General features: G+C 48.8%; 3 protein-coding genes across 9 annotated transcripts; 1 reads left to right on the top strand and 2 right to left on the bottom strand.

The window, feature by feature from the left end:
• Positions 1–44958: 44958 nt before the first annotated feature.
• Positions 44959–64819, bottom strand: LOC149913521 (sex comb on midleg-like protein 2). Of its 7 annotated transcripts, none has more exons than XM_090129381.1 (5): positions 64560–64819; positions 63912–64112; positions 61759–61941; positions 60607–60720; positions 44959–45086 (listed from the first exon to the last, which is right to left on the bottom strand). In XM_090129381.1, the coding sequence occupies exons 1-5, from the start codon at positions 64663–64665 to the stop codon at positions 45073–45075; spliced, it is 618 nt and encodes a 205-aa protein (XP_089985507.1). In that variant the 5' UTR covers positions 64666–64819; the 3' UTR covers positions 44959–45072. The 7 variants fall into 7 exon arrangements, 5 of the variants coding, with proteins under 5 accessions (XP_089985507.1, XP_089985505.1, XP_089985504.1 ...); XM_090129379.1 differs by lacking the exon at positions 44959–45086 and adding an exon at positions 50837–52804; XM_090129378.1 differs by lacking the exon at positions 44959–45086 and adding an exon at positions 50837–52807.
• Positions 64820–66399: 1580 nt separating this feature from the next.
• Positions 66400–75530, bottom strand: LOC149913522 (uncharacterized). Its single transcript, XM_090129328.1, has 3 exons — positions 75502–75530; positions 75176–75375; positions 66400–68472 (listed from the first exon to the last, which is right to left on the bottom strand). Exons 1-3 carry the CDS (start codon positions 75528–75530, stop codon positions 67496–67498), a joined length of 1206 nt encoding a protein of 401 aa, XP_089985454.1. The 3' UTR covers positions 66400–67495.
• Positions 75531–92505: 16975 nt separating this feature from the next.
• LOC116240235 (uncharacterized) lies at positions 92506–114225 on the top strand. Its single transcript, XM_090129329.1, has 25 exons — positions 92506–93251; positions 94160–94273; positions 95321–95617; positions 96943–98562; positions 98709–100675; positions 101244–101312; positions 101404–101463; positions 101998–102069; positions 102354–102446; positions 102931–103038; positions 103139–103204; positions 103296–103355; positions 103741–103813; positions 103890–103961; positions 104246–104338; positions 104599–104689; positions 104823–104930; positions 105006–105096; positions 105188–105247; positions 105782–105853; positions 106138–106230; positions 106487–106577; positions 106711–106817; positions 107376–107523; positions 107781–114225. Exons 5-25 carry the CDS (start codon positions 100591–100593, stop codon positions 107881–107883), a joined length of 1815 nt encoding a protein of 604 aa, XP_089985455.1. The 5' UTR covers positions 92506–93251; positions 94160–94273; positions 95321–95617; positions 96943–98562; positions 98709–100590; the 3' UTR covers positions 107884–114225.
• Positions 114226–119149: the final 4924 nt, after the last annotated feature.

Below are 119149 nucleotides of genomic sequence, written 5' to 3' on the forward strand. Positions count from 1 at the left end.
GCGAATTCAGCCGTATGCTTCTCTCGGACGAGCGGCATCCTCTGCGCACATCGCGAAGGAGCAATTCTGACTTCTCTTTGTGTCCATGCATTCTGCTCTACGCTTCTCTCTCATTCTTAACCCTTGATTCCTAGCGACATTTCGTTTTTGTGTGTTTATCCGATGCTACACTTCAGCATTCTGTGACGAACAGATTAGAAGGGAAAAGCCCCTCTAATAAGGAAGCTAGAAGTTCCAGGAGCGACACACGCTGTGCTTTCAGAGTGGACGATACAGAAAGTCGAGAGATGTGGATTCTTTCCTGCGTACAAAAAAACCCCTGTTTTCAGGCAATGCAGTATTCTGAAATCTCACGTTCTCGGCATAGCAATTTCGCTATTTCGCTCTCGTGGGTGGACAGCGCCACTCTCTGCTAACCGCTTCGGAGAGTTTGCAGTTGCCGGCCGAGAAATCGCGGTTCTCCCCGAATGCCGCTTTCAGCCTTCAGCAGCAGACTCCTCTCTCTCGGATGCCGAGAAAGAGCGACTTCAGCCGGATGCTTTTCTCCGACGAGCAGTTCTGACTTCTCCTTGTGTCAATGCGTTATGCACTACGCTTCTCTCTCATTCTTAAGCCTTTCCTTTTATTCCTAGCGACATTTTGTTTTTGTGTGTTTATCCGATGCTACACTTCAGCATTCTGTGACGAACAGATTAGAAGGGAAAAGCCCCTCTAATAAGGCAGCTAGATGTCCCAGGAGCGACAAACGTTGTGCTTTCAGAGCGGACGATGCAGAAAGTTGAGAGATGTGGATTCTTTCCTGCGTACAAAAAAACCACTGTTTTCAGGCAATGCAGTATGATAAATCGCAAGTTCTCGGCATCGCAATTCCGCTATTTCGCTCTCGTAGGTGGATAGCGGCACTCTGTTAACCGCTACGGAGAGTTTGCAGTTGATGGCCGAGCGGTCTCGTCTCTCTCGCATGCCGAGAAAGGGCGAATTCAGCCGTTTGCTTCTCTCGGACGAGCGGCATCCTCTTCGCACATCGCGAAGGAGCAATTCTGACTTCTCTTTGTGTCCATGCATTCTGCTCTACGCTTCTCTCTCATTCTTAACCCTTGATTCCTAGCGACATTTCGTTTTTGTGTGTTTATCCGATGCTACACTTCCGTACTCTGTGACGAACAGATTAGAAGGGAAAAGCCCCTCTAATAAGGAAGCTAGAAGTTCCAGGAGCGACACACGCTGTGCTTTCAGAGAGGACGTTTCAGAAAGTGGAGAGTTGGTCGATTCTTTCCTCCGGAGAAAATACCCCCTGTTTTCAGGCAATGCAGTATGCAGAATTCACACGTTCTCGGCATCACAGTACCTTTATTTCGCTCACACACGTCTAAAGCGGCACTCGCGCTGAACCGCTCTGGAGAGTTTGCAGTTGCTGGCCGAGAAATCGCGTTTCTCCCCGAATGCCGCTTTCAGCCTTCAGCAGCGGTCTCGTCTCTCTCGCATGCCGAGAAAGGGCGACTTCAGCCGGTTGCTTCTCTCGCACGAGCGGCATCCTCTGCGCAGATCGCAAAGGCGCAGTTCTGACTTCTCCTTGTGTCCATGCGTTATTCACTACACCTCTCTCTCATTCTTATGCCTTTCCTTTTATTCCTAGCGACATTTCGTTTTTGTGTGTTTATCCGATGCTACACTTCAGCATTCTGTGACGAACAGATTAGAAGGGAAAAGCCCCTCTAATAAGGCAGCTAGAAGTCCCAGGAGCGACAAACGTTGTGCTTTCAGAGCGGACGATGCAGAAAGTCGAGAGATGTGGATTCTTTCCTGCGTACAAAAAAACCACTGTTTTCAGGCAATGCAGTATGATAAATCGCAAGTTCTCGGCATCGCAATTCCGCTATTTCGCTCTCGTAGGTGGATAGCGGCACTCTGTTAACCCCTACGGAGAGTTTGCAGTTGATGGCCGAGTGGTCTCGTCTCTCTCACATGCCGAGAAAGGGCGAATTCAGCCGTATGCTTCTCTCGGACGAGCGGCATCCTCTGCGCACATCGCGAAGGAGCAATTCTGACTTCTCTTTGTGTCCATGCATTCTGCTCTACGCTTCTCTCTCATTCTTAACCCTTGATTCCTAGCGACATTTCGTTTTTGTGTGTTTATCCGATGCTACACTTCCGTACTCTGTGACGAACAGATTAGAAGGGAAAAGCCCCTCTAATAAGGCAGGTAGAAGTTCCAGGAGCGACACACGCTGTGCTTTCAGAGTGGACGATACAGAAAGTCGAGAGATTTGGATTCTTTCCTCCGGAGAAAAAACCCCCTGTTTTCAGGCAATGCAGTATTCTGAAATCTCACGTTCTCGGCATAGCAATTTCGCTATTTCGCTCTCGTGGGTGGACAGCGCCACTCTCTGCTAACCGCTTCGGAGAGTTTGCAGTTGCCGGCCGAGAAATCGCGGTTCTCCCCGAATGCCGCTTTCAGCCTTCAGCAGCAGACTCCTCTCTCTCGGATGCCGAGAAAGAGCGACTTCAGCCGGATGCTTTTCTCCGACGAGCAGTTCTGACTTCTCCTTGTGTCCATGCGTTATGCACTACGCTTCTCTCTCATTCTTAAGCCTTTCCTTTTTTTCCTAGCGACATTTTGTTTTTGTGTGTTTATCCGATGCTACACTTCAGCATTCTGTGACGAACAGATTAGAAAGGAAAAGCCCCTCTAATAAGGCAGCTAGAAGTTCCAGGAGCGACACACGCTGTGCTTTCAGAGAGGACGTTTCAGAAAGTGGAGAGTTGGTCGATTCTTTCCTCCGGAGAAAAAACCCCCTGTTTTCAGGCAATGCAGTATGCAGAATTCACACGTTCTCGGCATCACAGTACCTTTATTTCGCTCACACACGTCTAAAGCGGCACTCGCGCTGAAACGCTACGGAGAGTTTGCAGTTGCTGGCCGAGAAATCGCGTTCCTCCCCGAATGCCGCTTTCAGCCTTCAGCAGCGGTCTCGTCTCTCTCGCATGCCGAGAAAGGGCGACTTCAGCCGGTTGCTTCTCTCGCACGAGCGGCATCCTCTGCGCACATCGCAAAGGCGCAGTTCTGACTTCTCCTTGTGTCCATGCGTTATGCACTACGCTTCTCTCTCATTCTTATGCCTTTCCTTTTATTCCTAGCGACATTTCGTTTTTGTGTGTTTATCCGATGCTACACTTCAGCATTCTGTGACGAACAGATTAGAAGGGAAAAGCCCCTCTAATAAGGCAGCTAGAAGTCCCAGGAGCGACAAACGTTGTGCTTTCAGAGCGGACGTTACAGAAAGTCGAGAGATGTGGATTCTTTCCTGCGTACAAAAAAACCCCTGTTTTCAGGCAATGCAGTATTCTGAAATCTCACGTTCTCGGCATAGCAATTTCGCTATTTCGCTCTCGTGGGTGGACAGCGCCACTCTCTGCTAACCGCTTCGGAGAGTTTGCAGTTGCTGGACGAGAAATCGCGGTTCTCCCCGAATGCCGCTTTCAGCCTTCAGCAGCAGACTCCTCTCACTCGGATGCCGAGAAAGTGCGACTTCAGCCGGATGCTTTTCTCCGACGAGCAGCTTCTTCTGCGCACATCGCAAAGGAGCGGTTCTGACTTCTCCTTGTGTCCATGCGTTATGCACTACGCTTCTCTCTCATTCTTAAGCCTTTCCTTTTATTCCTAGCGACATTTTGTTTTTGTGTGTTTATCCGATGCTACACTTCAGCATTCTGTGACGAACAGATTAGAAAGGAAAAGCCCCTCTAATAAGGCAGCTAGAAGTTCCAGGAGCGACACACGCTGTGCTTTCAGAGAGGACGTTTCAGAAAGTGGAGAGTTGGTCGATTCTTTCCTCCGGAGAAAAAACCCCCTGTTTTCAGGCAATGCAGTATGCAGAATTCACACGTTCTCGGCATCACAGTACCTTTATTTTGCTCACACACGTCGAAAGCGGCACTCGCGCTGAAACGCTACGGAGAGTTTGCAGTTGCTGGCCTAGAAATCGCGGTTCTCCCCGAATGCCGCTTTCAGCCTTCAGCAGCGGTCTCGTCTCTCTCGCATGCCGAGAAAGGGCGACTTCAGCCGGTTGCTTCTCTCGCACGAGCGGCATCCTCTGCGCACATCGCAAAGGGGCAGTTCTGACTTCTCCTTGTGTCCATGCGTTATGCACTACGCTTCTCTCTCATTCTTATGCCTTTCCTTTTATTCCTAGCGACATTTCGTTTTTATGTGTTTATCCGATGCTACACTTCAGCATTCTGTGACGAACAGATTAGAAGGGAAAAGCCCCTCTAATAAGGCAGCTAGAAGTCCCAGGAGAGACAAACGTGCTTTCAGAGCGGACGATACAGAAAGTCGAGAGATGTGGATTCTTTCCTGCGTACAAAAAAACCACTGTTTTCAGGCAATGCAGTATTCTGAAATCTCACGTTCTCGGCATAGCAATTTCGCTATTTCGCTCTCGTGGGTGGACAGCGCCACTCTCTGCAAACCGCTTCCGAGAGTTTGCAGTTGCTGGCCGAGAAATCGCGGTTCTCCCCGAATGCCGCTTTCAACCTTCAGCACATGTCTCGTCTCTCTCGCATGCCGAGAAAGAGCAACTTCAACCGGTTGCTTCGCTCGGACGAGCGGCTTCTTCTGCGCACATCGCGAAGGAGCGGTTCTGTCTTCTCCTTGTGTCCATGCATACTGCACTACGCGTCTCCCTCATTCTTATGCCTTTCCTTTTATTCCTAGCGACATTTCGTTTTTGTGTGTTTATCCGATGCTACACTTCAGCATTCTGTGACGAACAGATTAGAAGGGAAAAGCCCCTCTAATAAGGCAGCTAGAAGTTCCAGGAGCGACAAACGTTGTGCTTTCAGAGCGGACGATACAGAAAGTCGAGAGATGTGGATTCTTTCCTGCGTACAAAAAAACCACTGTTTTCAGGCAATGCAGTATTCTGAAATCTCACGTTCTCGGCATAGCAATTTCGCTATTTCGCTTTCGTGGGTGGACAGCGCCACTCTCTGCTAACCGCTTCCGAGAGTTTGCAGTTGCTGGCCGAGAAATCGCGGTTCTCCCCGAATGCCGCTTTCAGCCTTCAGCAGCAGACTCCTCTCTCTCGGATGCCGAGAAGGAGCGACTTCAGCCGGATGCTTTTCTCCGACGAGCAGCTTCTTCTGCGCACATCGCAAAGGAGCGGTTCTGACTTCTCCTTGTGTCCATGCGTTATGCACTACGCGTCTCCCTCATTCTTATGCCTTTCCTTTTTTTCCTAGCGACATTTCGTTTTTGTGTGTTTATCCGATGCTACACTTCAGCATTCTGTGACGAACAGTGTAGAAGGGAAAAGCCCCTCTAATAAGGCAGCTAGAAGTTCCAGGAGCGACAGACGCTGTGCTTTCAGAGAGTACGTTACAGAAAGTCGGGAGATGTGGATTCTTTCCTCCGGAGAAAAAACCCCCTGTTTTCAGGCAATGCAGTATGCAGAATTCACACGTTCTCGGCATCACAGTACCTTTATTTCGCTCACACACATCTAAAGCGGCACTCGCGCTGAACCGCTCTGGAGAGTTTGCAGTTGCTGGCCTAGAAATCGCGGTTCTCCCCGAATGCCTCATTCAGCCTTCAGCAGCGGTCTCGTCTCTCTCGCATGCCGAGAAAGGGCGACTTCAGCCGGTTACTTCTCTCGCACGAGCGGCATCCTCTGCGCAGATCGCAAAGGCGCAGTTCTGACTTCTCCTTGTGTCCATGCGTTATTCACTACGCTTCTCTCTCATTCTTATGCCTTTCCTTTTATTCCTAGCGACATTTCGTTTTTGTGTGTTTATCCGATGCTACACTTCAGCATTCTGTGACGAACAGATTAGAAGGGAAAAGCCCCTCTAATAAGGCAGCTAGAAGTCCCAGGAGCGACAAACGTTGTGCTTTCAGAGCGGACGATGCAGAAAGTCGAGAGATGTGGATTCTTTCCTGCGTACAAAAAAACCACTGTTTTCAGGCAATGCAGTATGATAAATCGCAAGTTCTCGGCATCGCAATTCCGCTATTTCGCTCTCGTAGGTGGATAGCGGCACTCTGTTAACCCCTACGGAGAGTTTGCAGTTGATGGCCGAGCGGTCTCGTCTCTCTCGCATGCCGAGAAAGGGCGAATTCAGCCGTTTGCTTCTCTCGGACGAGCGGCATCCTCTGCGCACATCGCGAAGGAGCAATTCTGACTTCTCTTTGTGTCCATGCATTCTGCTCTACGCTTCTCTCTCATTCTTAACCCTTGATTCCTAGCGACATTTCGTTTTTGTGTGTTTATCCGATGCTACACTTCCGTACTCTGTGACGAACAGATTAGAAGGGAAAAGCCCCTCTAATAAGGCAGGTAGAAGTTCCAGGAGCGACACACGCTGTGCTTTCAGAGTGGACGATACAGAAAGTCGAGAGATTTGGATTCTTTCCTGCGGAGAAAAAACCCCCTGTTTTCAGGCAATGCAGTATTCTGAAATCTCACGTTCTCGGCATAGCAATTTCGCTATTTCGCTCTCGTGGGTGGACAGCGCCACTCTCTGCTAACCGCTTCGGAGAGTTTGCAGTTGCCGGCCGAGAAATCGCGGTTCTCCCCGAATGCCGCTTTCAGCCTTCAGCAGCAGACTCCTCTCTCTCGGATGCCGAGAAAGAGCGACTTCAGCCGGATGCTTTTCTCCGACGAGCAGTTCTGACTTCTCCTTGTGTCAATGCGTTATGCACTACGCTTCTCTCTCATTCTTAAGCCTTTCCTTTTATTCCTAGCGACATTTTGTTTTTGTGTGTTTATCCGATGCTACACTTCGCATTCTGTGACGAACAGATTAGAAGGGAAAAGCCCCTCTAATAAGGCAGCTAGAAGTTCCAGGAGCGACACACGTCGTGCTTTCAGAGTGGACGATACAGAAAGTCGAGAGATGTGGATTCTTTCCTCCGGAGAAAAAAACCCCTGTTTTCAGGCAATGCAGTATTCTGAAATCTCTCTCGTGGGTGGACAGCGCCACTCTCTGTTAAACGCTTCGGTGACTTTGCAGTAGCTGGCCGAGAAATCGCGGTTCTCCCCGAATGCCGCTTTCAGCCTTCAGCAGCAGACTCCTCTCTCTCGGATGCCGAGAAAGAGCGACTTCAGCCGGATGCTTTTCTCCGACGAGCAGCTTCTTCTGCGCACATCGCAAAGGAGCGGTTCTGACTTCTCCTTGTGTCCATGCGTTATGCACTACGCTTCTCTCTCATTCTTAACCCTTGATTCCTAGGGACATTTCGTTTTTCTCTGTTTTTCCGATGCTACACTTCAGCATTCTGTGACGAACAGAGTAGAAGGGAAAAGCCCCTCTAATAAGGAAGCTAGAAGTTCCAGGAGCGACACACGTCGTGCTTTCAGAGTGGACGATACATAAAGTCGAGAGATGTGGATTCTTTCCTCCGGAGAAAAAAACCCCTGTTTTCAGGCAATGCAGTATTCTGAAATCTCACGTTCTCGCCATCGCAATTCCGCTATTTCGCTCTCGTGGTTGGATAGCGGCACTCTGTTAACCGCTACGGAGAGTTTGCAGTTGATGGCCGAGCGGTCTCGTCTCTCTCACATGCCGAGAAAGGGCGAATTCAGCCGTTTGCTTCTCTCGCACGAGCAGCTTCTTCTGCGCACATCGCAAAGGAGCGGTTCTGACTTCTCCTTGTGTCCATGCGTTATGCACTACGCTTCTCTCTCATTCTTAACCCTTGATTCCTAGCGACATTTCGTTTTTGTGTGTTTATCCGATGCTACACTTCAGCATTCTGTGACGAACAGTGTAGAAGGGAAAAGCCCCTCTAATAAGGCAGCTAGAAGTTCCAGGAGCGACACACGTCGTGCTTTCAGAGTGGACGATACAGAAAGTCGAGAGATGTGGATTCTTTCCTCCGGAGAAAAAAAACCCTGTTTTCAGGCAATGCAGTATTCTGAAATCTCACGTTCTCGGCATAGCAATTTCGCTATTTCGCTCTCGTGGGTGGACAGCGCCACTCTCTGTTAAACGCTTCGGTGACTTTGCAGTAGCTGGCCGAGAAATCGCGGTTCTCCCCGAATGCCGCTTTCAGCCTTCAGCAGCAGACTCCTCTCTCTCGGATGCCGAGAAAGAGCGACTTCAGCCGGATGCTTTTCTCCGACGAGCAGCTTCTTCTGCGCACATCGCAAAGGAGCGGTTCTGACTTCTCCTTGTGTCCATGCGTTATGCACTACGCTTCTCTCTCATTCTTAACCCATGATTCCTAGGGACATTTCGTTTTTCTCTGTTTATCCGATGCTACACTTCAGCATTCTGTGACGAACAGAGTAGAAGGGAAAAGCCCCTCTAATAAGGAAGCTAGAAGTTCCAGGAGCGACACACGTCGTGCTTTCAGAGTGGACGATACAGAAAGTCGAGAGATGTGGATTCTTTCCTCCGGAGAAAAAAAACCCTGTTTTCAGGCAATGCAGTATTCTGAAATCTCACGTTCTCGGCATAGCAATTTCGCTATTTCGCTCTCGTGGGTGGACAGCGCCACTCTCTGTTAAACGCTTCGGTGACTTTGCAGTAGCTGGCCGAGAAATCGCGGTTCTCCCCGAATGCCGCTTTCAGCCTTCAGCAGCAGACTCCTCTCTCTCGGATGCCGAGAAAGAGCGACTTCAGCCGGATGCTTTTCTCCGACGAGCAGCTTCTTCTGCGCACATCGCAAAGGAGCGGTTCTGACTTCTCCTTGTGTCCATGCGTTATGCACTACGCTTCTCTCTCTTTCTTAACCCTTGATTCCTAGGGACATTTCGTTTTTCTCTGTTTTTCCGATGCTACACTTCAGCATTCTGTGACGAACAGAGTAGAAGGGTAAAGCCCCTCTAATAAGGAAGCTAGAAGTTCCAGGAGCGACACACGTCGTGCTTTCAGAGTGTACGATACAGAAAGTCGAGAGATGTGGATTCTTTCCTGCGTACAAAAAAACCACTGTTTTCAGGCAATGCAGTATTCTGAAATCTCACGTTCTCGGCATAGCAATTTCGCTATTTCGCTCTCGTGGGTGGACAGCGCCACTCTCTTCTAACCGCTTCGGAGAGTTTGCATTTGCTGGCCGAGAAATCGCGGTTCTCCCCGAATGCCGCTTTCAGCCTTCAGCAGCAGACTCCTCTCTCTCGGATGCCGAGAAAGAGCGACTTCAGCCGGATGCTTTTCTCCGACGAGCAGCTTCTTCTGCGCACATCGCAAAGGAGCGGTTCTGACTTCTCCTTGTGTCCATGCGTTATGCACTACGCTTCTCTCTCTTTCTTAACCCTTGATTCCTAGCGACATTTCGTTTTTGTGTGTTTATCCGATGATACACTTCAGCATTCTGTGACGAACAGTGTCGAAGGTAAAAGCCCCTCTAATAAAGCAGCTAGAAGTCCCAGGAGCGACAAACGTTGTGCTTTCAGAGCGGACGATACAGGAAGTCGAGAGATGTGGATTCTTTCCTGCGTACAAAATAACCACTGTTTTCAGGCAATGCAGTATGATAAATCGCAAGTTCTCGGCATCGCAATTCCGCTATTTCGCTCTCGTAGGTGGATAGCGGCACTCTGTTAACCGCTACGGAGAGTTTGCAGTTGATGGCCGAGCGGTCTCGTCTCTCTCGCATGCCGAGAAAGGGCGAATTCAGCCGGTTGCTTCTCTCGCACGAGCGGCATCCTCTGCGCACATCGCGAAGGAGCAATTCTGACTTCTCTTTGTGTCCATGCATTCTGCTCTACGCTTCTCTCTCATTCTTAACCCTTGATTCCTAGCGACATTTCGTTTTTGTGTGTTTATCCGATGCTACACTTCAGCATTCTGTGACGAACAGTGTAGAAGGGAAAAGCCCCTCTAATAAGGCAGCTAGAAGTTCCAGGAGCGACACACGTCGTGCTTTCAGAGTGGACGATACAGAAAGTCGAGAGATGTGGATTCTTTCCTCCGGAGAAAAAAACCCCTGTTTTCAGGCAATGCAGTATTCTGAAATCTCACGTTCTCGCCATCGCAATTCCGCTATTTCGCTCTCGTGGTTGGATAGCGGCACTCTGTTAACCGCTACGGAGAGTTTGCAGTTGATGGCCGAGCGGTCTCGTCTCTCTCACATGCCGAGAAAGGGCGAATTCAGCCGTTTGCTTCTCTCGCACGAGCAGCTTCTTCTGCGCACATCGCAAAGGAGCGGTTCTGACTTCTCCTTGTGTCCATGCGTTATGCACTACGCTTCTCTCTCATTCTTAACCCTTGATTCCTAGCGACATTTCGTTTTTGTGTGTTTATCCGATGCTACACTTCAGCATTCTGTGACGAACAGTGTAGAAGGGAAAAGCCCCTCTAATAAGGCAGCTAGAAGTTCCAGGAGCGACACACGTCGTGCTTTCAGAGTGGACGATACAGAAAGTCGAGAGATGTGGATTCTTTCCTCCGGAGAAAAAAAACCCTGTTTTCAGGCAATGCAGTATTCTGAAATCTCACGTTCTCGGCATAGCAATTTCGCTATTTCGCTCTCGTGGGTGGACAGCGCCACTCTCTGTTAAACGCTTCGGTGACTTTGCAGTAGCTGGCCGAGAAATCGCGGTTCTCCCCGAATGCCGCTTTCAGCCTTCAGCAGCAGACTCCTCTCTCTCGGATGCCGAGAAAGAGCGACTTCAGCCGGATGCTTTTCTCCGACGAGCAGCTTCTTCTGCGCACATCGCAAAGGAGCGGTTCTGACTTCTCCTTGTGTCCATGCGTTATGCACTACGCTTCTCTCTCATTCTTAACCCATGATTCCTAGGGACATTTCGTTTTTCTCTGTTTATCCGATGCTACACTTCAGCATTCTGTGACGAACAGAGTAGAAGGGAAAAGCCCCTCTAATAAGGAAGCTAGAAGTTCCAGGAGCGACACACGTCGTGCTTTCAGAGTGGACGATACAGAAAGTCGAGAGATGTGGATTCTTTCCTCCGGAGAAAAAAAACCCTGTTTTCAGGCAATGCAGTATTCTGAAATCTCACGTTCTCGGCATAGCAATTTCGCTATTTCGCTCTCGTGGGTGGACAGCGCCACTCTCTGTTAAACGCTTCGGTGACTTTGCAGTAGCTGGCCGAGAAATCGCGGTTCTCCCCGAATGCCGCTTTCAGCCTTCAGCAGCAGACTCCTCTCTCTCGGATGCCGAGAAAGAGCGACTTCAGCCGGATGCTTTTCTCCGACGAGCAGCTTCTTCTGCGCACATCGCAAAGGAGCGGTTCTGACTTCTCCTTGTGTCCATGCGTTATGCACTACGCTTCTCTCTCTTTCTTAACCCTTGATTCCTAGGGACATTTCGTTTTTCTCTGTTTTTCCGATGCTACACTTCAGCATTCTGTGACGAACAGAGTAGAAGGGTAAAGCCCCTCTAATAAGGAAGCTAGAAGTTCCAGGAGCGACACACGTCGTGCTTTCAGAGTGTACGATACAGAAAGTCGAGAGATGTGGATTCTTTCCTGCGTACAAAAAAACCACTGTTTTCAGGCAATGCAGTATTCTGAAATCTCACGTTCTCGGCATAGCAATTTCGCTATTTCGCTCTCGTGGGTGGACAGCGCCACTCTCTTCTAACCGCTTCGGAGAGTTTGCATTTGCTGGCCGAGAAATCGCGGTTCTCCCCGAATGCCGCTTTCAGCCTTCAGCAGCAGACTCCTCTCTCTCGGATGCCGAGAAAGAGCGACTTCAGCCGGATGCTTTTCTCCGACGAGCAGCTTCTTCTGCGCACATCGCAAAGGAGCGGTTCTGACTTCTCCTTGTGTCCATGCGTTATGCACTACGCTTCTCTCTCTTTCTTAACCCTTGATTCCTAGCGACATTTCGTTTTTGTGTGTTTATCCGATGATACACTTCAGCATTCTGTGACGAACAGTGTCGAAGGGAAAAGCCCCTCTAATAAGGCAGCTAGAAGTCCCAGGAGCGACAAACGTTGTGCTTTCAGAGCGGACGATACAGGAAGTCGAGAGATGTGGATTCTTTCCTGCGTACAAAAAAACCACTGTTTTCAGGCAATGCAGTATGATAAATCGCAAGTTCTCGGCATCGCAATTCCGCTATTTCGCTCTCGTAGGTGGATAGCGGCACTCTGTTAACCGCTACGGAGAGTTTGCAGTTGATGGCCGAGCGGTCTCGTCTCTCTCGCATGCCGAGAAAGGGCGAATTCAGCCGGTTGCTTCTCTCGCACGAGCGGCATCCTCTGCGCACATCGCGAAGGAGCAATTCTGACTTCTCTTTGTGTCCATGCATTCTGCTCTACGCTTCTCTCTCATTCTTAACCCTTGATTCCTAGCGACATTTCGTTTTTGTGTGTTTATCCGATGCTACACTTCCGTACTCTGTGACGAACAGATTAGAAGGGAAAAGCCCCTCTAATAAGGCAGCTAGAAGTTCCAGGAGCGACAGACGCTGTGCTTTCAGAGAGGACGTTACAGAAAGTCGGGAGATGTGGATTCTTTCCTGCGGAGAAAAAAAACCCCTGTTTTCAGGCAATGCAGTATGCAGAATTCACACGTTCTCGGCATCACAGTTCCGTTATTTCTTTCACAAACGTCTAAAGCGGCAATCGCGCTAAACCGCTACGGAGAGTTTGCAGTTCCTGGCCGAGAAATCGCGGTTCTCCCCGAATGCCGCTTTCAGCCTTCAGCAGCGGTCTCGTCTCTCTCGCATGCCGAGAAAGGGCGACTTCAGCCGTTTGCTTCTCTCGCACGAGCGGCATCCTCTGCGCACATCGCAAAGGGGCAGTTCTGACTTCTCCTTGTGTCCATGCGTTATGCACTACGCTTCTCTCTCATTCTTATGCCTTTCCTTTTATTCCTAGCGACATTTCGTTTTTGTGTGTTTATCCGATGCTACACTTCAGCATTCTGTGACGAACAGATTAGAAGGGAAAAGCCTCTCTAATAAGGCAGCTAGAAGTCCCAGGAGCGACAAACGTTGTGCTTTCAGAGCGGACGATGCAGAAAGTCGAGAGATGTGGATTCTTTCCTGCGTACAAAAAAACCACTGTTTTCAGGCAATGCAGTATGATAAATCGCAAGTTCTCGGCATCGCAATTCCGCTATTTCGCTCTCGTAGGTGGATAGCGGCACTCTGTTAACCGCTACGGAGAGTTTGCAGTTGATGGCCGAGCGGTCTCGTCTCTCTCGCATGCCGAGAAAGGGCGAATTCAGCCGTTTGCTTCTCTCGGACGAGCGGCATCCTCTGCGCACATCGCGAAGGAGCAATTCTGACTTCTCTTTGTGTCCATGCATTCTGCACTACGCTTCTCTCTCATTCTTATGCCTTTCCTTTTATTCCTAGCGACATTTCGTTTTTGTGTGTTTATCCGATGCTACTCTTCAGCATTCTGTGACGAACAGAGTAGAAGGGAAAAGCCCCTCTAATAAGGAAGCTAGAAGTTCCAGGAGCGACACACGCTGTGCTTTCAGAGTGGACGATACAGAAAGTCGAGAGATGTGGATTCTTTCCTCCGGAGGAAAAAAACCACTGTTTTCAGGCAATGCAGTATTCTGAAATCTCACGTTCTCGGCATCGCAATTCCGCTATTTCGCTCTCGTGGGTGGACAGCGCAACTCTCTGCTAACCGCTTCGGAGAGTTTGCAGTTGCTGGCCGAGAAATCGCGGTACACCCCGAATGCCGCTTTCAGCCTTCAGCAGCAGACTCGTCTCTCTCGGATGCCGAGAAAGAGCGACTTCAGCCGGATGCTTTTCTCGAACGAGCAGTTCTGACTTCTCCTTGTGTCCATGCGTTATGCACTACGCTTCTCTCTCATTCTTAACCCTTGATTCCTAGCGACATTTTGTTTTTGTGTGTTTATCCGGTGCTACACTTCAGCATTCTGTGACGAAAAGAGTAAAAGTGATAAGCGCCTCTAATAAGGCAGCTAGAAGTTCCAGGAGCGACACACGCTGTGCTTTCAGAGAGGACGTTTCAGAAAGTGGAGAGTTGGTCGATTCTTTCCTCCGGAGAAAAAACCCCCTGTTTTCAGGCAATGCAGTATGCAGAATTCACACGTTCTCGGCATCACAGTACCTTTATTTCCCTCACACACGTCGAAAGCGGCACTCGCGCTGAACCGCTACGGAGAGTTTGCAGTTGCTGGCCGAGAAATCGCGGTTCTCCCCGAATGCCGCTTTCAGCCTTCAGCAGCAGACTCCTCTCTCTCGGATGCCAAGAAAGAGCGACTTCGGTCGGATGCTTTTCTCTGACGAGCAGTTCTGACTTCTCCTTGTGACCATAAGTTATGCACTACGCTTCTCTCTCATTCTTAAGCCTTTCCTTTTTTTCCTAGCGACATTTTGTTTTTGTGTGTTTATCCGATGCTACACTTCAGCATTCTGTGACGAACAGATTAGAAGGGAAAAGCCCCTCTAATAAGGCAGCTAGAAGTTCCAGGAGCGACAGACGCTGTGCTTTCAGAGAGGACGTTTCAGAAAGTCGGGAGATGTGGATTCTTTCCTGCGGAGAAAAAAAACCCCTGTTTTCAGGCAATGCAGTATGCAGAATTCACACGTTCTCGGTATCACAGTTCCGTTATTTCTTTCACACACGTCTAAAGCGGCAATCGCGCTAAACCGCTACGGAGAGTTTGCAGTTGCTGGCCGAGAAATCGCGGTTCTCCCCGAATGCCGCTTTCAGCCTTCAGCAGCGGTCTCGTCTCTCTCGCATGCCGAGAAAGGGCGACTTCAGCCGGTTGCTTCTCTCGCACGAGCGGCATCCTCTGCGCACATCGCAAAGGCGCAGTTCTGACTTCTCCTGGTGTCCATGCCTTATGCACTACGCTTCTCTCTCATTCTTATGCCTTTCCTTTTATTCCTAGCGACATTTTGTTTTTGTGTGTTTATCCGATGCTACACTTCAGCATTCTGTGACGAACAGATTAGAAGGGAAAAGCCCCTCTAATAAGGCAGCTAGAAGTTCCAGGAGCGACAGACGCTGTGCTTTCAGAGAGGACGTTTCAGAAAGTCGGGAGATGTGGATTCTTTCCTGCGGAGAAAAAAAACCCCTGTTTTCAGGCAATGCAGTATGCAGAATTCACACGTTCTCGGTATCACAGTTCCGTTATTTCTTTCACACACGTCTAAAGCGGCAATCGCGCTAAACCGCTACGGAGAGTTTGCAGTTGCTGGCCTAGAAATCGCGGTTCTCCCCGAATGCCGCTTTCAGCCTTCAGCAGCGGTCTCGTCTCTCTCGCATGCCGAGAAAGGGCGACTTCAGCCGGTTGCTTCTCTCGCACGAGCGGCATCCTCTGCGCACATCGCAAAGGCGCAGTTCTGACTTCTCCTTGTGTCCATGCGTTATGCACTACGCTTCTCTCTCATTCTTATGCCTTTCCTTTTATTCCTAGCGACATTTTGTTTTTGTGTGTTTATCCGATGCTACACTTCAGCATTCTGTGACGAACAGATTAGAAGGGAAAAGCCCCTCTAATAAGGCAGCTAGAAGTCCCAGGAGCGACAAACGTTGTGCTTTCAGAGCGGACGATACAGAAAGTCGAGAGATGTGGATTCTTTCCTGCGTACAAAAAAACCACTGTTTTCAGGCAATGCAGTATTCTGAAATCGCACGTTCTCGGCATCGCAATTCCGCTATTTCGCTCTCGTAGGTGGATAGCGGCACTCTGTTAACCGCTACGGAGAGTTTGCAGTTGATGGCCGAGCGGTCTCGTCTCTCTCGCATGCCGAGAAAGGGCGAATTCAGCCGGTTGCTTCTCTCGCACGAGCGGCATCCTCTGCGCACATCGCGAAGGAGCAATTCTGACTTCTCTTTGTGTCCATGCATTCTGCTCTACGCTTCTCTCTCATTCTTAACCCTTGATTCCTAGCGACATTTCGTTTTTGTGTGTTTATCCGATGCTACACTTCAGCATTCTGTGACGAAAAGAGTAGAAGGGAAAACTCCCTCTAATAAGGAAGCTAGAAGTTCCAGGAGCGACACACGTTGTGCTTTCAGAGCGGACGATACAGAAAGTCGAGAGATGTGGATTCTTTCCTGCGTACAAAAAACCACTGTTTTCAGGCAATGCAGTATTCTGAAATCTCACGTTCTCGGCATAGCAATTTCGCTATTTCGCTCTCGTGGGTGGACAGCGCCACTCTCTGCTAACCGCTTCCGAGAGTTTGCAGTTGCTGGCCGTGAAATCGCGGTTCTCCCCGAATGCCGCTTTCAGCCTTCAGCAGCGGTCTCGTCTCTCTCGGATGCCGAGAAAGAGCGACTTCAGCCGGATGCTTTTCTCCGACGAGCAGCTTCTTCTGCGCACATCGCAAAGGAGCGGTTCTGACATCTCCTTGTGTCCATGCGTTATGCACTACGCTTCTCTCTCATTCTTAAGCCTTTCCTTTTATTCCTAGCGACATTTTGTTTTTGTGTGTTTATCCGATGCTACACTTCAGCATTCTGTGACGAACAGATTAGAAGGGAAAAGCCCCTCTAATAAGGCAGCTAGAAGTTCCAGGAGCGACACACGCTGTGCTTTCAGAGAGGACGTTTCAGAAAGTCAGGAGATGTGGATTCTTTCCTGCGGAGAAAAAAACCCCTGTTTTCAGGCAATGCAGTATGCAGAATTCACACGTTCTCGGCATCACAGTACCTTTATTTCGCTCACACACGTCTAAAGCGGCACTCGCGCTGTACCGCTACGGAGAGTTTGCAGTAGCTGGCCGAGAAATCGCGGTTCTCCCCGAATGCCGCTTTCAACCTTCAGCACATGTCTCGTCTCTCTCGCATGCCGAGAAAGGGCGACTTCAGCCGGTTGCTTCTCTCGCACGAGCGGCATCCTCTGCGCACATCGCAAAGGGGCAGTTCTGACTTCTCCTTGTGTCCATGCGTTATGCACTACGCTTCTCTCTCATTCTTATGCCTTTCCTTTTATTCCTAGCGACATTTTGTTTTTGTGTGTTTATCCGATGCTACACTTCAGCATTCTGTGACGAACAGATTAGAAGGGAAAAGCCCCTCTAATAAGGCAGCTAGAAGTCCCAGGAGCGACAAACGTTGTGCTTTCAGAGCGGACGATACAGAAAGTCGAGAGATGTGGATTCTTTCCTGCGTACAAAAAAACCACTGTTTTCAGGCAATGCAGTATGATAAATCGCAAGTTCTCGGCATCGCAATTCCGCTATTTCGCTCTCGTAGGTGGATAGCGGCACTCTGTTAACCGCTACGGAGAGTTTGCAGTTGATGGCCGAGCGGTCTCGTCTCTCTCGCATGCCGAGAAAGGGCGAATTCAGCCGGTTGCTTCTCTCGCACGAGCGGCATCCTCTGCGCACATCGCGAAGGAGCAATTCTGACTTCTCTTTGTGTCCATGCATTCTGCTCTACGCTTCTCTCTCATTCTTAACCCTTGATTCCTAGCGACATTTCGTTTTTGTGTGTTTATCCGATGCTACACTTCAGCATTCTGTGACGAACAGAGTAGAAGGGAAAAGCCCCTCTAATAAGGAAGCTAGAAGTTCCAGGAGCGACACACGCTGTGCTTTCAGAGTGGACGACACAGAAAGTCGAGAGATGTGGATTCTTTCCTCCGGAGGAAAAAAACCACTGTTTTCAGGCAATGCAGTATTCTGAAATCTCACGTTCTCGGCATCGCAATTCCGCTATTTCGCTCTCGTGGGTGGACAGCGCAACTCTCTGCTAACCGCTACGGAGAGTTTGCAGTTGCTGGCCGAGAAATCGCGGTACACCCCGAATGCCGCTTTCAGCCTTCAGCAGCAGACTCGTCTCTCTCGGATGCCGAGAAAGAGCGACTTCAGCCGGATGCTTTTCTCGGACGAGCAGTTCTGACTTCTCCTTGTGTCCATGCGTTATGCACTACGCTTCTCTCTCATTCTTAAGCCTTTCCTTTTATTCCTAGCGACATTTTGTTTTTGTGTGTTTATCCGATGCTACACTTCAGCATTCTGTGACGAAAAGAGTAAAAGTGATAAGCCCCTCTAATAAGGCAGCTAGAAGTTCCAGGAGCGACACACGCTGTGCTTTCAGAGAGGACGTTTCAGAAAGTGGAGAGTTGGTCGATTCTTTCCTGCGGAGAAAAAACCCCCTGTTTTCAGGCAATGCAGTATGCAGAATTCACACGTTCTCGGCATCACAGTACCTTTATTTCGCTCACACACGTCGAAAGCGGCACTCGCGCTGAACCGCTACGGAGAGTTTGCAGTTGCTGGCCGAGAAATCGCGGTTCTCCCCGAATGCCGCTTTCAGCCTTCAGCAGCGGTCTCGTCTCTCTCGCATGCCGAGAAAGGGCGACTTCAGCCGGTTGCTTCTCTCGCACGAGCTGCATCCTCTGCGCACATCGCAAAGGCGCAGTTCTGATTTCTCCTTGTGTCCATGCATACTGCACTACGCGTCTCCCTCATTCTTATGCCTTTCCTTTTATTCCTAGCGACATTTCGTTTTTGTGTGTTTATCCGATGCTACACTTCAGCATTCTGTGACGAAAAGAGTAGAAGGGAAAACTCCCTCTAATAAGGAAGCTAGAAGTTCCAGGAGCGACACACGTTGTGCTTTCAGAGCGGACGATTCAGAAAGTCGAGAGATGTGGATTCTTTCCTGCGTACAAAAAACCACTGTTTTCAGGCAATGCAGTATTCTGAAATCTCACGTTCTCGGCATAGCAATTTCGCTATTTCGCTCTCGTGGGTGGACAGCGCCACTCTCTGCTAACCGCTTCCGAGAGTTTGCAGTTGCTGGCCGTGAAATCGCGGTTCTCCCCGAATGCCGCTTTCAGCCTTCAGCAGCGGTCTCGTCTCTCTCGGATGCCGAGAAAGAGCGACTTCAGCCGGATGCTTTTCTCCGACGAGCAGCTTCTTCTGCGCACATCGCAAAGGAGCGGTTCTGACTTCTCCTTGTGTCCATGCGTTATGCACTACGCTTCTCTCTCATTCTTAAGCCTTTCCTTTTATTCCTAGCGACATTTTGTTTTTGTGTGTTTATCCGATGCTACACTTCAGCATTCTGTGACGAACAGATTAGAAGGGAAAAGCCCCTCTAATAAGGCAGCTAGAAGTTCCAGGAGCGACACACGCTGTGCTTTCAGAGAGGACGTTTCAGAAAGTCGGGAGATGTGGATTCTTTCCTGCGGAGAAAAAAACCCCTGTTTTCAGGCAATGCAGTATGCAGAATTCACACGTTCTCGGCATCACAGTACCTTTATTTCTCTCACACACGTCTAAAGCGGCACTCGCGCTGAACCGCTACGGAGAGTTTGCAGTTGCTGGCCGAGAAATCGCGGTTCTCCCCGAATGCCGCTTTCAGCCTTCAGCAGCGGTCTCGTCTCTCTCGCATGCCGAGAAAGGGCGACTTCAGCCGGTTGCTTCTCTCGCACGAGCGGCATCCTCTGCGCACATCGCAAAGGGGCAGTTCTGACTTCTCCTTGTGTCCATGCGTTATGCACTACGCTTCTCTCTCATTCTTATGCCTTTCCTTTTATTCCTAGCGACATTTTGTTTTTGTGTGTTTATCCGATGCTACACTTCAGCATTCTGTGACGAAAAGAGTAAAAGTGATAAGCCCCTCTAATAATGCAGCTAGAAGTTCCAGGAGCGACAGACGCTGTGCTTTCAGAGAGAACGTTACAGAAAGTCGGGAGATGTGGATTCTTTCCTGCGTACAAAAAAACCCCCTGTTTTCAGGCAATGCAGTATGCAGAATTCACACGTTCTCGGTATCACAGTTCCGTTATTTCTTTCACACACGTCTAAAGCGGCAATCGCGCTAAACCGCTACGGAGAGTTTGCAGTTGCTGGCCTAGAAATCGCGGTTCTCCCCGAATGCCGCTTTCAGCCTTCAGCAGCGGTCTCGTCTCTCTCGCATGCCGAGAAAGGGCGACTTCAGCCGGTTGCTTCTCTCGCACGAGCGGCATCCTCTGCGCACATCGCAAAGGCGCAGTTCTGACTTCTCCTTGTGTCCATGCGTTATGCACTACGCTTCTCTCTCATTCTTATGCCTTTCCTTTTATTCCTAGCGACATTTTGTTTTTGTGTGTTTATCCGATGCTACACTTCAGCATTCTGTGACGAACAGATTAGAAGGGAAAAGCCCCTCTAATAAGGCAGCTAGAAGTCCCAGGAGCGACAAACGTTGTGCTTTCAGAGCGGACGATACAGAAAGTCGAGAGATGTGGATTCTTTCCTGCGTAAAAAAAAACCACTGTTTTCAGGCAATGCAGTATGATAAATCGCAAGTTCTCGGCATCGCAATTCCGCTATTTCGCTCTCGTAGGTGGATAGCGGCACTCTGTTAACCGCTACGGAGAGTTTGCAGTTGATGGCCGAGCGGTCTCGTCTCTCTCGCATGCCGAGAAAGGGCGAATTCAGCCGTTTGCTTCTCTCGGACGAGCGGCATCCTCTGCGCACATCGCGAAGGAGCAATTCTGACTTCTCTTTGTGTCCATGCATTCTGCACTACGCTTCTCTCTCATTCTTAACCCTTGATTCCTAGCGACATTTCGTTTTTGTGTGTTTATCCGATGCTACACTTCAGCATTCTGTGACGAACAGAGTAGAAGGGAAAAGCCCCTCTAATAAGGCAGCTAGAAGTTCCAGGAGCGACACACGCTGTGCTTTCAGAGTGGACGATACAGAAAGTCGAGAGATGTGGATTCTTTCCTCCGGAGGAAAAAAACCACTGTTTTCAGGCAATGCAGTATTCTGAAATTTCACGTTCTCGGCATCGCAATTCCGCTATTTCGCTCTCGTGGGTGGACAGCGCAACTCTCTGCTAACCGCTACGGAGAGTTTGCAGTTGCTGGCCGAGAAATCGCGGTACACCCCGAATGCCGCTTTCAGCCTTCAGCAGCAGACTCGTCTCTCTCGGATGCCGAGAAAGAGCGACTTCAGCCGGATGCTTTTCTCGGACGAGCAGTTCTGACTTCTCCTTGTGTCCATGCGTTATGCACTACGCTTCTCTCTCATTCTTAAGCCTTTCCTTTTATTCCTAGCGACATTTTGTTTTTGTGTGTTTATCCGATGCTACACTTCAGCATTCTGTGACGAAAAGAGTAAAAGTGATAAGCCCCTCTAATAAGGCAGCTAGAAGTTCCAGGAGCGACACACGCTGTGCTTTCAGAGAGGACGTTTCAGAAAGTGGAGAGTTGGTCGATTCTTTCCTGCGGAGAAAAAACCCCCTGTTTTCAGGCAATGCAGTATGCAGAATTCACACGTTCTCGGCATCACAGTACCTTTATTTCGCTCACACACGTCGAAAGCGGCACTCGCGCTGAACCGCTACGGAGAGTTTGCAGTTGCTGGCCGAGAAATCGCGGTTCTCCCCGAATGCCGCTTTCAGCCTTCAGCAGCGGTCTCGTCTCTCTCGCATGCCGAGAAAGGGCGACTTCAGCCGGTTGCTTCTCTCGCACGAGCTGCATCCTCTGCGCACATCGCAAAGGCGCAGTTCTGATTTCTCCTTGTGTCCATGCATACTGCACTACGCGTCTCCCTCATTCTTATGCCTTTCCTTTTATTCCTAGCGACATTTCGTTTTTGTGTGTTTATCCGATGCTACACTTCAGCATTCTGTGACGAAAAGAGTAGAAGGGAAAACTCCCTCTAATAAGGAAGCTAGAAGTTCCAGGAGCGACACACGTTGTGCTTTCAGAGCGGACGATTCAGAAAGTCGAGAGATGTGGATTCTTTCCTGCGTACAAAAAACCACTGTTTTCAGGCAATGCAGTATTCTGAAATCTCACGTTCTCGGCATAGCAATTTCGCTATTTCGCTCTCGTGGGTGGACAGCGCCACTCTCTGCTAACCGCTTCCGACAGTTTGCAGTTGCTGGCCGTGAAATCGCGGTTCTCCCCGAATGCCGCTTTCAGCCTTCAGCAGCGGTCTCGTCTCTCTCGGATGCCGAGAAAGAGCGACTTCAGCCGGATGCTTTTCTCCGACGAGCAGCTTCTTCTGCGCACATCGCAAAGGAGCGGTTCTGACTTCTCCTTGTGTCCATGCGTTATGCACTACGCTTCTCTCTCATTCTTAAGCCTTTCCTTTTATTCCTAGCGACATTTTGTTTTTGTGTGTTTATCCGATGCTACACTTCAGCATTCTGTGACGAACAGATTAGAAGGGAAAAGCCCTTCTAATAAGGCAGCTAGAAGTTCCAGGAGCGACACACGCAGAGCTTTCAGAGAGGACGTTTCAGAAAGTCGGGAGATGTGGATTCTTTCCTGCGGAGAAAAAAACCCCTGTTTTCAGGCAATGCAGTATGCAGAATTCACACGTTCTCGGCATCACAGTACCTTTATTTCGCTCACACACGTCTAAAGCGGCACTCGCGCTGAACCGCTACGGAGAGTTTGCAGTTGCTGGCCGAGAAATCGCGGTTCTCCCCGAATGCCGCTTTCAGCCTTCAGCAGCGGTCTCGTCTCTCTCGCATGCCGAGAAAGGGCGACTTCAGCCGGTTGCTTCTCTCGCACGAGCGGCATCCTCTGCGCACATCGCAAAGGGGCAGTTCTGACTTCTCCTTGTGTCCATGCGTTATGCACTACGCTTCTCTCTCATTCTTATGCCTTTCCTTTTATTCCTAGCGACATTTTGTTTTTGTGTGTTTATCCGATGCTACACTTCAGCATTCTGTGACGAAAAGAGTAAAAGTGATAAGCCCCTCTAATAATGCAGCTAGAAGTTCCAGGAGCGACAGACGCTGTGCTTTCAGAGAGAACGTTACAGAAAGTCGGGAGATGTGGATTCTTTCCTGCGTACAAAAAAACCCCCTGTTTTCAGGCAATGCAGTATGCAGAATTCACACGTTCTCGGTATCACAGTTCCGTTATTTCTTTCACACACGTCTAAAGCGGCAATCGCGCTAAACCGCTACGGAGAGTTTGCAGTTGCTGGCCTAGAAATCGCGGTTCTCCCCGAATGCCGCTTTCAGCCTTCAGCAGCGGTCTCGTCTCTCTCGCATGCCGAGAAAGGGCGACTTCAGCCGGTTGCTTCTCTCGCACGAGCGGCATCCTCTGCGCACATCGCAAAGGCGCAGTTCTGACTTCTCCTTGTGTCCATGCGTTATGCACTACGCTTCTCTCTCATTCTTATGCCTTTCCTTTTATTCCTAGCGACATTTTGTTTTTGTGTGTTTATCCGATGCTACACTTCAGCATTCTGTGACGAACAGATTAGAAGGGAAAAGCCCCTCTAATAAGGCAGCTAGAAGTCCCAGGAGCGACAAACGTTGTGCTTTCAGAGCGGACGATACAGAAAGTCGAGAGATGTGGATTCTTTCCTGCGTAAAAAAAAACCACTGTTTTCAGGCAATGCAGTATGATAAATCGCAAGTTCTCGGCATCGCAATTCCGCTATTTCGCTCTCGTAGGTGGATAGCGGCACTCTGTTAACCGCTACGGAGAGTTTGCAGTTGATGGCCGAGCGGTCTCGTCTCTCTCGCATGCCGAGAAAGGGCGAATTCAGCCGTTTGCTTCTCTCGGACGAGCGGCATCCTCTGCGCACATCGCGAAGGAGCAATTCTGACTTCTCTTTGTGTCCATGCATTCTGCACTACGCTTCTCTCTCATTCTTAACCCTTGATTCCTAGCGACATTTCGTTTTTGTGTGTTTATCCGATGCTACACTTCAGCATTCTGTGACGAACAGAGTAGAAGGGAAAAGCCCCTCTAATAAGGCAGCTAGAAGTTCCAGGAGCGACACACGCTGTGCTTTCAGAGTGGACGATACAGAAAGTCGAGAGATGTGGATTCTTTCCTCCGGAGGAAAAAAACCACTGTTTTCAGGCAATGCAGTATTCTGAAATTTCACGTTCTCGGCATCGCAATTCCGCTATTTCGCTCTCGTGGGTGGACAGCGCAACTCTCTGCTAACCGCTACGGAGAGTTTGCAGTTGCTGGCCGAGAAATCGCGGTACACCCCGAATGCCGCTTTCAGCCTTCAGCAGCAGACTCGTCTCTCTCGGATGCCGAGAAAGAGCGACTTCAGCCGGATGCTTTTCTCGGACGAGCAGTTCTGACTTCTCCTTGTGTCCATGCGTTATGCACTACGCTTCTCTCTCATTCTTAAGCCTTTCCTTTTATTCCTAGCGACATTTTGTTTTTGTGTGTTTATCCGATGCTACACTTCAGCATTCTGTGACGAAAAGAGTAAAAGTGATAAGCCCCTCTAATAAGGCAGCTAGAAGTTCCAGGAGCGACACACGCTGTGCTTTCAGAGAGGACGTTTCAGAAAGTGGAGAGTTGGTCGATTCTTTCCTGCGGAGAAAAAACCCCCTGTTTTCAGGCAATGCAGTATGCAGAATTCACACGTTCTCGGCATCACAGTACCTTTATTTCGCTCACACACGTCGAAAGCGGCACTCGCGCTGAACCGCTACGGAGAGTTTGCAGTTGCTGGCCGAGAAATCGCGGTTCTCCCCGAATGCCGCTTTCAGCCTTCAGCAGCGGTCTCGTCTCTCTCGCATGCCGAGAAAGGGCGACTTCAGCCGGTTGCTTCTCTCGCACGAGCTGCATCCTCTGCGCACATCGCAAAGGCGCAGTTCTGATTTCTCCTTGTGTCCATGCATACTGCACTACGCGTCTCCCTCATTCTTATGCCTTTCCTTTTATTCCTAGCGACATTTCGTTTTTGTGTGTTTATCCGATGCTACACTTCAGCATTCTGTGACGAAAAGAGTAGAAGGGAAAACTCCCTCTAATAAGGAAGCTAGAAGTTCCAGGAGCGACACACGTTGTGCTTTCAGAGCGGACGATTCAGAAAGTCGAGAGATGTGGATTCTTTCCTGCGTACAAAAAACCACTGTTTTCAGGCAATGCAGTATTCTGAAATCTCACGTTCTCGGCATAGCAATTTCGCTATTTCGCTCTCGTGGGTGGACAGCGCCACTCTCTGCTAACCGCTTCCGAGAGTTTGCAGTTGCTGGCCGTGAAATCGCGGTTCTCCCCGAATGCCGCTTTCAGCCTTCAGCAGCGGTCTCGTCTCTCTCGGATGCCGAGAAAGAGCGACTTCAGCCGGATGCTTTTCTCCGACGAGCAGCTTCTTCTGCGCACATCGCAAAGGAGCGGTTCTGACTTCTCCTTGTGTCCATGCGTTATGCACTACGCTTCTCTCTCATTCTTAAGCCTTTCCTTTTATTCCTAGCGACATTTTGTTTTTGTGTGTTTATCCGATGCTACACTTCAGCATTCTGTGACGAACAGATTAGAAGGGAAAAGCCCCTCTAATAAGGCAGCTAGAAGTTCCAGGAGCGACACACGCTGTGCTTTCAGAGAGGACGTTTCAGAAAGTCGGGAGATGTGGATTCTTTCCTGCGGAGAAAAAAACCCCTGTTTTCAGGCAATGCAGTATGCAGAATTCACACGTTCTCGGCATCACAGTACCTTTATTTCGCTCACACACGTCTAAAGCGGCACTCGCGCTGAACCGCTACGGAGAGTTTGCAGTTGCTGGCCGAGAAATCGCGGTTCTCCCCGAATGCCGCTTTCAGCCTTCAGCAGCGGTCTCGTCTCTCTCGCATGCCGAGAAAGGGCGACTTCAGCCGGTTGCTTCTCTCGCACGAGCGGCATCCTCTGCGCACATCGCAAAGGGGCAGTTCTGACTTCTCCTTGTGTCCATGCGTTATGCACTACGCTTCTCTCTCATTCTTATGCCTTTCCTTTTATTCCTAGCGACATTTTGTTTTTGTGTGTTTATCCGATGCTACACTTCAGCATTCTGTGACGAAAAGAGTAAAAGTGATAAGCCCCTCTAATAATGCAGCTAGAAGTTCCAGGAGCGACAGACGCTGTGCTTTCAGAGAGAACGTTACAGAAAGTCGGGAGATGTGGATTCTTTCCTGCGTACAAAAAAACCCCCTGTTTTCAGGCAATGCAGTATGCAGAATTCACACGTTCTCGGTATCACAGTTCCGTTATTTCTTTCACACACGTCTAAAGCGGCAATCGCGCTAAACCGCTACGGAGAGTTTGCAGTTGCTGGCCTAGAAATCGCGGTTCTCCCCGAATGCCGCTTTCAGCCTTCAGCAGCGGTCTCGTCTCTCTCGCATGCCGAGAAAGGGCGACTTCAGCCGGTTGCTTCTCTCGCACGAGCGGCATCCTCTGCGCACATCGCAAAGGCGCAGTTCTGACTTCTCCTTGTGTCCATGCGTTATGCACTACGCTTCTCTCTCATTCTTATGCCTTTCCTTTTATTCCTAGCGACATTTTGTTTTTGTGTGTTTATCCGATGCTACACTTCAGCATTCTGTGACGAACAGATTAGAAGGGAAAAGCCCCTCTAATAAGGCAGCTAGAAGTCCCAGGAGCGACAAACGTTGTGCTTTCAGAGCGGACGATACAGAAAGTCGAGAGATGTGGATTCTTTCCTGCGTAAAAAAAAACCACTGTTTTCAGGCAATGCAGTATGATAAATCGCAAGTTCTCGGCATCGCAATTCCGCTATTTCGCTCTCGTAGGTGGATAGCGGCACTCTGTTAACCGCTACGGAGAGTTTGCAGTTGATGGCCGAGCGGTCTCGTCTCTCTCGCATGCCGAGAAAGGGCGAATTCAGCCGTTTGCTTCTCTCGGACGAGCGGCATCCTCTGCGCACATCGCGAAGGAGCAATTCTGACTTCTCTTTGTGTCCATGCATTCTGCACTACGCTTCTCTCTCATTCTTAACCCTTGATTCCTAGCGACATTTCGTTTTTGTGTGTTTATCCGATGCTACACTTCAGCATTCTGTGACGAACAGAGTAGAAGGGAAAAGCCCCTCTAATAAGGCAGCTAGAAGTTCCAGGAGCGACACACGCTGTGCTTTCAGAGTGGACGATACAGAAAGTCGAGAGATGTGGATTCTTTCCTCCGGAGGAAAAAAACCACTGTTTTCAGGCAATGCAGTATTCTGAAATTTCACGTTCTCGGCATCGCAATTCCGCTATTTCGCTCTCGTGGGTGGACAGCGCAACTCTCTGCTAACCGCTACGGAGAGTTTGCAGTTGCTGGCCGAGAAATCGCGGTACACCCCGAATGCCGCTTTCAGCCTTCAGCAGCAGACTCGTCTCTCTCGGATGCCGAGAAAGAGCGACTTCAGCCGGATGCTTTTCTCGGACGAGCAGTTCTGACTTCTCCTTGTGTCCATGCGTTATGCACTACGCTTCTCTCTCATTCTTAAGCCTTTCCTTTTATTCCTAGCGACATTTTGTTTTTGTGTGTTTATCCGATGCTACACTTCAGCATTCTGTGACGAAAAGAGTAAAAGTGATAAGCCCCTCTAATAAGGCAGCTAGAAGTTCCAGGAGCGACACACGCTGTGCTTTCAGAGAGGACGTTTCAGAAAGTGGAGAGTTGGTCGATTCTTTCCTCCGGAGAAAAAACCCCCTGTTTTCAGGCAATGCAGTATGCAGAATTCACACGTTCTCGGCATCACAGTACCTTTATTTCGCTCACACACGTCGAAAGCGGCACTCGCGCTGAACCGCTACGGAGAGTTTGCAGTTGCTGGCCGAGAAATCGCGGTTCTCCCCGAATGCCGCTTTCAGCCTTCAGCAGCGGTCTCGTCTCTCTCGCATGCCGAGAAAGGGCGACTTCAGCCGGTTGCTTCTCTCGCACGAGCTGCATCCTCTGCGCACATCGCAAAGGCGCAGTTCTGATTTCTCCTTGTGTCCATGCATACTGCACTACGCGTCTCCCTCATTCTTATGCCTTTCCTTTTATTCCTAGCGACATTTCGTTTTTGTGTGTTTATCCGATGCTACACTTCAGCATTCTGTGACGAAAAGAGTAGAAGGGAAAACTCCCTCTAATAAGGAAGCTAGAAGTTCCAGGAGCGACACACGTTGTGCTTTCAGAGCGGACGATTCAGAAAGTCGAGAGATGTGGATTCTTTCCTGCGTACAAAAAACCACTGTTTTCAGGCAATGCAGTATTCTGAAATCTCACGTTCTCGGCATAGCAATTTCGCTATTTCGCTCTCGTGGGTGGACAGCGCCACTCTCTGCTAACCGCTTCCGAGAGTTTGCAGTTGCTGGCCGTGAAATCGCGGTTCTCCCCGAATGCCGCTTTCAGCCTTCAGCAGCGGTCTCGTCTCTCTCGGATGCCGAGAAAGAGCGACTTCAGCCGGATGCTTTTCTCCGACGAGCAGCTTCTTCTGCGCACATCGCAAAGGAGCGGTTCTGACTTCTCCTTGTGTCCATGCGTTATGCACTACGCTTCTCTCTCATTCTTAAGCCTTTCCTTTTATTCCTAGCGACATTTTGTTTTTGTGTGTTTATCCGATGCTACACTTCAGCATTCTGTGACGAACAGATTAGAAGGGAAAAGCCCTTCTAATAAGGCAGCTAGAAGTTCCAGGAGCGACACACGCTGTGCTTTCAGAGAGGACGTTTCAGAAAGTCGGGAGATGTGGATTCTTTCCTGCGGAGAAAAAAACCCCTGTTTTCAGGCAATGCAGTATGCAGAATTCACACGTTCTCGGCATCACAGTACCTTTATTTCGCTCACACACGTCTAAAGCGGCACTCGCGCTGAACCGCTACGGAGAGTTTGCAGTTGCTGGCCGAGAAATCGCGGTTCTCCCCGAATGCCGCTTTCAGCCTTCAGCAGCGGTCTCGTCTCTCTCGCATGCCGAGAAAGGGCGACTTCAGCCGGTTGCTTCTCTCGCACGAGCGGCATCCTCTGCGCACATCGCAAAGGGGCAGTTCTGACTTCTCCTTGTGTCCATGCGTTATGCACTACGCTTCTCTCTCATTCTTATGCCTTTCCTTTTATTCCTAGCGACATTTTGTTTTTGTGTGTTTATCCGATGCTACACTTCAGCATTCTGTGACGAAAAGAGTAAAAGTGATAAGCCCCTCTAATAATGCAGCTAGAAGTTCCAGGAGCGACAGACGCTGTGCTTTCAGAGAGAACGTTACAGAAAGTCGGGAGATGTGGATTCTTTCCTGCGTACAAAAAAACCCCCTGTTTTCAGGCAATGCAGTATGCAGAATTCACACGTTCTCGGTATCACAGTTCCGTTATTTCTTTCACACACGTCTAAAGCGGCAATCGCGCTAAACCGCTACGGAGAGTTTGCAGTTGCTGGCCTAGAAATCGCGGTTCTCCCCGAATGCCGCTTTCAGCCTTCAGCAGCGGTCTCGTCTCTCTCGCATGCCGAGAAAGGGCGACTTCAGCCGGTTGCTTCTCTCGCACGAGCGGCATCCTCTGCGCACATCGCAAAGGCGCAGTTCTGACTTCTCCTTGTGTCCATGCGTTATGCACTACGCTTCTCTCTCATTCTTATGCCTTTCCTTTTATTCCTAGCGACATTTTGTTTTTGTGTGTTTATCCGATGCTACACTTCAGCATTCTGTGACGAACAGATTAGAAGGGAAAAGCCCCTCTAATAAGGCAGCTAGAAGTCCCAGGAGCGACAAACGTTGTGCTTTCAGAGCGGACGATACAGAAAGTCGAGAGATGTGGATTCTTTCCTGCGTAAAAAAAAACCACTGTTTTCAGGCAATGCAGTATGATAAATCGCAAGTTCTCGGCATCGCAATTCCGCTATTTCGCTCTCGTAGGTGGATAGCGGCACTCTGTTAACCGCTACGGAGAGTTTGCAGTTGATGGCCGAGCGGTCTCGTCTCTCTCGCATGCCGAGAAAGGGCGAATTCAGCCGTTTGCTTCTCTCGGACGAGCGGCATCCTCTGCGCACATCGCGAAGGAGCAATTCTGACTTCTCTTTGTGTCCATGCATTCTGCACTACGCTTCTCTCTCATTCTTAACCCTTGATTCCTAGCGACATTTCGTTTTTGTGTGTTTATCCGATGCTACACTTCAGCATTCTGTGACGAACAGAGTAGAAGGGAAAAGCCCCTCTAATAAGGCAGCTAGAAGTTCCAGGAGCGACACACGCTGTGCTTTCAGAGTGGACGATACAGAAAGTCGAGAGATGTGGATTCTTTCCTCCGGAGGAAAAAAACCACTGTTTTCAGGCAATGCAGTATTCTGAAATTTCACGTTCTCGGCATCGCAATTCCGCTATTTCGCTCTCGTGGGTGGACAGCGCAACTCTCTGCTAACCGCTACGGAGAGTTTGCAGTTGCTGGCCGAGAAATCGCGGTACACCCCGAATGCCGCTTTCAGCCTTCAGCAGCAGACTCGTCTCTCTCGGATGCCGAGAAAGAGCGACTTCAGCCGGATGCTTTTCTCGGACGAGCAGTTCTGACTTCTCCTTGTGTCCATGCGTTATGCACTACGCTTCTCTCTCATTCTTAAGCCTTTCCTTTTATTCCTAGCGACATTTTGTTTTTGTGTGTTTATCCGATGCTACACTTCAGCATTCTGTGACGAAAAGAGTAAAAGTGATAAGCCCCTCTAATAAGGCAGCTAGAAGTTCCAGGAGCGACACACGCTGTGCTTTCAGAGAGGACGTTTCAGAAAGTGGAGAGTTGGTCGATTCTTTCCTGCGGAGAAAAAACCCCCTGTTTTCAGGCAATGCAGTATGCAGAATTCACACGTTCTCGGCATCACAGTACCTTTATTTCGCTCACACACGTCGAAAGCGGCACTCGCGCTGAACCGCTACGGAGAGTTTGCAGTTGCTGGCCGAGAAATCGCGGTTCTCCCCGAATGCCGCTTTCAGCCTTCAGCAGCGGTCTCGTCTCTCTCGCATGCCGAGAAAGGGCGACTTCAGCCGGTTGCTTCTCTCGCACGAGCGGCATCCTCTGCGCACATCGCAAAGGCGCAGTTCTGATTTCTCCTTGTGTCCATGCATACTGCACTACGCGTCTCCCTCATTCTTATGCCTTTCCTTTTATTCCTAGCGACATTTCGTTTTTGTGTGTTTATCCGATGCTACACTTCAGCATTCTGTGACGAAAAGAGTAGAAGGGAAAACTCCCTCTAATAAGGAAGCTAGAAGTTCCAGGAGCGACACACGTTGTGCTTTCAGAGCGGACGATACAGAAAGTCGAGAGATGTGGATTCTTTCCTGCGTACAAAAAACCACTGTTTTCAGGCAATGCAGTATTCTGAAATCTCACGTTCTCGGCATAGCAATTTCGCTATTTCGCTCTCGTAGGTGGACAGCGCCACTCTCTGCTAACCGCTTCCGAGAGTTTGCAGTTGCTGGCCGTGAAATCGCGGTTCTCCCCGAATGCCGCTTTCAGCCTTCAGCAGCGGTCTCGTCTCTCTCGGATGCCGAGAAAGAGCGACTTCAGCCGGATGCTTTTCTCCGACGAGCAGCTTCTTCTGCGCACATCGCAAAGGAGCGGTTCTGACTTCTCCTTGTGTCCATGCGTTATGCACTACGCTTCTCTCTCATTCTTAAGCCTTTCCTTTTATTCCTAGCGACATTTTGTTTTTGTGTGTTTATCCGATGCTACACTTCCGCACTCTGTGACGAACAGATTAGAAGGGAAAAGCCCCTCTAATAAGGCAGCTAGAAGTTCCAGGAGCGACACACGCTGTGCTTTCAGAGAGGACGTTACAGAAATCGGGAGATGTGGATTCTTTCCTGCGGAGAAAAAAACCCCTGTTTTCAGGCAATGCAGTATGCAGAATTCACACGTTCTCGGCATCACAGTTCCGTTATTTCTCTCACACACGTCTAAAGCGGCACTCGCGCTGAACCGCTTCCGAGAGTTTGCAGTTGCTGGCCGAGAAATCGCGGTTCTCCCCGAATGCCGCTTTCAACCTTCAGCACATGTCTCGTCTCTCTCGCATGCCGAGAAAGGGCGACTTCAACCGGTTGCTTCTCTCGCACGAGCGGCATCCTCTGCGCACATCGCAAAGGCGCAGTTCTGACTTCTCCTTGTGTCCATGCGTTATGCACTACGCTTCTCTCTCATTCTTATGCCTTTCCTTTTATTCCTAGCGACATTTTGTTTTTGTGTGTTAATCCGATGCTACACTTCAGCATTCTGTGACGAACAGATTAGAAGGGAAAAGCCCCTCTAATAAGGCAGCTAGAAGTTCCAGGAGCGACACACGCTGTGCTTTCAGAGAGGACGTTTCAGAAAGTGGAGAGTTGGTCGATTCTTTCCTGCGTACAAAAAAACCCCTGTTTTCAGGCAATGCAGTATGCAGAATTCACACGTTCTCGGCATCACAGTACCTTTATTTCGCTCACACACGTCTAAAGCGGCACTCGCGCTGAACCGCTACGGAGAGTTTGCAGTTGCTGGCCGAGAAATCGCGGTTCTCCCCGGATGCCGCTTTCAACCTTCAGCACATGTCTCGTCTCTCTCGCATGCCGAGAAGGAGCAACTTCAACCGGTTGCTTCGCTCGGACGAGCGGCTTCTTCTGCGCACATCGCGAAGGAGCGGTTCTGTCTTCTCCTTGTGTCCATGCATACTGCACTACGCGTCTCCCTCATTCTTAAGCCTTTCCTTTTTTTCCTAGCGACATTTTGTTTTTGTGTGTTTATCCGATGCTACACTTCAGCATTCTGTGACGAAAAGAGTAAAAGTGATAAGCCCCTCTAATAAGGCAGCTAGAAGTTCCAGGAGCGACACACGCCGTGCTTTCAGAGAGGACGTTTCAGAAAGTGGAGAGTTGGTCGATTCTTTCCTGCGTACAAAAAAACCCCTGTTTTCGGGCAATGCAGTATGCAGAATTCACACGTTCTCGGCATCACAGTACCTTTATTTCGCTCACACACGTCGAAAGCGGCACTCGCGCTGAACCGCTACGGAGAGTTTGCAGTTGCTGGCCGAGAAATCGCGGTTCTCCCCGAATGCCGCTTTCAGCGTTCAGCAGCAGACTCCTCTCTCTCGGATGCCAAGAAAGAGCGACTTCAGCCGGATGCTTTTCTCGGACGAGCAGTTCTGACTTCTCCTTGTGTCCATAAGTTATGCACTACGCTTCTCTCTCATTCTTAAGCCTTTCCTTTTTTTCCTAGCGACATTTTGTTTTTGTGTGTTTATCCGATGCTACACTTCAGCATTCTGTGACGAACAGATTAGAAGGGAAAAGCCCCTCTAATAAGGCAGCTAGAAGTTCCAGGAGCGACACACGCTGTGCTTTCAGAGAGGACGTTTCAGAAAGTCGGGAGATGTGGATTCTTTCCTGCGGAGAAAAAACCCCCTGTTTTCAGGCAATGCAGTATGCAGAATTCACACGTTCTCGGCATCACAGTACCTTTATTTCGCTCACACACGTCGAAAGCGGCACTCGCGCTGAACCGCTACGGAGTGTTTGCAGTTGCTGGCCGAGAAATCGCGGTTCTCCCCGAATGCCGCTTTCAGCCTTCAGCAGCGGTCTCGTCTCTCTCGCATGCCGAGAAAGGGCGACTTCAGCCGGTTGCTTCTCTCGCACGAGCTGCATCCTCTGCGCACATCGCAAAGGCGCAGTTCTGATTTCTCCTTGTGTCCATGCATACTGCACTACGCGTCTCCCTCATTCTTATGCCTTTCCTTTTATTCCTAGCGACATTTCGTTTTTGTGTGTTTATCCGATGCTACACTTCAGCATTCTGTGACGAACAGAGTAGAAGGGAAAAGCCCCTCTAATAAGGAAGCTAGAAGTTCCAGGAGCGACACACGCTGTGCTTTCAGAGTGGACGATACAGAAAGTCGAGAGATGTGGATTCTTTCCTCCGGAGGAAAAAAACCACTGTTTTCAGGCAATGCAGTATTCTGAAATCTCACGTTCTCGGCATCGCAATTCCGCTATTTCGCTCTCGTGGGTGGACAGCGCAACTCTCTGCTAACCGCTTCGGAGAGTTTGCAGTTGCTGGCCGAGAAATCGCGTTTCTCCCCGAATGCCGCTTTCAGCCTTCAGCAGCAGACTCGTCTCTCTCGGATGCCGAGAAAGAGCGACTTCAGCCGGATGCTTTTCTCGGACGAGCAGTTCTGACTTCTCCTTGTGTCCATGCGTTATGCACTACGCTTCTCTCTCATTCTTAAGCCTTTCCTTTTATTCCTAGCGACATTTCGTTTTTGTGTGTTTATCCGATGCTACACTTCAGCATTCTGTGACGAAAAGAGTAAAAGTGATAAGCCCCTCTAATAAGGCAGCTAGAAGTTCCAGGAGCGACACACGCTGTGCTTTCAGAGAGGACGTTTCAGAAAGTGGAGAGTTGGTCGATTCTTTCCTCCGGAGAAAAAACCCCCTGTTTTCAGGCAATGCAGTATGCAGAATTCACACGTTCTCGGCATCACAGTACCTTTATTTCGCTCACACACGTCGAAAGCGGCACTCGCGCTGAACCGCTACGGAGAGTTTGCAGTTGCTGGCCGAGAAATCGCGGTTCTCCCCGAATGCCGCTTTCAGCGTTCAGCAGCAGACTCCTCTCTCTCGGATGCCAAGAAAGAGCGACTTCAGCCGGATGCTTTTCTCGGACGAGCAGTTCTGACTTCTCCTTGTGTCCATAAGTTATGCACTACGCTTCTCTCTCATTCTTAAGCCTTTCCTTTTTTTCCTAGCGACATTTTGTTTTTGTGTGTTTATCCGATGCTACACTTCAGCATTCTGTGACGAACAGATTAGAAGGGAAAAGCCCCTCTAATAAGGCAGCTAGAAGTTCCAGGAGCGACACACGCTGTGCTTTCAGAGAGGACGTTTCAGAAAGTCGGGAGATGTGGATTCTTTCCTCCGGAGAAAAAACCCCCTGTTTTCAGGCAATGCAGTATGCAGAATTCACACGTTCTCGGCATCACAGTACCTTTATTTCGCTCACACACGTCGAAAGCGGCACTCGCGCTGAACCGCTACGGAGTGTTTGCAGTTGCTGGCCGAGAAATCGCGGTTCTCCCCGAATGCCGCTTTCAGCCTTCAGCAGCGGTCTCGTCTCTCTCGCATGCCGAGAAAGGGCGACTTCAGCCGGTTGCTTCTCTCGCACGAGCTGCATCCTCTGCGCACATCGCAAAGGCGCAGTTCTGATTTCTCCTTGTGTCCATGCATACTGCACTACGCGTCTCCCTCATTCTTATGCCTTTCCTTTTATTCCTAGCGACATTTTGTTTTTGTGTGTTTATCCGATGCTACACTTCAGTATTCTGTGACGAAAAGAGTAGAAGGGAAAACTCCCTCTAATAAGGAAGCTAGAAGTTCCAGGAGCGACACACGTTGTGCTTTCAGAGAGGACGATACAGAAAGTCGAGAGATGTGGATTCTTTCCTGCGTACAAAAAACCACTGTTTTCAGGCAATGCAGTATTCTGAAATCTCACGTTCTCGGCATAGCAATTTCGCTATTTCGCTCTCGTGGGTGGACAGCGCCACTCTCTGCTAACCGCTTCCGAGAGTTTGCAGTTGCTGGCCGAGAAATCGCGGTTCTCCCCGAATGCCGCTTTCAGCCTTCAGCAGCGGTCTCGTCTCTCTCGGATGCCGAGAAAGAGCGACTTCAGCCGGATGCTTTTCTCCGACGAGCAGCTTCTTCTGCGCACATCGCAAAGGAGCGGTTCTGACTTCTCCTTGTGTCCATGCGTTATGCACTACGCTTCTCTCTCATTCTTAAGCCTTTCCTTTTATTCCTAGCGACATTTTGTTTTTGTGTGTTTATCCGATGCTACACTTCCGCACTCTGTGACGAACAGATTAGAAGGGAAAAGCCCCTCTAATAAGGCAGCTAGAAGTTCCAGGAGCGACACACGCTGTGCTTTCAGAGAGGACGTTACAGAAATCGGGAGATGTGGATTCTTTCCTGCGGAGAAAAAAACCCCTGTTTTCAGGCAATGCAGTATGCAGAATTCACACGTTCTCGGCATCACAGTTCCGTTATTTCTCTCACACACGTCTAAAGCGGCACTCGCGCTGAACCGCTTCCGAGAGTTTGCAGTTGCTGGCCGAGAAATCGCGGTTCTCCCCGAATGCCGCTTTCAACCTTCAGCACATGTCTCGTCTCTCTCGCATGCCGAGAAAGGGCGACTTCAACCGGTTGCTTCTCTCGCACGAGCGGCATCCTCTGCGCACATCGCAAAGGCGCAGTTCTGACTTCTCCTTGTGTCCATGCGTTATGCACTACGCTTCTCTCTCATTCTTATGCCTTTCCTTTTATTCCTAGCGACATTTTGTTTTTGTGTGTTAATCCGATGCTACACTTCAGCATTCTGTGACGAACAGATTAGAAGGGAAAAGCCCCTCTAATAAGGCAGCTAGAAGTTCCAGGAGCGACACACGCTGTGCTTTCAGAGAGGACGTTTCAGAAAGTGGAGAGTTGGTCGATTCTTTCCTGCGTACAAAAAAACCCCTGTTTTCAGGCAATGCAGTATGCAGAATTCACACGTTCTCGGCATCACAGTTCCGTTATTTCGCTCACACACGTCTAAAGCGGCACTCGCGCTGAACCGCTACGGAGAGTTTGCAGTTGCTGGCCGAGAAATCGCGGTTCTCCCCGGATGCCGCTTTCAACCTTCAGCACATGTCTCGTCTCTCTCGCATGCCGAGAAAGAGCAACTTCAACCGGTTGCTTCGCTCGGACGAGCGGCTTCTTCTGCGCACATCGCGAAGGAGCGGTTCTGTCTTCTCCTTGTGTCCATGCATACTGCACTACGCGTCTCCCTCATTCTTATGCCTTTCCTTTTATTCCTAGCGACATTTCGTTTTTGTGTGTTTATCCGATGCTACACTTCAGCATTCTGTGACGAAAAGAGTAAAAGTGATAAGCCCCTCTAATAAGGCAGCTAGAAGTTCCAGGAGCGACAGACGCTGTGCTTTCAGAGAGAACGTTACAGAAAGTCGGGAGATGTGGATTCTTTCCTGCGGAGAAAAAAACCCCCTGTTTTCAGGCAATGCAGTATGCAGAATTCACACGTTCTCGGTATCACAGTTCCGTTATTTCTTTCACACACGTCTAAAGCGGCAATCGCGCTAAACCGCTACGGAGAGTTTGCAGTTGCTGGCCTAGAAATCGCGGTTCTCCCCGAATGCCGCTTTCAGCCTTCAGCAGCGGTCTCGTCTCTCTCGCATGCCGAGAAAGGGCGACTTCAGCCGGTTGCTTCTCTCGCACGAGCGGCATCCTCTGCGCACATCGCAAAGGCGCAGTTCTGACTTCTCCTTGTGTCCATGCGTTATGCACTACGCTTCTCTCTCATTCTTATGCCTTTCCTTTTATTCCTAGCGACATTTTGTTTTTGTGTGTTTATCCGATGCTACACTTCAGCATTCTGTGACGAACAGATTAGAAGGGAAAAGCCCCTCTAATAAGGCAGCTAGAAGTCCCAGGAGCGACAAACGTTGTGCTTTCAGAGCGGACGATACAGAAAGTCGAGAGATGTGGATTCTTTCCTGCGTACAAAAAAACCACTGTTTTCAGGCAATGCAGTATGATAAATCGCAAGTTCTCGCCATCGCAATTCCGCTATTTCGCTCTCGTAGGTGGATAGCGGCACTCTGTTAACCGCTACGGAGAGTTTGCAGTTGATGGCCGAGCGGTCTCGTCTCTCTCGCATGCCGAGAAAGGGCGAATTCAGCCGTTTGCTTCTCTCGGACGAGCGGCATCCTCTGCGCACATCGCGAAGGAGCAGTTCTGACTTCTCTTTGTGTCCATGCATTCTGCACTACGCTTCTCTCTCATTCTTAACCCTTGATTCCTAGCGACATTTCGTTTTTGTGTGTTTATCCGATGCTACACTTCAGCATTCTGTGACGAACAGAGTAGAAGGGAAAAGCCCCTCTAATAAGGAAGCTAGAAGTTCCAGGAGCGACACACGCTGTGCTTTCAGAGTGGACGTTTCAGAAAGTCGAGAGATGTGGATTCTTTCCTCCGGAGGAAAAAAACCACTGTTTTCAGGCAATGCAGTATTCTGAAATCTCACGTTCTCGGCATCGCAATTCCGCTATTTCGCTCTCGTGGGTGGACAGCGCAACTCTCTGCTAACCGCTTCGGAGAGTTTGCAGTTGCTGGCCGAGAAATCGCGTTTCTCCCCGAATGCCGCTTTCAGCCTTCAGCAGCAGACTCGTCTCTCTCGGATGCCGAGAAAGAGCGACTTCAGCCGGATGCTTTTCTCGGACGAGCAGTTCTGACTTCTCCTTGTGTCCATGCGTTATGCACTACGCTTCTCTCTCATTCTTAAGCCTTTCCTTTTTTTCCTAGCGACATTTTGTTTTTGTGTGTTTATCCGATGCTACACTTCAGCATTCTGTGACGAAAAGAGTAAAAGTGATAAGCCCCTCTAATAAGGCAGCTAGAAGTTCCAGGAGCGACACACGCTGTGCTTTCAGAGAGGACGTTTCAGAAAGTGGAGAGTTGGTCGATTCTTTCCTGCGTACAAAAAAACCCCTGTTTTCAGGCAATGCAGTATGCAGAATTCACACGTTCTCGGCATCACAGTACCTTTATTTCGCTCACACACGTCGAAAGCGGCACTCGCGCTGAACCGCTACGGAGAGTTTGCAGTTGCTGGCCGAGAAATCGCGGTTCTCCCCGAATGCCGCTTTCAGCGTTCAGCAGCAGACTCCTCTCTCTCGGATGCCAAGAAAGAGCGACTTCAGCCGGATGCTTTTCTCGGACGAGCAGTTCTGACTTCTCCTTGTGTCCATAAGTTATGCACTACGCTTCTCTCTCATTCTTAAGCCTTTCCTTTTTTTCCTAGCGACATTTTGTTTTTGTGTGTTTATCCGATGCTACACTTCAGCATTCTGTGACGAACAGATTAGAAGGGAAAAGCCCCTCTAATAAGGCAGCTAGAAGTTCCAGGAGCGACACACGCTGTGCTTTCAGAGAGGACGTTTCAGAAAGTCGGGAGATGTGGATTCTTTCCTGCGGAGAAAAAACCCCCTGTTTTCAGGCAATGCAGTATGCAGAATTCACACGTTCTCGGCATCACAGTACCTTTATTTCGCTCACACACGTCGAAAGCGGCACTCGCGCTGAACCGCTACGGAGTGTTTGCAGTTGCTGGCCGAGAAATCGCGGTTCTCCCCGAATGCCGCTTTCAGCCTTCAGCAGCGGTCTCGTCTCTCTCGCATGCCGAGAAAGGGCGACTTCAGCCGGTTGCTTCTCTCGCACGAGCTGCATCCTCTGCGCACATCGCAAAGGCGCAGTTCTGATTTCTCCTTGTGTCCATGCATACTGCACTACGCGTCTCCCTCATTCTTATGCCTTTCCTTTTATTCCTAGCGACATTTTGTTTTTGTGTGTTTATCCGATGCTACACTTCAGTATTCTGTGACGAAAAGAGTAGAAGGGAAAACTCCCTCTAATAAGGAAGCTAGAAGTTCCAGGAGCGACACACGTTGTGCTTTCAGAGAGGACGATACAGAAAGTCGAGAGATGTGGATTCTTTCCTGCGTACAAAAAACCACTGTTTTCAGGCAATGCAGTATTCTGAAATCTCACGTTCTCGGCATAGCAATTTCGCTATTTCGCTCTCGTGGGTGGACAGCGCCACTCTCTGCTAACCGCTTCCGAGAGTTTGCAGTTGCTGGCCGAGAAATCGCGGTTCTCCCCGAATGCCGCTTTCAGCCTTCAGCAGCGGTCTCGTCTCTCTCGGATGCCGAGAAAGAGCGACTTCAGCCGGATGCTTTTCTCCGACGAGCAGCTTCTTCTGCGCACATCGCAAAGGAGCGGTTCTGACTTCTCCTTGTGTCCATGCGTTATGCACTACGCTTCTCTCTCATTCTTAAGCCTTTCCTTTTATTCCTAGCGACATTTTGTTTTTGTGTGTTTATCCGATGCTACACTTCAGCATTCTGTGACGAAAAGAGTAAAAGTGATAAGCCCCTCTAATAAGGCAGCTAGAAGTTCCAGGAGCGACACACGCTGTGCTTTCAGAGAGGACGTTTCAGAAAGTGGAGAGTTGGTCGATTCTTTCCTGCGGAGAAAAAACCCCCTGTTTTCAGGCAATGCAGTATGCAGAATTCACACGTTCTCGGCATCACAGTACCTTTATTTCGCTCACACACGTCTAAAGCGGCACTCGCGCTGAAACGCTACGGAGAGTTTGCAGTTGCTGGCCGAGAAATCGCGGTTCTCCCCGAATGCCGCTTTCAGCCTTCAGCAGCGGTCTCGTCTCTCTCGGATGCCCAGAAAGGCCGACTTCAGCCGTATGCTTCTCTCGGACGAGCGGCTTCCTCATGCTGAATTCGCACCTTGACTGAAAACAGGGGTTTTTTTCTCCGCAGGAAAGAATCTACAGCTCTCCACATTCTGTAAGGTCCTCCCTGAAATTACCACGTGTGTCTCTCCTGGAACTTCTAGCTGCCTTGTTAGAGGGGCTTTTCCCTTCTACTCAGTTCGTCACAGAATGCTGATGTGTAGCATCGGATAAACACACAAAAACGAAATGTCTCTAGGAATCAAGGGTTAAAAATGAGAGAGAAGCGTAGTGTAGAATGCATGGACACAAGTAGAAGTCAGAACTGCTCCTTTGGGATGTGCGCAGAGGAAGCCGCTCGTCCGAGAAAAGCATCCGGCTGAAGTCGCCCTTTCTCGGCATCCGAGAGAGAAAGACATGACCGCTGTTGAAGTCTAAAAGTCGTATTCGGGGAGAACCGCGATTTCTCGGCCAGCAACTGCAAACTCTCCGTAGAGATAATGTCATTGGATTGGAGAAATGTGGTATTTCGGGAGATAATGTCCTAATTTGGGGAGAAGATGCCGTTCTGTGAGGGGGAAGCATGCATTTCGGTGAGAAAATATCCTATTTAGGGTGAAAGTGTCATCTTGCTAACGAACTTCATGGAGAAATTATGAGGTATTTTTATGAAACCTGATATTCCATGGAAAGAGTATATCTGTGATCAAATGCCATAATTCTGGAAGGGAACATTTGATATGGGGGGGAGAAGGTGATGTATCCGTGAGAAAGCTGGTGTTTCTGGGAGAAAATGCCAGGTATTGGTGAGAAAACAGATGCTAGAGAGGGAAAAGGCCATCCCTTTGGGAGAGAAGTGGTATTTCTGGGAGAAAATGCCCCAAATCGGGGAGTAAGTGTCATCCTGAGGCGTGTCATGGAGTAGATTTGGGAGGAAATGGAGGTGTTTCTAAGAGTAGTGGCACTTCTGGGAGAAAATGTCCTCAGTGGGAAAGACAATGTCCTCTTGAGGGAAGAAAACAAGTCTTTCTTACCGCAAATGTCATCCAATTGGGAGAAAATCTTCTTGGTTGCAAGTGTCCCATTTGGCATTGTCATGGAGGCTTTTTGGGGAGAAAGCGTGTGGCAGTTGTAAGAGAAGGGGTATTTCTGGGAGCAAATCTCCTCTTTTTGGAAGAGAAGGTGAAATTTCCAAGGGAAAAGTGGCATTTCTGGGAGGAAATGACATAGCTGGGGGAGAAAAGTGGGAACCGGTGGGAAAGAATATCTTGTACTGGAGAGCAACGGTGGTCTTTTTGGTGTGCCAAGTGGTCTCTTGGGGAGAAAACGTGGTAAATAGGGGAGACAATGTCCTCTGGAGGAGTGTCAAGTAGTATTTGGGAGAGCAAACGTCAGGTATTTCTCGGAAACTGGCTGTTTCTGGGAGATAGTAGCAGACTTGGTTGGAAAATGACAGGTGTTTGTGAGAAAGCTGGTATTTTGGGGAAAAAAGGCCGTTTTTTAAAGAATAAGCTGTCATTTCTGGGAGAATATGTCCCATCTGTGGGAGAAAATGGGTGTAGGTGGGAGAAAATGTCGTGTATTTGGGAGAAAGCTGGTGTATGTGGGAGAAAAGGCCATTGTGATGGGAGTCAGTGTGATCTTGAGGAGTGGAAAGCAGTATTCTTGAGATGAAACGTGAGGTATTTCTAAGAGTCCTGGTATTTCTGGGAGAAAATGTCTTTTTTTGTTTTATTGTTTTTAATATTTATATATTTTTTATGTTGCAATTTCAAGGAAACACTTCGATAGAAATTGCTTTTAATTCTTTTGGCATACATAGAAGATGCGAAAATGCACATCATATTTTCACATGAATGTAGTAACACAAAAAAAGTTCAAAGCAGTAACTGATACACTCAATTATAAAAGCTGCCCTTCCTGTGCAAGAAATGTAACTCAGCCCTTGGGCTAGATGCCATTCTGTGTCATTGATGTAAACCTGGCAGACAGTACAAATACTCTGAACTTAAAATGGCATGACTAAAAATGGAGTCTTTCCTCTAGCTTTTAAGTTTTAAGAAACATAAAATATGTACGTATGCTTGGCAACTTTTCCTTTCATTATATACAAAAGTGACTCTCTCTAAAATAACTGTCAAACTAAGAGGGACTGTCAGAAACCTATCACAGGAGGTAATCTATTTGCTCAGGTTGCTGAAGAGCAATGAAAAAGTAGATATTGAGTTTCAGTTTTCAGCACATCCATTAAAGTCCCATGCCTGTAATTAGGTCTCCTACCTTCCAAATAGAATTTTAAAAAAGTTTGATACATGATTATTTTAAATTATTTTTCTATAATTGGTTAGTGGTATTGTGGAACACATATTTAAGGATTAATGATGAGAAAGATTAGAAATCCAAAAAGTGTAAAATTCCATGCAAACTCAATTAAGTTTCAAGGACATTTACATCAGAAAGAATGGAAATGAAGAAAGAACGGAGCCCCCAGGCTGGTTGTTGAGTGAGAATTACTGCTTACCCAGCATCCGTTTGCTTCATCAAATGTCCCCCATCTGCTCACAGAAACCTCTCTAAGATGCTTTTCTGAAGAATATTTGGCAGCATGTTTCCCAGGGCTGATGCCTAGAGGAGAGGGTTACATGGAGACTTGCTGTCTATCTTGATGGCAAACCCCTCCTAAGTAGGAATCCAGAGCTGGTGACTCACTTTGTAGTCTTGTATAGGTCTGGGGCAAGACAACATTATGGCAGTGGGGAGATATTCATGGTCAGGCTGGACAGGCCTCTGAGGTCTCTGACCTCTGTGGGTGTCCCTGTTCATTACTGGGGAACTGGACTCAATGGTCTGTAAGAGTCCCTTCCAACTCAAAAAAAAATTCTATGATTCTATGATTCTATGAATATTCCTGGTTTTATTACAAGTACAAATACTGATAAAGCCTACATTCAAATTGTTTATTCCTTGCTTTTGGAGAAGCTAAAACACTAGCACTAGGAGTTTTAATCAACGTAGATAATAGCTTGTCAGTTGTTATGCACAGTGGTACGTGCACCCAGTTTGAAATTTCAGTGCCATTAATGTTTTTAACTTTTTAAGTGATATGACACAGTACATGCAATCAACAATAATGAACATACCATGGTTCAGGACCCCTGATCTCTCAGCTAGTAATTTAAAATATTTTCACGTGTAGAGACAAGACAAGTATTATGTCCTAAATGGAGTCTAGGTCCCCAGCACTATTTCTCTCTCTATTTGATCCCTAAAAACAACTGTTTTCTTGTCAAAGATTTTGCATCGTTAAATCTCCTTTCTGAAACAATGAATATTGTGTAGTTGCAGGCCACTTTTTCAAACCTGTGGACATTCCCTTTGCTTCTAGTTCTTTAAGCAACCTGCAGTTGCAATACACTTTTGCAGTACAGTCTTGAACCTCTTTATTCCTTGTTTTTCAGTCACCATGGGCTGTGTCTGTGCTGTCTTTGTAACCAGGACCAGGGAATGACCTCTTTTCTCCCAGTCAGTTTTCTCAACACATCTACTGGTGTGGATGAAGCAAGCAAAGGCAACAAGAAAAGCAAATACAATTATACTAGCAAGCAGGAGTATCATTTATTATAGATGATAATCACATGTTGGTTTGTCACTAGGTGTGTTTAATCAACAACTTTCTTTTTGAAATAAGAGTGAAGATAAAAGAAAAGTTCAAATAGGATTCCTACATGTCTCGTTTTCATTAAAGATTAGATCTGCTACAACACGATGAACTGAGGATAATATAATGTAACGTCCAAACACTTTGTTTCAAGTAATGTTAACACTGAATGAAAGGTATACAGGCTTCAATGAAATTAGGAAGTTGAGGCCTAGTTGAATGCTATTTGTTGTTGAATGGTATTTGTGACAGTGTTGAAAGAAATGGCTGATGTTATTGTAAAGTTACTGTCTGTCATCTATGAAAAACGGTGTTCTGCACAGGTCTGTGAGTGTTAGAAATGGGCTTTCTTGAAGAGCTGTCTTTATGGAAAAGGAGGCATTGCTTGCAAACTGGTAAATTGGGAAAAAAAAAAAAAAAAAAAAAGTAACATTTCTGATTTCCAATTTAGTTATTAGAAAATCCCCATCATCTCTCTTTATACTATATGAATACTCCATGGTGTCCTTGGGATGACAAGATGCCTGTACTGCTATTTAGATATGCACAAATACAACGAATCCATGGGCAGATCTTTCCCCTACTGCATTTTTTTAATGTATTTCTTTATTGCTAAACTAAAAGGAAAATAATAGTAGAAAAAATTCAATCACCTTAATCAGCACATGCAAGTCTTAAAAATCTTTTTCTTGCTCTGTAATACTGAAAAGACCTGATGGGAAATGTTACCTTCCAAATTTTGCTCTGTGTATATGCATTTCCTATTTAAACCCTCACTCAGCAAGAGAAGGAAAAACACTTCTCAGTTTCAGTGTAAGTGCCCCATGGAATTTTCTACAGGAAAAATATCACTTTAGATCTGTCAGACAATTACATTTTATTACCTCAAGGATGTTATCTGAACCTGAGGTCTAATATCTAAATGAACTGCAGTTCAGATTATTTGAGATTTAGCAGAAAGACAGAGGGATGGAAAGTTTCATAGAAAGATTCTATGGGGAGAAGTCTCATTCATTTATTGTGGATAAATATGATGAAAAGGTATTCATATACCAAGTTTTAATAACTGTATGGTTAACAGGAGGAACAGTAGACAGCTTTGAGCAGTAGCTGACATACAGAACAGGAGAGTTGGAAGAGTAATATTTCCAAGAAGATTAATTTAATTTAAAGGCAGAATGTTTTTTGGCTATTGGAAAGTTCTCTGTTGTGTTGAGCAAAAGGATATATATACTGGCTGAAAATAAACCTGTAAAAGTGAGGTAATGCATTTACTAAAACAACAATAATTGCTATATCAGGATGGATCATATATTAAAGGCAATCGAACTCTGATTAATAGCTGTCAGGTTATTTCTTTATTTTCTCAAATATTTATTTGAGCGCAACATACTATAAATACTTTAAAGAAAATGTTTATCTTATATTTGTACATGATTGCACTCAGTAATACATGGAAGAGCAGCCACTGAAGTGGGAGGATCATAAGCCCAATGTATGTGAAGAGAGAGAGCAATAAATTTGATTCTTCTCAGCATTTTTCTGTTACAGGTTTTGAGAAACTTGTTAGATTTTAGTACCTGCAAATGTAAATGAAACCAACATAAAATACCATACATAACCTTATTACTTTAAATAACATAGAAAATATGGATTGGAAGACTCGTGTGCATGTTCTTTTTTTCTGTCTTAGACCTGAATAAAGCTGTAAAGAAGAAATTAATGCTCTAGTAAGTCACTGTCAACTCTTGCAAGTCCATTTGGGAGAAAATTTGACACTCCATTTTTTTTTTCTTGTTGTCCTTCTATCTCCTACTCTCCTTTTTGTGTATGTTTATTATTTGCCTCATTTCTGTGAAAACAAATCAGGCTCCATTAATAAAAGCAAAAACTGTTTAAGGCCATCCATCTTACTCATTCTCCTCAAAGGTTTGCTGCCACTTGTTCTATCACAGAGGACTGCAAAACTTTTTTGCTCCACATTGTTACCCTCTAAAGACAAAATGAATAAATTGCTTAAGAAGATGTTGAAAGACTCTTAATGGTGCATTTATGATCATAACATACGTATTTGTGAGACCTAAGGATTTTTATTCATTCTATTTTTGTTCAATGTAAAATCAAGATTAACTTCTTAGATTTTCTGGACATCCTCGTTGTATAAATTTAATTTTTTACTCCTTTTCCTTGTACAACTTCTGAAATCTGACAGTAAGAACATTTTTATTTTTGTCTCAAACCTCTTTTTTATTCTTTGTCCATCTATTTTTTTTTCCCCCTATGATGCTTCTTATAACTTTACCAATTACTTTGTGTTCCATTTCATTATGTTATTTATTTTTGCTTTTTCTTTAGGGCAGGATATGTCTACTGCTATGCATCTGCACAGTTCCTACAATGGAGCTTTGATCCCGGTTGGATTGCTTAAGTGCCATTAACATAAACGTGGTTAACAAAAATAGTAGTTTCAGCTTAGTATTTTTCATGCTAAATCAGGTTCAAAACTAGAAGAATAAAAGTTTTTTTGTAAGAAACATAAACATCCATGTTGATTTCATAAGTGAAACTGATTCTGTTTTTGAAGAGCGGAAGAAATTTAAATAATTCATCTGAAAGCAAAGTTCACTTCTGTTTTTATATTCTCAGAAGTGAATCATCAGATTAAACTAGCATGCCACAGTTTAGTGGTAAACCTCTAACACTACCAAATCTACATATGTAGATTTTGCTTTAATGTCACAGGCAACAGAATGTAATCAACTAACAAACAAAACAAGCAAGCAGAAAATTCACATCCAAATAAACCAGAAAGAGGAGTTTATAGACACTCTACAGAACTGTTAGCTGTGCTATGCTTTTCAAAAGCTGGAATTTGTCCTACAGACATCTCAGAAGTTGCACATCTGTCCAAGAAGAATCATTGCACTTTATTTCTACTGTACATGCTTATCTTATATCTTATTCTTCATTACTGTTATGTACTATGCAAAATACATAAAGAAAAAAAGCGGTAATCAAACTATACATACTGTGAGCAGGGCTTTGTGAAGGCTGCAGTACTGTACAGAAGAAAGCCTTGAACAGATCTATCTCAAATTCAGGGTAATAATACATTTATTTCCTACCCACATTGCTCATGTAATCCACCAACTATTTTAGGAACGCCTAGATTCGTAAAAATACAGAAATTAAAGTGATTTCCTGATCAACCCTTACAGAAAGACACAAGTTTAAACATGAAAGCAACTATGAATGCTTTGGAGAGAAAAAAATAGAATGTAATGTTAATAATCCCTGTAATGTTAATAAGCTAACTGCACCTATAGAGAGCTTCCCTGTTATAATATTAGCCTAGAACATGGCTTTGAGAGCACAGGGTTGTCAGCAAAAATGAGTCTGAGGGCAGGAGGGAAAACGTGAAAGAGCAAAAATGTTACAGCATTTACAAAAATACATTGTTGGGGAAAAATAATTCCCTCCTCCCCCTTCACCCCCCTTCCATATTATAGTATGTATATAGTTATCTTAATCAAAAAAGTAACCAAGGAACAAAGGCTATAAAATACAGGTGTTGTGCTGTTTCCTGTTCAATCATCCCTTCCCTAGGGAACAATCTAAATACTAAATACTATTACTAAAATTCTGAAAAATGAAAGTAGTATTTCTGACCCTTATTACTACTTGGGAGAAAAAGGAGATATCATATGAAGGACTTGGAATGGGAAACTCGAAGTTACTGTAGACAAATTGTTGGATAGCAAAAAATACAGTGAGTTGTGGCCAGTTTACCAGGCAAAACGTTTACTCTTTACATATTAAATTGCATGGACAAGACAGTGTTATACTACTTGGCATGCCCAGAATGGGAAAAAGCAGATTTCAATTCAAAACTTAAATATCAATAATAAATGGAGACAATTGTGAATTAATTTCTTTTTTATTTAGTTTAGAAACAAAAACAACAGCACAAAAATGTTTCTAAAAATCTGTTTTTACTCATGACTGGAAAATCCAAATGTGATTTCCATGCATCTCGTGGGCCTGAGATAAAGACAATTTAAAAGGAAAGAAAGAAAAAAAAAAGGGGGGGGGGGATGCTATGATGGTAATGTTTAATATTCGTGTGGGGGGTGAAAGGTGTACTTGAGTTGCCTAAGCACAAGCTTCTACTGCTATTGGTGATACCTGGGGTAGTGTGCCTTAGTAACCTCTGCTTTCTGCTTGAGGAGGTATGCATCTCTATAAATTCTCTGCCATTTCTGCCAACACCATGGGAGTGCTGCAGATATCTAGGGGTTCTTAAATGTTATTGTTAGGGGAACACGGTAATTTCTGGAGCTAATGGTAGCTCGGGGATCTCCAGCTCTGCTGACTGTAATAGTAGCTTGAACACCTAACTCATGTGCAGATATCTGAATTTAGATGTATTAATCTGAAACCAAGTTCCACCTGAAGAGTTTCGCTCGAAGAAACCTGCTTGACAAGTCTGTCCAGGTTTAAAGTGGGGCTTTTTTTTAGAGGTCAACACATACCAGGAGGAGCTGAGGTTGGCTCAGCGCAGAGCAGAGGAGCTGAGGGGAGGCCTGATGGCGGCTGCAGCTCCTCACAGGGAGCAGAGGGGCAGCGCTGAGCTCTGCTCTGTGTGACAGCGACAGGGCCCGAGGGAACGGCATGGAGCTGTGTCAGGGGAGGGCAGCTGGGGCTCAGGGAAAGGGGCTGCACCACAGGGCGGTGGGCATGGAACGGGATGCACAGGGCTGTGGGCACGGCCCAAGTGCTGGAGTTCAGAACTCTCAGACGTTGGGTTTGATTTTGGGTGGTGCTGAGTGGAGCCAGGGGTTGGACTCCATGATCCTTGTGGGTCCCTTCCGACTTGGGTTATTTTATGATTGATTTTTTTCTTTTTTTTTTTTTCTTACACGATAGGAAAAAAGCACCTGTCTGTTGATAAGAATAGTCACAACAAGGTCTAGCCAAAAACAAATTGTCAAAGTGCCAGATTAGAGGAAAAAAAAAAAAAGGAAGTGCTAAAGGTTTCTGGCAGAAGGAAATAGATTGTATCAGCTGCAAAAGTTGAGATTTCTGAGTTGAAGTCTGAATTGTGCTTTCTGAAGTTTAGTAAATCATGCTGTTTTGATGCTCAGATTTGAAATTAAAAAATGGAAGAGTCAGATAAGACTGTAATATATTGATGCATGTTTAAAACACAGAAGTACTTCCCATAAGCTTTACTTGTCTTGGTTTACCAGGTACCCAGGGAAGGAGTGTTACGTTATTAATACAAACAGTTCAGAAAACGGTTTAGCTACGTGCATCTTGCTAGTCTCTGCATTTATGGCAGCAGCAGTCTCATAAAAGAGGAACATCAGTATCATAAAGCACAATTTGTCTTTCTGTTTTTTCTACTTCGTTGTCACTTGTATTTCAAGCATCAAAATTAAGCTATAAAAAGTGATTAAGCATACTGGTAGCTGTCCAATGCGCTATTATACCATTTATTAAATAGCTTTATTTTTATTTCCCAATTTTTAGGTTTAAATGAAAATAAGGAAAATAAGTGAAATAGAATTGGAAGAAGATTGTGATTTGAAACTGGAAGGAGTAGTGATTTTTCAGTATCAGAAAATATGGCTACTTCATTATTTCTTAATTCTATTTTATATCTGTGGTTGAAATTAAACAATGGTGTCAAATTGTAAAATGATAGGGATTAATGTTACTGTAGTAGTACAACAGGATGAAATGAAGCCCAGATTATTTAAAACAAAGACAGTTGCAGTAATGCTGGTTTTCCATGAGAAGCCAAAATAATAGCGGTATTTAAAAAAGCTGTTCTGTCTTTTACATCCATTTCATTACATTCTTGTATAATTTTTTATGGGGGTGGGGGAGGAATCTTGCCTGGAGAAGCCTTACCAAAAACTGTATGGAAGAATGAAAGTTTCAATGCTAACCATTATCATCAGTCTAGTAGTCAGCAGAAAACACTTTCTTCACGTGTTATTTTCAAAGAAGCATTTTAGGGCTGTGGGACTCTTAACATTCTAACATGATAACCTTGGGTTAAAGAAACTGTTAGTGCCCAACGTTTATGAAATCCCAGCATTCAGCAGAATGCGGGGAGAATTTGCACAGGGCTGGCATCAGTTGATAGAGCTCAACTCCCCAGGCTTCCTTCATTTGTGCCTGCATCTTTAGTCTGAATAGCTTCATGCACCTCTGCTGTGCCTGCAAGGCTGAGATTAGTTTTGACTTTGGTGGAAAGTAAAGGAGAAAAAGGCATAAATCAGAAGATTTCAACATTTTAAAAAATATAAAATGCAACCTAGTGCAAAAAAGATTTTAATCTGTCAGCATTCCTCAGAGGTATGAGGCAGGTCAAAGGTATCCACAATCCACAAGCCTATGGATTGTATATAAGCTGCTCATTCAGTTTACGTGTTTGTCTTTTTCTTGGATGAGAAATAGTTGCTGTTTATTATTTCCTTAAATGCAACACAAGCATTTACTCATAATATCCAATCTGAGAACACCGTTCTTGTAACTGCTTATGAAAATCATAGATACAGAAATCAAAAGAAACTGTTTCAATCTGCTTGCATTTAAGGAAATAGGAAGTCTCTTTCCACCCTTGCGCATATTTAAGACTGTTTTCTGACAAACTGCTAGCTAAAGGCTTCAGTCTTTCTTTTTGTGCTTACTCCCTCAATGGGATAGCTGAGCTTTTGTAACTGTCCCTACTTTGAAGTTTTCTAGTGGATCCAGGTTGGTTTAAGTATCCTCTATTCCTCACTTCTTTCTTTTCTACCATTTTCTTCAAAAAGGAGCATGTTAAGAACATAAATTTCTATTCTGTTAAGAGTCTTCTCCTGCAGTTAGCTGGTTAGTAAATAATACTTTGCTTTCAGAAGATAGGAAATGGATTTGTGGTCATTCTAGATGTGTCTTATCAGGTAAACTCTCATATGTATGTGTTGGAGAAATTCTAATCAGTTCTTCAGTAAAGGTATTATGAAAGCTCAGACAGACTGTTCCGTCTATTTACCAAGAGATCTGTCTCTTCCTAAAAATAAACAAGACTTTTTGAATTAGGATGTAATTTCCTTTTAAACTGAAAAATTGGAGAAAGACATTTTCTCAAGGGGGAACTGCAGTGGTTGGAAAGAATCTCTGCAAGTCATTGAGTCTAACAAAGCTGGTTCCCTACAGTAAGTTACAGGAAAACGTCCAGATGAGTTTTGAATATCTCCAGAGGAGACTCCACCACCTCTCTGGGCAGTCTGTTCCTGGGCACTGTCACCCTCACAGTAAAGAAGTTCTTCCTTGTGTTCAAATGGAACGTCATTTATTCCAGTTTGTGTCCCCTGCTCCTTGTTCTGTCATTGGGCTCCACAGGCAAGAGCCTGGCCCCATCTGCTTGACTCCCTCCCTTTTGGTATTTATAAGCATTGATAATATCCTCTCTCAGCCTTCTCTTCTTCAGGCTGAACAGCCCCAGGTCTCAGCCTTTCCTCATACAGGAGATGCTCCAGGCCCCTCATCATCTCTGTGGCCCTCCACTGGGCTCTCTCCAGAAGTTCTGTATTTCTTGAAGTGAGGAGCCCAGAACTGGACACAGCACTCCAGATGTGGCCTCACCGAGGTAGAGAAGAGAGGGGAGATCACCTCACTCAACCTGCTGGCCACATTCTTTTTAATGCATCCCAGGATACCATTGGCCTTCTTGACCACAAGGCCACATTGCTGGTTTGTGGTCACCCTGCTGTCTACAGGGACACCCAGGCCTTTCTCTGCAGTGCTTCTTTCCAGCAAGTCAGACCCTAACCTGTACTGATACATGCAGTTACTCTTCCCCAGATGTAGGACTCTGCACTTGCCCTTGTTGAACCTCATAAGGTTTTTTCTCTCCCTTTCCACCCTGTCCAGGTCTTGTTGAATGGCAGAAAGATAAAAACTGATCAATGCTTCTTGAGGGAAATTCCCAATGTATTTTAGGTGTATACAAGATTATGTAATACTGTGTGAATGTTGTTATGACTGGGTGACAGTTCACCGATCAGTTCACAGATGTTTTTGCTTCTCAATTGTTTTTACAAAATGTAAATAGTATTCATGAGAAGAGAATGTGATTGACTTCACTTCTTCTAGCAAAATTTTGGCCTTGGAGCTTTGTATCTGTGCAGACTGGAACCATAAGTCAATCACAGAACTTGCCACATCACCATTTGCTTTGGTAAACCATCACCACCCCCTTATTCAATATTCTTGAAGGTTCCCTTTTAAGTGAATTCAGATCTGGTCCAGTTGTGGAACTTGCAGCTTTCAGCGTAAGAATATTGTGAAAAGAAGTATCACTAGTCTGTACAGGACTAACACATTTCATTTTACATATGACATTCTTAACAATAGGCTTTTATTATTCATTCTTTGTCATATATTAAAATAAAGGATGTTTTATTTTCTTTCATGTACCAAACCGTAATACCAAACAGTTCCATTTGTCTTAAATACTCTATACAACTGCAGATAATTACAGCAACATAAAAACCAGCATTATGACATACCTAGAGGGATTAGTTTGACTTGTGTTTGGTTCCCAGGTCCCAAGATGCCAGTATCTGGGAAAGTGGCAAATGGAAATTCAACTGTGCAGAGGAACAGGAAAAAACCCTATATCTGTATATCAGCAATACAGAAATAATTGATAAAATGCTCAGGAAACAAGCTGTGTTTAACCAGCACTGTCCAATCCAGCCTGTTGCAGGGTCCACGACAGCAGTGAGAGGAAAGAGCAGCAGACAAGACTCCTCTGGCTTGTACCATGGTATTAGTTCTAGCACGCTTAAGTTCTGCATTTGAAGTTACATTAGCAAGCCTGATGTGCTTGGCAACAGCACAACATCTCACTCCATATGTAACGTATTTTCTGTGGCAAAGAACTTCTTTGTTCATAACTCACGGACTTTGCATGTTCATAAAAGCTGTTACATACTTTGGAAAGTTCAGGCATATAGCATACCTTCAATCCTCCTCTGTATTCGATTCCTACTGACTTCACAGTAACTGCTGTTCCCAGCAGAGCTCAATGACAGCCGGCGCAGGATCGGGGCTGAATTTGAGGTAGCAGTCACTGGCTGAAAGGAATTCCTGTAATATGCTGCACTCCCCGAAGTACGATATTCAGTGGAATTTCGATGGGCTGGGCTTGACAGATTTACTGAATTAAGTGCAGAATCCATAGAGTTCTCAGAAAAGCGATGCTCTTTGGAAGTGCTGTTTTCTTCTATACATAACGTTTCTGCTACAGAAAACAAAAGCATCAATCTGTTCAAAACGATGGGCTTTGTAGCTTTGTTATTTAATTCCTTGCTATGTTCTCTTGAAGATAATAACAAGCTCCAAGCCTGTTAACAAGTCTCCTGTGAGACAAGACTTACTGAAGAATAGTCATTCTCAAGTAATCACTGGTCCTTTACTACATTAAAAAATTTCCAGTAAAATGTCTAATAGACAAGTTTGAGACAGTCTTCCATAAATCATCTCAGCTGTATATGTTAAATATTATGAGCAGGATGTGGACATAAGGTTTGATTTTTTTTTCATTGTCTGATATTAGCATTAACACATATGCAATCTCAGTCAAGCATTTTCATTATCTTTCTTAATGGTTATCTTCTGAGAATTTGTTTAGGAGTGCATTATGTTTCTATTTTTTATAAATATAAAAAGAATTTTTTAACATAAAAAAACCTCTCATGTTAACTAGCAAATGTTTAATTTGTTCTACACAGTAGAGGGAGTCTCTAACTTCATATGCAAGAGGACAATTATCATCTGTAGATCTCCATATGTTCAGAGACAATAGCCATCACAAAAAACTGAAGAGACTACATGCAGAGCTGCAGAAGGCTGTAAATCCTAGACTCACATGCACACTAACACAATACAGTCTGATCACAATGCTGCAACTACGAGTCGTTAAACATCAGTGGGAACACCACTCCATTCTCTCATCATTGTATGTTCTCAGCTCCACTTGCACTAGGCCAACATCTAGCCTGAGGAAGAAGTTGGAAGCCTGATGCAAAAATCTGCATGAAACAAATGCTGCTTTGGCAAGAGAGTTAAGAGCTGGAAAATATAGCTAACAGGTTCACAGAAGTGTAAACTCCACATTACCATCTTGAAAATTACTCTATGAAAGTGATAAAACATATGCTAGTGGAGCAGCATATTCTTGGGGGTAACTGGTACAATCTGTGAAACAAGTTCCTAGAATATGCTCTTTATTACTCTTCTTATATGACAACTTCCAATAATTTCTTGGGAAAATTCCAGAATTAAATAAAGGAAGAGTATTTTCCACAAACAAACAAACAACAGCAACAAAAAACACACAGAGAGCTTTTTAAGCACGTTTAACTTGTTCTATTAGCAATTACATTCTCTCTCCTGAAGTCTGTATAAAACTGGAGTTTAGTGAAGAACTTGAGGTGTGTTTCACAGTTATGATCTTCAGGCAACATTATCCCAAAGTGGAACAAAGACACCCAGAGAACCGGTTCCCTACTTAGTGAATTCAGTAAAGCAAGACATGCAATCCACCATAACATCTTCTATTAAACACAACACTTGTGGCAAAAAGAAGCTTTTAAGTCCACAAGCCCTTCTCTTTCAAGTACACAATCCTCAAGACAATAATGATAAACTTTCTAGTTTGATCTGTATCAAAAAAGCAAAGCAGTGGCTACTGAGGTTTTTGGAGAAAGCAAACTTTTATTTGTCGGCTTGAAGTAGCTGCAGCAACTTGCTAAAAGGAAAGCAATAGCCATCTTTCTATAGAATTTCAGAGGTACTAACAGACACAATCAATGATAAGCACTATAATATTAAAGGAAACAAATGAGAAAATTAGATCAGTAGAGAATGAGACCACCAAATGAAGTCTCAGTGCAAGACTGAAAGGCAGAAGTAATACTTCAAATGGCTACAGAAAAGCACTATGAAGGAGTCCAAAACTTGTAGATTGAAACTTCATAAGTTTTTAAAGGTATGATGAAATACTGGAAGCAATATTCCACACCAGAAAGTTTCAACAGGAGTATTTCAGCAAATATCAGCCAACTCCATACAATGTCTTATGAAGGAATCTTTTTATAGTAATCAAGCAGAGATCCCAAATACATCCATTAAATAATCATTTTATGTCACTCTTTCCATGATCGCTCAAGACATAAAGGGTTTTAAATTGACTATTTTACAGAAGAATTTAATTGCATTTACTCCAATTATATCCCAGGTTTCTTTCTGATACTACAGATCCTAGTTAAGCAACTGTAAATAGGGATGGCAAAGAGAAACTCTGCTTTGATTCCCAAGACACTAGCATTTGAGCTTAGAATCAGAAAATCGTAGAATGGCTTGGGTTGGAAGGGACCCTCAAAGATCATGAAGCTCCAACCCCTCCACCATATGCAGGGCCACCAACCTCCCTATTAAATATTAGACCAGGCTGCCCAGGACCTCATCCAACTGGCCTTGAACACCTCCAGGAAGAGGGGTGTCCACAGCTTCTCTGGGCAGCCTGTTCCAGCACCTCACCATTCACTCTGTAAAGAACTTCCCCTGATACTCAACCTAAATCCTCCCTCCCTCAACTTAAAGCCATTTCCCCTTGTCCTGCCATTATCTTAAGCTTATCTTAACATAGCTCCTCAGGTCACATACACAAGGTGGGAAAACTGGCATACTTCATAGGATGATCATCTTTTAAAATAGGTGTTTCTGTCCAGCAGCTATACTATCCCAATCCACTCCCTTTCAATTCATCTAGCCTCCCTACAAACCAACCCCAACTGCAGTCTTGTTATTGAAAGCACGGTAACAGGTATGAGAGCTGATTCAGAATTGGTGTCTGACAAATACAGTTTTGCAATTAACGGAGCAACAAATGACTCTTTTCCTACTTCGACATGTGGAGCAGATGCGAGTAGTAGAGGGATGGAATGAGAACAAGTTTTTTTCTGTTACAAACAGAATTCACATTCTTACTCTCAACTATTCCAAAATTCAACAGATTTCAATGCTCTCTGATTTGGGTTTTGTAACAGAAAACTGAACATCCCTCATCTGCTTAAGCCTTCAAAGAATGCTTCTGCCACTTCAGTTTTGTTAGATTTGTAATATGGAATCAGCACTCTCTTGACCTTTGCCCTGTGAAATAAATTGTTATGCTGCTCCTTTAATGTATTTCCATCCATTACTGCATGGATGGCATCACATCTGCAATAGAACCCAACATTCACCACCAAGTAACCAATCGATGCCTTGTAAAAAAGGGCTGATCTGAAATAATAAACACATTTTCCTTACTCTGTCTTGTATCTGAACAGGTATTAACCAGACCCAGTTGTACCACAGCACTGGTAAAATACTGAAAGCAGAAGGCACTGCCATGTGATCTTATGCTGTAAGGCAGGCCCTGTAAGTAATAACTGAAGTTTTATTCTCAAGTCAGCACCAGACACCAAGGGTTCATACATGTATGAGTCCCAATTAGGAAGTTCAGCTTTTCAAAAACCAGAGTTAAATATGTTAAAGGCTGCTATTTAATGATTTCACAATGCAGCAAGCTGTTAATGACAGGTAAATTCAGCAGAAGTAGAACTTCCATATGCAGAAGATCATTAACAACATCAAATTTACTACATCTAAGAGCCACTAACAGAGCCCAGTAAGCCATATCAATTTTATCTACAAATATCAGTCTTCCAGAGGTGAGTTTTTGCACACTTGAAATGTACAAAAGATCAATGAATAATTGTCTCACCTGAAGCTGGAAAGCATCAGTTTTTCAAGTTAATTTGGTATAGACTTTCTGCACCGAACGTTTACTGTTTCAAGACCTCAAGAGGAGATGAGCAATTGCTTGCGCATCCGTTGTTATAAATCTAGATTACAAGTATGTGTGTGTATATGTAGATATACATGCCATAATTATTATGCTTTTCTCTTTCTCTATCTCATTTTTTCCCTCATTTCTCCTCTCCATCTCACTGAGATGGGGGCAGTGAATGAACAGCCACGTGACGCTCAGTGATCTGCTGGGTTAAACCACAATGCATCACCATATCTTAAAGAACTTGCACGCTGTAAAAGATTTCTTCTTTTAAGAACGTCAGCTTGCCTTTATAAAACACACAGAGTATCTTTGTAAGCAGATTCTGTCAGAAAGCGATCTTCTAACTCAATCCTGACTATTACAAAAATTCAGTACAGTTCTAATTATTAAAGGCAGCCATTCAACCTCACAAGAAAACAGACTAGAGCACGTTTACACATGTATTTTTTGCCCTACTGACAAAGAATGCACACACAGCACAGAGCACCCACCTGGCACCTAAGAATGAAGTTCTTACATTTTATTGCTACAACAAACACAGAAGTGTTGAGTTTGAAATTTCAGCAGGATTCTTCCAATCAAAACATTTTCCTCCTGCTTAACTGACCGTAACATTTGCAGAAGTCACAGACAACTGTAAGCTTCTACAGTTTCAAGGAACAGAATAACCCATATTGGAAAATTCGAGACCAAAAATAAAGCTGTCTGCATAACCGAATAAAGGCAGATCTCACTACAGATTTATTTTCCACTGATGAAAAAGCAAATTTGCTTGCTGTTCTTAATTACAGTATTTGTAGGGCATTTCATAGATGTATTACAGCATTAAGAACTCTCTCACCCCCATTCTCATGAGCAAATGCTTCCCTTTTGCTGCTTCCACATTCTATCACCTCATTAGTTAATTATTGCTTAAACGCAAACATACACTACCTGCATATGTTATAATGGAGACTTTGTTTTACTTTCTCATACACAAGAATACAACTAAACTATAAAGCCAGAAAGGTAAAATTTATGCAACTATGACTTAATTACTGTCAGGCTCTTAGCCTTCAGGAGAAGTACATCATCAAGATCATAGTGGGTTTTTTGTGTCCCAATTAGAACACCACCATTAAATGTATGACAAATAAACGTGTTAGGAAGCAGAACAACTCCTACAAGATAACTGACTTTCCTTCTACTTGTACACACCATGTGAAGGACAGCTCAAACTCTGAGGTGCTCGCAACAGTCCAAAGCAAACACCTTGCTTCTCACAGGAAGAGATGGTGAGCAACTGCTACACATCTGCACGCTGACAAAAGACACGCTCAGCATCCTCACAACATTGCTCTGTTGTAATCTAACGTCTGGATGAACATAAAAGCTCCTGAACAGTGCACGGACTCAGGATTCCAACACAAACAAGAGGATTCTCTCTCTTCAGCCCTACATACTTTCTGCAGACCATCAGACCACTGCTACCGAGCTTCTCCACAGCTGTGTAGAGACAGCTACTTCATGTGGAGTCTCTGATTGTCTTCTCACATCCTTTTAAGTGGTATGACATTCTCATTGTGGCACTTTGATATTGTCACCTTGTGTACAGTCTGACTGTGACTCATAGAACCACAGACTGTTCTCTTCTGCACATAATTGCACATCTCTTTTTTCTTTTTTTTTCTTTTTTCCCTACAGAATACCTCATATTTCCCCGTTTCCTATGTGTTCCTATCTGCCTCTATGTTACCACCCACCTCAACCCAGCAGTACCGAATGACACATTCCTTTTTTCATACCTTTTCCCCCAATGTGTGGAAATCCCACTATCCCCCATCACACCATGCCCACTAACCATGTTCCTCAATGCCACATCCATACATTTCTTGAACACCTCCGGGGATGGTGACTCTACCACCTCCCTGGGCAGCCTGTGCCACTTCCTCACCACTCCTTCTGAGAAGAAACATTTCCTAATATCCAACCTGAACTTTCCCTGTGCAGCTTGAAGCCATCACTTCTCACACTGTTGCTGGTTACCTTCACAATTGGTCTGTAGTGTTGTAGTTTTGCAGAGTTACTCAACCTAACTTCTCCATTCTGCTTGCTTCCCTCCTGCCTGCGCTCCTGGACTGGTTTGTGACAGCTAGGCTAGTCTTGTACTACACTCCTTATCTTTTCTGTGCGGACAGATAGTTCATTCACAATCTTGAAGCAGTTTCTTTGAGTAACTGCCAGGTTTCAAACATTTTTTCATTTGTGTGAGCTTTCTGGGACATCATACTGAGTTGTTGTAGGGGTTCATTGTAGTCTATCTTCATGAGATATTTTTATTTTGACATCCTTGCTTCTTTTGAAAATGATGTAATTTCCCTGCAAAAACCTGCAAAGCCATGCATACATGTATGTATGTATATACGTATAAAATATGTATGAAAGCATAAGTATAGCGTATATATGAAAACATGTATGCATGCATGCGTACATACTATATACTGTAGTATATACATACATAACTCTCTCTGTTTCTAAAGAATAACGAGAATTTAAATATTTCCTGGCTTTTGTGACCAATTAATTCAGATTAAGACCCATAAAAGTAAACAAAGGATGATGGGTGTGCCATCAGCAAACAAGCTTGTCACACTGCTGGCAAATGGAAACAGGCATGACTCCTTACTCATTTTTCTAATAATCCTGTGCAGAAATTGTTGGCTTTGCATCCACTGCCGCTAGTTAGGTGAAAGTGCTATGGATCCCTTTAGCTGTAACATTCTGCCATTTTTGATATTAAAATGAATTTGAAGAAATACATCAACTTCATCTATAAAAGGGTTCCAGGATCAAAATGCTCATCAGGGTACAACACACGTGCCGACTTACTTACAGGGAGATTTCTTATAAGAGAAGCAGGTCTAAGACATCTGTTTATCTCCAATTTAAACAACTTAATTTAGGTAGAATTATGTGTTTTACAGCTATTCACGCAGTTGCTTACTAGAAATATCTGATTTAATTGCAGAGATGTTCTAGACCTAAACCAGGGTCTATTTAAGACAGAGAAAGCTCTGCATTGACAATTTTTATATTTGTTGTGGTTACATCACTGAAGTGAATACATTGTGTTTATATTAAATTGTAAGAAGAACCATTTTTAATAAGCTTTAACATTTTAATTTGATATCCTCTTCTGATTTAAGTGTGGCCTTATGACTCTCCATAGAAAAAGATTATTCTGCCCACACTGAGGCTAAATGACAAAACCCCAGTAACTCAAAAAAAAAAAAAAAAAGAGAAAAAAGAGAAACAAATGACTAATCTCAAAAGCCTTTGGAAATATTATGCAAATATACCACAGCAATAGAAAGTATCAGATGGGATGAGTCACATCAACAAGTTACCATGGTTTGACAAGTAGCAAAAGCAGAGTAAAACCACTCTTTCCTAAGTCTCTCTGTGAGGTTTAAGCTGACACGCTTCACTTCACATCTGAGGCAGACTACAAATCGGCACGAGCTACTGCACCTCAGCCATGGCACAGGCAAAAGCCTTCCTTGTCCTGGAGTCAGCTGCACAGAGAGGCTCTGCTGCTCTGGTCCCTGCCACTGCTGCATTTTATCCAACCCATTCCTGTGCTCATCTGAGCCCACGATGAGTCAGTGCAGAGAAGCTAACTGCAGATATCTCCTAGCTTTGCCAAAATGTTTTCTGTGCTTCACTGGGTCAGCTCGTCACCTCATCAGCAGGGAGGCTTGGGATGCACTACACGGACAAGGAGGCAAGGAGAGCAGGAGCAGAGCAACTTCTAGGGGCAGCTAGCCATACATTCAGTTAAACTGTACCATCAAAACACATCCTTGCTCTTACAGTCATTAGCCCAAACCAAGAGTTATTAGAGTTGCTTCCAATTTATCTCCTAATCCATTTCAAGGGAATTGTTTTTCTACTAAATAGCCATACAGGAAGCTTCAAATGTCACCTATCTGCCTGAGTGATTTCACAAAAAAGACTGACATGTTTAGGAGAAAGACTTCTTGAACTTGCAGTAGATCGTCCATAAGCACAAAATCCATGCCACTGATCAATAAATATCTCCATTCTCAGCTGTCAAGGGCTATAGACATACCAGAGAAATACACTATACTCAGTCCTTTTGACTAAAAATACCAAAATCATACGTAATCCTCATATGTATTACAACACAATGTAATCACCTTCAGATGGATGAGCATCACTCCTCGGAAGCTTAGGGGAAAGGGGAGCTGTGTATGGTGGAGAGTCCTGAGAGTATCGTTTAACACTTCCGTTTTCATGTATTTCTTCTTTTGCTGTGAAAAGGAAAGATATCACCAATTTATTATGGTATAAAAATGCTCACAGGAAAAGTCAAAGTACAAAAGCAAAAACATACATCAAGTCATTCACCAGGTAACAAATCCATTTCACATAGAATCGGTCATTCAATACAAACTTCAAAAGCTGAAGTAACAGCTTAGTTTATACTATCATCATCCAAATTACCAAATTTAGGCTACTTTCCTGAAAAGTATTAAAGCAAATGACTTTTATTTGATGAAATGAAACAAATACAATTTCTCTACTGGAAAAAAACAAAACAAAACAAATAAAAACCGAAATACCAAAACCACCACAATACTTTATTTTCTAAAGCAGCACCTCTAAGACTGAAACTGCATTGATGTCAAAGTTTTCTCAGCTATGGCTCCTGATAACCCTTGGACCGGGACTCGTAATACCAGCACTGCAAGCCATTTGATGGGAGACCCTGAGCATGTTATTTCCCTCTCACTCTATATACCCCCAGAGTACCAAAACTCACATAAAATGTCACAAGCAGCCAGCTGCAAAACCCACCTTCTCTACTAGACTGTATGCTGCAGAATTTAAAATTTTGGAGCCGCCACTGAGCAAGGTGAACAAAGAAGGAAGAAAAGAGTATTTAATGTTGTAGGATAGGCTGAACTGAATCATCTCTCAGAGCAAGCCCCTTCTTATAAGGTAGTAAGCATCTTTCTCCAAGGTTATTTTATGATTCAAACATAAATTGAACAGGCAAAATGTGAAGTTTTGAGTCTGTTCTTTTAATAACCCAGTGGTACAATACATATGTTTCCTACTTGACCACAAGAAAGAGTTAGCAGAACAAAATGATTTCTGCACATGTGGTATGAGCTATCCCAACCTGCCACAGCACTTGTGCTCTGGAACGAATCCTCTAAGAACTGAAGAGTATTCATTTCAATCAATTAAAGTTATAGCAAAGCAGATTAAAATGTTAAATTTCATAAAGTAACCACACTTATCAAAAATATCAGTACTTGTAAACAACAGCTGTTTGATAGTACCTGGTTTGTTCCTACCGTACTCCGTGGGACTATGTGCACACCCCATGTAGGGGCTGAAAGGCTGGCTACTGAAAAGATTATCGCATTGAAGACTGTGGCAGAGTTTCTCCAAGAAACGTAGGACAAACGATGCACTGTTTACAGAAGGAAGATTGATGGCATGCTTCTCCCCATCAAAGGAAGCTGCGAATAAGAAGAAGATGTCAAACAGCCCCTGAGCATCACGAAGTATAGCAAAACACTAACAAGTAAAGGAGAAGACATTCAGCTTTGATTTAAAACATGCAAGACATGAGAGGAATAAACAATCTTTCTGGTGTTTAACACGTTTATATCCAAAGAACTGGTTGTACCTTCCATTGGATCCATGCCACTTTAAATTTGCTCTATGAGAACTTATTTTCAGAAAATAACACTGGCTTTAAACGAGTATAACAAATCTATTCTCTCAACATCAAAATCTTACGGGCAATTTCAGTTGTTTGCTTATAAAACAGTACCTCTATACCACCTATTTGCAGGAGATAACCAAGAAAAGATCCATTACAGCAGTCTTGCACACCCACACAACTCGAAGTAGCGTTTAAGTCCACACAATGGAAAAAGCTCATACTCCTACCACCCAGCCCACCTGTTAAAATGGCGCTTTGTGCTCCTACTCCAGGCAGGTAGATCTTATTAAACGCTTGTCTTTTTTTTTTTTTTTTTAAACTGCAGCTCAGCAAGAAAACGCACGCACTAAGAACACTATCGTTGTTTCAAGCAAACACAGAAAACTATGCGAAAGGATGAATTCGATGCCCTTAGGCTGAAACGCGATGAGGGAAAAATGATAGTTCCACACCCTCACGGAAGGCAGAACGCTGTCGGGAGCGGGAATCGCGCTCGCCGAAGCAGCGCCGTCAGGCGGGGCGGCGCGCAGCCGGTGACAGCGGGAGCCGGGCGCGCTCAGCATCCCTCGGCAGCGCGGCGCGGCGACCGACAGGGCACCGCTCACAACTTCCCTCCCGCAGCACCGCAGCACCTCCACACTGCTCGCCACAAGCTCTCCGCACGCCAACGGGTTTCCCAACCCTCCTCGGCTTCGCTGGAGGACCCCACAGCCGAAGCGACGAGTCGCGCGGCTCTGCCCTCGCAACTCCCCCCGCCCCGCGCACGGAGGCAGCCCCCAACCGCAGCCCCCAGCCGCTCCCCCCCTCGCGCAGCGCCACTCCGAGGTGCCGCCTGCCGCAGCGACGGCGGCGGGGAGCCCTCGCGCCCAGAGGCGGCCTTCCCGGGGTCTGCCCTCTCCGCCCCGCTCCCACCTACCTGAGGGCAGCCGGCATCCGTCCGCGCGGCGGCGCACAGCCGGTGGCACCGCGCGCACAGCCTGCCTGCCTGCCGCCCTCCCTCGGACGAGGGTCCCCTTAGACGAAAGCACAGCCCCAGCCCGGCCGCTACCGCGAGGGACCGCGCCCGCGGCCGGAGCCCGGGGGCCGCGAGGAGGGAGGGCTGAGCGCCCGGTGACAGGTGAGGACGGCCCCCGCGCCGCTCCCCACCTCGCGCCGCTCTCCTCGCAGCCGGCGGCTCGCTTTCCCTCGACCGCCGCCGCCCCCTCGCTCCGTTCCCCCGCCCTAACGCGGCGTTCAACGCGGCCCCGCTAGCCGCGAGGCCCCGCCCCCCGTCCCGCACTGACGGCTCTCTCCGCCAATAGCGAAGAATACGGCCGTCCTCGAGCTCCGCCCTCACCTCCTTCGACCAATAGGAGCTATCCGTGGTGCTGCCCCTCCGCCTTCACGGCAGGCTCGGTTGGCTCGCAGCTGCCGAGCAACGGGCTGCGGGTGGGGCCGCTGAGGGCGGTCTTCTGAAGAGCTGCAGGATTGCTGGGGGACCCAGGCAGCACGCGGGGACGCTTTTCCGTGCCCCGCCACTATGTCCTGCCGTGCTGTCCCTCCTGTCAGCCCATGGCTCTTTGCTCTTTTCGGATGCGGGGTCCTTGTGCCCTCAGCCCGTGGTGCTGGGCAGCGGTCCTTCTCCGAGGGCGTTTATCGCTGCTCAGAGCCGTTTGTGTTCTCTCGCAAAAGACCTACAGCTCCATCAGGGCGCGAGCTGACCCAGGGCAAACGCCCCGTGCTCGTCCTGTGTGGGGGAAGCGCTGCAGAAGTGGTACTCACTGGGTCCGGGGGTGACGGTGGTCTCCGTCATGGGTCGTCCGCAAAGGTGGGCGCCCGGAGCCACGTACTTCCCGTTCCTGGTGATGGCAGGCTCCACAAAGTAGCAGGGACCTGGCCCGCAGCTCTCGGCCGCAGGCGGTTTGGTCCCGCGAAACGTGTATGCGGGGGCACGGGCTTTGGTGGGGCTGTGGCCCACAAAACCTAGGAGGAAAAGCAGAAGAGAGCACACCCCTGAGCAGCTGCACGTTTCAAGCTCCTGTGGAGCAGTTAGGCGCAGTTAGGCGCCTGGCCTCCCGACATTCCCTTCCCACGTGACTTCTTCCTCCCAGACCAACGGAGGCGAGCCGTGCGGGGCCTCGCAGCGCACAAGAGTCAGCCCCTGAGTGCAAACGGCTGAGCCAGCGCCTTGCAAAGTCACCGGAAAAAGAGAGCGGAGCTTTGGCCAGCACGCTGCCTGTAGCCAGCAGTTTCCAAAGGCCTTCCCGCACCACGCGTGCAGGCACTCCATAGCGAGAGCCCCCAGAGCGCCTCTGTGCAGCTGCCGAGCTGAGTCTGTGGGAGGCTCTGCCGGAACGGGGAAAGGCTCGGGAGCTGCTCTGCCCTGTGATGTCCCTAATGCGCGCCCCGCCCTGGGGATGGCTGCTGTACCTGTTGTCCCCGGGATGGAGTACTGGGGCCCGGGGCTGGGGAACTGGGCTGAGATGAGGCCGCGTGGGCGATGAGGTCTCCACGTCCCCACCCAGGCTCCGTCCATGCTGGCAGGCACGTGCCTCCAAACCTAAAGGCAAGAGCAGAGGAGTTAGTGACAGGCTGCCCTGGCAGAGGCCACGGGTGAGCTTTGCTTCCTGCCCCCCGGCCCTCGGAGCCCAGAGGGGCAGGCAGGAGAGGGCTGTCTCCTTTGCCCAGCCGCGAGCCGCCCGCCACGTGACTTGCAGCTCCCAAGCCAGAAGGGCCAGCAGCAATTTCTCCTGCTCACGGCAGTCCTGCCAGTCTCGTGCTGCACGCCCCTCACGCACAGCGGAGCTAAGCCCGCATCCTGCGGCCGGGCTCTGCAGCCTGAAGCGTGCTGGAGCTCTCCCTCACCTCTGAGAGCCTTGGAGGACGAGCGCGAAGAGGCTGAGCTGGTCTGCTGCTGGGGCTGCTCTCGGGCACAGCGCACGGCGAGCGGCTGCGGGCAGCACAGCTCACGAATGAGGTGCCTGGAGCCGGCGGGCAGCTGTCCTTGGGGAGGGCCCGGCGTCGTCATGGCAGTGCACTGTGACAGCACGCGGGCTCCAGGTGATGTCATCTGTGCTGTGACATCTCCCGGCTGGCCTGAAGCCGCGCCCTCCACGCCTTTTCCACCTCGCACTCCAGCCAGGAAAAAGCTGTAGCGCACGCTGCCACCACCTGCAGTTGGACCGAGCTCTCAGTTCCAGCCCCGTGCCGCCCGGGGCTCCTGGGGCTTGATCAGCGTCACCTGCAAGGGAGAGAATCCCAGCGGGGAAGTGCACTGAAAGTCCCTTCCGTCTGGCACGGCCAGCTCAGCCGTGTGCAGCCACCAGCATGATGATTTGGTTGCCCTTTTTTTTAGCTCGTACCAAAGATACATGTAAATGAAGTACACGTGTTCTTGTCGTTCACTCTGTTCTGGAGTGCATACGTGGCACCAGACAATTTTTCTTTGCCCAGTCCAGCCCAGACAGGCCAGGAGTCGTAGAACCATATCATAGAATCATAGAATGGCTTGGGTTGAAAAGGACCACAATGACCATCTCGTTTCAACCCCCTGCTACATGCAGGGTCGACAACCAGCAGACCAGGCTGCCCAGAGCCACATCCAGCCTGGCCTTGAATGCCTGCAGGAATGGGGCATCCACAGCCTCCTTGGGCAACCTGTTCCAGTGCCTCACCACCGTCAGAGTGAAAGACTTCCCACTAATGTCATACCTAAACCTCCCCATTCCCCCTTCTCCTATCACTATCCACCCTTGTAAACAGTCATTCCCCCTGCTGTTTATACACCCCCTTCAAGTATTGAAGGCCACAGTTCCAGAGGTTCCCCTGGAGCCTTCTCTTCTCCTAAGGGCTAAACCAGCCTGGTTCCCTCAACCTTTCTTCACAGGAGAGGTGCTCCAGCTCTCTGATCATCTTAGTGGTCCTGCTCTGGACTCGTTCCAAGAGCTCTGCGTCTTTGTTGTGCCGGAGGCCTCAGGTCTGGGCACAGTACTGCAGATGAGGCCTCACAAGAGGCGGACAATCACCTCCCTCTCCCTGCTGGCCACCCCTTTTTAATGCAGCCCAGAACACTGCTGGCTCCCGCTGCACCCCCATCTCACCCTGAAGAAGAATAGGATCCACGATGGCAACACCGAGCTATGCAGCCTTTCCCCAAAATTCCAAGGATGCCCCCACACCTCCTCAAAACCCTCCCCAAATGCCCAGAACGCTCCAAGAGCCCCCTCAGAAATCCTCAGTGGCCCATCCCCCCAACACTCCCCAAAGCCCTTACACTGGCCACAAAGTTTCCCAGGACACCAAACCTCACCCAGGACGCCCAAACTGCACCTGTCTCCCCAGACTTCCAACGCGCTTCTTTTCCAGCTCCGCAGGGACACCTCCCCTGCCTTGAGCCATGGGCAGTGCTGCGGGGACATCCGCCCATGTTGAAGTACTTGCTTGTATGCCCCCCACTGCCTTCCCAGCAAATCTGTCGATGGGCAGAGAGATGTTTCAACAGGTTTCCAAGCTTCCCTCCTCCCACGCTTTTCCTTTTCTCCCCCTCAACATCTCTGGAACGTCCCAACCAACACAATCACATTGTTCACACTGTCATGTTTTCGGAATGTGCTTTTCAGTATCAGTATCGGTCGGCGGGATCTTCTGCAAAGCCGGGTAACATTGAGTGGCAGAGGGTGTGGAGGAACTCAGGAGAAAACTTAGAGAAGCAGACACTCCCGGTGTCATGGAACTCCCCTCCCAAACTCCCGTGGAACCCTGAGAGGTTAGGCAGGTACTGAAGAGAGGGAAGGCTGCGGCCCCAGCACACCTACGGAGGCACAAATTATTTGGGGCCTGGCCCAACAGCCCAACAGCATATGAGGGAGTTTGAGGAGCTGCTTCGTCAACAATCAGCACTGAAGCACGGCTCCCTTTAACACTTTGATTACCAGTTCAAACTGGACGTTTCAAGGAAAGGCCCCCTCCACATGACGTGCTTCTGATGCCACTTGGAGTAAGCGGCTTGCGGTGATTACACAACGGGCTCAGAGGGGAAACCGCAATCATCCAGGAATTTTGGAAGCGGCCTGAGAGGTCCTTTCCAACCTCAGCGATCCCTTAGCGTGAAACTAAGCAGGCCCGCAAAGCCGGGCAAGGAGCAGCACGAGCATGCAAACCCTGCAGGGGACACCACAGCATCTCCTCCCGCTAAGCCTTAACGCAGTTAAGATCCGCGTGCGTAACCCGCGCTATCGCAGCAGCGCTCCTGCGGATACACAAAGCCTTCGTCTCCTCCAGGAACGCACCACGCGCCGCGGAAAGTTTCCTATTCGTGCCCGATACCTACCGTCACCGCCTCTTCCAGGACTTTCCGGCTTCCCCCTTCAGCTAGAAAGAAGACGCACTCGTTCGGAAGCGTCGCTGCGGTCCGCAGCCGGGACAGCTCCCGCAACACCCGCAGCCGCGCCGCAACGCCGCCGCAGGAGCGGGCGCCGCACAGCAGGCGTTCCGGCGGCGAGCGAGCGGCCCCGGGCAGAGGGGGCGGCGCACCCGCCCGCGCCCACTCGCGTTCTGTTCGCGCGAGCCCCGCGCGCCGCGTCCCACCGCTCCTCAGCGACGGCCGCCGAGCGCCGCTCCAGGGGAAGCCCGCGCCCCCCGCCGCTAACGAAGAACTGCAGCCAGTTCATCTCGCGGAGCGCCACGGGCAGCCGGAGGAGCTCCACGTCGTACAGGTTCTCCATCTCCTTGACCAGGCGCTCCCCGCTCGCCCGCAGCTGCTCGACCCGGCTCCTCGCTGCGGGGACGGACGCGGCGTCGGACGCGGCCCGAGCGCAGAGCTCGGCCCGCCCGCCCGCCCGCGGCCTACCCTCCCGGTCGAAGTCCTTCAGGAAGGCGCTCAGCTTCCTGCCGCGCGCGCCCGTGGCCGCGGCCGCCTTCCTGCGGGCAGGAGCCATGAGGGCCGAGGAACGGCGCGAGCGCACCGAGCCCCGCTCCCGCACGGCGCGACAGCACCGCCCGCCCGCGCCGCGTTCAACCGCCGCCCAACGCGCGTCCGCCGCCCAATCAGAGCTCCGCGAGCGGCGGCGCAGCCAATGGGAGCGCGGCGCGGCGTGATGACGCCCGGCGCGGCGTGATGACGATGGCGGGCGCGGCGGGCCGGGCCGGGCCGGCGCGGCCGTTGTGCTGCGGCCGTACGAGGAGCGAGCGGCGGAGCCGGGCCTGGCCTGGCCGAGCTGCTGCGGCGCGGGCCACGCGGGCCGCGCTGCCCGTCGTTGGCCGACGCGCCGGAGGGCCTGCGGGACGCGGAGCGTTACTACTAGCGGCGCCTGCAGCCTCCCGTGGCGGGGCTCCCCGGGCGGGGCTGGGGGCGCGGGCAAGGAGGAGCTTTCGGAGGCGAATCGAATGAAGGGAAACAAGCTGCGTTAAAAGCGACGTGCTTTCGCGGGCTGCTGGATCCGCAGCTGCGGAGCTGACCTTGCTAAGCCGGGCGTTGGCTGCCGAGAGCAGATGCTTTTCTGCAGACTTAGGCGCTTGGTACAGGCGGCGGCTGTCCCGTTTCTCCGAATAACGCTGTGCGCTATCCTAGCGTTAAGAACCAGACGGTGCGCACGTACTCAGTACTTTCCCTGAGATCACCAGCGTGTTGGAAATATCCAGATAATTTTCTAGGACGGTTTCTCTGATAAAGCAAATTTTATTCGCAATTGCAACGGCGGGCCTCCTGCAAGCAGGAGTGCACAGAGAAAACAGTGTTATGTCTTTTATCCCCTATTGCCCAACGCTTATCTCTTTCTCCCCTGGTTCCTCACTGGCTGAGTACTGCAGGTTCACACTCTTTTGCCACCCTTCACTAATCATACAAATACCAAGTAAACACAAATCTTTGCCGCCCAAACACAAATATCTTAATTGGTTAATTGCCTTCTAACAATTGCTTTCTTAACAAACATTTGGTCATAACTTTTGGATGTCTGTTTTACAACATAAACATAAACATAGCCTCTTAATTGTTTAATTACCCCCCTAACATTTGCGCCCTTTACACTGGGTCATTGTTCTGATCATTCATCTGTCCTTGCATAGAGATAAGCTCGGAAGGAGGATAGAGGGGAGTATCTTGGAGCCTGCCTGTGGCACCCTAACATTCCCACAGAGTGGGACAGTTCTGCTTTGTGTAAAGGCCCTGACTCCTTGAAAGTTTGTTGCATGTATTTCACTTCCTGCCGGTCCAATGAACAACCTTACAGTATGTTTCCTAGTTCAGAATACTATTACCCACATTGTTTAGAACATTTAAAATCTATTGCAGCTTTGTGAGAAAGAATTTGTTAGGTAATTCGGTAACTATGTTTCTAAAATATGTTACTAATATGTATATGGTATTCTTACTTTCCACATCAGCTATTGCCAAGGATGTGTTACAGCTTAATTCTTTAGATCAATTGCCCTTTTTCAACGTTCAATGCAGAAACAACATTTTCACTTTCCACTAGCGGAGGGTTCTGCGTCCTTGCACGTGCTCGGTCCTTCTGTGCTGGATTCCAAGGATGCCCCCACACCTCACAGAATCACAGAGTCACCAAGGTTGGAGAAGACCTCCAAGATCACCCAGTCCAACCATCCACCTATCACCAGTAGTACTCACTAAACCATATCCCTCAACACAAAATCCAACTGTTCCTTGAACACCTCCAGGGTCAGTGACTCCACCACCTCCCTAGGCAGCCCATTCCAGTGCCTGACCACTCTTTCAGAAAAGTAGTATTTCCTAACGTCCATTCTAAATCTCCCCTGGCGCAGCTTGAAGCCATTCCCTCTAGTCCTATCACCAGTTACATGAGAGAGGAGGCCGACCCCCAGCTCACTACAACCTCCCTTCAGGTAGTTATAGAGAGCAATAAGGTCTCCTCTGAGCCTCCTCTTCTCCACACTGAACAATCCCAGCTCCTTCAGCCGCTCCTCATAAGGCCTGTGCTCCAGACCCCTCACCAGCTTTGTTGCCCTTCTTTGAACCCGCTCCAGGGCCTCAATGTCTTTCTTGCAGTGAGGGGCCCAAAACTGGACACAGCACTTGAGGTGCGGCCTCACCAGAGCTGAGTGCAGGGGCACAATCGCTTCCCTGTTTCTGCTGGCAACACCGTTCCTGATGCAGGCCAGGATGCCATTGGCCTTCTTGGCCACCCGGGCACACTGCTGGCTCATGTTCAGCCGAGCATCAATCAACACCCCCAGGTCCATTTCCTCTACGTGGTCTTCCAGCCACTCCGCCCCAAGCATGTAGCGTTGCCTGGGGTTGTTGCAGCCAAAGTGCAGGACCCGGCATTTGGTCTTGTTGAGACTCATCCCATTGGCTTCAGCCCAGCTATCCAGCCTGTCCAGATCCCTCTGTAGGGCCTCGCTACCCCCAGGCAGATTGACACTTCCAGCCAACTTGGCGTCATCCCCAAACTTAGTGAGGGTGCACTCAGTGCCCTCATCCAGGTCATCAATAAAGTTATTGAAGAGGACAGGCCCCAGCACCGACCCCTGGGGAACACCGCTTGTGACCGGTCACCAGCTGCATTTAGCTCCATTCACTACCACTCTCTGGGCCCAGTCTTCCAGCCAGTTCCTTATCCAGCCAAGAGCGTACCCGTCCAAGTCACGGGCTGTCAGCTTCTGCAGGAGAGTGCTGTGGGAGACAGTGTCAAAGGCCTTGCTGAAGTCTAGGTAGATTACATCAGCAGCCTTTCTCTCGTCTACCAGGCGGGTCACTAGATCATAGAAGGAGATCAGGTTGGTCAAACAGGACCTGCCCTTCATGAACCCATACTGGCTAGGCCTGATCCCCCGTTGTCCCACAGATGCCACGTGATCTCCCTCAAGACAATCTGCTCCATAACCTTCCCTGGCACCGGGAGGTCAGGCTAGCAGGCCTGTAGTTCCCCGGATCCTCCTTTCAACCCTTCTTATAGATGGGAGTCACATTGGCAAGCCTCCAGTCTTCTTGGACTTCAGCAATCAACAAGGAGCGCTGATAGATAATGGCGAGCGGCTCGGCTATCACCTGCGCCAGTTCCCTTGGCACTCTCGGGTGAATCCCATCCGGCCCCATGGACTTGTGACAGTCCAGCTGGACTAGTAGGTCTCTGACTGCGTCCTCCCGAATCGCGGGGGGTTCTGTCCACACTCCAGTCCAGACTTCCGGGTCAGAGAGCGGAGTAGCCTGAGGATAGCTGGTGTCACCTTCAAAGACAGACGTAAAGAAGGCATTCAGAACCTCTGCCTTTTCCTTATCCTCAGTGGTCACATTCCCAGCCTCATCCAGTAAAGAATGAAGATTCTCCTGAGTCCTCCTCTTATCGTTGATGTATTTTTAAAAGGGTTTCTTGTTCCTTTTAACCCCAGTGGCCAGGTTGAGTTCAAGCTGGGCTTTTGCCTTTCTGATTTTCTCTCTACACATCTTAACTTCTCTGTACTCTTTCTGAGTCACTCGTCCCTTCTTCCACAGGAGGTAGATTCTCTTTTCTCCCGGAGCCTCAAGAATAGCTCCCTATTTATCCATGCTGGTCTTCTTCCCTGCCGGCACATTTTGTGGCTCGGGGGGACAGCCAGCCCTGTGCCTTTAGGACTACCTTCTTGAAGAGCGACCAGCCGTCTTGGACCCCTTTACTCTCTAAGTCTGAAACCCAGAGGATTCCCCCTGCTAGCCTTCTGAATTCAAAACCCGCCCTCCGGAAGTCCAAGGTAGCAGTTTTGCTGTTCCCCCTCCTGGCTCCACCAAGAATTGAGAACTCTACCATTTCATGGTCACTCTGTCCAAGACAGCCCCCGACCTCCACATCTCCCACCAGACATTCTCCGATTGCGAAAAGCAGGTCAAGCGGGGCAGCTCCTCTCGTCGGCTCTCTCACCAGCTGCGTCAGAAAGTTATCCTCCAAACACTCCAGAAACCTCCTAGAGTGCTGCTCCTGTCTCTTCATCCTGGTTCGGTGGTCTGTAGCAGACACCCACCAGGAAGTCTGCCTTGTCAGCCCTTACCCTGATCTTTACAGTTCTGGTTCTGCACCGTAATAGAGCCGTGGCAGTCTTGCCAAGGCTTCAGAACAACCGCCGTACTGTCATATCCACAGGAAAGGTGCGGAACAAACGCACGCTGTGGCAAGCGCAATGGAGAAGCCAGGAGTTAGTCGTCTCGCTTCTCAGCTTCTCCCCCCTCCAGCAACAACCCCCCATTGCTACTGGAGTTGCTATTACTGGAACAGTTGATCAGTTAGTAGAGACTGTTCCAAAGGCTGCTTGTCTCCAAATGGTGTTATGATAGAGAGCTGCAGCCACACCATGAACCATATGATGATGCCTGTTGATCCTGAGAGAATGCCTACTTTAACTAGGGGGCTTCCAGGATCATTGAAACCCATAGGCACACAACTGCAAGGAAAGATACAGGCTACATCTCAGGCAGAAAGAAGCCGGGCAGTGTTAGAGGAAACTGTAACCTCTAACCATCTGCGGTCAGGATACAGAGGACGGACGTGGGGGGAGGTTGCCCAGGAGTCAGTTAACTATGGGAGAAAATATGGTTTCTTCCAGTGGTTTCTTCCTCCAGGAAATTGGAGCCAAGGGCAGTGAGGCTTGCAGCGGTCAGCCTTGCCCCCAGGCCTCCTAGGCCAAAGCTCAGTGGGACTGGAAGGGTCTCATTGTCAGCAAAAACAGGTAGGCGACATATTGATCATAAGGGTAATTGTCTCGGGACACAGGGCTGGCACAAGGGTGTTCCACGAGATCTGATGAATGGATTAGCCACTGTCAGGTTAGAGACATTAGTTAACTGGTGGCCAGAACAGAGGCTCAAGAATCTTGAGGCAAGCACCATCTTGAGCCCAGGTCCTAGGGCCTCTCCCGAGGAACCTGAGCGGCTATCCAAGCCATTAGAAACCTGATGTCTTCACCCCTCCCAAGTGAGCGGGGTGGGGGCGGTGAAGAGTGGATGCATTAGAAAGCTCACCACAAAGCGAAACAAAGAGATCCTCGATTTAACACCTTCTGTCCAAAGGCCTCACCACTCTTGCCAGTTATCCCTGTGAGTCACACACAGTTCAGTGGCTGAGAAGCTAAGGGAAACCCTCTTATCTCCCTGGCCAGACTGTGTCGATTGACTCAGCTAACCTGAGGCCGGTTTCCCTAACCCTAATGGAATCCCTTAACGAATGTGCTTGGGAGGCTAAAGACACCCCGAAAAAGGAATATAAAATCAACACTTGCTGAATTGTTCCCTCATTTTTTAACCGTATTAACAAAGCCCAAAAAGGGCCAGTCGGTGTCCTGTTTCATTTTACAGAAGATCCCCGCAGGACCTTGATTGGACACAGAAAGGCTGATAGCTGATTCGTGTTTTGTGACAGAAGATCTGATCACGCTAGAATACTGAATATACCTCTTGATGACATGTTTTGGTTGCAATAGTGTTATGTTTTGCGTTGGTGTGGGTGTGGGTGGTGGTTGACGTCGGTGCTCGGATCTGTTAAACTTCACAACTGGGTTCAGAGTTCTTAGCGGTCATCCTCGCTTCCTGATACTCCCTGCACAGTGATAGCATTTCCTTTGAGCGCTTCTTATCAAACTGATTATGATTTGCACGTAAGTCCTCCACAGTGTTTCCAAATTCCTAACAAACTGGGAAATGAATCGAGGGACCCATCTAATATCTGTCAGATGTGGGCACAAGAGAAATCTGTCATAAAGCCTTTTGCACCGATGCTTTCCAGTGTCACACCAGCCCAGGAGCTCCATCCCAAACACGGCTGTTGGAAGGTGCCTAAGTTTTGATAAGAGATGTGTATGTTTCTGGGATTACTCCTCTTTGACGCTTTCTACTGTCGCACGCTTTCCTGTGAAAAGTTCTGTAGACTGTAACAGTACTTGAACTTGCCAAACTAGGAGCTCTATCTCTCAGCACCTGAATTGCTTTGGAAATGCTCAAGTGGAGAGTTCTCATGACACTAAATCATCTTAGAAAACATTCCATGGCAAGTCCGCATACTGTCAAATTGGACTAGATACGCTTTTGGTGAATTAACTGAAGTGTCCTATTGTATGGCCGTTGAGAAACACCACAACCTCTACTGAAGAATTCCCATCTGGATCCTGGCTTCCACTGGGAGTTCCTGGGTGGGCTACGCAGCTGACACAAATAGCTCTATTTGTTTTACTTATTGATCTGTCATTATTGGTTCTTGTTAAATGTATGGCTGTTGCCAAATGGCTGGTTGTCTCTTTTCACTTTCTACCTTTTCTTCATTAGGAAACATTGGTGTCACCACTGCTGAAGAGCCACCGGCTGGTGTTTGTGGCAAAATGAATGATTCTAATTGTTGTCTAAAAATTGAATGATAATGAAGAAGTTGCTAAACAAATTGCCCACGGGTGAAACGCATCCTATTTTGTGTGCTGTTGCAACTCTTGTGTTTGTTCCTTGTGTGGTTCCATGGTGGATTCAACCTATACAACCAGCGGTATCCTCCATGGACTTTGTAACCACTTCAGCTGATGATGAACCAGTCCAACAGATCAGGGCAACCTTTGTAACCAAGCCCAAGAAGTCCCTTCTAACAACTGTGTAACATTTAACCTCCCTTACTCCCCACCCCTCTTTTCCCTTCTGCTCACTTTTTCTTTCCTTCTTTCTCTCTCTTTCTCTCTTTCTCTCTTTCTCTCTTTCTCTCTTTTTTCTCTCTCTCCCCACCACCAGGAACGGTCATTTGCACAGCAGTTTCAAGCAATCTTGTTTGGGCTCAAAGCTTGCTTCCTGAGGTATTTCTTGTGATGAGACTGACTTGTTTAGGAGATGAGTGATGGGTGTTGCCGTGTGGCAATCAACATCACTGTGTGGAAAATTTTAGCTGTCTGCCTTCGGAAGAGAGTGGTGCTGGGCAGCGGTCCTTCTCCGAGGGCGTTTATCGCTGCTCAGAGCCGTATGTGTTCTCTCGCAAAAGACCTACAGCTCCATCAGGGCGCGAGCTGACCCACGGCAAACGCCCCGTGCTCGTCCTGTGTGGGGGAAGCGCTGCAGAAGTGGTACTCACTGGGTCTGGGGGTGACGGTGGTCTCCGTTGTCGGTCGTCCGCAAAGGTGGGCGCCCGGAGCCACGTACTTCCCGTTCCTGGTGATGGCGGGCTCCACAAAGTAGCAGGGACCTGGCCCGCAGCTCTCGGCCGCAGGCGGTTTGGTCCCGCGAAACGTGTATGCAGGGGCACGGGTTTGGTGGGGCTGTGGCCCACGAAACCTAGGAGGAAAAGCAGAAGAGAGCACACCCCTGAGCAGCTGCACATTTCAAGATCCTGTGGCAGGGCTGAGCGCCAGCGCAAAGCCGCTGCAGGTGGAGCAGAGGTGGCTCAGGGAGCTGGGCTACGGAGAGTTTGCAGTTTCTGCCTCGTACATCGTGGTACTCCCCGAATGCCGCTTGCAGCCTTCAGCAGCGGTCTCGTTTTTCTCGGATGCCGAGAAAGAGCGACTTCAGCCGGATTCTTGTCTCCGACTAGCGGCTTCTTTTGCGCATATCGCAAAGGAGTGGTTCTGACTTCTCCTTGTTTCCTTGCATTCCGCACTACGCTTCTCTCTCATTCTTACGTCTTTCCCTTCATTCCCAGCGACATTTCGTTTTTTTGTGTTTATCCGATGCTACACTTCAGCATTCTGTGGCGAAAAGAGTGTAAGGGAAAAGCCCCTCTAATAAGGCAGCTAGAAGTTCCAGGAGAGACACACGTTGTGCTTTCAGAGAGGACGTAACAGAAAGTCGAGAGCTGTGGATTCTTTCCTGCGTACAAAAAAAAACCCTGTTTTCAGGCAATGCAGTATGATAAATCGCAAGTTCTCGGCATCGCAATTCCGCTATTTCGCTCTCGTAGGTGGACAGCGACACTCTCTGTTAACCGCTACGGAGAGTTTGCAGTTGCTGGCCGGTACATTGCGGTTCGCCCCGAATGCCGCTTTCAGCCTTCAGCAGCGGTCTCATTTCTCTCGGATGCCGAGAAAGAGCGACTTCAGCCGGATGCTTTTCTCCGACGAGCGGCTTCTTCTGCGCACATCGCAAAGGAGCGTTTATGACTTCTCCTTGTGTACATGCATTCTGCACTACGCTTCTCTCTCATTCTTACGTCTTTCCCTTTATTCCTACTTTTTGAGTGGGTTTTTGTTACTAACTACACCTTTGCGCTCAGTGGCGATAATTGTAGAAGTAAAAATCCAGTATAGCAAGTCAGCTAGAAGTTCCAGGAGAGACACACGTTGTGCTTTGAGAGAGGACGTTACAGAAAGTCGAGAGCTGAGGATTTTTTCCTGCGGAGAAAAAAACCCCTGCTTTAAGGCAATGCAGTACGCAGAATTTGCACGTTCTCGGAATCGCAATTCCACTACTTAGCTATCGTGGGTCAAAAGAGGCACTCGCGCTGAACCGCTACGGAGAGTTTGCAGTAGCTGGCCGGTACATCGCGGTTCGCCCCGAATGCCGCTTTAAGCCTTCAGCAGCGGTCTCGTTTCTCTCGGATGCCGAGAAAGGGCGACTTCAGCCGGATTCTTTTCTCCGACTAGCGGCTTCTTCTGCGCACATCGCAATGGAGCGGTTCTGACTTCTGCTTGTGTCCATGCATTCTGCACTACGCTTCTCTCTCATTCTTAAGCCTTTATTCCTAGCGTCATTTCTCTTGTTTGTGTTTATCCGATGATACTCGTCAGCATTCTGTGACGAATAGAGAAGAAAGGAAAAGACCCCTAAACAGGCCGCTAGGAGTTCGAGGAGAGACACACGTAGTGCTTTTAGTGAGGACGTTAGAGAAAGTCGTGAGCAGTGTATTCGTTGCTGCGGAGAAAAAATCCCCTGCTTCCAGGTAATGCGGTAGCTTAAGGTCGCACATTCTCGGACCCCGAGAAAAACGAGATTGCTGCTGAAGGCAGAAAGCGACATTCGTGGTGAGCCTCTGCGGTGAGTTGCAGTTTCTGGAGACTACTACATGGTCGCCATGTGTACAAGCAGAATCCTCCACGCTGTGCTACGTAGGGAGTGCATATATTCCTCTTTCGACTGAGAGTTGGTATTCGTAAGGAGTACGACCTTACAATCCAAAACAGCAAATTACTCAGAAAAAGGACAGACCTAGGCGAAAAATATACAATCTGTGAGAAAAATGACAGATATTTCATCTAAAAATGCTACATCTGTGGGAAATAACGACTTTTTTTTTATTTTTTAGGAGAAATAAAACAGCGTATCTAGAGAAGAAGAGCATTTGAATGAAAAATTCCAATTAGGGGAGAAAATATCATATTCCACAAAAACAAATCGTATTTCCAACTGCAATGCAGTATTTCTGAATGAAAATGCCATATTCTAGAAAAAAAAAGAAAGGTATTTCTCAGCAAAGTGCTGTTTTGGGGAGATAGTAGCAGACTTGGATGGAAAATGACAGGTGTTTATGAGAAGGCTGGGTTTCTTGGGAAAAAAAGACTGTATTTTGAAGAATAAGCAGGAATTTCTGGGTGAATGTATGCCATCTTTGGGAGAAACCTGGTCTATGTGGCAGAAAAAGTCGTGTATTTGGGAGAAACCTGGTCTATCTGGGAGAAAAGGCCATTTTGATGGGAGTAAGTGTGATCTTGAGGAGCGTCAAGTAGTATTCTTGGGATGAAATGGGAGGTATTTCTTAGAGCAGTGGTAATTCTGGGAGAAAATGTCTTGTTTTGGGGTGAAAATGTCCTATTTTGGGGGCAGAAGCTGGTATTTCTGTGACCAGATGCCATCTTGATGGGAGTAAGTGTGATCTTGAGGAGCGTAACACAGCATTTTGGTTAGAGAATGGGAGCTATTTCTTGGAGTAGTGGTATTTGTGGGAGAAAATGAGCTCTATTGGGGATAAAAATGTTGTATGTGTGATAAAATGCCACAGAAAGTTTCTGGGAGAAACTTTCCTCTAGAGGAGTGTAATGTTGTATATAAGGCAGGAAATGGGAAGTATTCAGAAGAGTCCTGGTATTTCTGGGAGAAAATGCCCCAAATCTGGGAGTAAGTGTCATCATGTGGCGTGTCATGGAGTAGATTTGGGAGGAAATGGAGGTATTTCTAAGAGTAGCAGTATTTCTGGGAGCAAATGTCCTCTTTGGGGAAGAAAATGTCCTCTTGACGGAAGAAAACAGGCCGTTCTTCCCGAAAATGTCATCCAATTGGGAGAAAATCTCCTCTCTTGGGGAGAAAAGTGGTATTTCTGGGAGAAAGTGTCCTCTTCTTGGTTGCAAGTGTCCCATTTGGTATTGTCATGGAGGCTTTTTGGGAGAAAGCATGAGGCAGCTGTAAGAGAAGGGGTATTTCTGGGAGCAAAAATCCCCTTTTTGGAAGCGAAGGTGAAATTTCCAAGGGAAAAGTGGTATTTCTGGGAGGAAATGACACAGGTGAGGGAGAAAAGTGGGAAAGGGTGGGGAAGAATGTCTTGTATTGGAGAGAAACGGTGGTCTTTTTCGTGTTCCAAGTGGACTCTTGGGGAGAAAACATGGTAAATACGGGAGACAATGTCCTCTGGAGGAGTGTCAAGTAGTATTTTGGAGAGCAAATGTCAGGTATTTCTCAGCAAAGTGCTGTTTTGGGGAGATAGTAGCAGACTTGGATGGAAAATGACAGGTGTTTGTGAGAAATCTGGGTTTCTTGGGAAAAAAGACCATATTTTGAAGAATAAGCAGGAATTTCTGGGTGAATGTATGCCATCTTTGGGAGAAACCTTGTCTATGTGGCAGAAAAAGTCGTGTATTTGGGAGAAACCTGGTCTATCTGGGAGAAAAGGCCATTTTGATGGGAGTAAGTGTGATCTTGAGGAGCGTAACGCAGCATTTTTGGTAGAAAATGGGAGCTATTTCCTGGAGTAGTGGATTTGTGGGAAAAAATGAGTATTGGGAATAAAAATGTTGTATGTGTGATAAAATGCCACATTTCAGGAAGAAACTGTCCTCTTGAGGAGTGTAATGTTGTATGTTCGGGAGGAAATGGGAAATATTACAAAGAGTTGTGGCATTTCTGGGAGAAAAAGTCAGACGTGGGGAGGAGAAGGTCATGTATCTGTGAGAAAGCTGGTGTTTCTGGGAGAAAAGGCCAGGTATTTGTGAGAAAAGAGATGCTTGAGAGGGAAAAGGCCATCTCTTTGGGATCCAAGTGGTATTTCTGGGAGAAAGTGTCCTCTTCTTGGTTGCAAGTGTCCCATTTGGCATTGTCATGGAGGCTTTTTGGGAGAAAGCGTGTGGCAGTTGTAAGAGAAGGGGTATTTCTGGGAGCAAAAATCCCCTTTTTGGAAGCGAAGGTGAAATTTCCAAGGGAAAAGTGGCATTTCTGGGAGGAAATGAGAGAGTTGAGGGAGAAAAGAGGGAACCGTTGGGAAAGAATATCTTGTACTGGAGAGCAACAGTGGACTTTTTGGTGTGCCAAGTGGTCTCTTGGGGAGAAAACGTGGTAAATAGGGGAGAAAATGTCCTCTGGAGTGTGCCAAGTGGCCTCTTGGGGAGAAAACATGGTAAATAGGGGAGAAAATGTCCTCTGGAGGAGTGTCAAGTAGTATTTGGGAGAGCAAATGTCAGGTATTTCTCGGAAACCGGCTGTTTCTGGGAGATAGTAGCAGACTTGGTTGGAACTTGACATGTGTCTGTGAGAAAGCTGGTATTTTGGGGAAAAAAGGCCGTTTTTTAAAGAATAAGCTGGTATTTCTGGGAGAATATGTCCCATCTGTGGGAGAAAACGGGTGTATGTGGCAGAAAATGTCATGTATTTGGGAGAAAGCTGGTGTATGTGGGAGAAAAGGCCATTGTGATGGGAGTCAGTGTGATCTTGAGGAGTGGAAAGCAGTATTCTTGAGATGAAACGTGAGGTATTTCTAAGAGTCCTGGTATTTCTGGGAGAAAATGTCTTCTTTTGGAGAGACAAAGTCCCATTTGGAGGGCAGAAGCTGGTATTTCTGTGACCAAATGCCATCTTAATGGGGGTAAGTGTGATCTGGAGGAGTGTAAAGCAGCATTTTGGTTAGAAAATGGGAGCTCTTCCTAAGAGCAGTGCTATTTGTGGGAGAAAAGGAGCTCTACTGGGCATAAAAATGGTGTATCTGTGATAAAATGCCACATTTCTGAAAGAAACTGTCCTCTTGCGGAGTGTAATGCTGTATGTTCCGGAGGAAATGGTAAATATTCAGCAGAGTCCTGGTATTTCTGGGAGAAAATGTCTGATGTGGGGAGGAGAAGGTGATGTATCCGTGAGAAAGCTGGTGTTTCTGGGAGAAAATGCCAGGTATTGGTGAGAAAACAGATGCTAGAGAGGGAAAAGGCCATCACTTTGGGAGAGAAGTGGTATTTCTGGGAGAAAATGCTCCAAATCGGGGAGTAAGTGTCATCCTGAGGCGTGTCATGGAGTAGATTTGGGAGGAAACGGAGGTGTTTCTAAGAGTAGCGGTACTTCTGGGAGAAAATGTCCTCAGTGGGAAAGACAATGTCCTCTTGAGGGAAGAAAACAGGTCTTTCTTACCGCAAATGTCATCCAATTGGGAGAAAATCTCCTCTCTTGGGGAGAAAAGTGGTCCTTCTGAGAGAAGGTGTCCTCTTCTTGGCTGCAAGTGTCCCATTTGGCATTGTCATGGAGGCTTTTTGGGGAGAAAGCGTGTGGCAGTTGTAAGAGAAGGGGTATTTCTGGGAGCAAATCTCCTCTTTTTGGAAGAGAAGGTGAAATTTCCAAGGGAAAAGTGGCATTTCTGGGAGGAAATGAGAGAGTTGAGGGAGAAAAGAGGGAACCGTTGGGAAAGAATATCTTGTACTGGAGAGCAACAGTGGACTTTTTGGTGTGCCAAGTGGTCTCTTGGGGAGAAAACGTGGTAAATAGGGGAGAAAATGTCCTCTGGAGTGTGCCAAGTGGCCTCTTGGGGAGAAAACATGGTAAATAGGGGAGAAAATGTCCTCTGGAGGAGTGTCAAGTAGTATTTGGGAGAGCAAATGTCAGGTATTTCTCGGAAACCGGCTGTTTCTGGGAGATAGTAGCAGACTTGGTTGGAACTTGACATGTGTCTGTGAGAAAGCTGGTATTTTGGGGAAAAAAGGCCGTTTTTTAAAGAATAAGCTGGTATTTCTGGGAGAATATGTCCCATCTGTGGGAGAAAACGGGTGTATGTGGCAGAAAATGTCATGTATTTGGGAGAAAGCTGGTGTATGTGGGAGAAAAGGCCATTGTGATGGGAGTCAGTGTGATCTTGAGGAGTGGAAAGCAGTATTCTTGAGATGAAACGTGAGGTATTTCTAAGAGTCCTGGTATTTCTGGGAGAAAATGTCTTCTTTTGGAGAGACAAAGTCCCATTTGGAGGGCAGAAGCTGGTATTTCTGTGACCAAATGCCATCTTAATGGGGGTAAGTGTGATCTGGAGGAGTGTAAAGCAGCATTTTGGTTAGAAAATGGGAGCTCTTCCTAAGAGCAGTGCTATTTGTGGGAGAAAAGGAGCTCTACTGGGCATAAAAATGGTGTATCTGTGATAAAATGCCACATTTCTGAAAGAAACTGTCCTCTTGCGGAGTGTAATGCTGTATGTTCCGGAGGAAATGGTAAATATTCAGCAGAGTCCTGGTATTTCTGGGAGAAAATGTCTGATGTGGGGAGGAGAAGGTGATGTATCCGTGAGAAAGCTGGTGTTTCTGGGAGAAAATGCCAGGTATTGGTGAGAAAACAGATGCTAGAGAGGGAAAAGGCCATCACTTTGGGAGAGAAGTGGTATTTCTGGGAGAAAATGCTCCAAATCGGGGAGTAAGTGTCATCCTGAGGCGTGTCATGGAGTAGATTTGGGAGGAAACGGAGGTGTTTCTAAGAGTAGCGGTACTTCTGGGAGAAAATGTCCTCAGTGGGAAAGACAATGTCCTCTTGAGGGAAGAAAACAGGTCTTTCTTACCGCAAATGTCATCCAATTGGGAGAAAATCTCCTCTCTTGGGGAGAAAAGTGGTCCTTCTGAGAGAAGGTGTCCTCTTCTTGGCTGCAAGTGTCCCATTTGGCATTGTCATGGAGGCTTTTTGGGGAGAAAGCGTGTGGCAGTTGTAAGAGAAGGGGTATTTCTGGGAGCAAATCTCCTCTTTTTGGAAGAGAAGGTGAAATTTCCAAGGGAAAAGTGGCATTTCTGGGAGGAAATGAGAGAGTTGAGGGAGAAAAGAGGGAACCGTTGGGAAAGAATATCTTGTACTGGAGAGCAACAGTGGACTTTTTGGTGTGCCAAGTGGTCTCTTGGGGAGAAAACGTGGTAAATAGGGGAGAAAATGTCCTCTGGAGTGTGCCAAGTGGCCTCTTGGGGAGAAAACATGGTAAATAGGGGAGAAAATGTCCTCTGGAGGAGTGTCAAGTAGTATTTGGGAGAGCAAATGTCAGGTATTTCTCGGAAACCGGCTGTTTCTGGGAGATAGTAGCAGACTTGGTTGGAACTTGACATGTGTCTGTGAGAAAGCTGGTATTTTGGGGAAAAAAGGCCGTTTTTTAAAGAATAAGCTGGTATTTCTGGGAGAATATGTCCCATCTGTGGGAGAAAACGGGTGTATGTGGCAGAAAATGTCGTGTATTTGGGAGAAAGCTGGTGTATGTGGGAGAAAAGGCCATTGTGATGGGAGTCAGTGTGATCTTGAGGAGTGGAAAGCAGTATTCTTGAGATGAAACGTGAGGTATTTCTAAGAGTCCTGGTATTTCTGGGAGAAAATGTCTTCTTTTGGAGAGACAAAGTCCCATTTGGAGGGCAGAAGCTGGTATTTCTGTGACCAAATGCCATCTTAATGGGGGTAAGTGTGATCTGGAGGAGTGTAAAGCAGCATTTTGGTTAGAAAATGGGAGCTCTTCCTAAGAGCAGTGCTATTTGTGGGAGAAAAGGAGCTCTACTGGGCATAAAAATGGTGTATCTGTGATAAAATGCCACATTTCTGAAAGAAACTGTCCTCTTGCGGAGTGTAATGCTGTATGTTCCGGAGGAAATGGGAAATATTCAGCAGAGTCCTGGTATTTCTGGGAGAAAATGTCTGATGTGGGGAGGAGAAGGTGATGTATCCGTGAGAAAGCTGGTGTTTCTGGGAGAAAATGCCAGGTATTGGTGAGAAAACAGATGCTAGAGAGGGAAAAGGCCATCACTTTGGGAGAGAAGTGGTATTTCTGGGAGAAAATGCTCCAAATCGGGGAGTAAGTGTCATCCTGAGGCGTGTCATGGAGTAGATTTGGGAGGAAATGGAGGTGTTTCTAAGAGTAGCGGTACTTCTGGGAGAAAATGTCCTCAGTGGGAAAGACAATGTCCTCTTGAGGGAAGAAAACAGGTCTTTCTTACCGCAAATGTCATCCAATTGGGAGAAAATCTCCTCTCTTGGGGAGAAAAGTGGTCCTTCTGAGAGAAGGTGTCCTCTTCTTGGTTGCAAGTGTCCCATTTGGCATTGTCATGGAGGCTTTTTGGGGAGAAAGCGTGTGGCAGTTGTAAGAGAAGGGGTATTTCTGGGAGCAAATAGAAATAATAGAAATAGAAATAAAAAAGAAATACTGCTACTGCAAGAATATGGCAAAGCAAAGAATGCAAAGAAACACAGTGAGACAATCAAAAAGCTTACAAATTTAAGGAGAGTACATGGAAAAAAAAAAGAAAAAAGAAAACAAACAGAAATAGAAGAGAAGCAGCAAAGTAGAAAGTAGGTAAACTTAGGGGGAAAAAACGCAAACAAAGCCTATGACATCCAAGGGAACAAAACACCGAACAGAAAATAAATAACTAACGAAACGAAAGAAAAACAGGCAGGAGAAAAAAAGACTAAGAAAAATCAAAGCAAAACTACAATAAGGAACAGAAAAACAAAGCAAAGACAGACAATGCAATATCATTGCAAAGCAAAGGATTCAAACAAAGAAAGGGGAGAAAATTAATCAAACTAATGCAAGAGGAAGTAAACGGAAATAGAAACAGAAAAGAAAGAGAAAGAAAAGAGAATAAAAGAGAACTAGCAAAGTAGAAGGACAAAGCAAAGTCAAGCAAGCAGAATGAAAGGCCACGCAAAAGAAAGGTAGGAATGAAAACCAAGAACAAAGGAGCAATGGAGAAAAGAATAAAATGAAAAGGAATATTCAGGAAAAAGAGAAAAGAAATGGAAAGAAACTGCCATGAAAATCCAACCCAAGTGAAGAGAACAGTGGAAAGCAAAGGAAAAAAACAAGCTGTAAGAAAACTAAGCTAAAACAAAAGAAAGCAAAGCAAAGCAATGACATTCAGAACAAAACCAAAAACACTTAAAACAGAAAAGTAAAAACTAAATAAAAAGGCAAGAAACAACAAAAAAAGAGAAGAAAACAGAAAACCTAAAAAAGCAAAGAACAAACAACAGTTCAAAAAAACCCCAGAATACAAAGAGAGACAAAACAGGCCAAACACATAAAACACTGAAAAGAACAAAAGGACAAAAAACGTAAACACACACACACACACAAAGATATATTAAAAAAAAAAAAAAACAACAACAAAGCACAAAAAGAAAAACACACACAAAAAAACAAAATCCCAAGAAAATAAAAAGCAAAACCAACATAAAAATGAAAAGAAAAAACAAGAATAAACACCAAAAATACAAAAATTACAACAAAAACACACAAGCATAAAACAAAAACCACAAATAAACAGAAAAAAATTAAAAAGAAAAGCAAAAATTAATCATAAAAAACATAAAAAGAAAAGCAAAAAACAAAAGCACAAAAACCGAAAAAAAGCACAAAAAGACAAAAAAAACTAAAAACGAAAAAGAAAGCAAAAAATAAAAAAGCATAAAAAAAAAAAACATAAAAAGCAAAAAGGAACCAAACAAAAACCACAAATACAGAAAATAAGAAACAAAATGAGCAGAAATCACAAATCAAAAACCAAATTAAAAAAAAAAAAACAGAACACAAATACCAAAAATACACACCACAAATACAAAAGTTACAATAAAACACACTATACAAAAATTACCATAGAACACACACACAAAAACAAACAGGAAAAAAAAGAACTAAGCATAAAAAAAAAGAAAAGCAAAAAGAAATGGGCAAAAATGACACAGTAAAGAGAAAAAAAAGATAAAAAGGAAAAACAATAATAAAAAAGAAAAATCCAACAACAAAAGAAACAAACAAAAAAATCCAAAGCAAACCCAAAAAGGGAGAAACAAAAAAAAAGCAAAGACAACAATATACAATGGCGAATGAAAGGATTTATACAGACAAAGATGGGGAAAAAAAAAAAATCCCAGCAAACAACAGCTAAACAAGAACGTGAAAGAAAAAATGCCAAATACATTAAAAAGGGGAGCAAAGAGAATAAAAGGGAAGAAGCAAAGTAGAAAGTAGGAAAAGCAAAGCAAAGCAAGAAAACCAAAAAGCCAAGGAAAAGAAAGGACAACAAAAAGGAAAGCAAACCACAGGAAAAAATAAAAATAAAAATGAAATAAACACTGAAAAGCTAAGCAAAGAAGCAGTAGAGAAAACGAAATGAAGTGACCAAAGGAGAGCAAACCAATGTGACCCATCGGAAAAAGAGACAAGAAACGGAAACAAAAAGAAGCCACACCAACCAATAGAAGAGCAAAGATATTTGCTCTTCAATTTGATGTCAGAGCAAAGATGACAGGAGACTGTGGTGCAGCCAGAAGCAAACCATCCGTGCCTGGGAGGAGGAAAGGGTAGCTACTGGGCATGCTGCGACCTCCACCAGAGATGCACTTTCTCAGCTAGCGCCCGTGCAGGAGTCCGCGGCTGCTAATGAGGACAAACCATCTCTCTGGAGGAAGGGAAAGCGCTCGTGGTCATGCCGAGGAGGAGGAAAGGGTAGCTACCGGGCACGGATGTGCCAGCCATCTAATGAAAGCCTCCAGTCCATGTCGAGGCATGAGGCAAGGACACCCAGGAGGCGGGAAGCCAGCTGAGCCATTGAGGAAGCACCAAGCAGAGGAGGAAAGCAGAGGGAGCTGGCTTGAGTTAAACAAGTCAGCAAAGGAAAGATAAAAATGAGGAATCCAGAGGACTAATGTCAGGTAAGTAAAGGCAATGTAAGAGGAAGCAGGCGGGCATGGGGACAAGGAAGGGGAGAAAGAAGGAAAGGAAAAAATCTAAAAAGTTTAATCAGGATTATATATATATATATATATATATATATATATATATATATATATATATATATATATATATATATATATATATGAAACAGAGCAAAGGAAAAAAAAGAGAAGGAGCAAACAAGAAAGCAAGGAAAAGCAAAGCAAAGAAAGAAAACTAAAAAACAATGAGCAAATTTGGAATGAAAAACAAAAGAGGAAACCAAAGGAATGGAAAAACAAAAAAAAAAAAGGAAAAGAAAGAAAAATGTAATTGAAGTGAAAGAAAGCACAGAAAAATCTTTTGAAAAGAAGGAAAATGAAAAGGATTACTCATAGAAAAGGAACAATAATGGGAAGAAAGAAATCCAAAAAAAAAAAAAAAAAAAAAGACAAAATGAAGAAAACAGTGGAAAGCAAGGAGAAAAACACAGTAAGAAAAAATAACAGGAAAAAAAAGCAAAGAAAACCAACAACATCCAAATCAACATCAAATAAATGTTAAAATGTTTTAATAAAAATACAAGAGAAAAAAAAAGCAAAGCAAAGCAACAACATCCAAAGCAAAACAGTACAAAAGAAACAAACAAAACAAATGTTTGCTTAAAAAACAAACAAAAATAAAGCAATAATAAAAAAAAAAGCAGAAGAAAAGCACAGCAAAAAAAAAGACATGCAAAGAAAAATCAAAACCATACAATGCAATATCATGGCAAAGTAAAGCATTAAACAGAGAAAGGGAAAGAAAAAAAAACCTAACTGAAGCTAAAAAGAGTAAATGAAAAAACAGTGAGAAAAAAATAAAAAAGCAAAGGAAAGAGAACCAGCAAAGCTGAAAGGAAAACAAAGCAAAGAAAGAAAACTAAAAAGCAGTGCAAAGGAATGCAAAGGTACTCGTGACATTGAGACAGAACTGCAACAGCGCCAAGCACAGAAGGAAAGCGCGGGGAACAGGCTTGAGTTAAACAAGTCAGAAAAGGAAAAAGGACTCAACAGAACATAAAGTAAATTTAAAAAACAAAAACTAAAAAAAAAAAGAAAAAAACAAAAGCAAAGGGAAGAGGCGGGAACAAGCAGAGTAGAAAGGAAAGCAAAGCAAAGCAAGAAAACTAGAAAGCAATGCAAAGCAATGTGAAGCAGAGGTGAAAAGGAAGAACAAAAGAGCAAACCAAAGCAAAGCAAGGGAAAATAAACGAAGCCTCAATTTTGGCAGCTTGATCTTCCTGATGGTTGTTTTGTTGTCCTTCATCGGCCCGACTGCTGAGCACATGAGCACCGCCATGGCACACCTTTACACCCGTATTCTTTGTTTGGGCAGCAATGTCTTTCCACAGCTCAGCAACCCTAATAGATTTACCCCTATTTGGGGTTTTCTTCCCACTGCTGGAACCACCCCCATAAGGCACTTGCCACCATCCATGAGTCGTGTAAAGATGGAGCATTGGCCACCTCTCCCGTTCAGCAGCATATGAGGCCAGCTGGACAGCCTTCACCTCTGCACATTGCCTTGATTCTCCTTTTCCTTCAGCGGCCTCTGCAGCTCGTCGTGTGGGGCTCCACACAGCAGCTTTCCGTCTGCAACGCTTCCCCACAACAGGACACAATCCATCTGTGAACAGAGCACATTTCTTTACATCCCACATCGTAATCTCAATCTCCAATCCCAATCCCGTATCACTAATCCCATATCCCACATCTTAATCTCAACCCCGAGCCCACATCCCAATCCCGATCCCATATCCCAGTCCCACCTCCCAATCCCATGTCCGTAACCCAGTGCCATTCTTAATCTCAATCCCAATCCCACATCCAAATCCCACATCAAGAGCTGCTTGCTCCTGCAGCTCGGAAAGCAAATGGGATCCTGGGCTCCATCAGAAGAGGGGTGGCCAGCAGGGACAGGGAGGTGATTGTCCCTCTCTACTCTGCTCTTGCGAGGCCCCATCTGCAGTACTGTGTGCAGGTCTGGAGCCCCCAGGACAAGAAAGACACAGAGCTGTTGGAGAGGGTCCAGAGGAGAGCCACAAAGATGATCGGGGGCTGCAAAGACAGGCTGAGGGAGCTGGGCTTGTTCAGCCTGGAGAAAAGAAGGCTGCGGGGTGAGCTCATTGCAGCCTTTCAGTACCTAAAGGGAGCCTACAAACAGGAGAAGAGTCCACTCTTTGAAAGGAGAGATAAAAGCAGGACAAGGGGAAATGGTTTGAGGCAGGGAAGATTTAAGTTGGGTGTCCGGGGGAAGTTCTTTGCTATGAGAGTGGTGAGGTGCTGGAACAGGCTGCCCAGAGAGCTTGTGGATGCCCCGTGCATCCCTGGAGGTGTTCAAGGCCAGATTGGATGGGGCCCTGGGGTTTGACTCTGTGGGGGTGCCCCAACACCCTGTGGGGTGTGACACCATTCGAGTGACAGAGAGGTGTCTCCAGCTTCATGGGGTGACACTGTAGGGGCGTCCTCAACTTCGGGGTGGGACACCATTGGGGTGACACAGGTTTGTTCCCAGCTTTGGGGTGTGACACTGTGGGGATGACATAGGGCTGTCCCCAGCTTCACACTTTGGGAGTGTGCCCAACTTTGGGGATGTGACACCACGATGCGATGTGGTGTCCTCACTTCCCCTGGGAAGTCCTCAAGCTGCTTCTGAATGCCTCCGAGGATGTCCTGGGCACACGTGGGACCCCCTGGACCCTACAGGATCCTTCTGGGACATCTCCAGACCCTTCTGGATGAATCCACGGACCCCATGGATCAACATGAGAACCCCCCAGACCCAGCAAATCCTCTCTGGGACATCCCCAGACATTCTGGATGACTCCAGGATCACTCAGACCCTCATGAGGACTCTCTGGACCGTACCAGACTCGACTGGGACCATCTTCAGATCAGCCCAGGGACTTCTCAGTGCTCCTGGACCCATGGTGGGAGCTCACAGATCTTTCCGGGGGCCCACGGGATCAACCTGGGGACTCCCTGGACACCCAAAACCCACCTGGGACATCTCCAGACTCTTCTGGTTGAGTCCTGAACCCACTGGATGCACCCAAACCTCTCTAGGACTTCTCCTGCAGATCCTTCTGCATGATTCCAATGGGGGATAAGGGGGGTTCAGCGGTGGGTGGGAGGGGGAGAAATGAGCTAGTGAGGCTTCTGTGGGGTGGAAAGGGGGTCTGGGGATGGAGGGAGAGGTGGAAGAGGGAAACTGGAGAGTTGTGTGGAGCTTCTGTGGGGTGGAAAGGGAGTCTGGGGGAGAGAGTGGGGGGAATGAAAAGAGGAGAACAAGGCTGACCACATGAGAGGAAAGAGGGTCTGGGGGTGGAGGGAGGGGTGGGAGGGGAGAACTGGAGGTTGTGGGGGGGGCTTCTCTGGGACATAAAGGGGGTCCAGTTGGGGGAAATTGGGGGCCAACATAGGGGAAATGGACTCCAGAGGGCAGGGAGGAGGGCATGGGGGTACAGGGGACTGTAGAGGTCAGAAATGGGGTCAGGAGCGGGGGGAGAAAGGGAAGACAGGGGACCCTGCGGGGTAAATTGAGGGGACTGGGGGATGGTAGGAGACTCTATGGATCAGAATGGGGGAATTGGAGCAGGGAAACTTGAGGGGACAGGGAATTCTGGGGGTCAGAGTGAAGGGACGGGGGGCAGACAAATCTAGGGGAGAAAACGGGAAGACTCGTGGGGGGGCGAGAATGGGGACACAAGGGATCAGAGTGAGAGACAGACAGACACGGAACCCTGGGAGTCAGAATGGGGAACAGGGACAGACAGTGACGGAGGAACTGAGGGGACGGGTGGAAGAGGACTCCAGCGATGAGAATGGGGGAAGTGGAGGCGGGGAACGGGGGGGGAGAGCGTAATCCCAGTGGTCAGACTGAGGGACTCGGGAGGTTGTGGGCGACCCGCGGCGGCGGGTGGTGGGGGGTGGGGGGAAGGCAGTGAAACCTTGTGTTGGTTGGGTGGAAGGGCGGGGGGCACAGGGCACCTCCCGCCGCCGAGCAGAGGCTCTGAGCAGCAGAGGACCCACGGGGCCAAGACAGGACAGCCCCAGCCCCGGTACCCCGCCGCCTCGTAGAAGCTGAGGCGGCGCTCGGAGTCCCGGGGCTGCGCCGCGGCGCCGGAGCAGCGCGGGGCCCCGCTCCACTTCCGCGTGGCCGCGTCCTCGGGTCGCGAGGTGATGACGTCACTCCGCGGGGAGCGGGAACGGCGCGTCGCTCGAGCAAAGGACGCGCCGGGGCGCTGCTGCTAGGGAGACGCCGGCGCGCATGCGCTGTCGCCGCGGGGACGGCTTCCCGCGCCGCAAGGAGGGAGGGCGCGCTGTCGCCGTGGCAGCGCGGCCTGCACGCACGGCCTGAAGCCCGAGTGGGGCTCGAGGGGCAGCGGGGGGCGAAGAAGGGTGGGGGGGGAACGGAGAGCCCTCAGGGGTCTCCTGGGGAGGTGGGGGAGCGACTGGGGGAGGGCAGAGCTCCGGGGATGGCGGCTGTGAGTGGGGCTGTGGGGTGGGACATCCGCAGGGAGATGCAGCCAAACAGGGGGATGTGGGCAGAGCATGGAGGTGTGGGAAAAGGAGGATGGGCATCTGGACAACAGCGTGAGAGCCAGGCTGATAGGGAGGTAGCGAGGGAGGGAGGGGGGAGGGGGGGGGGGGAAGAAAGGAAGGGGGGGGAAGAAAAGAAGGGGGGGGGGAAAGAAAGGGAGGGAGGGGGAAGAAAAGAAGGGGGGGGGAAGAAAAGAAGGGGGGGGGGGGAAGAAAGGGAGGGAGGGAGGGAGGGGAAGAAAGGGAGGGAGGGAGGGAGGGGGAAGAAAAGAAGGGGAGGGGGAAGAAAAGAAGGGGAGGGGGAAGAAAAGAAGGGGAGGGGAAGAAAGGGAGGGGGGAGGGGAAGAAAGGGAGGGAGGGAGGGGAAGAAAGGGAGGGAGGGAGGGAGGGGAAGAAAGGGAAGGAGGGGAAGAAAGGGAGGGAGGGAGGGGAAGAAAGGGAAGGAGGGAGGGGAAGAAAGGGAGGGAGGGAGGGGAAGAAAGGGAGGGAGGGAGGGGAAGAAAGGGAGGGAGGGGGGGAGGGAGGGGAAGAAAGGGAGGGAGGGGGGGAGGGAGGGGAAGAAAGGGAGGGAGGGGGGGAGGGAGGGGAAGAAAGGGAGGGAGGGGGGGAGGGGGGGAAGAAAGGGAGGGAGGGGGGGAGGGGGGAAGAAAGGGAGGGAGGGGGGAGGGGGGGAAGAAAGGGAGGGAGGGGGGGAAGAAAGGGATTGAGGGGGGGAGGGGGGAAGAAAGGGAGGGAGGGGGGGAAGAAAGGGGGGGAGGGGGGGAAGAAAGGGGGGGAGGGAGGGGGGAGGGGGGGGAGGGAGGGGGGAGGGAGGGGGGGAGGGGGGAAGAAAGGGGGGGAGGGGGGGAAGAAAGGGAGGGAGGGGGGGAGGGGGGGAAGAAAGGGGGGGAGGGGGGGAAGAAAGGGGGGGAGGGGGGGAGGGGGGGAAGAAAGGGGGGGAGGGGGGGAAGAAAGGGAGGGAGGGGGGGAAGAAAGGGGGGGAGGGGGGAGGGGGGGAAGAAAGGGAGGGAGGGGGGGAGGGGGGGAAGAAAGGGGGGGAGGGGGAGGGGGGGAAGAAAGGGAGGGAGGGGGGGAGGGGGGGAAGAAAGGGAGGGAGGGGGGGAAGAAAGGGAGGGAGGGGGGGGAAGAAAGGGAGGGAGGGGGGGAAGAAAGGGGGGGAGGGGGGGGAAGAAAGGGGGGGAGGGGGGGGAGGGAGGGGGGGAGGGGAGGAGGGAGGAGGGAGGGAAGGAGGGAGGGGGGAGGGGGGGGAGGGAGGGGGGGAAGAAAGCGAGGGGGGGAGGGAGGGGGGGGGAGGGGGGGGAAGAAAGGGAGGGAGGGGGGGAAGAAAGGGATTGAGGGGGGGAGGGGGGGAAGAAAGGGAGGGAGGGGGGGAGGGGGGGGAAGAAAGGGAGGGAGGGGGGGAGGGGGGAAGAAAGGGAGGGAGGGGGGAGGGGGGGAAGGGAGGGAGGGGGGGAGGGGGGAAGAAAGGGAGGGAGGGGGGGAAGAAAGGGAGGGAGGGGGGGAGGGGGGGAAGAAAGGGAGGGAGGGGGGGAAGAAAGGGGGGGGAGGGGGGGAAGAAAGGGGGGGAGGGGGGGAAGAACGGGAGGGAGGGGGGGAGGGGGGGAAGAAAGGGAGGGAGGGGGGGAGGGGGGGGAGGGAGTGAGGGGGGGAAGGGAGGGAGGGAGGGGGGGGGAAGGAGGGGGGGGAAGGGAGGGTGGGGGGAAGGGAGGGAGGGGGGGGAAGGGGAGGGGGGGAAGAAAGGGAGGGAGGGGAGGGAGGGGGGGGGAGAGGGGAGAGGGAAATGGAAAAGGGGAAAAAGGGGACAAGGGAAATGAAGGAAAGGAAAGGAAGAAGGAGAGAGGGGAAGAAGGGAAGAAGAAAAGGGAAACGGTCCAGAGCTTAGCCTGGGTGGCATTGCAACATAGAAGGGCTTCAGGTATGTTGTTAGGTGCACAAGAAGGAGTTCATGCAGCAGTAAATGATATTGTTGTGTTCATGTAGGTCAGAGTGGTAGAATTGAGGCAGATGTAGATAAGATATGGCACCAAAGTGAAATACTGCACAACATAAGATGATGTGAGCTGAAACCAACGTGACTTCCTGGCTTCCCAAATTGCACTGGTTAAAGAAGTTATTTGTGGGGATGGTGTGTGTAATCGCTGTACGTATGCATCCTTCCTTGTAGCGCAATTGGACTTTGGAGATGTATCTCTAAGTATGAAAGGTCAAAGGATTAGGAAAGCCAAGGCACAGGTGGAGCTGAACTTGGTGGGGGATGTGAAAAATAACAAGAAGGGGTTCTACAGGTACGCAGGCAGAAGACAGGCCAAGGAGAGCGTTCCCCCTCTGATAAATGAGGACAGAGAACTGGCTTCCTCAGACATGGAAAAAGCTGAGCTGAGGTGCTCGATAAGTGTCTTGTCTCGGTCTTCATTGGTGGTCACGCTCCTCCCCATGCCTGCCAGGACCCTGAAGAGAGGAAAGTGGGACTAAAGAAGGCTTCTCTCAGAGCTGCCGCTGCACGTGCAGAGGTGAGTCCTTGGTGAACACAGACACGGCTCTTGTTCTTCTCAGCGCCTCCGTCTGTCAGAAGTGAAAGAGATTGCAGAGTCCCAAGGGAAATGGTGTCCTGTTACTACACTCACTTTCTTTCTTTCCAGTCCTCACACCTTCTTCTACTGTCCTCTTCTGCAGTTCCTTCTTCACTGTCCTCTCTCCTCTTTCTTCATGTGCTCTCCTTTTACTGTTCTCTTCATAGCACGATCTGCTCTTCTTTACTGCTCTTTTCGTTTCCTGCTCTTCTGTACTCACTTCTCTTCTGCTCTTCTCATTTGCCACTTTCCTCTCTTACCGTCTCTTGTACTTCTGCCAGACTTCCTTTCTCGCTTTTCCTCTTCAGCTTCTCTCCACTTCTGCTTTTGTCTTCTCTGTATACGCTCTGTATACGCTAATACCTCTTTTGCTTTTCTCCTTGTCTGCTTGTTTTTTGTACCTACATCCTTTTTCTTCTTCTCTGCTCTTCTTTCTTTCTTGTCTGTTCTCCTTCTGCTCTTATCCTTCTCAGCGTCTCTTCCCTTTATTCTCTCCGCTGCTGCTCATCTCTTTTGCTGTCTTGCCTGTATCCTATTGTGCTTTTCATCTTCTGCGCTTCTTCCTTACCGGTATCCTTAATTTTATCCTCTCTTCTGCTCTTTTTCTCTTCTTCTCAGTGTCCAATGTCTGCATCACAAGTCTGTCAGAATTAGTTTTGGGGTGGAAAAAGGTACCAAGGTACATAGGTTTGTACAGTAGAACCTCTCACACTTTGCCTGAAAGGTGATCCACAGGAGCCCTCAGGAACCAAGACCACAAAGGAGCTGCTTTTGAATGGAGAATTTTCCAGAGTTCCTTCCAGTCGTTGCTCAGAGGAACTGAGGTTTTTCTCCTTGTATGTCTGCAGAAAAGCAGGGTGGAGGGAACACACATGGTGAGGTGCTCAGGTGAAATTGCCCTCCTTGCACAAGCAGCCTGTTTGTGTCCGTGTGATGCACGGTGAAGAGAAGCCTGCTGTTCTGTGAGTAAGCCTGCCAAAAGGGAGTAATGGTTCTGGCCTTTTTGGCAAGTCTCTGAGGAGAGGTCTTTAGACAGGCTGGTGGTTTTGCAGGGGAAATGCCATTTCAGCTGTTTGTTGCCATGCTTGGTTGGTGCTTGTATGAAAAACATTCATCATCTAGACAAGCAGTGCTCTAGCACCAGGGAAGGGAAAAACCTCATGTACATCCAGTCTTCTCCATGAGCCTTATGTTGCCTTTCCACAGAGTCTCTAAATGCCTGTGGAAATCACGGGGGGGGTGGGGGGGAAGGGGATGGGGAAGAGATGAGGGGCAATTTGTGCACATCCTGTGCCCACGGAGCAGGTATTACCTACAGAGAGCTAGGAACCCTTCACGGCATCCTGGACTTGTTTACTTTCCTTGTTTGAGCGTGATGGTTTTGTAGGTCCTTTGTGCATTTTAAGTAGCTGTCAACTCTGCTGAGACAACAGGTGTCCTAGAGAGAGCCTTGCCGTACCCTTTTTGTTCGGGCTGTTTTATTCCCTCCTGAGATTAAAGGGACTGTGGTCTTGCTTAGCACAGGGAAGCGTGTGCATGCTTCCAAAGCAAAGGCAGGTAGGTGCTTGCTTGCTTAGCAAAGGCAGGTAGAGGCATGTGATGCAAAGGCAGACGGTTGCTTGTGAAGCCATGTCAGGTGGTGTGTGCACTTTAGTGCTGGTGGCTCAGAGTTGAAGATGCCTGAGCTGTGTGACAGCTGGGAGAGTGGGATGGCCAAGGATGGCCTATGGTCCGAGCCCCCTGGGGAGAGAGTGAGATCACTGAAGGGAGGGAAGATTCTTAGAGTCTGAGGGGTCTAGAAAGGGAGCTGAAAGGTTTGGGGCTCCCTTGCTGTGCTCTGCGCAGGCTGTGGCAGTGCTGGGGTTTATTTTGGAGTCAGTCTGAAAACAAAATGAGACAAGGGGGTTTTCTGTGCAGTTTGAAGCCCTGCAACTCTGCTGCCGGGGCTGCAGCCCAGGGTAGGCACCCTGTCCCCACAACTGCTGACCACGTTCTTTCCTTCTCTGCAGTGACCACGTCCAGCCCTACGAAGACACTTTACATCATGTCGGACACCAAAGTGTCTGCGCTGACCACGTCTGTGATGGGTGAGGCTACCTCAGTCCCTCTCAAAGTGCCTGGCATCCAACCTTCCTCCTCCGCCAGCTCTCCTCCTAGCCCTGTCACCTTTGCCACCTCCCCATGTTGTGTCGTGTCATGGAGACCTGTGGTGCTGGAGCAGGCCTGAACTCCCCTCCCTGACAGCAGACACGTTTCTGAAATCTCTGCTCATTTCCTCATCCTGCTGGCTCATTCTGTATTTCCAGGTTTGTGTCCTTTACTTTTCTTGGGTAATTTAGAACTGGTTTAAAGCAGCTGTATTTGCTATTGCCTTTGTCTGCAGTTACCCTTGTGGGTGATGGTGATGGGATATACCCTTTTGGGTTAGGGTTAAAGGTCAAGAGTTACCTTTTTATGGAAGGGGAAATGGTGGAATCACCATCCCCAGAGGTGTTCAAGGAGTGTTTAGGTGTTGTACCGAGGGATGTGATTTAGTGGGAAATGTTGGACTAGATGATCTTAGATGTTGTTTCCAACCGTGGTGATCCTATGATCCTAAGGTTTACACTTGTGGATTGTGATGAAGTGTTAGTGTTTGGTGCTAGAGCTAAGTGCTGAGGGTAACCCTTTGGGGTTAGGGTTTCATGTTACTGTTTTCTGTTAGGTGTAAAGGTTAAGGCTTCACACTTGATGTTAGTGATGGTGGGGGTGTGCCCACCTGGTTGGGGGTTTATGGCTTGTCCTTTTTGTTAGGGACAGCAGCAGCACTTTTGAGATGGGAATGAGGGTTAAGCGTTAGCATTTTGGATTAGGGCTGAGGAGTATCTTTTGGGGTGAGTGTTAAGGATTAGCCTTTTAGGTGAAGGTAAAGGGTTAAGGGTTGTCCTGTGGGGTTAATGCTAAGGGATGCTGTAGTGTAAATGCTGAGACATGGCTTGAACCCTGATTTTTCACCTGGTAGAAAGGCAGGGCCAACCCAGAGCATGCAATGTTCCAGAATGACAGAAGGGCTGGAGCCAGGATCCACCCCTTCCCAGCCCTCATTGAAGGGTTGGCAGTGTAGGCAAGAGGATCGCTCTGGAGATCCCTGCCTACCTGAATCCTTCTGAAGATAAGCAGCTTCTTGCCTTGATTTGTGTGCCCACGGCTGTTGCCTTTGAGCAAATCCTCCCTTGCTGCAGCCTCGGACCTTGCTCCTCTGCTGTCATGGCATGAGGCCTGGCCTCATGGGGTGCAACCCTGCTGACTGATAGATGTGTTGGTTTGGTTGGGAGTGGATGCCACAGCTAATGGCAAAACCACTTCCTTAGTGCAACTAAGGAGGTAAGTGAGAAAACAAGAGAGTCTTGAGAGGAAAGAGTGCCTGATGGCAGCGCTGTACTGGAAGCTATAGTGGAAGCAATAGAGAGGCTGACAGTGGCTGTCGGTGGCAGTAGAGCGATCTGAGTCTGTGTCTAAATGGTTCTTAGAGCTGTGTCTATTCCTTGTAGAGGCCAAACAGTGTGGAGGTACTTGTACTCACAGTTGTTTGACTTAGGAATGAAGTGTTTCTCAGCTCATGCACCTGATAGTGTTGTGTTTGCTTGTGCAGCTTTGCTTGGTGCATTGTAGAGCTATCAGACAGATGTGGATTCATTTCCCACTCACTCAGCAGGAATGAGACCAGTAATACTTTCTGTAAGTGCATTTCAGTTGAAAAAAGGAGTTTGTTTTGACTGTAGAAATGGTGTATTGGAGGGATTTTGGTGGATGTGGGCTAACAGGACAAGGATTCGATTGGCAACTGCTTTCTGTGACATGGAAAGACTGTACTTTATTTTAGGGATGGAGCATGGGATTCTATTGACTCTTATTGAGAAAAGGGGAAATGGAAAGCCTCTGTGGGTAAGAATGTTTTGTGAGCTGTAGTTTGGGTACTTTCATCTAAATAGGACTGTGTGAAAGGGTGTGTGTGATGGAGGAGAGAGAAAAGTGCCTCGTGTTGACTGTAAGGAAGGCATAATGTTAGAGCAGTGGAAAGGCAAATTTAAGAACCTGTGCTTGAAAACTTGAAGGTAGTGGCTGGCTGTGCTAAAATCTTCTTCCAAAGAGTTGCTCTTCAAGTATTTCCTGCTTTCTCTCTGCGAGAAATGGACGCCAGTGGCCTTCCACTGCAGCATGGCCGTGCAGAAAGGCTGGGGAAGAAGACAGAGCTGGAGAAAGCACCAAAGAGAGGTACAGATACACAACAGGCATCTGGACTTGATGCACTGTCTTTCTGCCCAGGCTTTCTGTTTGTTCATTGCTGGGACAGTTCTCTGCAGTTTGCATCCCAGCTTTCTCCCAAGTCCTGGCTGCACAAAAATGCAAGCATTCAGAGGAAAAGAAAAAAGCAGAGGAGTGGGCTTCTGAGAAAAGAGTTGAGGGGGAGTGCGAGGAGCTTGAGGCAGTGTTTCAGAAAAGTGGGGCTTTCACTTAGGATTGCTCTGAGATTTCCTTGCCCTGGGTTATGACTGAGTGTAGCTATTGGTTTCTTGGTTCCTGTGTATGCATTGTTGGTAGACAGATTAGTGTGTGGAAAACACAGCTGAGAATCCGGGACATGGTAATGTACCAAATGGACTGAACTACTGGAAGGATTGTGGGAATGAGAAGAGAACCTGGATTTCTCTTGCACAACAAGCCTGTATCAGTTGTGTCTCCTTTCACTGAGCTGAATGCACGGTGTGTGTGGAGCCTTCTGATGGGAAACCCACGGTCCCACAAAGTGGGCGTGGAAACGAAATGGAGCTGAGGTGCATCTGTGTGCTGAGTCATACTGCTGAGGACAGAGAGGAGCCCCAGCTGAAAAAGCAGCTTTGGTAAGAATAGTGGTGAAAGTAGGAATGGGTATGGAAGGTTTAGACTGCTCTTGGAGGAAAGGTGGAAGTTTCAAATGTTCTGCAGATTCAGTATGCCTTGGTGTGCCACATCTGCCTGCCCTGTCAGCACTATGTCAGGCTTTTTTTCCTTTCCTTTCTAAGGTAGGAAAAACAATTTCTGGCTAGGAGAAGAAGAAATGCAAGTCTTCCCTGCATTGCTCCTTGGGCAATGGGTGCTGATGAGCAGTCCTTGTATGAGAATAATGTATTGTCATTTGATCTGTCTTTCCATTCCTTCAGCAACTGGGGTGTTGATGCAGCTGCACGTATCTCCTGCTTTGTCCTTCTGCTTTGTGTAAAAGAATAGTATGGTATGCAATCTCTGTGTGAAATTTTCTTAAAGTATTTTACTTTATTTGCCTCTAGGAAGCAAATGTCTGTAACTGTATGGATAAAGTTTATGATCTGCACGTCCTGTAAAGCTATAGCTACATTGTCTTTGATTTTTACTTCACAGATTGCAATGTCTTACCTATGCTGTATGAATTGCAAGCTTGCCTACAAGCGGGATCATCCAGCAGCTTTCACACTCTCCCTTTGTGGAAATGTAATCAACTCATTCAATGGTGGGATCATGAATGAGTCCAATGAGAAGGCAGCATCAACAGTGAAAGTTTGACTATAAACTGAAAGAATGAATTACCATGATTGAATGTGAACCAGTAGTCCAGTAATAGTTCTATGAAGTCTCAACACCTACCAGATACTTAGCTTCATTCCCAAGAGGCTCTCTCTAGGCACGAATTTGGGGACCCTTTTCCCCTGTTCTATGGAGCTCCTATTCCCCATTCCTCCGGAATGCTGCTGGGAACTCCCCAGCTCACAGCTTACCACACTCCGATTCTTGGATTTAGGGCCAATCCCTCTGGAGCACCTTGCTCCTTAATTCTCGGATTCATAGGGGTGTACTGCTGGCACTTTGTCAAGTGCACAAGGTACCGCACACCAACAGCTCCCTGCCGAGATTCACCCGAGTCTCCACCGACCCCCAAGGCAAGAATTAAATTCCGTTACCTTGCTCCGTGCACGAAGTTACCAGGTCTCCAGGGGTCAATACCCGTGCCTACCTACCCCTTGGCTTTCTCAGAGCCCGTCCTTTATGGAACAGCCTCGGTTTCTTATCGGCCGTCCCGAGGAGTCACCTCACCACCCAGACAGGACCACTGAAATCAGCGGGGTGCACCTGTCCTGTCCAGGGCAGTAGGGAAACCCCCTAGGGGCAATAATGATCCTGGACAAGCCCCCAAATTGTAGGAAATATCCAAATAATTTTCTAGGACAGTATCTCTGATAAAGCAGATTTTATTCGCAATTGCAATGGCGGGCCTCCTGCAAGCAGGAGAGCCCCGAGAAAACAGGGTTACATCTTTTATCCCCTACTGCCTGACGCTTCTCTCTTTCTGCCCTGGTTCCTCGTTGGCTGAGTACTGCAGGTTCACAATCTTCTCAGCGCTTCACTAAACATTGAAACACTGGAGAAACATAAATTTTTTTGCTGCATAAGCGTAAATCTGTAGTTAATTAATTAACTTATTCCCCACCTGATCATTATTTATCTGCTTGTCCTTCTTTCTACAAAGATAAGCTTGGGAGAGAGGCAGGGGAGGATCCTGGTGCCTGCCCTCACACCCCAACCTTCTCATGGAGTGAGACAGTTCGGCCTTGTGCAGAGGCCCTGACTTCTTTGATGTTTGCAACATTTGTCTTTCTTTTGCTGAGAGTTTCTTATCCTAACAGAACAGCTCTACAATATGTTTTCTCATCCTAACAGAACAGCTCTACGATATGTTTTCTAATCCTTAGCACACTATACTCGCATTGTTTGGAACATTTAACAACTATTCCGGTTTTGCAAGAAAGAATTAATCACATAATTCAGTAATAATGTTTCTAAAACATGCCACTAACAGATATAGGATTTTACTTCTTAGATCAACTATTTCTAAGGATAAGTTACAGAATACAAATGCATGATGTTCTACTTCTTCAAACCAATTGCTACTTTTTAATATCAAATGCAGAAACAACATTCCATTCCCACAAGGGTAAGGGAGAAAAGGGGATGGGGAGGGTAGAGGATGGGAAAAGAGGTAAGGGGAAGGAGAGGCTGAGGGAAGGGTTAAAGGAAAACCTATGATTAAATCAGAAAAAAAGAGAGAAAAAGAAAAAAATAAAGAGAAAAAAAGAAAAAGAAAAAAAGAAAAAAGAGAAGAATGAAACAAAAAAAGAAAAAGGGAAAAAAAAAGAGAAAAAAAGAGAAACGAAAAAACGAGTATATAATGAAAAAAAGAGAAAAAAAGGAAAATGAAAAAGGAAAATAATAAAGGGAGAAAGAATATATGAAAAGAGCAAAAAAGGACGAAGAGAAAGAAGAAAAGAGAAGGAAGGCAAGGAGAATGGAAGAAAAAAGCCAAGTAAAAAGTGGTGAGCACCAGCAGCATGTGGATGGGCAGAGATGGGGCCAAACCGAGTGGCGGCGAGGGCGAGAGCTCCGGGCTCTTGTCCCCGTGTGCCACGCCGCCCTGGGGCTGCCTTCCATGGGGTGTTGGGATGGGGGGGACGGGCAGCGGCGTGGGAGCCGGGCGAGGGCGTGAGGAAGCGATGCTGTGCGGGGCTGGCTCCAGCCGTGCCAGGCTGTGGCTCTGCTGCTGGCTGAGTGCGCTCTACGCCCAGGGGTGTCCTAGGGGGAGCTCAGATGTGTGCTGGGAAAAGCGGGAGCATTTCTGCTCCGGCTCCCCGTAGATGAATCCTGGCTCCCAGCAGAGACCCCCGGCCGGAGCCCAGATGGCTTCAGGTGTCTCTTCTCGGTGTGCTCTTCCACGCGGTCCCGGAGGGCTGTTGCACGTGGCCTGGAGTGCCGGGCTCCGGGTCATCCTGTAGCTTTGGCAGTCGGGGCCTGAGTCTGCCATCCATCAGCAGAGCCCTCCCCCATCGCTGAGGGAGGAGATCGCGGTGTGCCATGGGAACATCCCTCTTCTGTTCTTCGTTCTAGATGCTGCTGCTGCTCCTTATCCGGACGATGGGATGAAGGCTGCTTTTGGGCCTCAGGGGAAACCCAGAGGTAAGCTGTGAGCGTCTGCTTCTGTGAAGGCAGAAAAGTTAGTGCAGTGGAAGCTCTCCTCACCTGTGTCTGATCACATTTATGCCTGCAGGTCCTCTTGGTGGATTTCCAAAGCAAAGTCCTGTTCCTGAGCCCGGGCTGGGTGCCAGAGGTAAGTCACCAGCCTTCATCTCCTGATCTCCGCTCATATGTGGCTGTGGTAGTTCAGGAAGGGTTCAGCTTTTCTCTGCCCGGTGATTTCTACTCCACGAGAAGCCTGGGTGCCAGCCAAGTGCCACGTCTCCAGCTTTGCAACTTCCCACCCAAGTCTGGCTGCCGTGTCACCAGCTGAGCCCCTTCCAGTCACTGCAGGTCCCTAAGGAAGAGAGAGATGATAGCACACCATGGGAATGTTTCTCATTACGGCTGTGCCTATAAGCAGTGTCTTGCCAGAGGCTGAGCATAATCTGCTCCATAAGCCTCCTATGGGGCTATCCCAAAGGAAAGGGCCTTTGGATCTTCCCTTCCCCTTCCTGCCCCTTCCTGTCTGCAGGCAGTTCCGCACACGGTTCCTTCGTGGACTGGCACAGTGCTGCTGCAGGCACCAGCAGCTATTTGCCAGATGCTGCTGTGAGCAATGCTGGCATTGCAGTCTAAACAAGGACCTGGCCACGTGTGACAGGAGCTGCTCTGTGTTTGTGTACAGGTGCGGGTGCAGTGGAATCGTCTCCAGCTTCCCAGCTGAGCTCCGGGACAGAAGCCCCAGCATCTCGTATTGGTATGCCGTGAGTTTTTGCTTCCTTTGAGAGATGCCAGCTCACAGCCCTGCTGTCAGCCAGGCACGGCTGCTGTGCAGTTGTGTAGATTGCAGTGTGTGCTGGGAAGTTCTCCTCAGAGAGCTTTGGGTGCAGAATTGCCTGCAGGGAAGGCTGTGCCAAATCCTCCTGTGCAGGAGCCCCGCAGGCATCCCAGGGTGGCTGTTGTCTTTATTGACTTCCCCGAAAAGACCGCTCGGTTCGAGGCTTTGTTTCTCTGAGATTTCTCTTCATGCTTTCTGTTAAGGTCCTGGAGGATGGAAGGTGGCATGGGAAGATGGAAAATATTCCAAGAGACTGTCCCGTTTACTAAGGGCAATCCTGAAGAAGGCAGCACGGGGTGAGTGTGTTTCTGTCTGTTCCCTGAAGGACTTGGGAAGCTGAGTTTCTAGAAGTAGACGTGGAGAAACTGTAGCGTGCACAGCAGGAAAGGACAGATGAGAGCCCTGCCGCGGTGATGGCCCTGTGTCTGAACTGGCTTGCAGCTTTTGGCTGCTCTCTTTGAGGGGAGGAATTGAGCATCGTCTTGCAACTCGCCAGAATCACACCAGGTGCCCCGTGAACGAGAAGCTTGCCTGCAACCTGCTGGTCTCCCAGCAGGATGGGGATTGCTGTCTGTGCTCACAGAGGGAAAGTGTGCAGCCCTTCAGTTTGTCTCACGGAACGGCACGCAGTTGGGACTAGGAATGAGGTGCAGCGCAAAAAGCCCAGGCTTTCTTCCTAAACCGGACTGGTTCCCTTGAGAACTGGTGCCTCCTGAAGATACCGTCTTCCTGATGAGAAGCAGTTCCTTACAGCCCCACTCTCTTCCCTCCTTTCTAAAGAGGCAGATGGAGAGCCTGTGCACAGGGGTGCATTTCAGCAAGGCAGCTGTCTCACACTGCCCGTCCAGCCGGGAGCGACAGAGGCCACGCAAACAGCTGGTGCTGCAGGTAAAGCCCCTCGCAGAGCTCTGTGGCCGTGCTTAGAGAGGTTGCTCCCCTCCCACTGCACCCAGTTCCCCTTAGGAACTTTGCCCTTTTGCGCCAGCAGCTGCTGCTGCTCCTTATCCGGACGATGGGATGAAGGCTGCTTTTGTGCCTCAGGGGAAACCCAGAGGTAAGCTGTGAGCGTCTGCTTCTGTGAAGGCAGAAAAGTTAGTGCAGTGGAAGCTCTCCTCACCTGTGTCTGATCACATTTATGCCTGCAGGTCCTCTTGGTGGATTTCCAAAGCAGAGTCCTGTTCCTGAGCCCGGGCTGGATGCCAGAGGTAAGTCACCAGCCTTCATCTCCTGATCTCCGCTCATATGTGGCTGTGGTAGTTCAGGAAGGGTTCAGCTTTTCTCTGCCCAGTGATTTCTACTCCACGAGAAGCCTGGGTGCCAGCCAAGTGCCCACGTCTCCAGCTTTGCAACTTTCCACCCAAGTCTGGCTGCCGCGTCGCCAGCTGAGCCCCTTCCAGTCACTGCAGGTCCCTAAGGAAGAGAGAGATGATAGCACACCATGGGAATGTTTCTCATTACGGCTGTGCCTATAAGCAGTGTCTTGCCAGAGGCTGAGCATAATCTGCTCCATAAGCCTCCTATGGGGCTATCCCAAAGGAAAGGGCCTTTGGATCTTCCCTTCCCTTCCTGCCCCTTCCTGTCTGCAGGCAGTTCCGCACACGGTTCCTTCGTGGACTGGCACGGTGCTGCTGCAGGCACCAGCAGCTATTTGCCAGATGCTGCTGTGAGCAATGCTGGCATTGCAGTCTAAACAAGGACCTGGCCACGTGTGACAGGAGCTGCTCTGTGTTTGTGTACAGGTGCAGGTGCAGTGGAATCGTCTCCAGCTTCCCAGCTGAGCTCCGGGACAGAAGCCCCAGCATCTCGTATTGGTATGCCGTGAGTTTTTGCTTCCTTTGAGAGATGCCAGCTCACAGCCCTGCTGTCAGCCAGGCACGGCTGCTGTGCAGTTGTGTAGATTGCAGTGTGTGCTGGGAAGTTCTCCTCAGAGAGCTTTGGGTGCAGAATTGCCTGCAGGGAAGGCTGTGCCAAATCCTCCTGTGCAGGAGCCCCGCAGGCATCCCAGGGTGGCTGTTGTCTTTATTGACTTCCCCGAAAAGACCGCTCGGTTCGAGGCTTTGTTTCTCTGAGATTTCTCTTCATGCTTTCTGTTAAGGTCCTGGAGGATGGAAGGTGGCATGGGAAGATGGAAAATATTCCAAGAGACTGTCCCGTTTACTAAGGGCAATCCTGAAGAAGGCAGCACGGGGTGAGTGTGTTTCTGTCTGTTCCCTGAAGGACTTGGGAAGCTGAGTTTCTAGAAGTAGACGTGGAGAAACTGTAGCGTGCACAGCAGGAAAGGACAGATGAGAGCCCTGCCGCGGTGATGGCCCTGTGTCTGAACTGGCTTGCAGCTTTTGGCTGCTCTCTTTGAGGGGAGGAATTGAGCATCGTCTTGCAACTCGCCAGAATCACACCAGGTGCCCCGTGAACGAGAAGCTTGCCTGCAACCTGCTGGTCTCCCAGCAGGATGGGGATTGCTGTCTGTGCTCACAGAGGGAAAGTGTGCAGCCCTTCAGTTTGTCTCACGGAACGGCACGCAGTTGGGACTAGGAATGAGGTGCAGCGCAAAAAGCCCAGGCTTTCTTCCTAAACCGAACTGATTCCCTTGAGAACTGGTGCCTCCTGAAGATACCGTCTTCCTGATGAGAAGCAGTTCCTTACAGCCCCACTCTCTTCCCTCCTTTCTAAAGAGGCAGATGGAGAGCCTGTGCACAGGGGTGCATTTCAGCAAGGCAGCTGTCTCACACTGCCCGTCCAGCCGGGAGCGACAGAGGCCACGCAAACAGCTGGTGCTGCAGGTAAAGCCCCTCGCAGAGCTCTGTGGCCGTGCTTAGAGAGGTTGCTCCCCTCCCACTGCACCCAGTTCCCCTTAGGAACTTTGCCCTTTTGCGCCAGCAGCTGCTGCTGCTCCTTATCCGGACGATGGGATGAAGGCTGCTTTTGTGCCTCAGGGGAAACCCAGAGGTAAGCTGTGAGCGTCTGCTTCTGTGAAGGCAGAAAAGTTAGTGCAGTGGAAGCTCTCCTCACCTGTGTCTGATCACATTTATGCCTGCAGGTCCTCTTGGTGGATTTCCAAAGCAGAGTCCTGTTCCTGAGCCCGGGCTGGATGCCAGAGGTAAGTCACCAGCCTTCATCTCCTGATCTCCGCTCATATGTGGCTGTGGTAGTTCAGGAAGGGTTCAGCTTTTCTCTGCCCAGTGATTTCTACTCCACGAGAAGCCTGGGTGCCAGCCAAGTGCCCACGTCTCCAGCTTTGCAACTTTCCACCCAAGTCTGGCTGCCGCGTCGCCAGCTGAGCCCCTTCCAGTCACTGCAGGTCCCTAAGGAAGAGAGAGATGATAGCACACCATGGGAATGTTTCTCATTACGGCTGTGCCTATAAGCAGTGTCTTGCCAGAGGCTGAGCATAATCTGCTCCATAAGCCTCCTATGGGGCTATCCCAAAGGAAAGGGCCTTTGGATCTTCCCTTCCCTTCCTGCCCCTTCCTGTCTGCAGGCAGTTCCGCACACGGTTCCTTCGTGGACTGGCACGGTGCTGCTGCAGGCACCAGCAGCTATTTGCCAGATGCTGCTGTGAGCAATGCTGGCATTGCAGTCTAAACAAGGACCTGGCCACGTGTGACAGGAGCTGCTCTGTGTTTGTGTACAGGTGCAGGTGCAGTGGAATCGTCTCCAGCTTCCCAGCTGAGCTCCGGGACAGAAGCCCCAGCATCTCGTATTGGTATGCCGTGAGTTTTTGCTTCCTTTGAGAGATGCCAGCTCACAGCCCTGCTGTCAGCCAGGCACGGCTGCTGTGCAGTTGTGTAGATTGCAGTGTGTGCTGGGAAGTTCTCCTCAGAGAGCTTTGGGTGCAGAATTGCCTGCAGGGAAGGCTGTGCCAAATCCTCCTGTGCTGGAGCCCCGCAGGCATCCCAGGGTGGCTGTTGTCTTTATTGACTTCCCCGAAAAGACCGCTCGGTTCGAGGCTTTGTTTCTCTGAGATTTCTCTTCATGCTTTCTGTTAAGGTCCTGGAGGATGGAAGGTGGCATGGGAAGATGGAAAATATTCCAAGAGACTGTCCCGTTTACTAAGGGCAATCCTGAAGAAGGCAGCACGGGGTGAGTGTGTTTCTGTTCCCTGAAGGACTTGGGAAGCTGAGTTTCTAGAAGTAGACGTGGAGAAACTGTAGCGTGCACAGCAGGAAAGGACAGATGAGAGCCCTGCCGCGGTGATGGCCCTGTGTCTGAACTGGCTTGCAGCTTTTGGCTGCTCTCTTTGAGGGGAGGAATTGAGCATCGTCTTGCAACTCGCCAGAATCACACCAGGTGCCCCGTGAACGAGAAGCTTGCCTGCAACCTGCTGGTCTCCCAGCAGGATGGGGATTGCTGTCTGTGCTCACAGAGGGAAAGTGTGCAGCCCTTCAGTTTGTCTCACGGAACGGCACGCAGTTGGGACTAGGAATGAGGTGCAGCGCAAAAAGCCCAGGCTTTCTTCCTAAACCGGACTGGTTCCCTTGAGAACTGGTGCCTCTTGAAGATACCGTCTTCCTGATGAGAAGCAGTTCCTTACAGCCCCACTCTCTTCCCTCCTTTCTAAAGAGGCAGATGGAGAGCCTGTGCACAGGGTGCATTTCAGCAAGGCAGCCGTCTCACACTGCCCGTCCAGCCGGGAGCAACAGAGGCCACGCACACAGCTGGTGCTGCAGGTAAAGCCCCTCGCAGAGCTCCGTGGCCGTGCTTAGAGAGGTTGCTCCCCTCCCACTGCACCCAGTTCCCCTTAGGAACTTTGCCCTTTTGCGCCAGCAGAACAACATTCAGCAGCAGATGAGGGGAGGAAATAGGACCCACCAACGTACCTCCTGCCCAGAGTCCCTGTATTCCAGAGCTTGAGGCGCCTTCCTTGAGGCACCAGGCACAACAGCATCCTGGAGCTGGATCCGTCCTATGGCAGTTCTTGTCCATGTCACATATCTCCGATTAACAGAATGACCCAGGTTGGCAAATCCATGGCCCGGGAAGGTCTGGACCGTGGCAGAGCCAGAGTGTAAACAAAGCTGAGAGGCCAACAAGAGGTTCCAGAGTGCCTTGCTGTGCAGTGCCTTTGGGAGTTCCCTTTGCTTCGCTGGAATCAGGGAAGCATTGCAGCCCGAGCATTGTCACGTCTTCCTGGAGGCCAACAGAATGCAAGACAACGTTTTGTGGCCATGTCAGAGCTCTTGTGAGACTGCCAGTAGGGCACGAGACACAGCACGTTGTTCCTGCAGGTGCGGAAGGGGAGGGACGTGGAAATGGCAGAGAAGACCAAGTGTTACTGAAGTACTGCCTGGCACTGACTGCAGCTCTCGTGGTTTCCATGCTGGCAGCAATGATAACGTGCTGTCTGCTTATCCGGCGATGGAGGCAGAGCAACCAGTGAGTTGTTGTTCCCCCCACTCCCATCCTGCCCAAGTCTTTACTGTAGGGCTTCTGAGAGCCAGGAGGCCCTTGTAGTTGCAGCAGCGTAGAGAGGCTGGTTAGTTGTTGGCTAAGATGGTCTGAGATGTTTGAATTGGCATGGCCGTTCCTGCAGCCCATTCTTAGTGCTGGCTGAGAGCTGAGGGCGGCTCTTTGCCATTGAGGAAGGAGAGCAGGGGCTCTCCTGTGCCCTCAGCACGTTCCTCTCTCCGCAGGCGCCTGGCTGCAGCTGATGGAGCCCAGCATGATGTCCACGGCCACAGCATGCCCTCGGATGGACGTCCTGCTTTCCTCAAGGGGCCTGGCAGATGGAGATGATGCCAACAACAATGACCACCTGCCCAGCGGCCGCGTGGCACCACCAGGGCAGCCCCTGCCAGGCCAGCAGAGGTACAGTCTGTTGCGCTGCTCCAAGTAGCACTCAGCTGCCACGATAGCAGCCTGCAGCTCCTCTCCAGCACCTGCCCTAGGTCACTGATTTCTCAGGATCCTGCAGGGGGTGTGACATCACCGTGCTTCAACTCTCAGCACTGCTTCCCTCCTCCAGAGCCAGGGCCACAAACAAAGCAGCCGTCGGTGTCAGCTGGAAAAGCATCCCAGTGCTCTGCAAGAGGACACAGGGCTCCTGTTCTGACAGCTTCCCTCAGCAGCCCACTGCCGAAATGCTTTGTGGGCTTCCTTCCAGCGAGATGCTAAGGACAGAGGCAGTCACATCAGCTGCCTGTACATCAACTGGGAGATGATTTCATGTTCATCCCTGGCCAACACAACAGGGGCTTCTTTCTTTAACACCTTCATTACGCCTTCTCAACTGAGTATAGCTTTTCTAAAACAATCCTCAGCACTACAAATGACAATATTCAGAACATCTATATCTATATGGAATGGAGATGTTCCTAATGAATTAAATAAAATTAAAAAAAAAAAGAAAAAGAAACAAGCAAAGAACCCAAGAAGCTGCTTCCTTCAAAAGTCAGAGCATTCTGACAAGGAGAAAACAGTAAAACTAAGCCTGCCATACCACGTCATTGCCATTTAGGGCTCAAACTGAGGCAGCCAGCTGAGCAGGGAAGGACTTCTATCAGATGCTGCTCAGTAACGGCACCCAGAACAAAGCAGCAAGGATGTTATGAGTAGGAGACTGCTGCTGGCAGTTATCACCTTCTGTCTTCGCAGCAGCACGGCTCAAAACCAGAAATCTCTCGTCAGGCCAAGATCTTTGTGAAGCAGCACTTTGTTCACTGTGGCAAGTAGGGGCACACAGCCCCTACTGACAAGGGAGGAATTGCGTGCCTGCTCAGTGAAATCCACGCTGTTCCACAGCCTGGCTCTGACACAGCTAATCTCTCTCCTGGAACTCATTGGTGGAATGTCTCAGGCTCACAATCTTCCTGACACTGTTGCTGCCATGTGAGGTCTGTTACCAGCCTGTTGTTTTGAGCTATCTTCTGTCCTTTTCTATGAAGATAGGAGGACAGCACTTCCAAAAGTCAGCACATTGGTTCTGTCCTGTGCTAGGCTGGCTCTCCCCACCCTGCGCTTTTACCTTGCCACGAGCCTGTGCCAGTTCGACTCTGCTTGGAACACCCCAGTCCCAGGCACAATCTGCCTCTCACACAAGGCAGCAGGTAGGTGCGGAGAGGATGGCCAAGGCGGCAGGTAAGCAGGGTGAGGCGTGCAAAGGTGGCAGGAAGGCAATGTGGGGCATGTCACTGCATCAGGTAGGTGTTGCAAGGTGTGCCAGGGCGGCAGGAAGATGCGGCAAGGCAAGGCGGCAGGGGCCTTCTGCAATGTGTGCAAAGAATCACAGAATCACAGAATGGCCTGGGTTGACAAGGAGCACAGTGATCACGTAGTTTCAAGCCCCTGCTGTGTGCAGGGTCGCCAACCAGCAGAGCAGGCTGCCCAGAGCCACATCCAGCCTGGCCTCGAATGCCTCCAGGGATGGGGCATCCACAACCTCCTTGGGCAAGCTGTTCCAGGCAGCAGGTAGGCAAGGTGAGGCAAGCCAAGGCAGCAGGTGGGCACTGAGAAGTGTGCAAAGGTAGCAGGAAGGCACTGCGAGGCGTGCAGGCCAGCTCTGGGCTCTAAAGCCACATCGACAGCCAGACAAGTCAGTGCCGACCGTGGGGCCGAAAGCCACAGCCCGAGAGGCTGGAAGCAGCCCAAGGACTTAAAGCCACAGCCACAGTCAGAGAGGCCAGCACCAAGCCCAGGGCCCGAAGCCCCAGCCAGTGAGGCTGCCACCGGCCCAAGGGCCGAAAGCCACAGCCCCAGAGCTGGGAAGCAGCCCAGGGACTTCAAGCCACAGCCACAGTCTGAGAGGCCAGCACTGGCCCGGCTCCTAAAGGCCCAAACAGCGAGGCTGGCACCGGCCCAAGGGCCGAAAGCCAAAGCCACTGCCATGGAGGCCGGCAGCATCCCCGGGGCCTAAAGCCAAAGCCACAGCCCGAGAGGCCGGCACCACACCTGGGGCTTCAGGACACAGCTGCAGACAGGCTGGCACTGGCCTCCAGGCCTGAAGCCACAGCCACAGAAACAGCACTGGCCCAGGGCTTAACAGCCACAGCCACAGAAACAGCACTGGCCCTGGGACCTAAAGCCAAAGCCTCAGAGGCCAACATCAGCCCCGGGGCCTGAAGCCACAACCAGAGATGCCGGCACCGGCCCAGAGCACGCAGATGTGCATTCCTGTTCTTTCCTGTGCTTCCTATGGGACACTCTTGACCACTATCAGGTCCACGCGGCTTTTTGTTTGTTTGTTTTAAATCAGGACACATTATGCCTGTTGTGTTTTCCATACGTTGCTTAACAAAGTCTCCCTCAGGAAATGGTTTTGAGTTTCATGCAGTCAGATTTGCTTTCTGTAACAGAGTCCACCTGAATTTTTAAACTATTTTGTTGAGGTTTAAGACATTCTGTTCTTTATAGTACCCCTGTTTTGTCTTTATGGAGCATTTCTTGATACGCATCGAGTTTGGCAGCCTGGAGAAGAGAAGGCTCCAGGCAGACCTAAGAGCGGCCTTCAGTATCCCAAGGGGGGCTGCAAGACAGACGGGGACAGAGTCTTTAGATTGGACACACGGAAGAAGTCTGTTACAATAGAAGGGTGGCACTGGAAGAGGGGCACTGAGGGACCCTGGGGCTCTCTGGAGCCCTGAGCACTGGGCCTCAGGGCCTGGGGATGGATGGGATGGAGGGCACCATCCCTGCCCCGCTCCAGGGGACCATTGCCACCCCCAGACCTTCCCTCCTGCTTTGTGGGGCTGTGCAGAGGAGGAGGCTCTCGAGGTGTCCTAGAGATGGCCCAGGGTCACTGTGCAGATGGGACAGAGGCTGTGGCTGCTGCCCCCAGGGGACCCACATCCCGCCCTGGGCTGCTGCCAGCCCTTCTCCTGCCCAAAATCCTGAGGCACAAACCCTGCAGGGACAAGGCTTCTCCTGCTCAGAGGCAGCGTTTGGCATCCTCTCTGATCATAATCTCTGACATCCTCCAATGACCAATAAAGCCTTCAGCAAAGCCACGCTCTGTGTGTCTGTGTCCTCGTCCCCACGCTCAGCAGGACCGCTCGTGTCTGTCCCTGCCTTGCAGAGGCCACTGCTAAGAGCTGGGAGGGATCCCCAGCTCCATGCCCCGCACCTCACGTCCTGCACCCGTGGGCCTCTCCATCCCCTCTGTGTTGTGCTGCCTGCTCCAAAATCCTAAAGGACGGAGTTGCCCGTGCTGCCAAGCAGCCCCAGTACCCTCCGTCTGCTCTCTCCCAATTCCGCCTTCCACTTCCTCCCAAACCCTTCACCCTTTCTTCCACCTCCATGGCCATGACGTCTCCAGCTCGCTCTCCTTTTACCCCCTCCCTTACCGCACCCAATTGCCCCTCACTTGGATCTGCTCCAGCCCTCTTCCTTCAGTCCCACTTCCCCTCCATCATTACCCAACATGGAGACCCCAGATCCCCTCTTTAGGCACCTCAAATCTCCTCACTGATGACTGATGACTGTCTCGCTCCAATTTATAGGAGGGAGAGGAGGTTCTTTTAATAGCTGTTTACCCGGTGTGAGGTTAAGAAACAACGGTTCAAATGTTGGTCTGACCAGTTTATTACAAATCTGAATCGGGTAGATGGGGAAGGGGAGGACGGACACTGTTATGAATTAGGGTAATGGGGAAGGGAAGGAGGGCGACAGAAAAGATAGGAAAGAAGAAGCAAGGAGTCTTCATAGGAAGCAAGAGGGAGATAGTCACCACCACACATCCAGCGTGGTTCGTAGTTCAGTCACTGATCTTCAGTAGTGGTGGGTCGTTGGGCATTGTTGTTCTGACGACGACGATGGTGACCATAGTGATGATGGCACCTTTTGAATGGTAGTACCAACTTCTTTATAAGTCCAAAGTGGTCGCGTCAGCTGTCTTTGGAGTGACAGCTCAAGTCCAAAGTGGTCGAGTCAGCTCTCCTTGGAGTGGCAGCTTCTGGCTCTGGGATCTCACCAAAAACTCCTTTGTTCCCACCTTCCGGGCCTTGCCAGCAGATAAGAGGGAGCAGGGATGCCCACCTGCATCCTGTTTTTCACAGGACACGATGTATCATTCCCCACTTTTCCCATACCAAGCTGGACCTATTTAGTCACAGGCCAGATCTTCTGCCACTAAACACTCCTGGGCACTCTCTTCCGGAGGCAAGCAGCTCTGAAGGAAGGGCCTTTCAAACGTCCACAAAGTGATGTCGATTGTCAAATGGTAGCACCCATCACTTGCCTCCTCAAGAAATCCACCAGAGTCTTATCACAAGAAACACCTCAGGAAGCAAGCTCTGAGCCAAAAACAAAGAAGGATTCTCTCAATGACACTGCGTCACAATCCAGGCTGGTGACTGTGATGACTGGTGGGCTCAGGTCAGCATCTTTAGCAGAGCCAGGAGAAATGAGGGCAGGAGCGTGGAGGAGCTCCTCATCCCATCACTGGTGCCTTGTGGAAGGCTGTCATCAGAACTGCAGCGATTCATGCTTCCTGAGAGCTCGGCACTGAAGGAAGCACACAGTGTACCACTACTGGGCCTGCCTCAAAACCACTTCCATTCACCTAGGAGTGAGCAGATGCACAGGGGTGAGTGTCAAACTTCCACTGTCCAAGGGGGCAATGGCTTGGTGCAAGTAGGCTTCAAGCAGTAAGCAAGACGCTCACCATATGGAGTCAGCAATAGCTGCTAATTAAGTGTGCTCAAACTCCTTCTTAAGCAGTTTTCAGCTCCGATGTAACCTGAAAATTAGCTGCTTGCAAAAGCAAAACTAGCTTATGCATGTTGTGCTTCTAAGTTTTTCTCAGAAATCATTTTCCACCCAAGGCTGCCTTCTTCACCTTAGCAGAAAAAGGCAAGGAATGAAAGGCAGGTGAGGTCAGCTGTACAAAATCCTCAGAAGGAAAACAAAGATCTGAAGAGCTATGCCCTGATACCACTGCCCGACACAGATGGAAAGCAAAATGGAGTCAGGAACGTATTCTTATTTCCATAATAACAGCGTCAGAAGGAAACACTCTAAGACTTCTTGTAGGGGTATCCATATGCTGTCTCCCAAAAACTAGTCGGGGGAAAAGCACGAGAGGGGTGTGCTCTGCCAGCTCCAGCTCTAAGACCTTAGAAACTCGGTCTCTTTCAAACAGTTGAGGGTGTTTCCATTCTTAGAGCTCAACCCTGAAGTCTTGCTGGTTAAGTTCCTCTCAGCTATGCATCTAAAAGATGCAGTGCAGGTGAGCAAAGGCTCCACAGCTGTACAGTACAGCATCTAAGGGACATCCCTTACTGAGCTGGCAGGTGTAACTGCTTCCTGAGGAACTGTGCAGACATAAAAGGCATTCCAAAGCATCTCCTGCTTTTACACATCATTGGCCCCATCTCACTGCCGTGCTTAACTTCTAGTGCTGACAGGTCTGTCCAACAGCTCTGCTTAGAAGAGAACCACAATTTCTCTCAGGCACGTGTCCAGAAATCTGGAAAACCCCGATCTTTCCAGGTGCAGGCAGTACAGCCAAGGACAGACATCACATGGCTTTGTACACCTTGTGACTGCCTGCCTAAAAAGGAACGAACAGCACCACTGTGTGGCTAAACTGAGCCCATGGGGCAAATGTATGTGAGCTGAGTCCTCAGAGTCCAAAGTGAGCGGCAATTCACTGCAACACTTCAAGCATGGTTAGAGTAACTTAGTTTCAGCAAGTTTTGCGTTAGTAACAGCTTCCTGCCCCAGCAAGGCTACTGAGCACCCTGTGTTCTCTCTACATCCCCTGCACCACGCCATGCTGCTCAGTGAATCCAGTGCAGCTCTGCAGGACCTGGGGGACTACAGAACACGTGCCAGTGGTTAGCTGAGCTCGTTATTCAAGTCCTAGTTCAGGCTGTGCTCTCCTCACATCCCATCCACTAAGACCAGCCAGGCTACTGCTTGCTTCTTCCTTGGAGGAAAAAGCTGTCAGAGATGCCACTGCAGGAGCTGCTGAGGAAACTGGATAGAGACGTGTACTTGGCTTTAAAGAAGTGCCAGCACCTATGAATCTGCCTGCAGAAAGTAATTCTGGGGAAGCCACAGACACTGCAAGTCTCAACACAGTTCCCACAAGAACAGTGGTGTTAAATCTCACAGAACCATAGAATTGTTCAGGTTGGAAAAGACATGAAAGATCCTCGAGTCCAACCGCAACCTGACCATCCTACCCTAACTCTAACAATCCACCACTAAATCATGTTCCTGAGCACCACATCCAGGTGTTTTTCCGGGGATGGTGACTCAAACACCTCCCTGGGCAGCCCATTCCAGTGCTTAACAACCCTTTCTGTTAAGAAGTTCTTCCTGATATCCAACCCAAACCTCCCCTGGTGCTACTTGATACCATTTCCCCTCGTCCTTTCACCTGTCACCAGTGAGAAGAGACCAACCCCGCACTCGCTGCAAGCACCTTTCAGATATTGAAAGAGAGCAGTAAGGTCTGCCCTCAGCCTCCTTTGCCCCAGACTAAACAGCCCCCCTTCCTTCACTCTCTCCTCATAGGGCACATTCTCCAAGCCCTTCACAAGCATTCTTGCCCTTCTTTGGACCTGCTCCGGCACCTCCATGTCCTTTCTGTACCGAGGTGCCCAAAACTGAACACAGAAGGCGAAGTGAGGCCTCACCAGCGCTGAGAACAGGGCCAAAATCACTTCCCTGGTCCTGCTCACCACACCACTCCTGATCCAAACCAGGATGCCATTGGCCTTCTTGGCCACCCGGGCACACTGCTGCCTCACATTCAGCCGACTGTCCATCAGTGCACCAAGGGCCCTTTCCGTCACACAGCTTTCCAGCCACTCCTCCCCAAGCCTGTAGAGTTGCCTGGGGTTGCTGTCTCCAAAACGCAGGACCCGACACTCGGCCCTATTGAAACTCACACAGTTAACCTTGGCCCATCCATCCAGTCTACCCAGGTCCATCTTTAGTGCCTTGCTCCCCTCTGGCACACCTACACTCCCTCCCAACTTGGTGTCGCCTGCAAACATACTGAGAGTGCACTCAATTTCCTCATCAAGAGCGTTAATCACCATGTTGAATAGAAGCAGCCCCAGTCCCGAGCCCTGGGGGACAGCACTCACAACCGGCTGCCAACGGCATTTAACTCCACTGACCACAAACAACTCTTTGGGCCTGGCCATCCAGCCAGTGTTTCACCAGCAGAGCGTACACCCATCCGAACTACGGCAGCCCGCTTCTCCACCAGGATGCTGTGGGGGATGGTGTAAAAGGCTTTCCTGAAGGCCAGGTAGAGCACACCGACACCCTGCCTTCATCCGCCAAGCGGGTCTTGTCAGAGAACGAAATCAGCTTCGCCAGACAGGACCTGCCTTCAGGAACCCATGCTGACCGGGCCCGACCCTGTGCGAGCACAAGAACGACTGCTCAGAGCAGCAGCTGTGGAGCAACACCAACGGCACGAGAAAGCAACGCTGAGAGCCAAGGACATCTCCAGAAGGAAGAGAAAAGCGAGTCAAGTAAGCCGTGCCACGGCCGCGTGATAATGACCTGCAGGGCCGATTCTGCTCCCCATCCCTACCCAGCAGCACGAGGGGCTGCGTGCCCAGGGAACAACCAGCAAAGCCTGCAGGCAAAGAAGGCGCTGAGCACCTCAGCCTGATCCTGATCCTGATCTGCCCGACCCCTCCCCACCTCCCCAGGAGATCCCCGAGGGCTCTCCGTTCCCCCCCTCCCGTCTTCCTCGCCCCCCGCTGCCCCTCGAGCCCCACTCGGGCTTCAGGCCGCGCGTGCGGGCCGCGTTGCCATGGCGACGGCGCGCCCTGCCTCCGTGCGGCGCGTGCAGCCGTCCCCGCGGCGACGGCGCATGCGTGACGGCGTCTCCATGCCGACGGCGCCTGAGCGCGCCCGCGCCGCTCCGCGGTTGTGGCTGCGGCGCCGCCCCCGGCCCCGGCCCCGGCCCCGGCCCCGGCCCCGGCCCGGCCGAGTGACGTCATCACGCTGCGACCCGAGCAGCCGGCCACGCGGAAGTCGTGCCGGGTCCCGCACCGCTCCGGCGCCGCGGGGCACCTCGGGGCTCCGAGCGCCGCCTCGGCTCCTACAGGTGGGTGATCGGGGGGCAGCGGGCCGGGCTTAAGGTGCTGGGGGGCCGCGTGCTGCTCTGCTTCGGCCCCGCGGCGTCTCTGCGGTGCTCGGGGCTTCCGCTCGGCGGGGGCCGCTGCCCTGTGTCTCCCCGCCTCCCCCAGCCCGTGTATTTCGCTGCCCTCCGCCCCTCCCCCCGCTGCTGATCGCCCACCCCCCCAGTCCCTCTGTGTCACTGCCGGGGTTACACCCTCTCCCCGTTCCCCCCTCCCCTCCAGTTCCCCCATTCTGATCGCTATAGTCCTCTTCCACCCCTCTCTCCGTGCCGTCCCCATTCTGACCCCCAAGGTCCCCTTGACTGTCCCCGACCCCCCCGCTCAATCCCTCGTCCCTCCCCATTCTGATCCCCAGTGTCCCTCCCCCCCCCTACTCATTCTGTTCCCTAGATTCCCCCCCCTTTCCCAGTCCCCTCTGTCTGACCCATAGAATCCCCTCTCCTCCCCCCAGGTACCCCCACTCCATTTCCCCCATTCTGATCCCTAGAGTCTCCAACCACGCCCCAGTCCCCTGTATTTGACTGCCAAGGTCCCCTGTCCTCCCTTCTCCCCCCACCTCCTCACCCCTTTTTCTGACCCCTGTACCCTCCCGTGCGCTCTTCCCTGACCCCTGGAGTCCGTTCCCCCATTTTGACTTCTAGTCCCCCCCAGTCGGACACCTTTTGTGTCCCATAGAAGCCCCTCACAACTCCTGGCTCTCCTCTCCCACTACTCCGTCTGCCCTCAGATGTCCTTTCTGCCTCGTAGAGACTCTGTTCACCTCTTTCCCCCACACAAGCCACTAAGTTCCCCCCAGACTCTCTTTCAACACCACTGAGACCTCATTCCCCTCTTTCCCCCTGCCCAGTGTCCCCCTAAGGTCTGTCCCCAGACTCCCTTTACACAGCATGGAAGCCTCAGTAACCCCTGTTTTCCTCCCACAGCCTCTCCTATCCACTCCTGGAGTCGTGCAGAAGAATCTGGAGATGTCCTAGAAGGGTCTGGGGGTGCGCAGGGGGTCCCCCGGTGGGTGCTGGGGGTCTTTGGATTCATACAGAAGGGTCTGGAGATGTCTTGGAGGGGTCTTGGAGTTGTCCAGGGGGTCCCCAGGATGGTCCTGGAGGTCCATTGAAGGATCAGGAAGCTCCCAGGATGTGTCCAGGAGCTCTGAGGAGCCACTGGGATGTCCCAGTAGAGTCTGGTAGGGTCCAGGGAGTTCTCATGTGGGTCTGAGTGGTCCTGGAGTCATCCAGAAGGGTCTGGGGATGTTCCAGAATGGTCCTGTAGGGTCTAGGGAGTTCTCAGGTGGGTTCAAAGGGTCCTGTTGTCTTCTGGAAGGGTCTGGAGATGTTTCAGAGTTGTCTTGTGGTGTCCAGGAAGGTCCTGGAGTCATCCAGAAGGGTTGGAGATGTCCCAGAGGGGTCTCTGGGAGACCAGTGTGTCCCCAGGAGTTCCCGGAGTCCGGCAGAGGTCTCCAATGGGGATTTTGAGGACAACCTCACATAGCGACACGTTCTCGCTCTGCTTTGTCTCCGTGGGATCGCCCCCAAAAATGTCTGCTTCCCTTAAAATCAGTACTGTGTCAATTTAGTTGTATTTTTTTCCGCACTTGCTTTCAGAAATGGATGATTCTCACCAAATCCCCGTGCAAAGCCCCACGGAAACATCTCCCCCCAGGGCCTCAGGGTGACACCGGGACAACCGCCCGTCCCCGAAGTTCTCACTGTCACTGTAACCATGGAACCTGGGGCCGTACCAACCCGTCTACCTCGAGAGCCCCATCAGCGCTCTGCAGCTCCTGGAGCCGGGTGATGCTGTCACCCTGGCTGTCCATGACCATCCCACGCTGTCCCCCCTGCCATGGTGGCACAACTGCAGCGCGGTGCCATCCTCATTGAAGAGGTGACGAGGAGAGGTACAGGGAGGGGGTCTGGGGACAGTCGGGGACACGTGGGGTCTGGTGTGGGTGTGACATGGGGTCGCTGGTGTCACTGTGGTTGGGTGTCACCTTCACTGGACGATATTGGGTGTCTCTGAGTGTCACTGCCTTCAGGTGGGCCGGGCTTAAGGTGCTGGGGGGCCGCGTGCTGCTCTGCCTCGGCCCCGCGGCATCTCTGCGATGCTCGGGGCTTCCGCTCGGCGGGGGCCGCTGTATTTGACTGCCAAGGTCCCCTGTCCTCCCTTCTCCCCCTTTTTCTGACCCCTGTACCCCCCTGTGTGCTCCTTTCCCCCATTTTGACTTCTAGTCCCCCCCAGTCGGACACCTTTTGTGTCCCATAGAAGCCCCTCACAACTCCTGGCTCTCCTGTCCCACTCCTCCTCTTCCACTACTCCGTCTGCCCCCAGATGTCCTTCCTGCCTCGTAGAGAGTCTGTTCACCTCTTTTCCCCACACAACCACAGGGCCAAAGGGTGTGCCCTATTGCTATAGGGGGTGGGATATGGGATTGGGATTGACAGGTGGGAGATGGGGTTGGGATGTGGGATTGGGAATGCGGTTTGGAACTGGAATTGGCATGTTGGATGTGGGATTGGGATGTGAAATTTAGGATTGGGGTGTGAGGATGTGGATATGGGATGGATACGGGATGAGTTTAGGATGGAGATGGGATCAATATGGGAAGAACATGGGATGGATTGGGGATAAGATATAGATATGGGATGGGACTGGGATGAGAATGCATTGGGGTAAGTATATGGAATGGACATGGGATGGATGTGCGGATACGGATTTGGGATAGATATGGATATGGGGTACGGGATGGGGATAGGATGTTGGGGTCAGGTAATGACATGACAACAGTACAGCGCGGACAATTGTGGGGGTACTTTCTATTTATTGGCACAGCACAGCCTGGAAAGCCCCGGTTGATGTCAGCCATAGTTCTCTGGCTGGCAGATGATGCCCCCAAACCCACACGCCGGGGGTGCTCCCACCTCCTGACTGATGGTGGAGAGAAGTGGGAGGGCAGAGGT

Source organism: Phasianus colchicus, chromosome 36 (assembly GCF_987193195.1).
Source record: "Phasianus colchicus chromosome 36, bPhaCol1.hap1.1, whole genome shotgun sequence".
Classification (NCBI taxonomy): domain Eukaryota; kingdom Metazoa; phylum Chordata; class Aves; order Galliformes; family Phasianidae; genus Phasianus; species Phasianus colchicus.

What these genes read in the sequence shown, in the direction of transcription:
- LOC149913521 (XM_090129378.1), bottom strand. Translation starts at nt 64,665, where the DNA reads ATGGACGGAGCCTGGGTGGGGACGTGGAGACCTCATCGCCCACGCGGC. An exon ending in CTCCATCCCGGGGACAACAG is followed by an intron (nt 64,113 to 64,559) that starts GTACAGCAGCCA and finishes TTTTCCTCCTAG; the next exon opens with GTTTTGTGGGCCACAGCCCC. An exon ending in TGATGCTCATCCATCTGAAG is followed by an intron (nt 52,808 to 60,606) that starts GTGATTACATTG and finishes TGTTTTCTGTAG; the next exon opens with CAGAAACGTTATGTATAGAA.
- LOC149913522 (XM_090129328.1), bottom strand. Translation starts at nt 75,530, where the DNA reads ATGTACGAGGCAGAAACTGCAAACTCTCC. An exon ending in GCAGAAACTGCAAACTCTCC is followed by an intron (nt 75,376 to 75,501) that starts GTAGCCCAGCTC and finishes TTTTCCTCCTAG; the next exon opens with GTTTCGTGGGCCACAGCCCC. An exon ending in CACCGTCACCCCCAGACCCA is followed by an intron (nt 68,473 to 75,175) that starts GTGAGTACCACT and finishes CCGCGCCCCCAG; the next exon opens with CCCCGCCCGGGGAGCCCCGC.
- LOC116240235 (XM_090129329.1), top strand. Translation starts at nt 100,591, where the DNA reads ATGAAAAGAGCAAAAAAGGACGAAGAGAAAGAAGAAAAGAGAAGGAAG. An exon ending in GCCTCAGGGGAAACCCAGAG is followed by an intron (nt 101,313 to 101,403) that starts GTAAGCTGTGAG and finishes TTATGCCTGCAG; the next exon opens with GTCCTCTTGGTGGATTTCCA. An exon ending in GCCCGGGCTGGATGCCAGAG is followed by an intron (nt 103,356 to 103,740) that starts GTAAGTCACCAG and finishes GTCTGCAGGCAG; the next exon opens with TTCCGCACACGGTTCCTTCG.